We start from the raw sequence: 114564 nt of genomic DNA on the forward strand, positions 1-114564 counted from the left end.
AATAATGACATCGGCGTTAGCCTACTGTAATGAATTGATCCAAAATCGACTGAAGGCTATTTGTAACTTTCTCAAGTATATCTCCCGACCATTTTGTTATATATCAAACTTATTTTATCAAATTGGAATTTTGACTATTGTTAGACTTTTCAATGTTTAATGCAGCTTCCTACACGCCAAGTTAGTATCTCCCCAATGGAATCCATTCCTGTTAGGCACGCTGAATAAACGGTATATCAGAAATAAGAACATGTCCGAAGTTTTATTTAGAACGTATGCATCGGGAATAATACGTTTAGACTTGATGACGGAAGTCTGTAGAAATTCATCACCTGGTGGCCCCACTCTGCCTCCTCCCGTATATGGCACGGGCGAAATTTGGCTCGTGTATCGACGGTGATTGGATCGTCTTAATAATCATCATCATCATCATCAAATTAGACACATCTTTTAAAACGATTGATAGAACCCCTGACAATTAAATCGACTTGAGCACTCCAAAAAAAGGTAAAAGATAAAAAGATTTTATTCCGCAATAAAAATGGCTAGAAATAAAAAACTTCATTAAAACAGAAAAATACATAAACTCGCCCACACCAACATTTTACTGATAAAAAATGTGTCAAAAATATCATCCAACAAATTGTTCCGCGCCGAGAGCAGAACAAGCCAAGCATATGTCAGATCATATTCAAAATGATTGGTCAGTGATTTAATCAGCCGTAACGATATGTTTCATAATAAGTTGGGGCACCAAAAAAAAAAAGAAAAAACGATCGGAACTATATAAAGAAATTGGAGAAACTCAAAATAAAAGGAAAGAAAACAAAAAAAAACGAGTAAATATAATGAACACAGAATAAAACCAAGTCTTGCTATCATAAAAGCGACTGACTGGTTGATAGTGAAAAGTACGGAAGTATACGTTATATCTTGCTAAAGCAGTAGCGATAAATTCAGTTCAATTTGGTCATCACCAGAGCACTAAATATGAGTGCGAACAATTGAAACAGTCAATGTAGCAGAAAATTCATTCTCAGTTATTTGAAAGTTATCGATCATGTTCAACGCAATATTAAAGGCAGTGACTAAGTTGGGAATACGCAAAACTAGGTTCAAATTCGTCAAATAGCGCTTATTTCTACATGCATAAATTGAAGCCAAATACTACAACAGCGTTGTGCCTTCCTATCGATTAAAACCCAGATGAGGTCATCCGTGATTTATCTTCCACAGAACTACTTGAACCACAATGTGACGACAGGGAGTCAGTCACCTATTGCATTATTACCCATCGGATAAAGACTTCAATCCCCCAAAAAATAGTCTCGTGTATAACTCACACAAGCGTCAATGATTGCATTCTTCTGCTACCGTTGTTAACCATATTGGAAGACTTCGTAGATTCGGATCCGCTGTCGTACGGCATCCCTACCGCGGTTGGAAGACTTGATTGTTGATTAGCCAGAGGTACCCCAAGTCTAGCTTCCAAATATGGCTGATATAAGTAATTTCTAGTTGGAATTTCAGGCATAGGAGGGGTGCGTTCCAAATCATACGTGGGATCCACACTTTGACATCTGGAAGGCACTGGCGATGGCCTAAAAGCATAAGTCGGAGATGGTTCGTGAGATACCGCATTGTAACGATATCCAGGATAAAGAACACATCCTGGGTTGGATGCCACATTTCCACCTTGCGAAATAGGCGTTTGCGTGTGTTCGGACGATGTTCGTCTGTTTGTGGAAGACGAAGACGACGAATCAGAACTGTAGTCATCGTTTTCACAACCATTTCTGACATTCCTCACTGGACCTGGAAGTATTGGAGTCGACATAGCTGGATGAGGTGACATAATTCTTCCGCGATCTGGCATCGCTGAGTAGGATGGTGGCAACACGGTGTTTGTAGTCGCGGCGCTGTCATCCCTGCCACTCGTCGCCTCACTGGAATCAGTATCGTGTTTTTCAGGTCGCACGGTGTCATCAAAGAGAACGGGGTTGAAATTTTCGCTCAGCGCTCTGATCATGCCAATTTGAACCTGCTTTTCCCGCGGTGGGTTCCGCGTTGTGTTGTAATTACTTCCTAGTATAGGTCGATCCGCAAATCCACTAGGCGGTTGAGAAAACGTTGTCAATCTCGCAAGGGAGTTGGTCAAAATGCCTACTTGTCCCGAGCTCATTTTATTAGTTTTGTTTGCAGATTCAATGGATGCGTTTTCCAATATTTCGACACCAGATCCATCGAGCATTTCAACGCTTTTGTACTTGCTGTTCTGCTCTTTGTCGTTTCTGAAGATAGAAACAAACAATCACTAACACGACACTTTAAATTTTTTGAAGTATACACAATGGAATGTTTTTAAATCGATTTACAATTTTCTTCATGTATGACGATTTTTTTGAAAGCTGTAATTACTTACTATCATTAAATTGGACGCTTACATTCACGGGCGAGTTCATTAAAAACAAATAAAAAATAAGAGCAAATTTGAACAAAAATGAAGACACTACTAGAATTGTTTTTTAAAATTAGGCAACTATGTAAAAAAAATGATCGGCCCAATACTGATATGTAGGCTACTCACTCTTTCTGCGTCGCTAAATTAGACCTGGACGTCAATGTCACGTAGTTCACTAATGAAGGTTTTCCCATAGTTTGCGGAGACATGATTGTAGATTTACCATTCGGCATCGGTACCGATGCATCATATCTGTAGAATGGAAAAATATGGCTTTGAACATTCTGTTAATTGAAATCCTTCAAAGATTTCACTAGTACAAGTAAATACTGTACAGAAAACCACGATCAAAAAGCATTTTGGGTTATGTTGTTTATGGTCGGTTTTAAATTATATGACATATTTTTATATTAAACCAAGCGCATTTCTCGTTACTTTAAGTAAATTTAAGTAAAGAATTCAGGGTACTCCTGAAGTATGCGCACCAAGATGTCGCACAACCTGAACCCTAACCTGGTACACAACCCGAGTTCAGTTCGTATCGGGACTTTTTCCGATAAAAATTTATGACTGCGGTATGAAAATTATATTTTTTGAAATAATTGACGCCAGCTATAACTAAAACACAAACATGCAAGGAAATAAATAAAATAGTGCAATATACTTTGCTGTTTCAGCACTGTCCCTCCGGTATGGACTTTCATAACTTTCGGCAAAATCGATCTTTGTGTCTTCTGAAAGTCTTCGATTAAATACGTTAGTTGGGACAGGATTACCAGCCAGTGATCCACCGCCGTATGGGTGCTCAGTGTAATGAAGAAGTGTAGAAGTTTTAGTGCTGTGGTGAGTAAGAAGTGCAAACGTGAATTTATATATGGTAATAATGATGGAAGTGTCAGGTTGGTGATTTCTAAAATTTATCGGCATTTTGAGCTGTTTTGACTTGATGCCGAATATCTTATAACCTAGTCACCTGCAATAGTAAAAATTAAGAGCGCGTTCTGTCAGCAGAAACGGAATGACTATTTGCTTCTAAATCGGGGGTGAATTTCACATGCGGCAAAATTGAAAACAAAAAATTGAAATATAAAAGCTTCAATGGTAGATATGCTAGCAGCTAGCTATTAATTTAGAGGCCTGCGTCCACTCGGCATTTGTGTAAATGTAAATGTTTTCAGTTTGGGCTTCTGGATTTCAAACCACCAAAGAAATAAAATAAAGAAACTAAGATGAGTGCAAGTGATAAATAGCTCACGCATGCAAATAAAAAGTAATGGTTTATCAAGAAAAGTGGATAGAAATGAGGTGAAAAAAATTCAAACTATTTGAATATTCAGTATCAAAAAGAAACTAAGAACTTACTCTTTCGTTTTCTTTATCCCAGACGATGAGTTGCATTCACGTTTTTTAACAACCCAACCAATGACGGCAATTAAAATAATAATCAATAAAATTATGACAACTACAGTCACAACGAACTCTCCAATTGTTAGTGAGCCGATTCCACCTAAGAAAAATTAATAAGATAAATTATTAGTCGTATTTTGTGTCTTTCTACTAATAAAACGTATAGCTGCCATTTTGAGGTAAGGAGGCTATTTTATATATTTGAAAACGGCGTGAAATTATACTATGAAGCGGTGCTATGGAGTCGGAGTTTGGCTAGTTTTCAGTGGAGTCTGGTTGTATTCTTGAACTGCCGGGAGTCTGAATCGTAATTTCAAAGGGAATTTAATCCTTTCAATGGTGCTAATAGAAGTCAAATTTTTTCTACAAAAACTCGTTAAGTAAAGTAAGTTAAAAGCACGTTAGCTAAGCGTTCTCAACGCCATAGGCCAAAAACTCGCTTACGCATCGCTCGCATAACACCAAAAACTTTTTCATTTGATTTTCTGAGAGTTCGTAACTGATGTCTAATTTGATATGTTTCACAACCCGGGAGTCGGGAGTCATTTTTTAATCCGGAGTGGAGTCGATTGTAACCCTGATGGTCGTCTAAACGTTTTATCAACATCTTATTGAAGGCGTCCAGCATACGCCAAAATCTCTTGTGATTTAATTTTCTGCGAGTTCGAAACTGAAGTCTAATTCGAAATTTTCACAACCCGGAGTCGGAGGTCGATTGTGAATTTTCGCCGACTCAACAACCTTGATATGATGAATCATAACTAAAACTTGAAACAAGTTTAATCATCTAAATGGGAGTTTATCATCGTTGGTAGCACATGAATACTTAGAATCTTCTTTCACATTTTAGTTCGCTGAATCAAAGCCCGCACCCTATCAAAAATGCTGATTCCATTGACCCTCGTTTTATAAGGGACAAGTGGAAAAAATGAACAATGATAAAGTTAAATAATTACCGGTTTTTAGTGGTGTGAGGGAATAGGTCGCGTTTGACGTTTTTCTTAGTCCATTTGTCACAAGACAAATATAAGAAGTTGGCACCGTTACTTCAAAAGTTGAAATCTCCAACATTGAATTGCCACGATCATCTACAGTTCCTGTAAAAATACGAGGTTTATGTAAGTTGAAACTGCAGTGACACAGGCGGGGAAAATCTAATAAATTTAGTAATCAGTCAATAATTTTCATATCTATTATACTAATACGAACTATAGTGTTAATTGAGAGTGGTGACAGCGATTTGTTTTTACAGTTCTCCAATCATCTATAAATAACCTTCCGTACACTAAAAACGCGCGATCTTGGTCTGACATAAAAAATAATTTCTACCTCCTGGATACACCAGTCTAACCATATTTCAAAAACACATTACCATTCGGTAGCAGCCATGTATAACGTGGTGGTGGTACGCTTCCACCCTCAGTCGAACATTTCAAGTATTTTCCATGTTTTGAAATGTGAACTAGTCCGGGTGGATAGTTGACGATCAGTTTGACCTCTTTCGTCGCACTTCCTGGTACGTAGTTAAAAGCCACGCATTTGTAGATTCCTGCCTCGTGACGTGACGTGTTACGTAAGACGAGTTGAGATCCGGATGACTTTGGCTTACCTGTAGCATAAAGATAAAATTTAATAAACAAATACACTAAGATATTAGTTAAGATATTGATGTTCAAATATATGGACACAAAGATTAAATGACTAGTGAAAAGCCCATTTCAATATGACAATAAAAGCTATAGCATGCACATAAGTAATGCACATTGACAGTCCTCATAATATCACTAAATTACATTAAATGTTAAACAAATTGAATTCAAATTGTCATACGAAGGTTTGTATGTAGAATAATTATAGAAAGGCCAATTTATTTGGTAAAATATCGGATATCATAAAAAAACAAAATAGAAGCAAAAAACTTTTTTAGCGACATTTTACACCACTGAAATTTTAAATGGTTTGGCTTATTTCTAGCGGAGAAAGCCTATTTTTACAACAACAACATCAGTCATCCCTTGAAGAATAAAAAATTTTGCAAAACAACTCGCCTCCGAAGAAAGAGAAACAGTCAACTGGCAACTAGGAGATGTATCAATAAAACCACAGTAAATTTACATATTATATTAATCCCGAGAATGTGAACAACAATTTTCTTACTCACCGTTAAAGAACCATCGATAAGAACTAGGTGGACTTGACTGGGCTTCGCAAGACAATGTGACGTCACTATGTTCTCCAATTGTAGCTTGAGGATGAACTGATGTCACAACTGTTCCATGCGCCGGTGGATCTACAAGCATCACAGATTTGTTATTTATTTATTCTTTGAATAGTCCCAAATATGCTAACTTTAAATTCCAACAATTTTGTCTACTTACAATCTATATTAATATGAATACTTCTTTCCAACGCTCTCACATAACCAGTTCCGATTGCAGGAAGAGATAATCTACATTTAAACAATCCTTCGTCACGTGGTCGTTCAACTTCAATCATGCGTAACACTGACGTCACAACCGATTTTTCATGAGACACAGCCACAGTGCTCTGACGAACTGAATAAAAAATATATCTTGAAGTTAGTGTTTTGGGACCAGTTCATGCCCTAATTTGACAGTGTACGAGGATGTTATTGGATACGAAACGGACCTATGGATCATTTTGTTATTGCGTTATTGTCGTCTTTCCATAACTACTGTACCAACTGGTTTGACATTTTCATTGCCTAAAGCTTGTTGTCGTCACCAGAAGGATACTACTTCAATTTCTTATTTATTTCAATAATTTGGGATTCGTTTCTTACTGCAAAATCTTGTTAATCACGTCATCCGAATTTAAAATTGCGTACCGTGCCGTGGTTCCGTGATCATATCTTTTAAATATTTGATATTACCTCGTTTTGGGTTTCGTGTCCATATATTTAAGCATTGCTTCTTTGATTTGCTCCAAGTGTTCATTTCGGCTCTCGTATTATGCAAACTTGACAAATACATAAAACTAACCACCATTAAATTTGGAAGCTTTGCCTACAAAAACTAGGTCTTGGTAATATCATTTTTTTTAATATATTTGAAATTCTGGTATGTTGCGAATAACAATATAATTCCATACCAGCTTTGGCTATATACAAAATCCTTGGTGAACGATAAGAATGGAGAGATTCTGTGCATTACTAACAATACTCACTAGAATAGGGCGATAGCCTTTCCTCGATTATTTTCCCGTCTTTTGACCATACGAAGTAAACCCTGTGAATCGCAACATCTGTAAGTGCTTCCAGCTCAGCCGAACATTCCATTTCATATCCTTTTGCTTTTACCGGCAGTGAGGCATTATATCGTAACGTGTTTGTAAACAAGGTAGCTGAAATAGAAAACAAAGAGATTGCAGATCATGATAAAATATTGCTAGATATACGATTTTAACAAACACATATGAAAAACATATTGACAACCGTTTTGAAACAATTCAACAAAACACTTGTGCGGATATTGATAAGATAACACCAACTGGACCAGGACAGTTTTTTTGGTGAGTTTGAGTGAACCTTTTCAATCGTTGTATACTCGTACAAAGCAAGGTATCACAATGGCAAAGGGATGATATTAAAACAGTTTAAAATATCGTTGTTAACCTATGTAGTTTTCTATACAAGCGATAAAAAGAATTGGATTAATATTGGGATTTGGTCTACTATTATACTCTACCAAATTCCGATCAAGGAATCAAGTTGAACATTTATATCCATTGCTGTTTGTTTTTTAAATTTGATCATATGTACAACAAGACCCTCAATTTTTCTAGCAAGAGCAATGTTTTCACGTTGGATGATTTAAATCAAATTTGCTGTATCATCATAACGGCGTGATCTGAATTAAATCAGATTGAAAACATTCGAATCACACGTATAAACAAGTTTAAATTTCATTTTTTTTCAACCTTTTGTATCGTCCGGTCAGTTAGGCGATGACAGAATATTGTCGTCATACCTCGTGATCGCAAAATTTCGTGAGCGACTTATGGTCAGTTTTGATCGGAGAATTGGTCAGTGGCCATAAACTATCGAAAATGCTGGTGTGCCATTCAACACGATATGCCAACGCCTTGGCGATAACAAAAAGTGTTGAAGAAAATCTCTATTGTAAGAAACAAATGGTAATTTAGTATTGCTTCTATAAAAACATTAGGATGGAATTTGTTTTAAACTGTAATCCGAGTTGCATCGATTTGAGAACAAGTTTTTCAAATATGGGGGTCATAATTACATTTTTTCAACGTCAGATTCTAGGAATTAAATTTGGCAGATGATTGTTCTCAATTGCTCCTATTATTTATAATTAAAATAAATTTCAACACACTAGAATGCCACGTTATTCTCAAATGGGTACTTGGAACTAAAATATAAAAAAAAAGGTATTCAAACACACTCAGTAAAATAAGAATACAGAATCACTTATAGATTATATGAAACTTTAACGACAATTTTTGAAGTTCGGATAACTTTGTCGGATTAGCAGAAGAAACGTCGAAAGCATGCGTCAACGTCGGGGTAGGATGCCAGGTGTCTATTTTGCGAGCGACGTAGTAACAATTCATGACTAAGATGGAATATTTGTTCAGGGATTATTGGAGACCTTAAAGGAATTTATTCCTATAATCGAGATTCCTCCATGTAAATATACGATGGGGAAAGTAAATATAAAATGTTTTTCAAAGTTGCATGTGAACTCCATATATACATATACCAAGCACATAAGTTGCGAAAACTAAATTTTATCCACAGAATATGTCTGGCGTTTTATTGTTCACGATCAGTAAAACTGTTATTGGGCGTTATCGAAGATAGTTCCAAAAAAGTTTACAACACCACGAGCTTTTGTCGAAATAATCAAGTATCAATATCAACGTAAAATAATTACAGAATACACAGAGTACACAGGAAGTGTTCGTTAACTTACGCAAATCTCTCGATTTCTGTACGTCTATGGCTGCCACGGCATCTGGCGCAATACTACTTCTTGCCAGGCAAACGTATCTTCCGCTGGACTTAGTTGGAGTTGATTGGTCAACAAATATGGTGGGATTTCCAATAACTGTACTTCCATCGGGCCTCGTCCATATGACAACAGGAACTGGATTGCCAGAAGCGTTGCATGTCAGTTTATTTGATTTTACGGAAATTGTAACAACGGGAGGATCTGAAACAAAACGAAAAAGACATTTTATCAGTTTATCCCTACACATTTTTTCCACCTTAAAGACCATCTTCACAAAGATCAAATCTTACAAATTTGGCATAGACAACCATACAAATAAAACAATATTTCGTACTGTAAGCTCAATTATGCTGCAATTTGTCAAGCTATGAATTTATCCAAGAAGTGATACGTACTAGTCCTATCCACGACATTTCAAGCGACGATTTTTAAAATGAAAAAAAGTTTATTTATGTTAGAAGTTAAATTAGTACAATAATTTGTTCAATTATTCGATTATGTCAACTCTGACAAAGTTTTCCACAATTTCGCAATAGAAATCGTTCCAATACGGCGACAATTTTGCGCCGAGCCGCAGACCGAAGCCAAGATTCAATCCGTAGGATTAACTTGTCTGTCAGAGGATGGCTACGTCATTAGATTCAACGTAAATATCGAATTAAGAAACCCAAACAAAATTTGTCACGGTAGCTACGACTATAAACGCGCAGGGGAGTATCAAAGAGACAAAAATTATTCAAAAAGTTCATTTCTTTTATTATATTATTGATCAAGCGTGGGCCAGGAACAAACTGAGCTCAAACAAATCGAATTCTGGAGTGTTATAAACATGATAGGTGTTCAAATGCTTATATTTCAGCGATTGATCCCAATTTCAGCATTTAAGGATGCCCATCGAATTCGAATGGAATGAATTTTTCAGTAAATTTACATAGGAGTTGGAAAGAGGAATGCCGATAGATAACGGGACTCGAGGATCGGCAAGTTAGTCAAATTCATCTTCGTCTTTTCTCTTTAATAATAATACAGTTTTAACGACGTTCTTTAGCGTATGAGAACGAATAATTCAGTTGATTCGTTATCACAAGAAAATCATTTCGATCAGTAAAACATCAGCCCTTCTGAAATAACACACATTTCAAGTCCTATTGAGCGACCAGCGGATAACATAAAAGCAGAAGAGTTAGGGGGTTCGCTAGTATGCTCTTAAGGAAGCGACCACGTTTGGCTAACTGTTCTGAACATAAGTGCCGACCTATTTGTATCTAATCTTTCTTGAATAGAAAATGGATACAAATTGAAAAATAAAAATTGTTTACTTACGTAGCAAATTTATTGGTACTGTGACCCTTCGTTCGTTTTCATCATCAAAATGATCATGAGAAACGACGCAAGTAAAATTCTTTCTTGAATCATCCAAAGTCACCGGATCAGTTGAATTAGGAGCTCTACCTAATAATCCAGGAGTTAGACGCAATCTAGACTTGATGGTGTAAGTGCCATCGCCAACTGCTTCCAAAATTTCATCAGAGTCTTGTGTTTCCTGTGAACGATACTCAATCAGTATTTCATTTATTCTGAAAAAAAATTCTAGACTAAAATCATCTGATCTGGAAGACTATCTGCTCAGAATGGTTCAGAACAGTGGTTTTAAGCTCTTTTTAGAATTTGTCAAGCCTCGCGCCCCATCTCAAAATAACTAGATAACAATAAGCTACAAATAACAGATAGTAAGGCGAAAGCATGTTTTACTCAAAAACACGTTGAAAATACGTGGATGAAACATAAATGACGCAATAAATAAAAAGTTTTAAAATGTAAATATCCAAAGTAAGGCGAGGAAGATCAAATCTAACAAATATTTTAATTTTTAATTAGCTTCACGTCCCCTCAAAAAATGTTCTATGCCTCCCTTGTGGGGCGCGCATGGGGAACCCCTGGTTTAGAATATGTGGACGGAAACAGGTCATACATGTCATTATCTGGCATAAGGGTATGGATTGCGGATTTACCACTACTAATAAAGCTTTGTGCTAAGTCGAATTCTGAAACCGGTTTCATGTTTCGATTTGAAGGAAAAAATTCTTCGATTAGCGGAACTAATGTTGCCTTTAATAAGATTGGTCGTGTGAAATCAAATCCCTTTCATTTGAAGTGAAAGTAGGAGTCCAATTGATTAAAAATATCCTTAAATCGTTGTATTCATCGGTTTTGAAAAACGATGATTAGCATCGGACTTTTGGTTATGTGCTGGTTAAAACACAACACAAAAACCAACGAGTCATTCCAATTTCAGATAACGTGTCGGAATTCACCACTCCTAATCGTGAATGTATTTTGGGAGCTTGGGAAACCAATATTCGTTCAATATTGTAGGCCAGATTTGTATCGCTGCCCAGTTCCATTCTGAATTTGAATGTCGGTCGATATGGAATAGCGAATATAATATACTTAGAATACCCTCGGTTAAATATTCCTCAATTTGGTTGGGTTAAAAGTAATATACAACATTGACGACAACTGATAAATGATTATCAGTTAAGTATGCTTTCACTAATGTTTGCTCGTTGACAAGTTATCAATGATTCAGCGACACCAAAACATTAAATCTATTAACCTTAACTGCAGTGGAGTGGGTAAAACCATTAATATTGTGAACTTAGATAGCCTTACATTAATTGCGGTTACAATCGCGCTGGTTAACGTCTCCGTTTTGCATTATCGAGAAACGGTTGCTTGTTGACACTTCCAAAATCTCTTTAACGTTATTATTAATTGTTTAAAAAACAAGTTCATTATATCAATATTGCTCCAATTACATAGAATAATTTGTAACCCCCATTTCTGCCGCGTATGCATATGTGATTGGAAAGCAAGTAACGTAAAATGAAACCCAATGAAAATTTTTTTTTTTTTGAATGATAGGAATAATACAGCTAACAGGTTTTAAATATAAAGATCTATTACTGTAGTTACTCGTTACTATTGATGTTACTTATACATCTCCGATTTTGCCAAAACAGACTGATTTGGGAGTTATAATTGATATTCAGTGACCTCAACAAGCCGCTATTCTGAATAACAATTACGCCTATTCTGAATAGCAATAACTATGGCGTAGGTGCAATTACTTTTCATATGAAATAGGAGATGACCTACCCCAGTGTTTGTGTAGATCCATCTTATTCTTGCTGGTGGTTTTCCTCCAGAAGCTTGACAAACTGCTGCTGCGTAAAGACCGGTATCTTTATCGACTGTTGGAAAAGCGGCAACTTCCACGTTCACGGTGGGCACAGCTGTTAAAAAATATAGTACCGGTGACACGAATGAAACAACCAAAAAATGAGAAGCAGTAATTCAATATTGTGACGCCCACTGTGGAAACGCAAATGCAATTCGGTGCTTTATGTATCTACATAGTGCTTTTAGCGTAGTCGGGATATACGACAAACTCTCATTTTTGAAATTTTTTTTGAATAATGCAGGTTTTAGAATTATAGATTCGAGACATTTTTAGTAAAAGCCGTCTCAGCAAATAATTGCAAAATTATTCACTTCTATTGAAATTGGAATGATCAGTTATTAACAAAATGGACTTCACCATATTGGTCAACTCCCGCATTGAAAGCCCGACCCATCAACTAACTGGACGTGTTCGAACGCAGTAACGCCACACGTTTTAGGTGATGTACATTTATTAATGAGTTTTCTATCGAGGTAATGTGTGATAAAATAGCATAGAAAAGTAAATTACAATATTCGATATCAAGAAAGAAAATTGGAAAACGGCACACTCGAGAAAATGAATCTACATGTCTATACAACTACGGAAACCACATACTCGCGATATATAGTGACGTAATGATAAATTAAATTCCCTTGGAAAATATTAGTTTAATCTTCTACTGATAGGAATAAAACTTTTACTTTCTGAAACTAAGGTTACCAAAAACATCAGCGCAATCGGATATTATTTGAGAAACAATACTAACTATAAATTCAATCAATGTTTAATCCACCTTTATTCCTGTAAACCTTTTATCCGATCAATCTCTACTTATAACGACGAACTAATTATTAAACCTTTTTAGTTTTATTAAAAAATAATAAATAGTATTATTCTTACGGCATCGATCGTAGAGATTATGATTAACATCGGCAATATTGGATAATGCGAATTTGTCGAGGGGCGACATATTTTGACCAGATGAAAAAATCGATTATCAGAAAATAATAAAATAATATTCGGATAATCTGTCACGTGCTAATAACGATTCCCATGGGCGTGATTTTCCAGATTTATCGAATGGCCATCGGTCAGGTGAGAGCCATAATTGTTGTAAATATATATATATATAATCATATATTTTAGACAAGTTGAAAAGGGCAATCTGAATTAATATTAATGGGTAAAATTTATTGATGGATCTAATAATTAATCACGCACGCATTACGAAAAAAATAGTTTTCGTTAATTTGTCGATGTGACGTATAGACCGGTACATTCTTCTTCAAAATGTACAATGTCAACACGGTTCGTAGGGCAAAAAGAGAATGAATCAAAACCAATTAAACACGTGTAAAAACTGAAAAAAAAAAACTGAACTGCAACAAATGACTATAAAGATGGGGCTAAAAGCTGCGACGGGTTTTGTGTCCTGGTTAATATGACAAAAAGCGTTTAGAAAATTAAGTAAAACCGATTCGAAGCAATATTTTTACCCATAAAATATGACATAGTAGTTAACCTTTTTACCTGCCTGATTTATACATGGTCCACTTCAGCGGAACGGTGTACATTCCCAGAGGATCACTTTGTGCAAATATTATTTCATTTTACATTGAATTTCACGGGGATAATACCTCGCTCGAACAAATGTTTTTATTCCGCATTGTTAAACATGCATTTCGTGCGATACAGCGCTTTTATTTTGGTATCAAACATTTTCAAATCTAATTTTCATTGATCGAATGACATCACCCTGTCAACATCGATTGCGGTCATCTTCAAATGGATGCGAAGCATATTAGACAATATGGCCGACGGAAGAATCACCGCACACATTATGGTAGCCATTTCTACCGAACAAACTAACTGTATAAAGGTGAAGGTGATTATGAACGCGAGTACATAGACAGCACTAAATGTTATAAAATCTCAGAACCCCTTTCAAAAATTGTTAATTTTGTACAAAAAATGCACTATTTTCCTCCGTGTCAAAAGTTGAAATCCGTTGCTATCGTCACCCCTAGCCAAGGATTTGCTATACTGAAATAAGTATGCGGGTCAATTGCGGGCCGCATCGTGTTAGTAGAGCAACACATAAAACGTGACTATTTACATTTTCAATAAAATCTAACAAAGAACTTGGTTTGTGCGGCGAGCGCGCACATACGAGAATCCATCATATGAAAGCAGCGTTTCTACAAAATCAGTTTTGTATCATGGTCCTATTATTTTATCACCTGCAAACGATTTACAAATTCCTTGGGAGAGTATCGCTATTCGCTGAATATCAAATGAAATAACACATGTCACAATCACGTTTGTCCGTAAATACAACCTTCGAAATGAACAAACAAAAAAACTTAGGTACAATGTATAACAGTCCAGTAGCATATTATGGCAAAATCTACCGTAAATCAATGTAAGTTATCGAAAACTCGTACGCTGAAAATGATAATACTTACCATTGACTTCAAGCTTCGTCGTCGAACTTTGCGCTGAACCTTTAATCACCTGACACGAGTAGATTGCAGAATCTGTTACCATCAAATCTCGTATAATCAGAATAGGCGGTCGAAATTCCGCTCTCCCAATCAAAGGGTCACTGACAATAAATCAAGATTCATTTTAGTACACAGTATACGCCATGTTATTTGAGTCAAATTTAGGTATATATGGTCTCTTCATAACTTAGATCCCAAACGCGTAAACAGGAGAATTAGAAACGACATACAGGATGATTTTACAATATAATGGAATCGGATAAGAAAAAATAACAGACCAAGAAGACAAAAATTTGCAAAACAATTTACCTAATTTGGGACACTCCGGACAAAGATGTCGCCACAGATATTTCTTCATCCCCTTCCCCGTGCTTAAACCACACATAAGCTGCGGGGCCATCGGATGAGCGGCTTGATAGGGAATTCGTATCACATGTCAGTGTAGCATTTTGTCCCTTTAAGTATATCTTTCCAAATGTTGCATCTAACAAGATACACAACTCTAGTAATGTCAATAAAAACGTTCTTTGATAAATCAAACAAGTTCTACGCCGAGAAGAACAATTTATTCGACGCATTTTTTTGGCACAATGTTTTCAATCTAACGCTCTTTCGTCCACAATGAAAAGCCGCACTCCGGGAATCAGCCAATCAAGAACCAGTCTTGTCTATTTATGTTGCTTCAATCTTCGATTGTATATTTTCCATTCAACTGCAGCACATTGATAACATGTAGTTTCTGGTACAAAGTTTTCAAAGCACAGAAGCAAAATATATACGCCCGTTAAATATAAATAACAATCACCAAATTTTAAGTATCAACAATCTCATACCACGCTGTGAAATAATTATAATATTAAGAAAACATCATGCTACTACTTGATGTTAATTGTCAAATCAATTTTCTATTATCAACTACAAACTAATTTTGTAACAATTTTTAATGATAAAATGAAATTGAAGTCTATGGTTTGATCATGAAATAAAATTGAAGTCTATGTAGCAATTCTCAGCCACATATCCCATTCAGGGGACCAATAAAAATACAATTCAGTCAAGCTAGCAAATTGTTCAGTAACATTCTATATCCATAATATATTGATAATAGATGGCAACCCTGACTCGTTTATATTCTTGCAATTATCTGTTATCAAATGCAACTAAAAACTGTTCTCAAACAAACGTCAAAATAACCCGATAAATGTTCGGCCTGTGCCCGTGGTAAAAGCGAGGTATTGTAAAAATTAAACACGATATAGTCATAACATACTGATAAAGGATAACCTGTACAACGGACAATTAACTCCTTGAAAATAATATAACCTTACACAACCAACTCAATCAGTTGCTTGCAAGGCGATGGCTTATCCAACACTGCTCGATAGGTTCGAGCAATAATCGGCGAAAAAATACAAGCCGATAATCTATCAAACAATCAAGTAATCACCATAGGAAGCGAACAACTTGTAAACAATTTATCTATCTTCGACGACGTAGTTTTGGCGCGATGTTTCGTTGCCAGTATTTCCTGAGCATGCGTGAGAACTGTGCACTGAGAAAAGAATCCTTTGATAGCATGAACATGATATTAAGCGCGGGTTGATGGGTATATTACGAAATGCGTTAACAACAAAAATTTATTTAATTTACTATAATTGGACGTGTATTATAAATACAGCGAGTGATTGCACTGCCAATATAGGAATGGCGCCACAAGTAACAACGCTTACGGCACTGAATTGGCTAACGAAATAAAATTCAGTCGCACTTTCGAAGTCACAATATAAACCTACGGTACCTTATAAATAATCCGTAAAATGGGGCATGCTAAATCGTATACAATATTGAAAATTATAATCCGAATGAGCCACGCTAATATGTACCGAAATAGTGTGATTGGTGATCAATCACATATAATTTCGGGATCTATATTCCTATTTCGAGTTGGTTTCTATGTCACACAATAATCTTTTGAGGAAACTTTTATAAGAAAATATGTATTTATTACAGCCGAGCCGATTCAACGAATGCGATAAATCTATTAAAATTTGACATAGTCCCGCGAGACGTCACAACCTGATAGCTGTGGAAAAAATTTGGAATGTATTCAAAGTGAACTCATTAAAATCGTTGACCCTTTATATTTCATATGCAATAGCCTTGACTACTACTGTGGCGAGTAGGAACCGACAGATTTCCGTCCATATGAAGGAAAAATAATTATCATTCCTGAACTAAAGTATTAATTTCCTTTGTCGCAGGGCATCTTAAGAAGCATGGTATACAAATAATAATATGAAAATAAGAACAAATACATAATCAAAAACTAACTTCAAGCCGTAAAATTGATCTCTTTACTATTATATAAACTAAATCCATGTTAGATTCATACTAAAATTACCATTTATTGACAACACCCAGCCCACCAAATCTAAAACCTTTGGACTGCCAGTACTTAACAACTAAGTCTGCTTCCACGCTTATTTACATTACAACTGCGATGCCAGTAATGCCACATGAAACCAGACATTGACTGAAGGGTATTTCCTTTATTCCTAAATTTTAATAATTATAGATTTCCGCCCTCATTGAAACTCACTTTCACGCCTTAGTTGCCGGTGGTTACGCGAAACGAGAATAGTAACCGAAGCGCGACATGATTTTATCGGCCATCATACATTTTTCTGACCCTCGCCTGGGTTTCCTCACCTGTCAGTCCGGTGCACTTTAATTTTAACGAAATCGGAAGTTGATCTAATTTGTTAATAACAGCACTCATGGTTGAATAAAAATCCAAACTGATCAATAAATTTTCGGATGGATGCGCCATTTGATACAAATATATTTTGATATAAATATTTGTTAGGTCGATAAAATACGTGAATAAAAATAGTTTATACAAATAACTATAAGTGAAAACTACTGGTAAAATATGTAACATCCGCGTATGTAATTAGATTCAATCAGGTGTGATGTTGAATACCACAAGAAGCCATTGTGGTAAGTAGTTATAACTTTATGCAAATCATCTTGCCTTGACATCCATGGTGCAATATAAACAACATAAATACATCCCAAATAAGGTAAATAAAACTTATAGCAGTTAAAAAAAAACTGCATCAGATCAAAATATCAATCTCAATAAAAATATATTATGCGATTATCTATCAGAAAACAGTGGGAAGCGTTCCTGCAAGATAAAGGGTAAGATTATTCATTGTCGCTAATGCATCGATCGTATACCTAAACCACAAAATATACCCGGCTGGAGCGTCTTATAACTAAAACATTATCTGGCGCAGGACTGCTCGACTGTTGTCACATCGCGCACACGGGAGAGAACGACAAAACCTAGATGTTTCGCCACTTTCCCGCCTTCCATCCCCGGGGACGTGGAACGCGACACGAACGCGCGAAGTGCAAACGTTGAAGCAGATCAAGCAATTTAACTTCTATTAATATCGTGCCTGGTTTACTACAAAAATTCCTTGTATTGGTATACTTGTACGTTGCTGTGTCGTTACTAAAATATGAATAGTTGGTAGAGGAATATTATATCTTCGGTATTGTGCGGACCACCAGTGACATAGTTTTACGACAAAAATGAAAAATCAGGTAGGAAAATTTGAATGCAGTTCCTAATTTAAATATAAATGTAAACTACTAACTGTACTCAACAAAATTGAAGCACCACCAATTGTCGTGCACACAAAAAAAGTGTAATATAACTTTTGTGCAATATACTGACTGAAATTATGAACGCACCTTTGACTTTTTATATTACTTTATGTTTAGATTAAACTAGGGAGTAGGAACCAATCCAACTGCTGCGACTACCGTGTGTTTGAAATTGACTCTGTTATACTCTTTTGCAACCAATCCAAGTACTTGAACTGTTATTTTTGAAGCACGTAAAATCGAACCCATTCGCTCGTCTGAAACATCCCGGCATAATCCCGTCTGAAGATAAGAATGTTTTGGAATCATCCTATTCAAACACCATCTCATCCGAAAATGGCCACCGCTGAGATACAATTACTTCGCTGTAAGCCATTTATATATGATTCTTTTTCTAGTAAGGCGATATGCATATTTGTAAAAGATAATCTTTAAATTAAAAGGAACGAGCAAAAAGTAACTTGTTGAAAATGCAAATGTTAGCACGATAACAACGGGTATATTAAAACTAAATTTGCTATTCACCTTACTTTGTCATACTACTGATTGCGTGTTATATCGGGAAGTGGGATTATTTCGTCCGCGTCGATACAAGGTAGAAAACAATTGACTGATAGTTTTGTTTGTCCAAAAGGAAACCATTTATCCTGGTCCTCAGGGAGAATATTGCTTTATTAATTATTGCCTAATCAAAGACGTAAATAGTGATATCGCCAGGCAATTGGCACGTAATGGACTAAGAACTACTGACAACTGACTAAGACTACTGAACACTGTGACTGGTGATCTAACATAAGAGAATAACAAATTTTCCATATTATTTCTGAATATCATACCAAACGTATTCGAATACCTAACACCGATTGTAGCGTTCTACAATATATATTATTATCCTGCTGTTTTCAAAATACAAGTAGGAATATTGGTAAACTGCCGTCATTCGTGCGATTACATTGTACTTGAATTATACACTTTCGCTGGTTGAACAATCTCTCACTATAACCTTCCGTAAGGAGAGTATATCGGAATATAAACTTTAGAGGATGTCTTATGATATCACGGAGATTTAGTTTGAAAAGTATTTTTACAAAATAAAAATTGTAAGTGTTGTATCAGACTCACCCTCCGAGTCATAACTGAGTCTGAACGCGGTTTGTTATCGTCTATTTGTCAATCGAGTATGGGCCGGGTGAAAATACCGTAACTCTGAATGACTTTTGAATCAAGCCACGATCTACCGTTGTTACGCTAGAAGTCTTTTCTCATAATTCATCGCGGCGTCAGACTTAATCCAGGTTGTCGATGATCTCATGGCTGTTCTCTTGTTTGAGGTGTTAGCGTAAATACAAATTAATCTACCGTGTGGGACTTACTTTAGCTTATGATCAAATTGTACTGAGTAATTCTTTGATATTTAACGTAATTTCTTTAAACTTTATGTTACGGTTTTACCACTAGTCGGATAATTTTATCTAAATGTTGATTGCAATTAACAGAAATTATCTACGAAAAATTAATTACGAATTACCTTAATATTAGTAAGGATATTACAAATATTAGTTTTGTATTTGTACAAACTGAAATGTTTTTCACCAAGTTTTTTTCATTACCTCGATTGTCAGGAATTTTCATGACCGCATGCTACGGGGGAAGTCAACCTTTCATATAACTCGAAGAAACGGAAATTCAGAATACCGAAACAAAAATTCACGCACTGTAAATCACACCACACCAATAACTGGCTCAAAATATTGTAATAACTCTACCTTACAACTGAAACATTCGTATACTCACGTCAAAATCTGAATAACCACACAGTAATGAACTATTTTCTCAATATGTAAATAACGTACAAAATAGGATACCTTGATACTGCCACATGCTACGACGGGCTGTTGAATACTACACCAAGTTAATGTTACAAGATTAAAGGTTCGAATGATTATATTTGATTCATTATATATTGAAACGTAATGATGTTGCATTATTCACCACCAGCAAATAATTTTCGGATTTCATATACCGTACATGGATTCAAATTCTCACCCAAGTACTAGCAATTCATACCCAAAAGGGAGCTCGGGGTAATACTGATCCAATCTATCATTGAACTTGCTGCAGTTGCGGCGAAGTACTACCAATATACTACACTATATCAATTGTTCCTTGCCAACTTATAGGGGAACTGCTTATGCAGCTAGCGATATATGTCATGTAACAAATAGATTTTGGGAGAATTTCTGAAACAGCACATAATTGGAATATATACAATTTTTATAATTAATAAAGCATGAAAATGTGATTAATAACAGATCCGTTTTGGTTTTAAACCGTTGATACACGATCAATAAAAATTCAATCTCACTTCATTTGAATTTTTGAGTTCAACAAGACAGACGAGTGAATGCACTATTATATAAACGACCACCGCATCTGTTGATGAAATATATTACAAATCTCTCAGCAAAGTTAAATTACACTGCAGGACAAAATATGTTACGTATTTTATCTTAGTAATTATAAAAAATAGAAATATTTTTTCAAACTTTTCAGTCACATGTTGTGAGGTTTAAGGATTAACTTTGACACAAATTAAGTTGCGGCTTCGACAAAACCTCCTTCGTCGTCGACGAATGTCGAGCCACTTCAACCTGGGACTGTCACTGTGACGGAAGATCCGCACAATACCGAAGATACAATATACCTTCAACACTATTAATATATTATTCGACTATGCTGCTGTATCATTTGATGTGATATTGTGGGCAGAGTTGAAATGCCACCAACAGTAAAACAATCATTCTAACCTAACAAATAAACTGCCATTCGGTGTAAAAGATGAATCTCTTTTTTGTCACTTTTCCAGCTGATACAAACCTAATTTTTCAAATTCTTAAATTTTTTCAAATGCTGTGATCATTGGCATTCAACCGTAAAGTAAAATTTGTTTTATGTGGCAAATTTCATCACAGTATAATTAGTTTAAACATCCATTTGCCACAAATTTAATTTTTTTCGAAATTTATGCAATTGATCATTCTAACAAAATCAAATTGCAATATTTAAAAACACATCTTGAAAGTCTAGAAAAGATAAGACGAATTTTGTATGTATCGCTCATATGCCAAGCTTGATTGATTTAAGGAATGGGCAAAACATGGCTAGATATAGTAAGATAAAAAATTTCACTACGAAACTATCGATAATATTCAGAAACAGAATTATGATTTTCTATTCCTAAATAAACCATCGGAATTTTTATATTTATATACAGGATTATATATTGTAAAAATGCACACAAGAGCGATCGTGTACTTGCCTCACATAAGTAACACCAAATAGCAAACAAAAATAATTCAATTTTTAATGTGTTGGGAATTCGTGTTTCGGCGCCTGATAGATTTTCTTCAACACCGACCGGGACACGGTGGTCGAAATCAGCTAATGCATTATTCAAATCCTTGTAAGAATGCTATTTGTCAAATCCAAACTGAGATTTCAACGCGCACTGTAAATAAATTGCTGCAAAAATACAACAATTATACTGTAATTTACCTGTACGAGACGAAGTGAGCCTTGGCCACATATGAACCTGATAACGTTTCCTTGAATCTTATGAAGACTCATTTTCTATAATAATGAAAAAGATTTAAAATATTTAGTGTATTTTTGGCATTTGACTGATTCCTCAGCTTTTTGTCAGTTATGGATATGATTTAGTTAGTATATTTGAGAGTTTCGTTTTTAAATGTGTTGGAGTCTAACAGTTAGACGAAAAAAATATATTTGGAGATAAAATACACTCAATCCTATTGAAGGCAATTTTCGACGTTTAAAATGCTTGTTCAAATTTATACTTCACTAGAATATTAAATGATTTTTATAATTAATTATTCTGATTTATTATTACTCATTTACTCTGATTGTATATATAAATACATTCCATATGCATATATAAACTATAATAATTTGAATCATTATAACATAGAAAAATTTCGGATTATAAATAGACTCAGTCAGATGACATAAGATAGAATTCGGCAAGTCTGCGCAAAATTCAGTGAGGTGCTATTTTTTTGTATTTTCTTTTTTCCAGCTACAAATCTACAACACGAATGTTCACTTTTCCAAAGACCCGCACTATACATAAACATCAATGCATTGCGATTTAGCTGTCGTTTGGCTACTGAATGAAATATGTTAGCTTGTCAGTTTTAACGAACGTGCGTATTTACTTGAAAGAGCTATAAATTGCTACTTATTAAAGATAACATTTCCTATTTCACCTTGTTAACTAAATTCTGACTCGAACCTCCAAACTATTTTTTATAAACTCAATCTTGACCATAGTCCTCAAACTATCTTCTTGCGTTTATCGTACAAAAACATCAAAACCTTTTCCGTGCGAGATGGAACTACTGACCTACCTTTCACAAGGTTTACTCACATATTTGCGCAATTAAAATTCGAAAGATCAGTACTCAAAGAATGGCTATTAAAACACACGTGACTCATTACAGCCTAATTATCAGTAAAAAGTAACTCCCTTTAAAAGTTTCACGACCATTTCCGTTTTACGAGACTCGGGGATCGACCACGCGACAAGCTCGACGCGGTTTGCGCCTTTGAATGCTATTAAAACTATGAAGGTTGGTCGGGGCTTCGAGTTTGCCAGAGATATATAGAAAATTATTTGTTATTTAATATCTATTGGTATGCTATGCTGACCCTATGAGAAGAAAGCAAATCCAAACCCACTAGACCCATACGTCTAGATCCCAGATTCTTGTTCGGAGCAAACCTCATAAAAATTAAGATTGAAAATTAACAGTAGTAAACCTGTAATAAATTAACGACCGCGCCCCACATATTGTACAAAGTACTTGAAAGGTTTTCGTTCGTTAAACATCGCTATTAACAGTGTTAGCGAATCGTTATTTCGATCGTTTGGCGACAAATTAGGGCCGTAAAGATGTTGAATGAGGTGAAAGTGTCTGTACAATTACCTAACTTGACTTTTGACAAATATTCAATAATTAAAATGTAAGGGTGGTCATTGGCGATTGCTCTATTATACACTTGACAGAATATCAACAGCTTTGCAAGCAAATCATATGCAAGACATGGTATGTTTATCGAGAACATTATATTACCTGCATATAATATAATAATGACATTATGCTTGCAACTTTCTGTATTTGATTTTAAAATATTCAAAACTTTTTGCGCTTTCGCCTGCGAATACTTAAATCTTCAGATCCCTGTTCAATAATACAAGCCTAATCCGGGATAGATTACTCATATATATTCTAAAATTGACCAGGAGATAAACTGTTTCAATCAATCAAAGAATATTGATTGAAGTTACCTTGAGTTCCTTAACTCAGTTAAAAATATATATACATCGCTTTATGTAACCTATAACCTATTTAACAAAATGGTCATACAACTTTCATGGGGTATGAAATAACTTTTTTACTGTCTAAACTAGTTTTTTTTTCTTAAAATCCAATTCATTTTGCACTAGCGGCACTAAATCACCAAAAATTCGAACTAGGTTGATCTAAATATTTCAATAACGTTGTTGAACGTAACAAAGCACCATTCAGAATTATTTACAATTTAGATTAATAGTTCATGTTTTCCGCACAACTACCTAGTGTTACTCATTAAACGAAAGGCTTTTTAAAAGATTCATACATCTTTACTCCCAATCCTCCCATCCTCTACAGTCTACACTGAAGCCTTTTTAATATAAAAGGAGATCTATAATAATTAGCGGTTCTAAAATAGAAATGTACATTCAAAGCGGCAGAACTTTACACTTTTATCTGTAACTGACTCCAAACTTAAGAACAATGTGAAAAGTTAGCACGTCCGTCAACGACGACAAGGTTATGAAATTTTAATGACAAAAGTCGCCCATAATGGATTTATAGGTTATTCGATTTCACTACGGGGAAGTATACATCACGAGGTCAAAATAATGAAAACTAAACCGTGTGACGTATGCGTTAACGTTTGCTGAAGATAAAATATCGAATTTTTTTGTTTTTCTGGTGAATATCTGTGTTTTGATAAGAGAAAAATTGAGCGTATTCGAAAGTAAGCAAATTGACTGTTGTGTGACTGAAATACGTTTTATTTCTTACCGGTCATTCATCAAATTGTCACATTACTTTTTCGTTTAGCCACCTTTGATTTCTCGTAAGTGCCGGACACATGATGTACTTTTATATTTGCTATATTTCAACTACGAACATTATTTCATTGGGCCGCATGCAGTCAACCATGCGCACGAAGGGTTTGGCCGTTCCGAATCTCGGAATTCTGCTTCTGCTTGGATAATCCTATAACTAAACTATCACATGCAGATTGTGTAAATTAAAAATCTTACTACTGATCTAACTTGTTCAGGTATTTTAAATGTTATTTTTAAACAACAATATTGTTGAATATTCTGCCATTCAAATTTTGCCCATACAGTATACTGAAGTCAGAAATAAATAAAAAAAAAACGATGAGAAACCAACAATCAGCAATGAAATAAACGGTCAAAAATGCTTCGCGTCGACTTTGCAACTTTGTCAACAATTCTGTATTAGAATTTCATCTATTCAAAGTTGATTCAAAACGGTTCACAAATCAGGAAATTTCTCATAATTAAAATCCAGGGCAGCGTTTAAAAGATTTACTTCATAATAGTAGTTGCTCACAAATGACAGATTTGCTATTCTTTAATCATTTTACTCACCTCTAAGATATTCTTGAATTTGTTCAAACTTCTATTTAGACATTTTACTATTGTAGTATATTTGGATTTCCCACTACAATAAACCTCCATGATGCCACTACTAAAGAACTGTCTGTAACCTGTTATTATTATAGTCCTTTTCCATTTTACGCTAATACACGAGTATGAGTTTACAGGTAACTAGGAACAAAGCTTATTGAATGATATTATTTAATTGACTTCTAAGCGTCGGTAAACACTTCAAATAACGAATGAAAATTATGGGATATTCTATTCTACAAATTGACAAATATCTGCAAAATATCAAGTTTTACAAACTTTCCAAATATTGATTACACATTTGCTCAAAATTTGGCAAAATGAAGACATTAGATGCACCGATAATTTTACTTCTTTCTGTCGAAATGTATATATGTCGCGACGAGAGAGAGATTTTGCGATGCGGGTTTTGTATATCAAACATACAGACAAGAGTTGAAAAGTTTGAATTGTGATCGATCTTCGTATCTGCTCCAGTTCAGATAAAACTTAATATTGTAATACATTTTCTTCTTTTCTAACTCAATCTCTTATACGGAATTTGGGTATATAGGAACTGTATTACAAATTTTGTGCCAATATTGTAAATGGCATTGAGTAAACAATCTACACAGTGACATTATGGTATATTTCAACAATATACACTAAGGTAGTATGCACATCGAACACTAATGAATAATGGCAGTCTTAAACTTCATACTCCCAGAGGCTTGGGCTTCGAATGATTGAAAGTTAGACATTTAGCTCAATTGATATCCATAGACATTTCATTCGGATTACTTGACCATCGTTACTGTTTAAAATTCAAGATCAAATATAATAGATACACAAAATATTAGTACACGCATTTGAAAAACTAGTAAAAAAAGTCCATTACTATCGTATATAAATATCTTTACACTTCATCGTCTCACCCATCCAGGCTAACCAATTGCGAACTTGTGTAACAATCATTTCTCCCCTTGTGACTCGAAAGTATCCGAGTATTTTTGTTTCAATAATAAGGCAATGATGATTTCACTTCTTAAAAGTTCATCGGAATGTTTTTCAACTTCGGTCTCAGGTCAACCCTTGAGATGATTCAAGTCTTCTTGAGATTTCGCCACCACGCTCCTAATTATCCCCTTCAATAGGTTTTTTGTCTGCATTGGCGTGCTCCCAAATGCGAACATCATAACATGCTCGATCCATGGTATATACCTTCTCAGTTTAATCCATGTTCAAGCTTGATGGAAGGTGATAAGATTGGGATTTCTGAAGAAGCTTTAACAATTATTTTAAGTTTTACCTCTCCATTTGATAAATTTGCCACTTTTTGGTAACAAATTCATGGAGTACTCGCGTTAATTGGGTGAGAGAAAACACAACAAAAACGAAATAAAATATTTGCGAACATGACGTTTCATGAAAAATGTTGAAATCCAGTATTTGCTTACAACTAGAAATCAAATCTATCAATTTAAATTGAAAAATATACATTGCAAAGATTTCAGTGTTCGCGTTAAACAGTCGGCGAAAAAGAAGAAGTATCACGAGGCGGGTTCTTTTTATTCACTTTTTCTATTCGGAAAATACTTTTTCTATTGAAGTACACACCCTGCCGTTTTAGATTTAGTATGTAGATATTGACCACTCAACGACGACGTTGCCAGACAATTAATTCATTTTATGGTAAATTTTCGCATAAAATTACACACCACAAAACAAAGATACCCTTTGTCATAAGAATGGCAGGCTAGTTCTTTCAACATAATTTACTAATGGATAACGTGATTTTGTTTCTCCATCCATTCCTATACATCTGCTTTAAATAAGTACGAATGCTCCGTCCTAGATTAATGCTCGCAAGTACATTGACGTTTTCTAATGAAATTATCAGTAAAATACTTCCTAAAATGCACTGTCTTTTCTGAAAGTATACTACTTGAATTTGTTCCAATAAGGTAAAATAGCCTACGTGCATCATTTAAATAAAGAGAATGTCAAAATGTACAAAACTCTTCAGCCCTCGCCTTGAACGTGGTAAAAGGTTTTTGGAATTTTATCAGACACATCGACATCCATCTTGTTTGATTTATCTTAACTTAACAAAAAATTTCTATACACTACACAAGAATTAGCCTAAAATCTAAGCCTCAGATTAGACTTTCGATCGAAGTTGAAGCAAATGGACATTTTTGGCGCTGTCGAGATTTCCCAAACAAAGTTAACGATCGATTGATGGACTTGCTCTTGTCAGGAAATCACTGTTTTCCCCCACGCATGAATCATGAATACATCAGTTATTAGTTGTGAGGTACATGCATGGCAACTGCTTGAATATGATATTGTGATAAATAATAGCCAACTCCTAATCTTTACTACAAACCTTTAGACACTGATGAATTTTTAAAAGCATGCAAATTTTATTGATACGAAATCGAAAAGTGGAAACATGACAATGTGTTGAAATAAACTTCAAGGTTTCTCTTCTTGTAATTTATTTAGCAATATTGTAATTCTAACTTGAGTTGAGTGAAGGATAGCGTATTTTAGGAAGACACGGGCTCAATGAAGCTTTTGCGCTGAGAGTTTTATCGAAAACTATTTCTGTACGGAATTCGATAATTTCAAAAAATGTTCTGACCAGCTTGGTAATGTCTCTCACATTTCATCATGTTAATTGTACCTCAGGGTACGTCTATATTTAATTAGTTTTTACTACTGATAAGTTCCACTGATCTTGCCAAATATTTACTGACGCAATTCGGAAAGCATTTTCTACCTATCGCTGCTACATTCTATTAATGACAAAATTAGTACTGTACTATAGGAATTACCTTCCATCCTACCTGCCTCTCAATAGAACAGGTGATTCTTGCGGATCACAGGCCGGAATTTCTGTTTCGAAAAGCTTTGCCTTGATGAGTGAAGAGTTAAAATAACGAATGTTGGTAAAAAGTGGCAATGTTGTTTGTTGTAAAATTGAAAAAATATTCCATGAAAACCGCTTCAAATGTGATTAATAAATCGAACGGTCCCCAGCGAGATAAATAATGGGAAGAAAGCAGCATTCTCTAACGTACGTCATTTATCTCTCAAAATATGCGAGAAAACCAAACTCTCAGCCAAACTCAGTTGTCAAGCAACTATGAGTGTGGTGCGCCAACACATTCCAATACGCGGAAACGAATACTATTATCAAAATATTCACGACAACTCGATTATAGAAACGAAATTTATATGTATATATATATATAGTTGGTAATTCTGCGATAAAATGCGTTCTATTTTGTCTTATTTTATATCAGCCATTCAGCGGTCGGCTGACTAATGTCTTGACGCATTTTTAATTTCACTGAATTTCTCATCTGATTTTCTTCGTGCGACCGATTGAACGCCTCATTAAAAATGGATGAGAAATGCCAGGTAATAAATGGCTACTGACAAACTTTTCACATTTCTCCTCAAAAATTTGTTTGATAAATTGTGATTGGGTTGAGCGTGGACCACATATTTGAAAACTTTAGCCCACAATGGACCGTTCCACACCACAAGGGGTGGAACAGAACTGGAACAACATTCTTTAACAAGCTACAGAAGCATTATTAATTTTTAACTTCGTTATGAATGTTATTGATTAGCAAAGTAATTATCTAACAGAGTTTTTATTGTAATACATTAGATAACAATTGGTTAAACTCGGCTCGGGTACTGATCTTAAGACGAGTCATTGATAATATACCTGTGCTAATCCCAGTAAAACAAGGCAAGCAAATACATGCCTTCACATCGGTACAAACAAGAGTAAAGAGAATGCCAATTCAGAACAGAAAGAGACATTCAACTGCATGTTCTGATTTCCATATTGTGATAAAAATAAGAATACGGGATTTGTAAATTCATAGACTCGTAGATCGTTGTGCAGGAGAGCATTATGGCATTGGTATATGTACGTCGTTAGGACTGGTTACTGTAAAACTCCTAAAATTTATATCACGCCTCAGTTATATACGCCTCAACATATCCTATGAAGTAGGTGGGAGAATAATTTACCTTATATATATCATATATATTATCCTATATTAAAAGCCATAATTTTAATATAGCGTAATTGGCGAGTGGGGGAAACGTCGACTCTGCGTCCTAGTACCACACGGAAAATAAATAACTTTTCTGCTGCATTATTTAAAGTATCGGATTTGTATTTCGACCAACGTAAGCTTGTCTGAGTCCTTCTCATTTACGGGAAGTGATGTAATCATTTATAAAAATTTCACAAAAAAATAGCGTCTAAAACCCAAGGATCAACGTACCAATTCCAAAAGAACAAAGTTGAATATACGATTATATTATATCATAGTCTTGATATCACATTTTGCACTATGAATTTCCTATTTTCAAAAAAATTCAAATGATCATTGACAATCCTCAACCTTCACTAGTTCCTGGATAGCTGTCCACTGAAACACCATCACAAACCCCACAGAATTATTGGTATTTGAACCTATTCGGCAAACAGCATGTTTCAAATATAAATAAAACGTATGATGAACTGTAGAACTACAATGTTCTAATTAGATGACAATTAGTTGACATTTTCCAATTTGGATTAAGCATGTACTAAGATTGAGCCTTCTGGAAATTACTTTTATAATTACATGTTTTTTTCTGATTTTTCTTTTATTTTTTTATTCAAAAGCATTGTATACAATGTCACAGCAGCTTTTTTATTTGGACTCATTTTCTTCCATAGTTCAGATTGAGCTTGTCTTTAAGTTGATATTTCCTACAAAATTCATTATATATTAGTATTAGCGGGATTCCGTTGAAGGACAACACAGAAAACTAGGGACTGCATATTGTACACTTTGTCCATTTCGCGAGAAGTGAGAAATCAGTTGAGAAATATGAGGATACAAAAGTCAGATTACACATCCAATTCATTCAGCTCGACGTTAGTTAGACAAAATAAATTAGTTGGTTACATTTAAGAGAAATTGATATAAATGTTCATGAAAATGTTTTCTGAACCTAAAAGTAATTAAAATCACACATTTATGTGTGAAATTTGTAGTTATTATTGGAACCAATAAACCACAATATACTAAGAACTGAGACTTTTACCGTTTCTGGAATAAATTGAAGTTTTGTTGACTCATCTGTTTCTAGTCCTCCTTTACTATATTGGTGAAGTATTTCATTGCTTGTCATGTGACATCTGTAAGAGATAACATGAAATAAGATACAAGTAAGTAAGATACAAATCATAAAAGGGGAATTGACTCGGAGAAGTTGAGGGGAAAGACTAGGAAAGTTATCAACTCAGCGACACTTTATTGCTGAATAACAACGGCAGATTTGGCAAGCAACTCAATATGAAACATAACTTAATAGTACACTATGATAAATAGAGCGACAACAGATTCGAAATAAATCACAGGAATGAGGAGAGTCAATTGGATGAGGCATTAGCGACAACTGGTGACTAGAATACGTTTCAATGACTACAGGAAATCAAAACAACATATTGCTGACTAACATGGCAAAGAATTGTACATAAATAGCCCAGTATCAAACCGTTGTCAACAATACTGTTATTTGATATTTTTCAACTGAAGGTTGATCAAATATTAGTGGTTCAATGACATGAGGAACATTCGTTAAAGGTCACGTGACAACCGTGACTGTGGTCTCGGTATATCAATTTCAAGATTCAATAGCTGTAGACTTTATATCACCACTTTGCTTTGACAAACCATTTTGGTATTTACTTTCGTGAGGTAAAATTAACAGTTTTTGATTCATCGATATTTATATTTAGTTTATTAGCCGTCATCTAACTTTCCCCGTTTTCAATTTCAGTGTTCATTGTTAATTGCATCTTTGACGAATATTAAAAAGAAGAAAAACCCCAAGCAAGATCCCTGAGGAACCTCAGCAACCTCTCTCACCAAGGCTTCTGTTTGTGATAAAATTAAGCCGTATTACCGGCTTTCCACCCCTCAAAAGCTAAATATAAAAATATTACTCTTGTATCCTGAGTACAAAGAATTTTAAATCGCATCTATAGTATAAATTTCGAAAATGACCATTATGAAGGTGACAACCTTAGCAATTTGTATAGACTTAATTGCAAGCACTGCCAACTCAACAGTCTGCGAGGAGGATAATTACAATACATATACTGAAGCAGACACACGAGTGCAAACAAAAGCCCACTACGAGCTACATGCTAGAGCAAAAATAGCATATCTAAAAAAATAACTTTTTGTCTCAAAATAAGCAAGATATAAAATAACCTCATATAATAGTAGGCGGCTGGTCGTCTTGCACTCAGATTATTACGAATTATTCCTGTTAATACTGGGTTCGAAACTTTTTCTATTGGAACATTCAACTGAAAATGGAAAAACTGAAATGATAAAATAGTCCTGATCTTGGGGTAAACTGTAAAAGGAGGAATATGTCAATGAATTGACGAAAATTCTTTATGCAATCCCAGGAAATTAAAACCAAAATAAATACAGGTAATGGCAAAAAATCATTTTTAGATAATACAAATAAAATCATTAAAGGAAAAATTTGTATACTTTTACCTCATCACGAACTTCTTTCATTTGAGAATAAAATAATTCATGCACAGTGTTGTCTGGATGTAAATCACGGAAGGTAACAAAGTTTTTGGAATCAGTAAAACCAGCTGCATCCTGTGCATCAGTAAAATGGTGAGTCACATGATCACAAGTAATTACTCTTCCATGCCAGGCATGAAAAAAGAAAACCATAAAAATAAAACGATTGGATACAATGACTGATAGATATAACTCAAAAAATTGTGTTTGATCAATGAATATAACATCACCGGAAAGCTTTTGTATCCAAATAACGACAGTAACCAAAGTAACTGAGTCTCTTGTGAATGGGTTTATGACGAACAGGAATGAAGTAGAGTTCTGCCTAATGGATATATGTGTCGTGTCCTCCTATTATCATGAAAGCTTGGTTTTAGTTACAAATATTTCAAACAATCATAAACAATACTTACAGTTGGCTCTGGGTGCCCACCAGGAACAGTTAACATTCCTGGACTTTCAGCCACCCATAAGTTTCTCCATTGAAAGGCGACTTTATCATCATCTTTTATTACAATAGCAGATACTCCAAGTGGTTCGGCTGAATAGGCCTAAAAGAGAGTGGTATAACTAAAGATGTAACCATCAGGTAGTACATTATTTCATAAAATATTGAAGTTGTTTTATTGAAATGTTGTTTTAGGATTTTGGGTGCATTGGAATGGAAAAATTGGTGAAAAAGGCTCCGGCGACATAAAAACATCTTATAGTGGTGAGGTAAAGCCACTGCTCCTTAAATTACAAAAAGTATCATCTGGTTTCTGCCATATAGTAGTTTGCAGAGTAATAATAAGCCTAAGCAATTTTAAGCTAACAGCATAATTTTTATTATTAAATGTAGACAAGCTTCTACTGTATTCCGAGAATCCCTGATAAAACCTTATTTAATACATATAAGACTTCATGTTTATCGAGATACCCATTTCAGATTTCAAGTACGATTTTTGACCATATCAAAGTAAAATCATTGTACATTGATACATTGTCTATTATTAGGTTGGATGAAGTAAGAACAATGATAAATACCTGTGAATTTTCATAATCTTTTATTCAGGGTAATTGTGCAATCTTGAGTATTATATTTGATTATAGACAAACAAGAAACAGTTTGTGGGGGGATTTCAAAAACAATACGTTTTAACACAGGTTACAGACATACATTTGTGTTAGTGTGCAGCAAGACTCTTGAATTGAGTCGAATTTCAAAACAGGTTTACACATTTTTATTCATAAAATTTACACTTTTTTTTCAATAGAATCATCGTGATCAAAAAAGGGAATAATATAAAATACGATTTCACTGGAGACCACTTTTGGAATTAATGAGAGGTACCAGCTATGAGCCACAAAAAACATCTTTTAATCAAATAGCAGATGAACCAAGAATCGAATATATCAGTCAGCTTATATTAGAATGTATTATTATTCCAAGCTTTTCACAAAGAGTTCATTATTAGTAACAATTAAGACAATTATGAGTGACAATTATTGGCTTCTCACCACGTCAAATAAAATCAACTATTCCCAGGAAAATTTACAGAAAAAATCAAAACACTATGAAGGGAATTTAATTTCTAATAAAAAATAACAAAGCGACACTAAATATAAGATAGATGATATACTGAATGTAAAAGAATGGTTATGATAACAAAATATAATACAGCTTTATAATATGACTATATATGACTGACCTTTCTATTATATTCATCTGAAAATACCACATATATAACACATTAATTCATGAATCTGGTATAGGTGATGAAAACATGATAGTAATGTCAGGATCAATATCTTCCTACAAATAAATAAATCACAACAAGTCACAGAAAATATAAACTTGATTGTTTTTTTTGTATTGTGTCTTAAAATCCCATTTTCTTTGAGTAAATGTGGCAGAATAAGAATATCCTATAAAAGTATAGTCACATGTCCAGATCATCACATTCTAAAAAAAAATCAGCAAATATATATTGTTAGTGGATGAAACTGTGATTAACCAACACCTATGTTGAGTCATTCACCATCTAATGACTAGCCGAACAGTGATTTATAGCAAAAGTGTTTCTAACTATTAGCTGAGTGATGCTGTCTGTCGGTTCGTCGGTGTGGCGCACCTTGATAAGCATTAGGAATACGCTAGCCAACCGCCTTTTTTTGGCATTTTATTATTATTACTTGTGTCGCTACAATATTTCATGCACGACGGAAATAAAATATCTGAATCTGAATCATAGGGTGGTTCACGTAACCGCTGGCCAGTTAAGGTTTCCCTCACCATCAAGTCCATGCTTCCGAAAACAAATAACTGGTTAACTAATCCGATACCCAGAGCATGGACTGGTAACCGGATAAGTGGCTGTGGTTCACCATATGATTAATCTTCTTATCGGCTCTCCTCTCCCCCGAAATAAATATGTAAATCCTATCCTGAATACAGTCCGATACTGAGTAATATAATCAGGGATTCCATCGATCTAGAACCCAAAATAAGGACGACTGGAAAATTTAAATTTATGCTAAAATAACCACCACCTCGACAAAACCTAAGGATCGCCACACTAACAATGCTTCATGCCTATCTGTTTGTGCCTTGCTTCTTTGTGTTTCAAATAAGATTCTGTTGCTTTTATGATGCCACAATGAAGCTTTGGCAATAAAACAAACAAACCAAAGCTTCCTTCATGTTTATGAAGTTCAAATACGACAAAATAAGGACATACAAGCCAAAAATAAGGACGCAAGCCAAAAATAAGGACAAATGTTAGAAATAAGGATGCAAGCCAAAAATAAGGACAAATCTTAGGAATAAGGACGATATGGAATCCTCGATTATATTAAAATTAATGTGCGATTATCAACAATATTGCCAATAATAACCTTTGTCTCGTCATCATTCGTGTTTCCATCCACAGATACTAATCGATGATCATTATTCTTCGTATTAACTTCAATCGTTACTTCACTGTGTGGTATTGTCTTATTAATTGATGAATTATTAGCTTCCATTTCAGTCTTTGATACGACTCTATCTTCTATTGTATTTTCACTTCATGCAACCTGAAATTTGGCAGAAATATTACCTAAACAAAGCTGAAAGAACACAATTCTTCGACATTTTATTGCACTCATAAAGATTACCAACTATACAATTAGTGGGCGAAGAGCATTCGAAAGCTTATAAAGTCTTTATTAAATATATAGAAGATTCTGCGAAATACCAAGCAATCACATGATTTTTTTAATAAGTAAATAAACACTAGGATAGAAAATTTATAATTACAATAAGAAACCACAGTTTTCATTACCAGATCATTGATGTTGAATGCTGAAGTAACAATTTCAATACACCAGATGCGTAATTCAGCTGTTTTACAAATGCACTAAAAACAAGTTTATGAGCATGTAATCAATCAATTATTTCCGGCAAATACCTTAAACTTAATTAGAGTCATTATTATACTAAGAAAAGGATATAGTGAAGGTTTATATCAGTTGAGATTGTTGCATGCAAAATACGAAGCTTCAAAATATTCCTTTAAATAATAAACATGTGGTTTCTAGTCGACCAAAAATGTTACAACGAGTATTTATTTTATACATTGATTCAAGATTCTCTTTCAGTAACTGATTTATCAGGTATTGCATTATCTGGAAGTCTTGGCAGTACAGCAATACAGTCTGTAAACAGGGATAAAAAAAATTGAATTGAAAGCATCAACTCATTTATATATTACAAATTTTCATTATAAACATCACATATAAAAAAAATAGTACAGCATCTCTCTCTCTCAGAATCTCAGATAGCCTTCATCACCCTTAGTATTGGTACTCCTCCTTCCTAACATGACTTGCTGGAATCATTTCATCAACATAAGAATTTTAAATGAGATATAAGGTGCCAGATTTTAGAATATTCCTGATAGCACCATGTTGCACAATTATATTTTTCTTTATAAAAGCTCACATATGTTGCTAGCACTGTATTTTGAACTAATCCATAAAAAGATTCTCATAGTTTACCAATCTAGTGCTCTGAGAATATCAACTGAAAGTTAGTAGAACTTGAAATGGACTTGCTTCTTAATGCGTCCTTAACTGCTAGTACATGATGTAGTTTTTGATTAACTTGGCCTGAAATGCTGACTAGGTAAGTGGCTATGTTTGCTTTCTGGTTAAATTGCCTTATTAATCCTCTTCTCCGTGGATGAATACATTTGAGAAAAATCCTATCCTACTCCAGTACTCACTCATCCCTAACATATTGTCCTTCGCAACAGTGAAACTCAATTGTTAGATAAAACTCATAAATAAGTAACATGTAAATACTTTTTCTTAAAGCGATACAATACAGCTTAAGTCAATATTGATGCGAGTAAACCAATCTTTGTTCGACAAAACTAAAACTGGTATATAGCGAGTTCATTCTAGCACAATGCAAGCAAGAACAAACATAAGAAGAAATAGGAATAGACAATTTTTTGCTCATAGCGTTATTTATTTTGTGACTCAAAGAGTGAATATTTCCTATAGCAATGTTTAACCATCCGCAGAATATGATATATATAGGCCCCATCCTGTGATGCAGTAGTTCCCAAACTTTTTTTTTCGCGACCCTAATTTTCATAAAATCAAAGCCTACAGATACTCGCGACCCCGCAGCTAGAAATGTTCAGCAACTTCAAAAAATTGTATATAAGTTTAATTACAATGTACCTGTATATCGACTGCAAGTTTACGGTGAACATTGGACAACCATATATATGAACGGGTCAGGCAATGCGACGGAAAAACGAGAAAAACTCAGAAAATTTGATAACACATGACATCGTATGAAAACCACGGTGTAAAAGTCTCTTTAACGGTTATACGATTCTTTGGAGAAACATAAGCGGACTTGCTAAAATCTGGTAGATTTTAAGGAAGCGTACGATACTTCGGAAATAGTAAGATTGTTTTTAAATATACACAAATTCAAAAAATTATTTAGTATATTCCAACAGTGTCTTTAATAGTTTGAGTTCAATATTAACACATTACAGATTGCTTCATTATTAATTCGAAAGTAAAACAGAGCATGAAAGCAAAATAGGTTAAAACGTTTACGGAATCACATTTTTAAGTGCCTTTTATTATGCCAGAACTTGTGTTTAGTGTTTGACTGCTCGGAGCGCTTCGAACCTTTGTATGAAACGTGTTCACTTTTATGTTGAGGCGATGTGGACAAAACACGTAGCCTACTCGTAGATTTTAGACACGTGCGCGAATTAACAAAGCGCTTTTCCAATTGATTGAAACACCTACTCGGCCGAGACACCACCTTACAATCAATACCAAACTTGTCAAACACCTGATTTTCCAATCGCCAAAATATTCGATAACCAAGCGGCTACACTGGTACAAAATAACAAACCAACATAATCGCAGCCTGGCAAAAAATCCGATTCGCGTACCACTCAGGTCGACTACGCATTCGGATGTAAGGTTATATAAAGGAAAATAATATTGGCGCTCGTACCACTGTCACTCAATTACATTCACTAATACCGGTACCTGCCGACCAGCTGACACCGCATGGAAGTTTTACCGAGCAATTTTGACGCTGTTTATACAATAAATGGTCGAGTTACTATTGAAAAATCCGAAGTTAGGCACTTTTACGGCACCTGCAGACCAGCACAAATTTCAATTTCACGAAAAATGGCGTCTAAAATCAGAGGATCAACGTACCAATTCCAAAAGAACGAAGCTGAATATACAATTAGATTATAATTCATGGGTGGCAATTACTTTTCTGAGTGTACCAGTCACAGGTAATAGATTTGGTTACTGGGCCGGAGGCTCAAAACTCAATATGAAAAACTATGAATAAAAAACAGTCCATTTACAACAGCTAGGCTACGTTTATATAATGATAGGAGGCACAGTGTAAAATAATTATGACGTCACTTTTAGATATATTTTTATCGGAAATTTATATTCAAAAAAAACTATAGTCGTAATTTCAGCAGACACAAGTGGGCCGGATGAAACACTTTGGCCGTAATTTACCCACTCCTGGATTATATTATAATCTTGATATCACATTTCGCACTATAAATTTCTTACTTTCAAAATCATTCAAATGGTCATTGAGGTTCCATTATATTTGAACCCACGTACATTTGAACCCATGACAATTGCACCTGTATGCTATTGCACCTATGGAATTTTTTTTGTTTCACGGATAGTTAAACCCATACTAACCCTAACCCATGGGTTTTAGCACCCGCATATAGATTGAACCCGTGGATATACGCATGGGTTCAAATGTACATGGGTTCAAATGTACGGTCACCGGTCATTGACATTCCTCAACTTTCACTAATTCCTGGACAGCTCTCCAGTGAAACACCATAACGAACCACACAGAAATCGTGAGATTTTAACATATTCGACAAACAACGTGTTTCAAATATAAATAAAATGTATTGTGAACTGTAAAGTAAATAGTACTACAATGTTCTAATAATCTAATTGAATGACAATTGATTGACGGACAACATACTGCAACAAGTCTAGTTTCAAAAAATTCCTCATTTCCGATTTTGATTAGACGTGTCCTGAAATTGAGCCTCTATGGCATGTAATTACTTTTATAATTACATGGTTTTTCCTGATTTTTTTTTCAATTTTTTATTCAAAAGCATTGTATATAATGTCACAGCAGCTTTTCCATTTGGACACATTTTCTTCCATAATTCTGGTTGGTCTTGACTTAAACTTGATATCACCTACAAAATTTAAAAATACATTGATACTAGTGGGCCCCGGTTAAACACAAAAAAACTAGGGACAATATAAACAGAGCATACTACGTCTATTTCGTGAGAAGTGAGAAATCAGTTGGAAATACGAAGATACGATTACATATCAAATCTATTTATCTCGACGTTAGTTAGACCAAATAAATTACTTGGTTATATTTAACAAAAATTGATAACGATATTCATAAAATTGTTTTCTGAGAATAAAAGTAATTAATTTCACACATTTATGTGTGAAATTTGTAGTCATTATTGGAATCAATGAACCACAAAATAATAGGAACTGAAACATTAACCTTTTCTGGGATAAATTGTAGCTTTGTTGACTCATCTGTTTCTAGTCCGCCTTTACTATATTGGTGAAGTATTTCATCGCTTGTCATGTGACATCTGTGAGACATATACATGAAATATATAAAGTAAAATAAAAATCATAAAAACGGAATTGAGAAAGAAGTGGGGCACGACTGGGCAAGTCATTTACACGGAGACACTTTGTTGCTGAATAACAACGGCAGATATGGCGAAGTAACAACTCAATATGAAACATAACTTAAAAGTACACTTTTATAAATGGAGCGACAACAGATTCGAAATAAATCACAGCAATGCGGAGAGCCACATTGATCCATAGAAAATTGGATGACGCATTACAGACAACTGGTGGCTAGAATACGTTTCAATGACTACAGAAAAATAAAACAACATAGTACTGACCAACATGGCCAATAATTGTTCCTAAATAGCCTGCCTAGTATCAAGCCGTTGTCTACAATACTATTATTTGAGGTCTCCGAGTGGTAATTTCAAGATTTACCTATCTAAATATAAAATTCTAAATATTTCAATGTGACGAAATAATATCTTATCAATGGAGTAGCATGCAATTATGCCATATTGCATATGGGTGTGTAAAGAATAGTAGCAGACCACGTGTAAAGACTGTTGGAGCAAGTAGCGTATTTCACCAAACTGGGAAGCAGCATAGATGGACATAAGTATTTTAAAAAATCAATAGTTGTAGACTTTATATCACTACTTTGCGTTGAAAAACTATTCTGGTATTCCTGTGTGGTAAAATTAACAGTTTTTGATTCATCGAAATTTATATTCAGTTTATCAGCCGTCATTTAACATTCCCCGTTTTCAATTTCAGTGTTCATTGTATCGATGAAAAATATTAAGAAGAAGATTAGCCCCAAGCAAGATCCCTGGGGAACCTCAGCAAGATCTGTCACCAAAGTCTCTGTTTGTGATATAATTGAGCCGCATTACCGTATTTCCTCCTTCTAAAGCTAAATCTGAAAATATTATCTTTAGTGCAAAGAATTTTAAGTCGCATCTAATGTATAAATTTCAAAAATAATCATTATGAAGGTGACGAACAACCTTAGCAATTTTTATAGACATAGATAATTGCAACCACTGCCAACTCAAATGTCAATATGAAAGCAATATATGTGCATAAAAGGATAATCACAATGTATATACTGAGACAAACAAACAAAAGTACACTAGGAGATAGAAATTTTTGTCTCGAAATAAGTCAAATATAAAATAACCTCATATTATAGTAGGCGACTGGTCGTCCTGCACTCAGATTATTACGAATTATTCCTGTTAATATTGGGTTCGAAACTTTTTCTATTGGAACATTCAACTGAAAACAGAAAGATAGAAAAACTGAAATGATAAAATAATCTTGATCTTGGTGTAAACTGTAAAGGAAGGAATGTGCCATTAATTGATTTAACAAAAATTGCAATCCCAAGCAATTAAAACAAATAAAAATACAGATAATGGCAAAAAATCATTCTTAACTATCAACCAACTTTTTAATATCGATTTGGCCAAAAGAACTTTTACATAATACAAATAAAACCATTGAAGGGAAAATTTGTATACTTTTACCTCATCACGAACTTCTTTCATTTGGGAATAAAATATTTCATGTACAGTGTTATCTGGATGTAAATTATTGAAGGTAACAAACTTCTTTGAATCAGTAAAACCAGCGGCATCCTGTGCGTGAATTAAAAGATATGCAATGGTAAAAAAAAATTTCCATTTGTATTTTCGAAACATAAAATACTCCTATTTTCCTATTTGTGGAAATACCTTGCCCTGCCCAGGATTGAAAATATTTCTTTTTGATTATTTTTTTATTAGGTATATGGTAATATTTTGCTCATTTAGGCAAGTGGAAAAAGCATTTGAATAAAATGGTGAGTCACATGCTTTCAAATAATTACTCTTCCAAGCCAGGTATGAAAAAAGATAACCTCAAAAATAATACAAATGGATACAATAACTGATAGATATAATTCAAGAAATTGTGTTTGATCAATGAATATAAATAACATCACCAGAAAGCTTTCGTATTCAAATAACGACAGTGACCAAGGTAAATGAGCCTCTTGTGAAGGGGAATGATTTATTCCGAACAAGAATAAAATAGAGTTCTGCCTTATGGATGTATGTGTCGTGTATTCCTATTATGATGAAAGCTTAGTTTCAGTTACAAATATTTTAAACAATCATAAACAATACTTACAGTTGGCTCTGGGTGCCCACCAGGAACATCTAACATTCCTGGACTTTCAGCCACCCATAAGTTTCTCCATTGAAATACGACTTTATCATCATCTGTTATTACAATAGCAGCTACTCCAAGTGGTTCAGCTAAATAGGCCTAAAAGAAAGTGGCATACCAGTAACTAAAGATGTAACCGTCAAGTAGTACATTACTTCATAAAATATAGAAAAATATTTCTTTCTGCTGGAAATCAGTTCCATATATTAAATAAAGCTAAGATAAAGCCAACAAATTGTTTTAGGATTCTGGGTGCATTGAAATGGAAAAATTGGTGGAAAAGGATCCGGCCATAAAAAACACCCTATAGTGGTGAGGTAAAGCCATTGCTCTTTAGATTACAATACAAGTTATATCTGCTTTCTGCCATATGGTAATCAGCAGTGTGGTGATAACCCTGCGCAATTTTGAGTCAACAGCATATTTTTATTCTCAAATGAAGACTACTGTATTTCAAGGATCCATAATTAAATCTCATCTATCACATGTAAGATCCCATGTTCATTGAGATGCGCAATTCAGATTTCAAGATCAACTTTTGACAAGATTAAAGTAAATCAAGTGACACTACAATACCTTATTTGGTTGTATGAAGTAAGTACAATGCTGAATACCTGTGAATTATCATAATCTTTGATTCCTTTATCTTGTAACCAATGAACATCTTTTGACCAATTTGTTTCCATATAATCTCTGCAGAAAACAATAAAAATAGGACATCTTACATGCAAGAAGATGCAAAGCAAATAAACTCTAATAAATTCGGATAAAATTTTATGTTACTCCAATGATGGAATTCACAACTGTGGTTATGTATATTAACTGGAACAAAATTCATCAATTTAATTTAATCAATAATATTGTATCACAGAACACCATTGTGTTGTATCTTGTAGTCATGGTGTAGTAGGTTGGAAGCAATCACCGGTGTAAGATTTCATAGCTTTTAGGGATGGGCCGAGATTCGGATCCAGACTCGGATTTGAGTCGAATCCACGCATTTTTTGGACTCGGATTCGATTTCGAGTCCACGTCATTTTTACCGAGTTTATAATCAATTCTGTTTTCACCAATTTACGCCTATGTTTTGTACTTCTATAAATCTCACTACATACCCTAACTAGTTAAAATTCAAGGTTAGATCTGTAGCAATATCTTTGGTGTGTATTATAAACACTCCCAATAAAAACGACGACAGATATCCAGATAATATAACGCGTGTTGAAAACTATTGATCGCTTATAACACTGATGTCGTCGCCAGTCGACTTCAAACCATCTATTCTTTTTGGTATACATGTGAACAATAAAATATGTGTTAGCGCAATATTTTTGAGTTTTCGATTCGTGTAAAAATGAAACATGCTCTGGATCAACCCAAGGGGGAATCTCTTTTAAAATCGAATTTATTACGTGCAATCTTTACCCTAGAAAGGGAGCAATGGAAAACATGGAGAATTTTTACATGCACTACTAAATTGCAAGCGGATGTACCATATTGTATTGATGAGTGGCATCTACCATTTGCGCGGGCGACATAGTAACGGTTACGGCTTGAAGTATCTGGAACTATGGGGAGGCATTGTAGTCAAAATCTTTTTATTTTTCATATTACCATGTAAGAATTTTGAAATAGCCACCTAGAATTAACGGTAGGTGGTGGGCTGGAAATGCAGTTTACAACCAAGGCGCACCTAAGACCTAAGATCTTGACCTAAGTTTACGTTTGTATTATGGCCGCCAAGAAAGGGGAAAAATATATTTCTGAAATAATACAACAGCTACCTGCGGAACCATTACGCAACAAATATGAGCTACGACGTATGTTTGTGAACGCATGATGCAGTAGCATGGTCAAAACGTGTTTTTCTGCTTATACATTGTGACGTCACGGACTCGGAGGATTCGATTCGAGTCTTTGACCTAGTACTCGGATTTGTCGAATCTCTGTAATGCCGGACTCGTCCCATCCCTAATAGCTTTGAGACCAAATAGTTCACAGGATACCTGTAGCAAGTAAGTCCTAAATTGAATGTGAACTGTGGTGTTTCATCAGTAGATCGGAAATCAATGGATTGAATACGAAATTTTTGTGCATTGAAAAATCTAGGATTATCAGCAACTCTTTTCTCCCAGTTATTTATGATTGATTTTTCAAATTCAGGATCAATCTGCAGAATTGAAACAAAAAATTTTTTTTGGAAATAAATAAGATATTTTAAAAAAATACGATAGTTTTTTAAAAAAAAAGGGAATAGTTGATTTATCATCAGGTTAAAAACGCAATCTTGAGCATTATATTAGGATATAGACGACACAAGTAACCCAGTTTGTGGTGAAATTTGAAAATAATATGATTCAAAAGAAGTTTTTTATATTTTTATTCATGAAATTTGATTTTTTGCAATAGAATGATCATGATCAATAAAAAGAATAATATAAAATATGCTTTCACTGGAGACCACTTTTAGAATTAATGAGAGGTTTTCATAAAATGTTTATTAAAAATAACAATTAAGAAATTTGGTTTTGAATATATGATAGATGATCTATTGATTGTAAAATAATGGTTCTGCTAACAACATATGATTTAGCTCTATTAATGACTGACCTTTCTATTAAATTCATCTGAAAATACAACATGACACATTGATTCATGAATACCATCTGGTATAGGTGATGAAAACATGATAGTAATGTCAGGATCAATGAATTCCTACAAATAAATAAATCTCAACGAGTCACAGAAAATATGAACTTAATTGTTTTTTTGATTGGGTCTTGAAATCCTATTCTTTCAGAGTAAATGTGGCACAATAAGAATATCCTATAAAAGTATAGTTACAAATCCAGACCATCACAATTTAAAATAGCAAATCAATAAAAATCAGCGAATATATATTGTTAGTGGATGAAACTGTGACTGACCAACATTTATGTTAAGACATTTAACATCTGACTAACCGAACAGTGTAATATGACAAAGTGTTTTTAACTATCAGTATTAGCTAAGTGATGCTATGCTATCTGTCAAATACAATCAGACACAATGTATTATAATCTAAAATTGAATTTGCGATTAAGATTATCAACAATATTGCCAATAATAACCTTGGTCTTTTCATCGTCCATGTTCCCATCCAAAGGTATTAATTGATGATCATTATTCTTCGTATTAACCTCAATTGTTACTTCATTGTGTAGTGCCTCATCAATTGATGTATTATTAGTTTCCATTTCAGTATTTGATACGACTCTATCTTCTATTGTATTTTCACTGCATGCAACCTGAAATTTGGCAGGAATATTACCTAAACAAAGCTGAAAAAACACAATTCTTCAATATTTTATTGCCTTATAAAGATTAACAACTATAATTAATTGTGTCTTATTACTTAATTAATTAAGTAATAATTAAGACTTAATCAATTAATTAATTAAGTCTTTATTCGTATATAGAAGATTCTGAGAAATAACAAGCAATCACATGATTTTTTTCAAGCAGCCAAGAACGATGAGTAACGAAATACGGTAAGTAAATAAACACTAGGATAGAAAATTTATAATTACAATGAGAAACCACAGCTTTCATCACCAGCTGATGTTGAATGCTGAAATACCAATTTCAATACACCAGATGTATAATTCAGGTGTTTTACAAATGCACTACAAACAAGTCTATGGGCATGTAATGAATCAGTTATTGTGACATACTGCATACATATCAAAATAGTCTTTCAGATAATAAACATGTGTGGTGTTGCAATGAGTATTCATACCTTGATCCAAGATCCTCCTACAGTAACTGATTTACCAGGTATTGCATTATCTGGAAGTCTTGACAATACAGTCTGTGAACGGGGATGATAATTTGTTTGAATTACAAAGGCATTAATTCATTTATTACAAATTTTCAATATAATCATCACATATAAGAAATAGTGCAGCATCTCTCTCTTAGAATCTCAGATAAGGCTCATTACCCTCAGTATTACCCTCTTAGCTACCCTCTTAGGTACCCTCTTAGCTAACAGGACTCGTTGGCATGATTTCATCAACATAACAAATTTGAATGATATGAGATGCCAGATTTTGGAATATTATTGATAGCCAAATGTTGCATATTTTTTTTATAAAAGCTCACATATATTGCTAGCACTTTTATCTTGAACTATGGTAATCATGAAAATACCCTCATAGTAAACTAATTTAGAGCTCTGAGAATATCAACTGAAAGTTAGTAGATCTTGAAATAAAGTTGATCCTCAATGCGTCTTTACTGCTGGTACATTGATGTAATTAGTTTTTGCCTTACTTGGCCTTGAATGCTGACTTAGTAGGAAGCTATGTTCGCTACATGGTTAAATTGCCTTATTGATCTTATTCTCCCAGGATAAATACATTTGACGAAAATTCTATCTTATCCACTTATCCCTAATGTATTGTTCTCTAGAATAGCGAAAGTCAATTGTTAGAAAAAACTCAATACAAAACAGCTTAAATCAATATTGATGCAAGAAAATAAATCATTGTATGTCGACAAACTAACACTGGTATATAGTGAGTCCATTCTAGAACAATGCATGTTGAAACAAAAACAAACATAGGAAGAAATCGTAATAGGCATTTCCTTGCTCATAGGGTTATTTATTTTGCGATAAGACTCTACGTTAATATTTCTTATAGCAATGTTCTACCATCTGCAGAATATGATATAGGCCCTATCTCATAGTGTGTTCTTTCATAAGCACACTACTAGATAAATCTTCTAGTCTTATCATCTTTTCGCTGTGCATGTCCATCTCATTGTCCCATATTTTTTCACAAATAACTAGCATATAAGACATAATAAATTTAATGCTGTCCCACATCTAACAGAAACAGCAATATCAAGTTCAGCTGACATTCAACAGCAGTGCAGTACTGGTATTATATCCTCAGGCTAATTTATTGATAGATTTTTTGATTCAAATTATAAGCAATAAGTTTACTCAAATGTTTTTGAAATGTATTATTATATATAAAGTGGTTTGAGAACATTCTATCTTTATTTAAGCAGATACCAAGTTTTGATATCGGTTATCAGTTGAGATAACTAAGAAATATTTTTATCAACTCATAGCTGATTTATACATACCATAATTTTACACCAACAAGACTGTGCAAAAAAATGATTGGAGATTGACAAAAATGGCAATTCTAAAATTTCAAAAAACGAATGCACAAAAGATGTCACAAAAAATTTCAGTGAGCTTACTTTTGGATTATTGTCATTGGTTGACATGTGACCAATCACCATGCTACTTGTAGTGTGACCCCAAACAACTTCAACTGCACAAAATAATGAAATAATAGTTGATATACGCTTTTACCTAAATCATAACTGAGATACCAAACGCTTTTAGACCTAAACTCAACAAGAATGTTCCACAATTAAATGATTTGAAATTCTGTGCATAATTGATCCAATTTCAAATGTTTAAAATATTTTGATTAACAGGTGTAATTATAATTATATGGATAGATAAATATTGCGTTTGTGTCCAAACTATGATTTTCAAATTGAGTCAATTTATTCCTATTTCTCACTTGTACAATTGAATGAATCTTTGGTATGATGTAAGCAAAGAAGTCCTGCTTGTTTGTCGCAATCTGAATTCAACATCGAAGATCCTGAAACAAATCATCCACACTATTATCGTAGATTCATTTTGTCATGATAAGTTGATATATACATGAATAGATACAATAAAAAATGAGCAACTAAAAAACTTTTCAAAATATTACTCAAAACAAGGCTCTATCTATGTAAGCTTCTACGAGCTACAGTGGTTTTCGAATGGACAGAAGCAGACATACTTATGAAACTTGTTATGATATTTATTATTTTAAAGCCTCTCGTTTATTACTCACACACCCCTATCTGAAAGTCAAGCATGTACGACCGGCTCAAAAAAAAATACCATGTAAATATTTCGAAAAATAGTTTAAAAACTAAAATATTGAAAGCATGTGTTATCTTCTATCTTATCTTTGTAAAGAATTAATTCAGATTAGTTCAAAAATGTGAAAATGGAGCAAATAATTTTTGAAATTCATCAGTAGTTAGTTCATCAATAACTTATGATACATCCCTGTGCTTGAAGCAAATTTAGGATTTCGATTGACGAAGTATCAGGAAATGCTCAATATACAGAGAGTTTATTAATTTAAAAGATATACAAATGTTTGTTTTGCTTGGTGGGAACATTCATTATTATTGTACAAAGGCTATGCTCTCTTTTTTCTACAAAAGCAAAATAACTGAATTGAATACACTAAAGGCCTCAGCGAACATACCGAAAATATAGCAAATTTTAGTCTATTTCAAAAAATAAATTTTATACATACCAAGGAAATCTTTCACCAATGTATCTTGTATTGCTTGATAAGGTTGTTCATCCTTTTGCAGATTCCCTGCACAGATTTTTGCTAATGTTGTACTGATCAATTGCTCACCACAACCTAGGAATAGGTAGAGACTTCCTTACAATGTCAAAGAGTTACATAAAGGCATGTTCAGAAATGAACTGCAATTACTTCATTGCACAAAAAATAACAATATATGCCAATCGTACATTTGCTTCACATTTCACAATCAAGCGGGTTTCAAATGAAGCGGTATGAGTTTTTTGTCCACGGATTTCCTTGAAGAATTAGATTTTATGCATTCATGATGAACATGATGTAATTCTCATATTTATCCTAGAGAAGAAGAAATCTGATAAGAGGGTTCAATTATATGACAAACAACAGCTTCTTGTTGAAGAAACTGTTCAGATCAGAATCTCATATATAGCTACTTTAATTTTACAATAGATCCAGATGCATGGACTTTGAAAGTAGGATTCGAAACCCGAAGGTGGATACTTGAACCACCCAGCTGAAAGCCTGATAAACATTTTCCAAACAAATCCAAAATTGATTATCAAATGAATCCTAATATATTCTATAAGTGATTGTTTTTTACTTACCACTAGTTGAAACAGCTATAGCAGGTTTATCTGTTTTACCAGGTGAAGCCCAGCAACCACAACCATACATAGCAGCCTGGAAATATGGAATAAGAATATATATTGCATAATGATCAATATATATATATTTAAAAAATATATGTCCCAGTAAATACCACATATAATAGGCAAAAGGTAAAATGTTTAAATCAGTGATACTACAATCCGCAAACCAAACAAAAAGTTAAGATACACTATAAAACAAAATACCTATAAAAAAGGACCTGATTTGTCACCTACGCATTATATATTGGAGCATTACAGTATAGTGAAATTGAGCACGAACACAAAGGTATAGAAGACGGAAGGTTCAAACTAGAATGATATTGACAACAAGTGCATGGTCAGAGACCAATTATGATATCACAAGTTGAATCTGTAGAATGAAGCAAGCGAACAAAGTTTTAAATATTGTATTATATTTATAGATACAGATTTGCAAAGATCTACAATGGTAATATTTTCAACATAAAACAAGTCTCATATAAATGTTAAAAATTCACACCTGCCCAACACGTCCTGGCATTTTCAGTATCAATCCTCCGCTAGATACTGCAGCTGCAACATTTCCTTGCATGTCCAATACAACAGCTCCGACTGTGTCCAGCCTAAAAAATGAAGATATAAATCTATTCAGCGTATGGCCCATGCTTTCTTTGAGCGTGATTTTTTAATTTGTGTTTAAATATTATTTGAGAAAAACATTAGCACTCGAAAAACAAGCTTACTGAAAAATAGTATTATTAGGAACACTTTTTAGGGAATGAGTATTTGCATGGCTAGAATGTTATCATTTAGCATACCTATACCGATATAGGTATATAGAAAGCAAGATACAATTGTCAGCGAACTGTTTGCTTGAAAAACTGGGTCAATTCGACAGATGAATTAATGAAATCAGGAATCCTAGAAGCACTAATACTAATCCTTGAGGAATTCCACAATGGATGGGCAACATTGGGGACCTGTGTAAATCTACCTACCTTCACGAGACAGCTAATCACATAATAAGCTGCCTGCAGCAACCCGAATACCATAGTGTCCTAGTTTTGAGGAAAGCATAATATAACATTGGAGACCTGTGGAAATCTACCTTCACGAATTGATGTTCACAAGACAGCTAATCACATAATAAGCTGCCTGCAGCAACTCGAATATCATAGTGTCCTAGTTTCGAGGAAAGCATACTATAAAAGACAGTGTCAAAAAAAATTCAACAGAAAATGGTCTGTGATTCAAAGGATTATTTTCAACACTCTTAAATATTGGCATCACTCTAGCGATCTTCAATGAAAAAGGGAAATACCTAATCTGAATCATGAACAGAAAAAATGACTTGGTGCAGTTGATATGATATCAGTGACAGCTTTAAGAAAGTGGGATGGAACATCCACATGATCAAATTATATATTAGATACCTTTTGTTTAGTTCTTCTTCATTTTGCACATTATCTTCTTCTTTGTCTTGATATTGCCTACTTCGAGTTAATTTCTCAACAAGTTTTCGGTGATATTTTTGCCAAGATTTGTATGAAGATTCTTTATGTAAAGTTATATTCATTATTGTAAAGATAAAATAGCATATTCAAAACGCTTAAAATTGTAGGATTTTATCTTAAAATAAAAAATATTCTTATATGATATAATTATATATTGACATACTACTACTAATACCAAAAAATATTTTTTCAATATATATAATAAATATTCAAAACATCACGAATTTATTAAGTTATATTTCTAATCTATTCTAATACTGTAGTATAATAGTATAATTATTTCAAAAATAAAAATAGCTTAAATGCAAAATACCACTTATTAGATCTTCTGTTTGACATAATTCAATACCGTGAGCTCTTGACCAATTCTCTGCTCCTTCAGATACCAAAAAACTGTTATAAAACGAACATTGATGAGGAAAAACGAATAGCAATAAAAATTGAAGATATCAATGAGAGATACACCAGCCAACACTCTCAAATCGCATAAAAGCCATAAAAATTTAAGGTTACAAGTTGCAACACTTTTTAAATAAAATAATATTATTGTATCAATAATTAGACACTACAAAACTAATCTTTTATATATACTGAAGTATATGTTTACCACTATTATATCATCTCTAAATGCGTCTTGAAAAATTTTATATAAAAATCTATTACTACAAATACTTCACCTCGGAGGTATTCTGCCAAGTTCAAGTCTTGGGCGCTTTCTTTGTTCATCCAAAATTTTATAAGCAGCACAAATAGGATTTTTAATTCTTCCAACACAAGCAACAGATCCAAAATAACTTGAACATTGATTTGAAGAATCTAAAAATAACATATATTAGTAAGAGTGAGACTATACAAGAATCCTTAAAATTATTCCAAGAAAAAAAACAATTATAAGACAGCTCAATTACTTAATGACAGATAACCAGTTCCAGGCTCCGAAATTTGTAAAATTCAGTTTCACTTGCCCTGCTGTAACAGTGAGAATTCAACTTGATCATACACATTCTCACAGGATGATATTTCTGCAGAAAATTGGCTACTTTGAGAGTGAGCGCTAGAATGTATATCATAACTATCCAATATAAAATATTATGTTCAGAATGAAAAGGTCCAAATTTTCTATGAAATTCTTACCTGGAGAAGGACAAGTGTCCATTACACTTGCATCACATTCTATCTTCCCGTCTTCTGTTAAATTAGAACCAATTCCAGCATTTGTCATTTCACTATCCTGTTGTGATGATCATTAGAATTTAATTTAGGATAATAGAAAACATTCAAAAGCACAAAAACAATGTCAAATCGCAGTTACTGTCTATTCAGTGGTGGATTTTATCTAAAGCGGGTTTTTATTTTTTCATGAAGAATATGGCAGATGACAACATGATATAAATTAAATTATTTTTTGATATTTCAGGTAAGCGAAAACAGCCAACAAGATTGATATTGCAAAATATTCTGAAACAAATGAAAAAAAACTGTAATAGGATTTAAACATAATAATGCTACATCATAAACACATGGAAAAGAAAAAGTTATTGGTGGAATTTAATTTTTACATGGCGTTTTAGATATAATTTACAAAGTTTAACACAAATTCAATGAATTAATTGAACAAAACGTTGAACAACTGACACCTCAAGCATTTTAATAGCTAATGTAACTGCTTCTCCAGCTGTCACTCCATGTTTCAATTGTTCAGTAACTTCTTCACAAACTTTTTCACATAGGTGTTTGTATCCTGGCCATCTATCATCAGAATGAAAACCAGCACCTGTTTCGAACACAAAAATGTAAGGCAATCCCAAGGACACAATACACACAACACAAATTTTATTTTCATATCCCTCTTGTAATAACACTTTTCAATTGCACATTTCTTTACCATGACTAAAATACTCACCTGCATGAACAGCCACGAAACCAACATTAAACTTTTGATTTCTGAAACAAAAAAAAAAATTATAAATAACTCAAGTACATGTTGATCACATGTTAAAACGAGAATGTAAAAAATTCAGTAGCTAAACTTGATATATATTTTACGAGTAATGTCAAATTTCAGTAATACCATTTTTCCGAATCCAGAATTTCACAATCAAGCTTATACAAACTGACAATACGTAACACACGAATTATTTATAATTTTTGAACAAAAATTTGATATTGTACTTGAGCCATGCATGACTCATGGTTAGCCATCACCAACATTCTCTCTCAAGTATTGCACATTTAAAAATAAAAGTTTTAGCTTGTCATCTGCCTTTGTATATTTCTCATAGATATACATACAATTATATTAACACGATTTTATATCTTCCACTATTAGGTTCTAAATTATAATTCCATTGTAATACATATAATGAAGCCTGCACATCAGCAACACTCCATTAAAGTTATTAACTCAATAGATAAAATCTTTGCAAAATAAATAAAACTCACTCAAGATTTGATAAAGTCGTGCTACTGGTCTCTAAGGGAATTTCCATCACTTTTGTTACACTGGGAGGCATTGTGTCATCACTTTGTATTTGTTTTGATTGACCATAACCAGGAATATTAGAAACTTTTCCAACAGCCAGAAATATGTGATTTCGAATAGCCTTTGTAATAAAATGTTATATGAGTAAACATTGTTCTCGATTCACAAGATTTGGGGCTTTAACTTCAAAGCTATTTTATTTCATGAATATGTAAAAATTCAAGCTATGTCAAATGGAAGCAAAGTTTAATGGACATTTCAAAGACAGTTGACATGTTTATCTGAACATCTATGATATGCCAAATTAATATTGACAACCATTGCTGCTTGAGAGCAAACAAAATTCAATCTTTATATAGAGAATATAATTTATCATGCATAAAAAGACTGCGGCTGCTATCAGATATGTTTTTTTCCTAAAATATGGAATTCAAACTAAAATTTACAGCCATTTATCTTTTTTTTATTGAAATACAAAAAAATCATAGCACACTTTGATGGAAGGAAAATATCTTGGATTATCAGGTTTTGGTTTTTCTTCAGCCTCAGCATGAGCAAATAATGTGTTGATGACAAAGTCAGACACCATTGCTTTGATATTATGCACATCTGAAATTCCTGTCAAACAAATATAAACATATAAAAGTAAAAACTATGTCAACTTGGTTATAAATCATGAAAAAATTGAAAATATAAAAATGGAAATAATCAAAATTTAAGCTATTTTTTAGTTGTAATAACAAATATACAAGTAAAACAGTACTTTATAAGACTATTTATGTTATATGCAAAACAAGATTATTGAACACATGCATTCTTACCACTTTTAGCCAACTCTCTAATCTTTTTGGTAACACGTTTATCTAATTGTGTTGCAGTGAGACGAGAACTCTGTTGACTATGATCATGAGCAGGTGCCAGAGGAAAACGACAATAATGAATGTCTGTCAATACATGAATATGATGATTTATTGATGAAGCAATAAAAAAGCATTATCTTTAAAATAACTCAACGCTTGTGTTGCATATTCCATATCAATAATGTGATAAAATATTATATTTTTCTGAGGAGAAAATATGCCAACAATATGGCAAAATAATGTTGAGAAATCTAGCGTATTGTTGACCTGACAACCATGTACCTACCAGTATATTTCAAACTTTTTTTAGAAGTCATTGCTTCCAATAATTTGCTTTTCATATCATCTCTCTGCTTTTTTATGTCTGCTTCAGATATATCACCATACTGAGGTAATCCATACTCTGTATAAATTCTAATGGTTCGAATCTAAAACAAAATATCTTGTTCATAAAAATACAATAGAATGGCAATTTAATATTTGAGTTACATTAATTTACTAAGTAATTAAAAAATTGTTTAAATAAAAGATATATAGGAATTATGATGAGTTCATAAATTCAGATAATTGGAGATATTAATTCATCAATGAAAGTCACTTTTTTAAATTTATATAAATTGTGATCCAACTATATTCACATATTATTCGACAATGCATAAACATTTATAAAAGTATAATAACGAGTCAAAATGCAAGCAGGAACATTATTAATTACAAACCTGAATAGAAGCACTGCATGAGTTATTATTTTCCGATTTCCTCTTTTTTGATCCATCCTCATTTGTAGTATGTTTCTAATAAAGGTGGTTTTGAAAGCAAGTGTTATTGATTATGAGACTAAACATAAAAGAGGTATATCCAAATGATTAAACATTGAACTTAGCTATATGTCAGGTTCAAATCCCTTGTCTAAACCTCAACCAGAAAGTAATAAGTTGATATCCTTCCTAAATATAGCAGCTTGTTACCCATTAGTAGATACTTGTTCAGTGACTTGTTCACCCAGAAAGACATGTAAAAATATTGTATAAAAAAGTAGTGATTACGTGGAACTCTATAGATATCCAAACTGTGTAGACAAAAACGTGTCACGTTCCTATATTTTCAGATAATTTGATTGTTGAATGTTTCATGAACAACTTACGCAAATCGTGTCAAACATTTTGAACTCGCTTGAAATTCATAAACAAAATAGAGCATTATTAATCATAGTCAACACCATGTTATTATCAGCATACTCATGTATCCAGTTCTGGCAATTAACTTTAAACATTTAGGCAATCCTAACCTAACTTTATATATCAAGATTTAGGGATAAATTAAATATTTTATCACTACCCATAACTATACTAAAACCCATTCAGACAATTTCAAAGTTTTTTCAGAATAATTGTATTAAATTCCAAAAAATGAGTCCATTCCAGTTTGCATAAAAATATAATAACTAAAATTGTTTTAAACACGACGTCATTACAGTGCAAAAGCCTTAGATCAGTGGTTCCTAAACTTTTTGAAAATAATTCCATGACGGACCCCTTGCAATTTTTGGAATGATTCCCGGCCCTGCGCACTAAAACAAAACATTAAAAGATCACAACAAAAAAATCAATGCACCGTGAAGTGAAACGAACAAAACAATATAAAGCGCAACTCTTATGACATGTGTGACATCCAGTCTGTTCCGATATTTGGTAAACGTACAAAAGGGCAACAACACCTACAGCCCTGCAGTTAGTAAACTCGTGTTAACATGAATTGAACTCTCTCTGTTATATCGCAAGCACCCAGCTATGTGACATCACAATGAGGCAGTGTGATCGAAACAGAAAGTGACGAATCAGTGTCTCCCACGGTGATTACGAAGCAGAAAAAGACGACAAATGTGTATTTGTAAATTTGAGCAAATAATTTTTGTATTATCGAGCTATGAGTCATATTACAGATTTGTTTCGCGGACCCTCCGAAAGTGCTTCACGGACCCCAAAAAGTCCGCGGACCCCAGTTTGGGAACCACTGCCTTAGATGATATGATAAGCACTGGCCAGCTGCAAAATCATTCAACTCGGTTACACGCATGATTGAATCAATATGCCCTGATAATTTATTATAAAAATCGTTCATTTTTGCTGTTTGGTCATGGGATCATGATGCTAATAAGCAAGGCTGCAATAAGAGTTATGATGACCAATTCCCCTAACTGGATCATTGTAGTGTCAACATTCAGAGAATAGATTAAGATGCCATCATTATAGTGATACTGTGATAGGTTAAAGGACTGAGAAGAAAGATCTAGCTCAATCATTCTAGGTCTAACCAATTAATTCATACGACTACTATTATGCTTGTCAACAACAACAATAAATGTAGATTTTTTTGTATTTGATATATTCAACAGAAACCATCATAATAGTTTTACTAATTTGCAAACCATCACAATCAATATTGAGCTGATTATACCTTTGACATGGAAGACGTTTCATTGCAATTCCACTTTTCAGTTGCAATAACTTCAAAAGGATATCCATGGTATGGGATGGGGACAGTACTGTTTGTTTGACTGAAGTAGATTGCTGTAAATAATACAGTAATATTATAACTTTAGGCTGTATTTGGCAATATTCAAGCAGTTGCAGCATTCAGTTCGCTAGACCCGAAATATCTGTCCTTTTGTAATACTGATTCGAAAGAACTGGCTTTTTTACCAGATAACTCATTTACAATTTCAAGCCAGTATAGGTTGAGACATAAAAAGTTATAATGTGAAACAATTTACTTGATTTGGTTGAGTTGCCAGCCTTGAAACGTTTTGAAGAACCTTTAAAATGAGATGAAATTCGTACGAAACTACAACAAGATGTTGATATAAATCCCTCTACCAAAGTTTTTGTACAATCGGTGAATTTTCCCGTGCAATATTTTTCATCTGCTGTGCGTTCTAACCCAACTAAGCGTTTCTGTAAATAAATTTCCCCAGCCATTTGTTGCCGATTCCAGTATCTGCAAAACTTGGCGACAACGGGAAAGTACCAATGTCAAAAGGGTTGGGGAATTCCCTTTATCACAAGGGTCAATAGTGTTATGGTTCAATGACCTGAACAATCATATCAGAAATTTAATAAGTTTTTAAACTCGACAATAAGTCAGTTAACTTTGTATAATTCAAAACAAAAAAAAATAAATGCAATATATTGCATTATATAAGTTTTGTGCTCGAGTATAAAAATCATGATCAGATTTCTAGAAGAAATAACTTGTGAAAAAGGCAGCTGACTATTGTTACGATTTTAGGCTCTGTTATGCAGTCACAGTATAAAACGAATTTTATGCCCGCCGTTTTGCATGAAGTTTGTATGAGAATGCTTGCAATGTAAGTCTCGGCCCGATTAATATGTTCGAATTTGCCGCGGACGCAAGGTAAGCGGGAAATTCAAATAAGAAAAAAATAATGGCGCTAAAGAAATTTGCGATATCCTCGATTGCGAGCGCGCAATTTAGTCGAACACGCTTTCATTTTGTTCGCAACAAGCGGGCTTGATATTGAGCAATTTATTATTGCAGTACTGTACTGACGTTATTATCTCGTTTCATAAAACGAAAGTTACAACGTTTCCTGGTGTTATTATCGGACTTTAGTCTTAATGCTATAATGTAACGATTTTTTACATTTGTTTTTTATTGTTTTACTATGGTCAGATAGTCTGTGTTTATCCTTCAAAATTAAAAATGTCTGGACGCGGCAAAGGCAAATCCAAATCTCAAGAAAAGAAAAAGACAAGATCGTCTCGCGCAGGACTGCAATTTCCAGTTGGAAGAATCCACAGACTGCTAAGAAAAGGAAATTATGCACAAAGAGTTGGTAATGTCTGATTGTGGACATTGAAATCTTATTCCTCTATTCAGCTACTCGGCTATTCAACGAATAGAGTAATGTCAGAATGTACCGTACTGGTACTGCTACTCATCTATTGCTGTAGACTATTTAACTCAGCCTACTTTCAGACTTATAAAATAGATTATGGTATGTCTGTATGCAATGCAGGTATGTCCTGATGTCTGTGCAGTTAAATATGCATCTTTAATAGGCCTATACCCGATACGTTATACTACTAGCCTATATAATTGAATAAATATTATTTATATTTATTTTGTAGGAGCTGGTGCTCCAGTTTATCTTGCAGCTGTTCTTGAATATTTAAGTGCAGAAATCTTGGAATTGGCTGGAAATGCGGCTCGTGATAATAAAAAATCTAGAATCATACCCAGACACATGCAATTGGCTATTCGCAATGATGAGGAATTAAACAAGTTGCTGGGTAAATTTTAAATTATTTAATAAACAGATAAAAGAGTTTTTTTGTAACGTTCAGTGTTTACTGTTATTGTTTATCAAATCTACAATGGATAATTATTTAAAGGTTTTAAAAAATTGGAATCCAATTGATGCAGGTATATTATGAAAAATCTAATTGAATCTCTGCCTGTTATCTTTCTGATAAAATTCTGCACATACAAACATACATTTCCAACCAAATCATATTAGGACCAATCAATCAAAATTCAGAAATTGGCATCATTGACTATGTCTGTATGTAGCAGCTTTGGTCAGAATGTGTGTAATCTGATATGTCTTGGATACAGATTGTCAAATGAGTTAAATTGCACTGAAGTAAATTATGCATCTCGCATTTCAGCATATGTTGCGTAGAAATGATATGTTTGGTGCATTTCAATTTTATTGCTCGTGTTAAAATATTTTTTGTATGCATGCAGGCAATTATTAAGAGTATTTCAGACTTTGTAACTACATTATTCATATTATCATTAGGAAATGTGACCATAGCACAAGGTGGTGTTCTTCCAAACATCCAATCTGTTCTTCTCCCAAGGAAAACAGGCGACAAAAAATCAACAGGAACTTCCTCTCAATCACAGGATTTTTAAGCTGTTTGAGGTGCATTATTATTTTCTAAAACAAGCTCTGTCTACCTGCTTGTACTGTATACAACGCAAGCAGTTTTTCAAATGCTTACCTAGCTTTTATTTTTCTTGAAATATTTCATGACACTTATCATACAGCCATGGGAGAAGTAACCATTTTGTCAAGATTTAGCGTAAGCAATTACTAATAAGACTATTTTTCTTATCATCACTACTTTTGTGTAGTTATTAGTTTGGGTTCTTACGTGGATGTGGCTGTTAGAAGACAACGCATGAAAAATGTTCTCATATAAAAGCATTCACTGGAGGATCCAAATCTGCACCTTGTGATCTGACTTGCGACCAGAATAGCAGTCAGATTGACATCAGCCCATATTTTTAATACCAAGAGTTTTAAATATACTTTCCTTTGCAGCTGAATAATTTTAGTCATTGTATACCAAATTTAACACATGGTTATATAAATTTTTAATGGACAATTCATGGAACATATAAAAGTACCTTTGTTATCAAATAGTGTTGCGCAACTTTGAATAACTGCAACTTTATTTTCTCTTCAGGTGACAGCTCACTCATCCACTGCCTCAATTTCTTTCTAATGTTCTTCTCATGTTTTTTTTCTGGTTTTATTGGTCGACTTTTGTCTAATTTCATTCATTACAAGTTATTTCTCATAAATTTCGTGGTTATTTGTATGAGATGAGTGAAAGTCTTCATATTTGCTGTAGATCCCCTACATCTCAAAGTACTTTCTATGATAAATTTTCGGCTTTGAGAACCTAGCTCATTAACTCACTATTGCTTTGAATTGCAAGTCCCAATCTGTAATGCAAGCCATAATGAGCTACACTATATTAATAAAACTACCGCGTTGTTGATTTCTTGCATCTATCGGCAATTTTCCCCATTTAGTTTATGATCTCAGAATAGGTCCTATGTTCATTTGGGATTAATTTTAACTCTGAGACTTATTAATCACAGCAGGTAATTTACTTCGTGGGTAACTAATACGTAATATAGAATTTCCGAGGCGTAAACCGAAAAGGCAAATTGGACATATAGGGTGTGATGGCAAGGACTCACGAGGGAGGGCTGGGCATTTTGAATCGTATAGTAAATTACTCGAAGTCGGAAATTTCGAATCCCCGCTATCTCGCTTTTTCATGTTCGCTCGCCAAAGGTCCAAAATCTAGATGAATCTGACAATTTTTCATTGAAGCCATATTTTTAAAATACAATTCTGACATATTACTTCTTAGCGAGGTATTGATTTTGTTGTGTATGAACACTCAGCGAACTGCCTGAGTGATGATTCTATATTAATGATAAATCATGTGGTCTGGCGAATCTATTATAATAAAAGTTAACTTACAATTACAGTACATATATTTCAAGATTCGATTCTGAAATCATCCTGTATTCGAGACTACCCAGTTCTACTGGTAAGTCATTTGTGCAGGTCATTGGCGAGCTGCACAGGTTTTTAGAAAGTTGAAAACCGAACGGTTGTTATTTTTTATAATAAAAATCAAACAGTGATACATCTCTCGAATGGAATATAGATTTATTTCCTTATTGCATTGCATCTCAAAAAATTCTATTTCAATACTTTCGGCGCCACTAAACCCTAATTATATATAATTAAATTATTGGATCAGTAAACGAGTAATTGTGAATTATATACATGTTAGATTATAATATAATTTAGTCTTACAATAAATTCGGTGACTTAAAAGAATATAATCGTCAAAACAGCTGTTTTGTTACTATAATTCGATAAAACGTCGCGGGCCGTATGTTGTCGACCCCTGGCATATAGCATAATAGGGTTATACATAATATAGCACACATAAAGTCAAAAATAATGCTGAATTAGGAATTAAATATAGAAAATTGTATCATGTAACGTTAGTTGAAGGTGAGTTCATGGCATCGGTTCGTTAAACAGCATGTTTGCGTCCAGCTTGACAAATCCCCTAGATAGAAAATAAATAGCTTCGTTCTAATACGTGTTGTAACCGAATTATTATCTTGTTACAATTTTGGAAACATGTCGTTGTACTTTTAGTAGAGAGGTCTGTGCTGTCACACAAAAATTCCACTCGCCTGTGGGTCATTCTAAAATGCCAGCTTGTCAATGATATAGCAAGATATACACTATTAAGATACGGTCGTTATAATCCTAAATTTGTTTTGAAATATCGACTCCCAAGTTCATAGTACGAACCCCGAAGTTATAGCATTCCGCCACTGAGAAGTTTTAAAAATATCTCCAGAGTTTTTGACAGGGTTAATTTAGGCCGGGGTTTCCAACTCAAAACATGCCGCGGGCCATTTTTTGAAATTTATTGACCAAGAAATTAGGTACAAAAATGGGTATCTGAATGTATTGTGTTGAAATTACACTTGAATCTTACAGCAAACGAGACCTGAAACATATTCATTCACTTGTGTTGGATATTTCGTCTCAATGTTTGGCCTTATTTTGCCTTTGTGTGCTAGTCTTAAGACAACATGCAAATGCTCGTACGGTAGTCGTGTGCGGAGGGCTGACTTGCTAACTTTCATAGTCGAAAAAAACTGCTTTCAAATATAAGAACTGCCATAAATTACAGGTATGAAAAGTGAATTTGCAATTAGCTTTGCAACCCTTTCTTCGGGCACAATGTACTGACCAAAACTCGTTTATTTCGTCACAATGAACATGCGAAATGAAATTATCGCATTTATAATGAACAATATTATAAAACATGAACGTGGACAACAGGGGGAATTTTGCTTCACTTTTTACAGTTTGTCGAACCAGACTCTTGACACGATAAAACCTACTAATAGTTGACATCGTACTATTTTAGTTTTTGTGGAAATATCCCAACCATGACGCGGGCCGCAAAAAATTGGCTTGCGGGCCGCGTGTTGGAGACCCCTGATTTGGGCTGTAACTTTCCACCCGTCCGATATCATGACTTTGAAACAATTTTTAGGGTATATTTACCTCTGGTATGCATAAGTGGGTCCGTCTTGGCCTTTAGCACGAGCAAATCCAACATATAGTTGACTTCGGGTTAAGTCGTAGACAGCAGAATGAACGGAACCTGTCTGAGCTCTTGCCATGATGTCACGAACGGCGATTTCGGGAGACAAATTGCCGTAGTTGGCGTTTATTCTTTCAGCGACTTTCTTATTGTATCCAGGGCAGAGCCAATCCATTCCTGTTAGGAAAAGAAGTGAAAACCACTTTGACTTCTGACTGTGTACTGTAGATCAACTGGTATGATTTGTTGTGTATGTATATTAGCCAAAATAATTACTGAAGGTGTTTTGTTCCAAATGATGGAGATGTCATCAATCCAATACTATTAGTGTTATTGTTGGTCTGTTTAGCAGAAAATTATTTCAAAGGGCAATGCGCGTTATTGTGGTGCATTGGTAATTTGTGCGAATTAGTTAGTAATAGTTGATTGAAATAGAAAAGGGCTAATTTTTTCATGAATTAAAAACACACTTCAACGACTGTCGTGAAATGTTGAAATTCGCGATTTACATTGATGGAATTTGCGAGCTACGGTCTTCTTGCCTACAGAAAATATTCTCGTAGGCTGTTTCGAAAAATGGAGCTCAGGGCATATAGGTTTAAAATGTTTATTACTGGTTATGGCAACATTCAATACCCCAGTAGACGACGTCCTTGATCTTCGGGTGCCAGTCTGCTTCTGGTTTTAGATTTTGGTCGTCGTAAAAGTTGGAAACCGATGCCGAGTATTGTACCCCACGAAATCCTCGATCTTCCTGCGAAATGGATTTCCCTTATGTTATTATCAAGGTTTGGGTATCTCAAATATCAAAATACCCTCTATCGATGTAATTAAATATTTCAATCAAGTTTGAAAATTGGCTAGCATTACTAATTCAGATTTACCTTCCCGTCCCCAACTCCGAAAATCAAGTCGCATGTTCTGCGTGCATTTGCCAGTCTGTTGATAGCGTCATCGAGCGTGTAATCAAATTGAAGAATATCCCTCAAGATGTACTGAAATTTCAAGTATTGATTAAAGGTTTTAAATTAGCGGCGAGCATTCGGATAAACTTGGATGTCGTATTGTCGATTTTGGGCATGTTCGTATCAGGGTCAAACACATTCACAAAGCTTCACTTGCAGTATTAATTTTGTAAGACAAGCAGTCACGTGTGTAAAAATAATACATTTCTCTTTCTAGTAGAGATATACATCCGAATTTCGCCTGCAAAATTCCTATACAGTATTATATCTGGGTTTATTTTAAATACCAGGAGTAAATGTTCGGGAGAAAACTGCAATCGTTGTGTATGCATGCAAAAGATGTTTAACAATCTTAAATAAATATAGGCCTACTTACAGTGAATGGGATACCAAATCTAGACTCTTTTCCGAATGTTTCGTCCGGAAACGAAGCGCCTATTTCCGAAATTGCCATCTGTGCGGAGGACATTCCAGTGATAGAACCCAACCATCCTTAGGAATGTAATATTTGTAGCAGTCAAACATCTATTAGCCTACTTGAATAGTTGTTACAATGAATTGTATTTCATTCGGATCTGCTTAAAGCAATGATTCTCCGGCGTCTTATGCATAATAATAGGTATATATAATATGCCGGTACGTCTCTCTCTATTCCCATTCACGTTTACCTGTAAATCCAATATTGACGAACGCATTTGCTCTCATGCCACCGGGACCCGTCCCATTCGTTGATGGATGATAAACTGTCAACTGAGGGTAATCCTTGAAAGGACCTTGGAAGAAATGTTAAGGTTTATAAAAAAATTCTGAGCATTGAACTATATCAGAGCTTGCATTTACAACGCACGCAAACGATATTAATACATCATACAGAGACTTTGTCTTAATAATCCTATACAATTAGAAAACAAAGTATAAATATATTCATTTGGCACATTACTGTGGAATTTCGTCCTACTTATTCAGAATCGCATTCTCACCGCCGACTGAAGAAAATCCCGGCAGCGTAGCCAACCCATGAACAAGTGGTCGTCAGAAAACCCCCCGGCAGGTGGCGTATTAATGATGTGGAAAAACGGATTAAGTATGGCTCTCACCGTCTGTATCCCAATCCAATGCTCTAAATTGCAATACTTTGATTGGGTCAGCAACAGCATCACCCCATGCTCCCATCATCGAACAACTTCCCTTGGTTAATTCACCAAGCATATGTATTCTCTGGATTTTCTAACACAACGAAATGCATAATGTTATAGTCGTTTCAAAGTTCACGAACTGTACTACAAGTCAACTTGGAAACCGCGCCGAGTGTTACTAGGTACAACAGAGCTTGGTGAATATAGCCGACTATGCTCAGAATAAAGGATGGGATGCGACCAACCCAGAATACACAGCATATTAAGTTTTTAGTTCGAAATTTATGATCTGATACAGCAAATTGTTTCACATTGTTCAGATTTCGCCTATTTTTTTATGAGGAATGGCGTACCTTTCCTATAAATAATACAATTATTTATTATATTGTTGGTAAGGTGGTCATAGAGTTGAAATCTGTGATTTTCGACATCAAAACTATTTGGCCCAACTTGTTAACCATTGGTTATCGAGTCCACGATGTAAAACAATTTTTTTCTTCATGCAGTAATATTTGAAAATTGGCGTGTTCGACAGAAACCCTGGCCTCTTCACTTCGGCATCTGTACTATAAGTTGCTTGCAGTTATACTGCACTTTTGACTTTGATGGACTCTGCGCTATAACATTTTATTCAAACAGAGCCGAATCGTAAGATCACGTTTCAGAAAGTTCATTCAAGGATACAACCAGAATTCGGGGAATTCGATATTACAACGTCACGTTTAAGTGATACCAATTCTTAGATCCTCGCCAATATGGTGCGATGGTAAACGTAAGCAAGGTTGGTGATGATGTGAATTGAATGGAAATATGAAATGTAATCAACGTAAATGTCCAAAACGACTTCAAGGAAGGAAGATCGATTGTTCTGATGCCCGTAGGAATGAACTGCTACTTGCCTGACCTCCATATTCCTAAACTTTACAGGTGTTTATAGAATAGCTATAGGGTAGGAATACAATACACACAACGTATTTTACCTATACAAAATCTTCTAGTTATGGATTTGTCTCAAAAAATATATATAAAAAAGCTATACTAAATACCTTGTAATCAACTTCACAAGCATCTGCCAATCCTTTGATCTCTTCCAAAAAGTAATCTCCAGTGTATTTCGATGTAACCAATATTTCTAAATCCAAGGCCACTTCGACTCTGGATAAAAAATTAGACAAATTTTGACGATAAAGGTAATAAAATACGGACGCTTTTGAAAATCAATCATTTTATGTGGAATATCAATCAATTTCAAATATCAGTTGTGACAATATTCAAACATGAATCTGAAATATAGAATGCAATGCATTCCTCGTTTTGGAAAACCATATTAATATTTGACATTATCACCTGTTCGAATCAAGTTAATTACGCATGCTAATTTGTTTAAAATATTGCATTTTTATCTATTCGCACACAACAGTATCTACGCTTGTATATACCAATCGATAATTTGTGTATATTATTAATCGAAACGTTCTAGCCAATCACATCGATAACCATGACACGCCCATAGACGAATAGGTAACGTATTTTATTCTTACACTAACAGTATCGGCTTTTAATTGTTCTAATTTTACCCGAGGTTAGCGACGTCCTTCAAAAACCACTCATGGAATTTCCATATTCCTGTCCCGTTGATAGCTTGAACCTGAAACGAGGAATCAATTCAAAGTTTAAATTGGAAATAAACATGTTCTTTAGTAGTTTAGTTTTCTATGTAAACAAATTTTCAAGAATAATAATTCATAAAGCAAATTTTCATTTTTAATAAAAAATTGTGCGGGATCTGTCAAAAATGGCAATTCATTTTAAAACATTATGTGTCAAAATATAATCTTTCCATTGTACATTGATTTTCTTAAGCAAATTTTTGTTTATTCCGTGTGCTCTGCTAATGTGCTCGAATCGAATATTCGTGCTTACAAAACGCAGTTATTTATGGATAACGGGCAGCCGTTATGCAATCATCTTTTTGCCGACAAACGCTTAGGGAAAAACAGGTTTGGTAAATGGACTGTCCGGCCAAATGGGGGATAGAAATATGCTTTGTTGTTATATACCAGATTTAAAAATTATTTTAAAGTACTGATTCATAAAGATACATTCACATTAATATATTTGATTGCATAATTCACAACGTAATTGAAAATCGAAGTAAAACTGAGCGAGGGATCAATTTTAAGTCACGCGACACTACCAAGCTATGATAAAATTTGAACACGGCAGATTTACAAAGGATCAACAGAAACATAAAAAAATTGATATAATGATTAATAATTGTATTAATCAGTGCATGAATTTGTCGTTTCTCGCGATGACTGTTTCAGTTGTGTATTGCATCATCAAAAGATATTTTCTCCTGAACTTATCGATACCATTTGTAATTTGATAGTATTATTTCCTTTATGGTTTTTCCCTGCATTTATGTTATTTGGCTCCAAAACAGAATGGAAACAAAATTTGATAACTTGGTGTGAATTTTTCGAAATTCCCTCCTATGAATTATATTCATTGGATCTCTTGCGACATATGAGTAGAACAGGATAAATGTGATTATTAGATGTAATTATTATATTGGTAACAGTTTGTTTGCGCGATATACTAAACATATTTTCACGAAAAAATTACGTAGAAATTTTGGTAAGTTAACGAATAGTTTGTTTATTGGCAACGCATTAATCATATGTTTGTTAGTCAGACAAATATATGCTGATTTGAACACATTGCGTTCATAATACAAATAGTGCTACTTGTTCTTGAATCGATCAGAACGAACCCAACATTTCCGTGTAACTATAGTATAAATAAATTAATTTATGCTCAAGCGGTATCCGCGGTAAACAGTTATTTTCGGTATCCTTGGTGTGAATTTGATTAATTAGAATTGCAATTTTCTCAAATTTGAAGTATAGGTCAATTTATCTGTAGATGTGCAATCATGTCCAGACTGAAAATAAATCACTGGCAGAAAATATCAAAATTGTGATAACGAGCTTTCAAAATTTTGTTTACCAAATGATTAAAATGTTATCTCGCTGAAATTCAACTTTTTTCGTTTTTAAATTACTCAACAATCTAAATTTAGGAGCGTTATCTAATATCTATATATCCGAAAATTGAAATATTATTTTAGCTGCAACAATTGCTGGTATTTTCTCCACTTTTTAATATTTTACAAAATGTTTTTGCAACAAACTTTGAGATTACAATATCCAATTTCAACGATAACTTCAAAACTAGCACTATCTTTGGAGAAAGAGTCTTTAAATATTTTGTTGTTGCAAGAGAAATTTTATTATGTTTTCGGTTTATAAAATCATCGTGACTATCGATAACGTTATTTAGATTATTCGATAAACTTTTTAGGACGCGTAAAGAATACGCATACGCCTAAAATTTTAACCACAGCGCTAATGATTTAATTTGTGGCGAAGTTTTGCAAGGCAAGTGACTAAATTAACTCTTTGTGCAAGAATCCATTTTGAAAGACTGCTTCCCAACATCTACAGTTTCCTGTTTTCAACCAGTGTTTTGATTACTATCAACTTTGAGTTAAATGTAAATTGAAACTTGTGCGCTACTATGCAATATTTCCACTGCCTTTCGCCAGCAGGCAGTAGTCCTGATAGCCATCCATGAGCTTATATCACTCACGGTGTGAGAGATTGTGAAATATGTTGTCATGTCGCGTACATGTATTGTTGTAATTACCTATAAAAGTTGTGTCTACGTTTGATATAAAGTACCTAACTGCGAGATTCAAAGCAAAGCCCTAGTTAAAAATCGTTTTGTACATAATTACAATCCAGGTGTGGTAATTTGCCAACTTCGAATATTACAAAGAGTCACGTACTAAACACCGCACGTAGACTTTAGCCTTTATTGTTAATCTTAGCTTGCATAAACCTTACCACTTGGTCTTCCATATAGTCCCATACCGCGTTCATGAAAGAGGCGGCTTCTGTTTTCAGCAGGGAACCGTGAGCGTAGCCCATTTCATAGGGAGAGCCTGGAATGTGAACAATAGCTTTGCGTTAGCTTATAATTATACTAACTGTGTCTGGCGTATGCGGATGAAACATACTTAACAAATATCTGTTGGAAACGTGGTTTCATGCGAAACTGGCTTATTTCAAAACTTTACATCAAAACGTAAATTACGGGAATCGCGATGCATTAACAGCGGCGGTTAAATTCAAAATTTAGGTTTAAAAACGTCTACGGTGTATGGGATTGTGAGTTTTTGGCGAACTTTTGAAATTGTAGACTATGAACCCCTCAAAGATGCTTGCATGATCGAGGCGTATTATCTTGAACGTTGAATACTATTTGCACGTTATACGTCTCGTCTATATATTATAATAATCAGCACGATCCCGACCTCGTTATGGAAATTCCTAACAGCGTGTAAATAAGCACCATAGGGTCACATAAAACAAGCATTATTTTTATTTAAAATATATATGTTTATGGAAGACGTGATTTTTGTTCTTTGCCTTTGTCTTGTAACCTGCTACGCGGGGATAAGCATACATAATTTATTATTGACGCAATTCATTTTCGTGTTTCCTAATATAGGATTTTGTGGGGGAGACCGCTGTTCAGTTCATGTGACCTGAATAACACCAACAAATACCAAATTATTTGTACATAATCTATAATAATTGATTCATAGATTTAAATTTGGCATTTAGGGCTAAATTCTATAAGCAGTTTTCTATTAAGTACAGAACGGGAAGTTTCATATAAGATGAAGTTGATCTGTAGCTATTGGTATGTCCCGTATAGCCTATTCGCCTCTGCTTGGGCTTGTTGAAATCTTTAGCCTCGGAATCATGAAGATATTGATCATGTAATTCATATCACCTTACACCTAAATTTGAATTGAATTTAAGAAGTCAAAAGCTGAAGAAACACACATATACATTTACAAATCTATTCAAGTATTAAACTTACCCCACACATGAACAACTTTAAGGGCCGTGTTTGCGTCTCCGACTGTAAAAAGTTTTCCATTTTTCACTTTTGCCACTAATTTCATATCCGCATCTTTAATTGGGAAGGTATTTTCTTTCGCGTTGGGATCTGGCTGTAAAGATTATTTGATCCGAGTATGAAAATATTTCAAACCATTTTTGGTGATGACACCGTGAAGAATTGGGAATATTATATAGCGTTTACAGTGAAGGGGTCCTTCCATTTTATGTGTGTGACCTGACAAGAGAAAATTTGCTGAAAATTTTGCAATAGTTTCGAAGTTCTGTTACGACCTGTTTCCTGTGTAACATCTGGTTTGTCGATACTCTTCAGCGTATGTTCGTTCTATTCGATTCTTTCAGGGAGCATGTTACATATCAGTATAGACTATTACGAATATAGGTATGTTTTATAGTTCCCGGCGAACACTGTTGTGAATACTGAATTGCTTAGATTTATTAGTTATTTTGAAGAGGACCATATATTCAAAAGTAAAAATAGCTTACCGAGCCGTGACATTCTGCGGCGAGTGATGCTTTGGTGATAATGGCTAGTACGAACAAGTATTTGCAAAAAGCCATAATCCTTTCTAGAATTAGTTTTGTTATACGTAAAGTAAAAGAATGAATATTAGCCAACAAAATCCTCGAGCACTTGCATTTCAAAATTTCAACATGATTGGTATAAACTTAGTTGTATGACTTTTCATTCTTAGACGAGACTATGTATATTGTATAGTGTATACTATCTCGATTATAACTTGGTGCATTACAACATGGTAGTTTTCCCCCTCTCTCGTTATATAATAACGAAAACTAATATTATTCAAGATATATAGCTGTTACTTAACATAGTTAGCATCCATCTGGAGGAAACGCAGAACATATTTTTCAGACTTCAGGTTTATTGTCTATCTTAACAAAAATTATTAAAAAACACTCACATTTTTTTGAATAAGCAGTTGCTGTATTATGTAGCAGTTTTCTTGCAAATGCTTTGTCCTGAATGTTTATTCATTTCAGATCTCGTGATGCACTCATTGGTGGTATGTTTGTTTTGATGCAATTCGTGTTTGCGTTAATTAATGTTTAATCTGATGTATGGGCAATTAGCCTTGAATAAACTTTAAAATAAATTGGACGAGGCTATCTAGAGGTAAAGAAAGCACATCACACTAATGACAAATCGGACAGATTAAATATTCCGGAACAATAATGTAATTTATAGTAGATTAACCCCTAGAAAATTTTATATATACCTATATATATATATATATATAATTTAAATATGGAGCATGTATGTTGTGTGTTCAATATTTGCCCACTAAAATATTTTGATTTCCAATTATTGAAACCTATTTTAATTTAGTATTTTATGTGTATACGAAAATTAATACGAAAGTAAAATATAATATGTTCCAAATCGGACTAAATTATTGGATATTTCTAGCTAAAGTGGACCAAAAATGCAAATATTTTCATTAAAATATGCAGCTTTCATTCTTCCCATAATATCGAGCAACATTTGTAGCATATTAACAAACATTTAATTCTGAACTGTGATCCACCCACGGTCCGTACTTGATAAAATGCTCAGATCTCGTTCGCCTTCCTGCCTCAACGAGAGAAACGTCACTCGTGACGTCGGCCATGCATGAGTGAATCACTGAAAGTTTAAATGCCTTCTCTTCTTTTTCGCTGTGAATTTCTCATTTGGCTCGGAGCTGGATTTTTCTGTGGTTTTTGTCTTGTTTATTTTCCGATTTTTTTGTTATTAAATCATTCACTGACGAGTACGACGATAAGGTGAGTGGTTGTAATTCGGTAATTACTAAGTTATCAATATTTGGGGTTACGTAATATGTAAATACTATCCTGCTTTCAATGTATTGTAGTACCGGTAGCGTAATAACAGAATAGCGATCTCAATGACGCTTCTGGCAAGTCCAGCAGTCTGTTAACCCAGCCGCAGCCAGCTGGTACTGTGATAGATGGGTCAGTTTGTTTTTGATAAATGCTGAAGATATTGGACCCAACAAGTGGCCGTGAGTACAGGAGTAACAGAGTAATGAACTACTGTCAGACCTAATTTTTACTATCCTGTGATTTCTGGCCTGTTTTCTTTGATCCAATTTAGGCTATCTTAAGTTAGAATAAATTAAAACAGGAGGCAGTACTGCCGTAACTTTACTCAACCAGAATATTAAAAAAATACAATTGATGGTGGAGAGATAACAGGTTGGTACTGTACCGATATTAGTTTTGGTGTTGTGAGTGTCTGAAAGGTCTCTAGATAAGACTGGTGACTGATCACCAGTTTCTGTTATATTTTGGGTGTGCCAATATAGGTTTTTGTAGGCGCAAAAGGGTACCTAATGGACTAACATATAGTATTGTTTTAATGACTTTCGAAGCTTTCATTATCATGTTTATAGTTTTGTCTCTGCCATAACAGAGAACTAAATTTCAAATACCGATTTTAAGCCCCTTTCTAAAATAGCCAGACATTTTTAAACTTATTTCCATATATATCCTCATGAATAAACACGAGTGCAGTGTTTTGTACAGATTATTATTATTTCGGCTTTCCCTAACCACAAAAACTGTTTCATCCATTCCAATAGTTATTCTGTAGTTATGTCAATATCACCACCAATCAGTTGTGAGTGTAAATTTAATTTTTATACACTTGTTGACTGATTTTTTGTTTCTCACAAATTTTCAATAAAATGTAAGACCCTTGTACGATGATTGTTCCATTGTTTGGTTGCATTCGGTAGGTATACAACACTAATGGTATATAACTACAGGTATACAAAGACTATAGGGGTGTAATTTCGATCTTTTCAGGGCTCTAATGGCAAGAAAAACACATTAATATTCTCACATTGGCATTTTTATGTGTATAAGTGACATATTTTGGTCATGTTACACATATGACAAATGCGACAAGTTGGACAACTCACCAGTCCACTTAGTAGTCTAGTTGTCTCTGGTGAGTTGGCCGTGTAGTCGAGTTGTGCACCTCCCATCTGTAAACCCATTGCTACTTTTTGACAATTAAAAAGAGTAGCTAGAGTGGTGGATAACAAATATCTTGTGAATGATGGAATTCAGTGTTAAAAAAGTTTTTTAATGATAATCCGGTTACTGTAGTTCTTTTTGAGCTCACATTTCCCTGACATTATAATTGCTTATAAAATATGTTTGTGGGACAGATTTTGCCCATGACAAATTGACAATGATACCTTTCAGACTTTCAACTCAGTTTTGATAATCGATCTTGCTAAAACCTGATGAAGTGTTTTCTCAATGTTGTGATTTTGAACTTTTGGTGATATATTTTAGTTTGGTTTTAAAGACAATATAATTGAATAATGACTCATTTGAAGTGTAAGCAACTGTCTAATTTTTGTCCTGTGTGTTTGTGGACAATATAATAACTCATTTGAAGTTTGAGCAACTTCGTAAATTTTGTCCCATGCGTTTGTGTGTTGTTATTTTCCATCTATACCATTGAGAAGTCAGAAATAATTATCTATTCTCTGACTTTGATGCAAAGTTTGCATTATGAAACAAACCTTTTCGGTTTATACTTCATATTTAGTATCTTTGTGTATTCGTTACTGATTAGAAAATGGAGCATAATGAATTAATACTACTTAGAGACAAGAGATGTGTTGAGGTGAGGTATGACATGCTGATTATCCCTTGGCTTATGTTTTTTGTACTGCAGGATTTGTATGTGACGTGTTTCAAAAGGATGCTTGAATAAAATGTAGTTGAGGGTTCAAAACAACAAGAGCATAATCTCACTCCAATGTGACGAAACTGTTTTCAGCAAAACCTTGGTAAAACTTTTATTATGTAGAATGAGATTCTATTATTTTCTAGCTTACTGGCAACTCATGTATTTATCTGTCCCTGTTGATTATTTGAGTTTCGATGAAACAGGGTAGAGTACAGAAAATGAAGAAATACAGCTTTTATGCTACTAAGTTTTGAGTAGTAAAACCTTTCTAAACAATTTTGAGGTAATCCTCACTTCTTTTTTTTTCAAATAAAGCTTTGTCCAAACTACAGTCTGAACAGTTGAGTTCGGTGAAATTTTTTTTTTTTAATGGAGTCTTCCTGAATTAATATGTTCTATTCCAAATGGGCTTCATTTTTTACGACTATTAACATGTGTAATTAACGCTAAATTTAACTCGACTAGTTTCTTATATCATATGCCATACTTGTTCAACTTCTACTTTCAATGGGACCAGATGCGACGTACCGATGGTGGTTACGGTTTTAATTGCTGACAATAGCAATGTGACAAGTACCATTCTGCATTTCACTAACTCATTAAACTTTTAATCGCTTGGTATTGTTTTTATTAAATTAAATTCAGCGCGCTCAAAGGCTACGACAAGGGTCACCGAGCGTGGTCGACGGCGCGTACGAGGCCGTGACGAAATCACTTTCACGGCTATGCTCGTCGTCATTTGGCGCGCTTTTTAAATTGCAACTGTATCAAAACCTAGCATGCAAATTGCTACCAAGATCTCTCCTTCAGAAATATCTTTCGTCACATTCGAGTCAAACAACATATGGAACGTTGAGATAATCAGCAGTTGGATGTTTAGTAAGGAAAGGCCATTCTAATTCCGCTCTAGAGATGTGCTGAGAGACAGCCGGTCCGCGTCTAGTGTGCAGATTATATACGCGAGTGTCGAACTACGGAGGTATTAATCCATTAATAATAAGTTAATACTACGGGATTATATTTGTCTATCTTGTCTGTTAATCAGACGACGATGACGAACGCCCTTGACTTGAAAGACTCGTTTAGAATAGGCAAACATGTGCGCAATCTTCTCGAAGACACATCTGTCTTTCAAGATTATTGCGTACGTATGATTTATTCGTACGTATGGAGTGAAATTTTTAAAGTAATTAGATATATGCCGAACAAGATTGCGAAATGAGTGATATGCAAATTCTTACGTCTGACAATTTATCTTACCTATTATTTGCTTCTTACGTAGCCTTGGCTAATACACACCTCGAGGACATATGCCGTTTGACGCAATTGCGTATCTATATAGAAGGCCGGGAAAAGGTGTCTACGTTATTAGAAGTTACGTCAAGGTAATGTTGACGTTGCAAGATTGTCCAAATTCACTTATCGGAGAGAATGCTTCGATCGGAATTTATTATGCTAAATATAGAAATCACGAAAAAATCTTAATGTTGACATCGTTTCTAAATTTGACCATGAATTCAGTTTTAAATCACAAGGAGAAAGTAAAACTTCTTATTATTATTGCTTCCCCCCGGCCGTGCATTTAAATCATATATATATATGTCTTGCAACTACTCGCCGCAGTAGATGTTAACAAAATAAATTAAAGATATAGCGCAAAATTGACCCACAAAAAGCGGTAAAATATCTATAACCAAACAGCGCGACGAATGTAACGTGATTTATGCTAAATTTCTCACTTATTCCGAATATGCTACCACTTGATTTTTATTGAATTTTGGGACCTTTTTAATAAAAACTATATTATAACGAAATGTTCTCACACAGTCATTATAAAATATTACATCGTTCGATTAGTTTTACTATCTCATTTTCACTTCATTTGCATTTATTATTAGATAATAAAGATGTTGATGTGAAATTAAAAACATGAATAAATAAATACATGCCGCGTGCGCTGTTGGATCATTGTGTTCAATGCAGTTGCCCCATATTACTATTATTATTTGGAAACAATCTTTCCTGTTGGGTGTTCACACTGGTATGAAGAACTATTTATTGTTCAGTGTGCCTTTTGAATAATTGGAACAATTGGTTCATTATTTTATTAAACTATTGTGAGATATGCTGACTCGGTGCAACCCCTGCATTTTTGGCGTTCTGGTTAGTCGACCAACCACTATCCGTTTTATCTGTTTAAACTTGTATGTCAACGTTATTTTCGTATTGTCTTCTGAGTTATTGTCAATCAAACCCGTTTACAATTCACCATAATAGGCTTGGTCAGCCATTTGAAAAGACACGATTCAAGTATGGCCATTGCTCGCAGATATCTAAACGACCAATGTTTTTTGGAGCTACGATTCGTAAATCGCTATCCTGTGTGAAACAACATTTTGATTGTTTAATTCGTGTGCTTTGCCGCTTTTTGTCGATGAATTGTGAGAAAATGTTTATATGTTATCCCGAATCTTGATGGCATTTGTATAGCGTCGATGTTGATATCACGGAAATGTACATTTTATTGATACAGTTATTTTAGCCTACGGTTCTCCCGCCTCTATGATCGACATTTGTTGAATGTCGCACGATTTTAGCGATATTTAGTTGTTATATAGTGTTAATGGTATATCTAGTGCCGACAAGAGTAGTAGCGAAATTCAAAAGATTCTATTTATGTATTTTTACTGGAAACCTTCGATTGCCTTCCAAAAACCAAAGAATTTTTTTTCTGGAAAGATATTCGAACGCGTTCCAAACTGTTAGGCTTAATTTCAAGCGTATTCCTATTTTAAAAGTGTGCAAAAGGTACTCCCAAAATAGGGGAGGTTTTCACAAATATCGCTTTACCGTTTTTAATAGAGGTCGAACATGATATATATACAATAATCGCAAATAATTTGCCATGTTTCTAATTAAATTCGTTGTTTATAGATGAATGGTCTATATTTGGAATTGAGGCGTCAGGTTTTCGGGAGATGTATCAATCCATTGATAATATATCTACGTCGGTAAAATTTATGAAGTTAGATATCAACCTTCTGTTTGTAGCTTTTGGTCAATCTCGCATTTGTTATCAATGTCTTTATACCAGCGAATGGCGGCGCACCTATCAGAAAAGGTGCTAGCGAGTTGTGATAGATGTTATTTGATAATCTTTCATAGTTTTGATTAGAGATTAGATTGGCTGAATATTTAAATGTGCCTTATATATTATCAATTTGTTCGCGCAAGATATGAATTGCTTTAAAAGCAATTGAATATATATTGGAAGACCATTCGTGATGGGACATGGACGATAATAACTACATGGTTGTTATTTTGTGAAATCTGTATTGCTGAGTATAGGAACAATTTGGTTGAATTGGAAATTGATATGGACATTACTTAGAAACCATTCTATTTGAGAATTAGGATAGACTAATGTTTTGTCGGGGCAATTTACTTTTTGAAAATTTGGTCAATGTGTATATTCTTTTCGCATTGTGTATGAAGCAAATACGCAGGAATCCCCATTAGGAGTTTCTATGAATAGCTAGCTTATAGAATTGTACGCGACACTAACATCGAAACCGTCGAGTCAGAAGAGTTGGTCATAATAGTAAGAAAATTATATACAGTGTTACCCAATAGTTTTTGTATAACATTGATAGCGGGTCGTTGCTGTCTAATTCTGTCCATGGGAGCACTTCTCATATTTCATTCACAAATTTCATCAGACGGGGAAGTACGTTTAGCGCAAGCGTTGAAAGCATGTGGTTACATTTACATATTGTGGATCAGTATTTTTAGATAGATCAACCATATATTTTGAAGCTTATGAAATTGGCGGCTACAAATATATTTTTGTTAGTCAACCACTAATATATCGAATGTGTCAGTCTGACTATCTAGTATCAGTCTCTAATGTATATATTAGGGTTTTATAAGGTTAAATTGCGCAAGACTCGCGACAAAAATGATATAAATTGTCGACTGAGCGTCAGTGTCAGTATTACAAATTAGGCATGTTTTAAGACGTATATTTCTTTGGGGAAGTGGGTAGGACGTCATTCCCTTTCAAGTTTGTATTTCCCACGCACGCGATGAATGGTTGTCGCGTACATTTGTGAAATTCGTTCAACAATTAAACAATGGGGAGTAGCTTTTTAGAGTAATAAAACAACTCTGGGCGCTTTAAACATTTTTCGAATTCCCGATTTTTTGATATTTTACAATTTAATTTTGATTAAATCGATGTTTATTCAAATTAATAGTAATGTCATTTCTAAACCAGATTAAAAGTATAAGAGATTTCGTCACCTCACTCACGATGAAAAACAGGAAACGCATGAAGTCGAAACCACCATAAACGTAGCTACTATTGTTTTAACCTTCAATACCCAAGAGAAGTCGGTTTCGTCAGATCTTGACAGGTTCCCATGGGACGAACAGTATTGTCGGTGTGAATAATTGTAAGAATTAACAGAAAATTTAATTTCTCAGTATATCTTATTTTAGCATGCGCCTCAGATGGTCTTTCCATCGACGTATGGCCTGTATATGTTCATACTTGTTAACACTATTTTTGTTCGTATGTTCAGTCGAGGTAAATCGAGCCCTCTGATGTGGTTCTTTCCTGCCTAATAATAATCATCGTGGGACTTTCTTTAAGACCATTCTGTTTTATTTGACAATATTATGTCTATCATTATTTCGTTGCATAGTTTCACTAGGTTACCAAGTATTTACCGGGCTGTAGTCTTATTTTAAAAATATGATTCGTCATAATCTTATGAATTGAAGATTGCACGTAATGTCTTTTAATAAATAAACCGATTTATTATACTGAATTGGTTGTGGCAACATTATCGGTCATTCGAATTTGCAATTCAGTCTATGGCCGAAAAGGGTTTCGTTCGGCATGAGTGCTGTCTTTTTCATCTAAATTTAGGCACATTGCTTATTTCTTGAATGATAGCCCGAATTGCTTTCCTAAAAATTAGATGTAATAGAATGTCTCTCCAATATATGCCAGACGTTAACACGCGTACAACGTTGAAAATTTTTCCTAATTTTTAATGAGCATACCCGCGCAGATGCATCAGATTGTCTCATTCGTAGAAAGTCTCCTGCCAGAAAAATCCAAAGGCGGTCATTACATCGCACCGTGCATTTCCTTTTTCGTTTAGAAATGAACAAGGATTACATTTGATTTCGCAGCTCAATTCACTATGATAGCGAGGTTTCGCTGTTTGCTGTTATTCTAATTAATCCATTTCAACCAAATGCGCATGTAAAACCTGCGCTCTTCATTCTATAATCCGTAAAAATTGTCTTCCGAATTAATTTTAGATCGCTTTACTTTTTGTATCTTCGCATTATAATTTTCAATCGACAGATTTGTGTAGTATACAAATACGATCGAATGGGGTATTTTACAGCATACAAATTGATTTTTTGTATAAGATAATACTGTTTGTAGATTCGATTCTAGGGATGTTTTACATTAACATTTTTTTACAAATAGTAGTTGATGTATAAATGAAAAAGATTAAAATGTTTCAGGACTGTTTCTTGTTACGTGAAAAGACTACGAGTTAGATAAGAAAATGTTAGTACAATAATTTCTGAACATATGAGTAGATTGAATTATTCAAAATAATTTCTCAATATTATGGATTGCGTTGAATTATTTCCACTCCCAATATTTTTACGCATCCAACAGTCTACTAGATTTTCTCTTTAATTGTCGGGTTGTTACCGGTCGCGAGCGACTGCGAAAATCAAAGGAGTATTTTCTATTTTGGGCCCTCAGGCTGTTTTAGTTAGGATCTGCTGGCGCCGGAGATGGACCAACAGTATCTGGGAACCTTCAGACAGTCGGAGTGTGGGAAATTGTAGATCAAATACTTGGTGCCGTTTTTGGTGTATTAAACAGGATTTAATCAAATATTATTCTCAGCATTATCAAAAGAAGAGATAGTTTTGTATATAGATGGAAAATGTGTTTTCACTGTATTATGTTTTGTTCTAGTCGCGTCGGATAGGATAGCAGCTGCAATTCCGTGACGTTTGTACGACTCGGTGACATTGTGCACGTAGATATAGGGACATGGAATAACACATTCATAAAAGATTACATGTCATAATGTTCGAAGGTATGGATATGTCACGTTGCTTGCTGTGACACAAGCTTCTATAGTGCATTCTTTTAGGCTTGCCTTTTGTCCTAGCAACGACTTTCTAGGATAAGTAACTTGCTTGGTGTTGTTTGCGAAAGTTAGTTACCAGTAACCAAATGGCAGGGGAAAGATTTGTCGCATTTAAGTTTGTTCACGTGGCTGTAACATTGAGTTTGCCCTAATGCATCATTGAAAGATTTTTTTTATTTTCGAAAAAGTTTCCATCATAACGGTTAAGTCAGTAGAATTTATTCCCTGGAACATTGAATAATATAGTCAGCTCCACACATGATAGAAACATATGTTCTCGGTTGTTTGTTGATATCAAAATAATCGCAACACTCTACAGGAGAAATGACCTGACCGATTTTTTATATTTCCTTCTCCCATAGAATACACTGAATCCACGAATAACCTTTTCACCATGTGTGTTCGGTTGTGAATTATTGTCAAAAGTTGAACCACAATCAGGTAGCTTGAATTTATATCAAATGTAAATGTTATTCCGATTTGCGACCTTGTACTCAGGATTTACCACCATGTACCTATTTAATCTTGTGTTTGAAGACACAAACTTTAAACATAAGATACCGGTACATGTTGTTTCGTCCTGTAATACAATTTACTTACATTGTTTATGTTGGAAATGTAACTTGAACAAAACATAAAACACTCTAGATTTGATCTCTGTCTAATTTCTGTTTGGTCTAGGATTGAATAAGGTTTGAAAGTAATAATGATAGTCGTAATCGTTGTAGTTAAGTGAAATAAGTAGCGAATTTGGCAATAAATTGAGTGGTTTTTGGGAATATCAAAAAGAAGTATAGTTTGTAGCTGATTTAATTTTTAATATTCTCTCATGTGATTTGGTGGTGGAATTTGTAATGACGTATATGTGGTATATTGTTACAATATTCTATGTTTTTTTGCGTAATCGATCTTGATGTGTATTACTCTCAAATAAGATGAGTCAAGTCTGTTATAGCGCTTTCTTGACACCAGTTCATTTATTTTATCATCTCTCTTCGATATTAATTTGTATATTCCACACTGACAACGCCCATCATAATTTCAAGTTTGATTGGTCATTGGGTTTGGTTAGTTATGAAAATGGAAACGAAACTTTTCAAATATCTTAGTTTTCAAATTAGCACAATAATTTTATTATGAAGAGCATGACTTTCACACCACTTGACTGACAGTTATGGCATGTTGTGTCTGACCATCATCTTTTGCATAGTATTATTTGACATTCCTTTAGCGAAATATTGTCGTTTTCGCAATAAATCCTATTGAAAAATTTGCCCTACTTGCCCAATAAAGCATTTCCAATTTTAAGCGTTGCTTTTTTCCCATGAAAGCATTTCACACCTTTTGTTAGTACAGTTTTATCGCCGTCGATTTGTGTTAAATATTCCTGATATGATGACTTCACAATGCCGTTATGACACAAATGATCCGTGCAAAATACAAATAGGGCGAAGTGAATCACTAGTACCAGACGACTGTAACCCGACTCCGTTTGGTGAATTGTTTCGACAGAACGTCAGTGGCGACTGTATGGCAATCGTTTATTTGTCTGTTTTTAAATAAAAACAAAACGGGGTGATATGGCACTCACCCAGGTCAAGGGCTGCGTCTATGGGCGGTTTTGTATGTCGTAAAAACAGAAATCGTTATTTGCTCGTTTTAATAAAATCAGACGAGTGGTAAATGTGTGAATTGCCTGTCGATTAAAACGTTCGTTCATTTGAATGTCAACTAATGCTCGAGAATTTTTATTGTCAAAATGACCTCTGCAGCTGTATTGAGTTTTCAATGTAACCATTCCCTAATTTATGGAATAAACAAACAATTATTTGAATCTCTTTGAACCCACGGCAGACAACTTTACAAGCGCGACTTGATTGGTGGTCCTAAAACGTGTAATAATATACCCTGATTTTCTTCACGAGTAGCGAGGAACCCGTCGTAGTACTGGTATCAATAACACAAGGCAAAATGCTGTTATGGTGTCAAAGGAATCCAGGTCTTTTCAAAGACTCTGTTTCATTTTGGCTAATAAATGTAAATGCAGTTTCATCCGAAAATAGTCGACGCCGTTCACAAATGGATTAAGCATAGCATCACTAAAGAATTCAGTCATCAAGCACCTAGATTAGACCTACAGCTTAAGTTCGGTAAAATGTTACATAATGATTGAAACTCGCTCTTTTTGTGATGAAGGTAAGTTAATTAATAAGATTTTGTGTAACTCGTTACCGATCCAAATTGTGATAAACAAACAAACACAGGAGCTTGTTAGCTCTGATGAGGAAACACTTTTGGAGTCATTCGATCCTTAAAGCTAAGATCTGCGTGTCGAGTTGCGCCTTCAATCTATTCAGAGGCGAAGTACTCAGGGTCGAATTTCGATCCATGCTCCATTGAAATCTTGTTTTTCTTTTTCGCTGATAGCGATCGTTCTCTTCAAATTCGACAAGTAGGCAACTTAGTTTGCTAGTAGGCTGTAGCATATGTGGTTGTTTCAAATTTTCCCATCTATGCGAGATTACGCATGAAAATGGTACAAAATAGCGCAGTTATATTCTTACTGCATTAGTGATGTATTCATATGAAACAGCAATCTGATCACGGTATGATAGTGACGAAGATATAATTTCTTATGGTACAGATGTTAGTCAAGTTAACAAAGACATTGCTCGAATTTTTTAATTTTTTATGTTCTAGGGATGCGATAGCCAGATGTATACACGGTAGCAGCATGTCGGGATTAGGAGTTTGCTGTAGTTCGCGCAGTTTTTCATTGTACATTGCGTAAAGTAAACAAACGATTGTTACAGATTGCCTATTCCAGCTGTTAAAGTTCTTGCTAATTGTTAGCATGCCTGCATGCAATTTTAAAGAATTAAACATATTTTGTCATATTGTATCATCCAAAGCTATTTCTAACGAGTAAGATTTGAACGGTAAGAATATGTCTATAATATAAAAGGCAAAAACATCATCAATCAAGGACTACTTGTACGATAGATGTACTCATTCAATTGCAGTATTCCCGATAAAAGTGGTAAGACTATTATTTCTTTTTCTACAATTTTCACTGTACAAGAATCCTAGATACAGACCAGGCTTGAGGTGGCTTTGCACTGCTTATGTCTATGTTTTAAATATCTGGACCCGTTTCCGCAGTTGTATTGGCATTTGCCAGGTCCGTCTACGATTTTACCAGTTTCCTGTTCGTCTGCCACTCGTATCAGTCATATATTTACAGAGGCTTTATCTTCGTGTTATAAAAAGAAATCCCTGTATATCTGACGCTTATATAACCTAAAGTAAAAACCTCCCAACATTATATATTAGACGTATTCGAGACTCGGAAGGGCATTTTATTACTCCTACTGGGGAGCTTGACGTCAGGATGATCGGTTTAGTAGTCTTCTGTCAACGTATTTTAGAGTTACAGGAATTTCCTGGGATATTTGGTTACCTTCAGTTTTTCTTTAATATAGTAGGCTTATGAAATAATCACTCATACAATAATAATTCGCGCCTTTTTTATATAAAAGAATTATATGTTAGATTCTTCGTTATTATTATTTTCTATCTGATGTTTATTTATTTTGTTATTAATTGGTTTCCTCCGTCAATGCGGTCACAATAATAATAATGTGGGTTATCTCGGCTGTCTGAAAATCTTGCTTTCCCGCTCGTTAATTAGACAGTTTTGAAGTAGTTTATTCTATTCATTTTTTGACAACTTTATTAGTCACTCGTCTCCGAGTAAAGCGTAACCAACCATGCCGTATTGAGTTGCAACGTGAGAAAACCGCATTTTTCGTGTTTTTGTCGTGGAATTTTTGCGCCGAACCGAGAGTGGGACAATCAATCTAGACGCGATTTTTGTAACAGGAATTTGTCCCTGCACAAAAAATTAGTTTGTTAATTCCCCAACGGTAAGATTTGTATATGACCCATACGAAATTCTAATGAAATGGGGTAATTGTCCGCCGCGCTGAGGTATTAGGTTGTTTGTTATCTATACCGCAGTGGGTATTTGTTGACTACCGGGGATTGGTTTAGGTTACAATAAAGCATATCTTAAGCGTGACTAAGCTTAAGGCTGTGTTTTGCGGTCATGACTGAGTGTACTCTATCGAAATACCATAGTATATAATTATATAGTAAAATCTAAAATAAAAATAAAAACTCAAATTTGGTTTGAATTCTTGTGGCAGAAATCACGAACGGAAACGGTATTTTCTTAATCGTAATCTTTTTTTAAAAAAGGTTTATTCACAAACGACATGGCTGGAAAAAAAAATTTATTTGCGTTTTTTGAAAATATCTCCTAGTTAAAGTAAGGAGTATTAGTCATTTTTATTTTATTTATATCTCTCCCCCGTATGCCTGACAATGTTTCCAAAATAAATCCAGCTAATGAGTGTTTGTTATGTAAGTTGCATTCATGACGTAATTGCATTTGGTTTTCATTGTTTCGTAACAAATAAGATTTTTGCTTAGTTAAATATATTGGAAATATCAGTGGCATTTAAATAAATGAGTGAAAAAGAAATCAAATCTTTTTGACCCATCGCGTGTCAGTCCTGCCTGCATATTTGCCCTCCAGGCTGTTTGATTTTATCTAAATGAGAAGAGATTGCAGTTCTTATAGATTTTTCTGTTTACTCTGCTTATCTATAGATATGGAGAGCAATATTTCGCAAGGCAAATTACGCTGTATACGTAAGCGAGTGACATTTATCCACTTGCAGTAAAATATATCTAGTGTTAAATCCACTCCGCCCTGGAACGCCGCCAAATTTTGCTTAAGATTCGATACAAGATGATATAACTTTGCCCATTCGATTCAAGCTATGGGCGGGTATTCGTTTGTCATCAAATTTTTAGTGAAAAAGCTTGTTTTAATCAAATTTATGTTAGTTGCGCGCTTACAGGTTATTTACTTACCAGTATTAATATGGTGTTTTAGTTATATCAGTCAGCAATTAGGTAATTTAGACCTACGATTACGGCTAGTTATCCAGTTCTATATTCGTTTCAGAAATATACCACGTGATTTGTTTGACTGGAATCCCCGCGCTGATTGTTGAAGACGACAGCATGGATCGCGTCGATCTTTTGTTTAGATTTTTTCTTCGAGGGCGTGAGGCACACTTTTCTGTTTACAAAAGCCCTAAAACAATACCGACAAGGCGACGACACACGGAGACGAGCTTATGACGGGATTACAACGCGTTATGGCCACTATTTGCTCTAGATGTGTCAGATCGTCGCATCGGTCTTTCAACAATGTTGTACGTTACGTAGCCGTCTAGAAAGTGAGGGATATAGCATTTCATCGTTTCTCGCGTACATGTAAGCAGGTATTTGATGTTGCCATTTGGTCTTGAAAGTTATACAGCTTCATCCTGCACCTAAGACGTCAAAAGTAACCATAGAAAGTAATTAGTAAGGTGTTATATTCATTATATCACCGTATATAATGACAAGGTGGCAAATCTTCATGATTTGTTTGGAGAGCTTTTTCAAATGTCGAGTGCCAATTGATCAAAATCTTTTTTATTGGTGTTGTTACTCATACGCATCAGAGAACGATTTCTATTATTATTATCTACTTATTGTTTTCCCAGTGCCGTAATTCTTTACTACTGTTAGTTTTTCAACGCTTTTTCAAAGTTTATTCCTAGCCTAGTTTAGTGACATTTCCAGGAATGTGCCCAAATTACCGCTTACCACTTTTCCTCTCATAATATTATAATATCCTCTCGTAAATATTTTTTCAGTAAATTAAAGGCAAAAATCATATATTCAACAGGTTTCAGGAAGCACTTTATTTTGTAAGACAACACAGCCAGCGAAGGAAGCGTTTTCGTTTTTTGTTTACGCAGATGACGAATTGTATCCGATATCAGAGGCTCTTTAAATAGCCAGAAAATAGTATATATTTATACCGAGCCTGGCGTGCCCACGGGAAAAAGCGCACCACAAATGCGCTTTACGTCTATGGTTTATGCTTAGATAGGATCAGAAAATTCAGCCCCCATCGATGTAGTGGTTTGTGAGTGAAAATTCAGTTATGATCACTTCAGACCTGGTGTTCGCCCACATTGTTTTTGCGACTTCAGGATATTGATTTTTAATAAACAATGTTTGTCAGAAGAGAGGTGTACGCGCTTTATGATACTCTAATTCGTGATCTGTAGTCTGCCGTATGATTATATAAATTGTGCACGAATGATTTATTATGACTGCTTTTCCCAGTGAATTGATAAATTGCATTTTTTCCATCTGCTAAATGGCATAAATGATTGTATCAAATTGTTGACTTAAGTCCTAGTCAATCCTAGTTTCTGATATGATATTCCAGTTGACCTCGACCGAAATTTTCTATTTGAAGGAATGCGTATTCGAGATTTCTCACTTTTTTCTCTTTTTGAACCCGTACGTCACGTTATTGATCTCTCTACTGTGATTTTGACCTGTGCGTCAGCAAGGCTTGTTTCATTTTACTTAGCTATATTTTAAACGTATGTACGATATTGCGTATTTCATTTACGATGTTCTGACAGAGTTTTGAGTTATGGCAGTAATATTACAACTCAGGACAAAAGACTGCGTAGTACGGTTTAATGCCGATTGGTTTAACTTTGTTTAGTTATCACTGGTGTGGATTTTCTCGATGTAAGTTGTGACAGCGCAGCTACCACAGGTTGGGTCAAGTTTCACATAGCTTAGGTTGACCCTCAACTCTCTTACGTATACCCACGGCACCCTGTCTGTCTCGTTAGTGAGGAAACCGACTAGGCTGATTGGTGAAAATGTAACTGTAGCACTTCTGATAGAAGTCATGGATGACCTGTGGTATGTCGACTTCCATTGTTACGATTTGTTATTCAGGGATGCTCTCACGACATAGGTATACTAATGTATATTCATCAAGTGTGATACAGGAACTAACTTATCTCTGAGCGACATTTTTATCTAAATACCAAAGTTGTTTTAAACTTGATCAGGGTGTTTATACTCATCAGGGGTGTCGCACCTGGCGATCTTTCCGCGATAAACCGGAAGTGCCCTTTTTCACGTAGTAACAAATGATTTGATACTTTTGTCGCAAAAATCTCTCGCGTGAGGTTAAAAGCGGTCGCCATAAACAAAATGATGGCTAAGCGAATAATAGCAGTAAATATGGGTCTGAGGCGTTCATTTTATTTAATTAATGGGCTAGTAAAGAGGGCGAATTCGCATCCCATATCTTTTGAATACGGGATTGATATTAGTTTATTATAAAAGTCATATGTCGAAAAAATTTTCATCGAGGTAACTTGAACTCGAAGGTGTAAATAGCTTAGGAGACAATACTTGATAATATTAAATCTAATTAGACCATAGGATTAAGTTTTGATTAAATTTTATAATATTTCCTTCTATTAATTATCACATTTAAACCTCTTAATATTTTTATGTACTGGGAAAAATTAATATAGTCAAGGGTAAGTTAGTATTCTGGTTATTGTCGTCTTATAGTGAGCGCGAGTGCGAAGGGCCTTACTTATGCATAAGTAATGTTTATGATCGTGAACTTAATTTCGGGGAAGGCTCACTCGCTCATTAAATCCACCCAAACATGTTTATTAAAATAGTAATTTGTTTAATTATTAAGAAACGCCTAAATTGAAGTTAAATATTACATTTGATAGCGTTAATTACAGCTTACTACATAGCAGAGACATCCGCGCCAAGCCAATAAGGCCTTGTTAATTTTGACATTTACCCTATTTCACAATCGTAAAATATACTGAAATTAGTTTAATTAAAACTAGAGGAGAAAAAGCACTGATATACTGAAATTGGGATCTTTTACGCTGCGCATTAGATGTACCGTTTTATCAGCAGTGGATTGAAAGTTGAGAGTGGATTAAAATTTGCAGCTCAGGTCAGTTTGGTGAGTTTGCCCGAGAAAGTGCCATAGTTTTAGAGCGTTGAGCGTATCAGTGTTGGTATTATCAAAGTTGGGTATTTCGCAAATTACAAGCCATATAATTCTGGATCAAACCACCTCATTCTAGTGGTCTAGGAGCCTTGGCCTTTATGAATAAAGCTACTAATGATATCTATTTTTGCTATATTCCAGAATATCTATTTATAATATATAATAGTATTGAAAATAACAACAAAGCAAATAAAGACTGGCTGGTGTGCGGTTTTAGATAAAAACAAATTTACACGTCGATTGAAGCGAAAAGGGAGATTTTGACCAGAAAAATACGAACAAACCGTATTGGTTCAACAATGATGGACCAGCATGTGGTTCCCTCGTATGAGGAGACCATAACAGCTATCGGCGGAAAAGTAAGTTTTTTGTTGAAATTAAAAAGATAGTTTTCAATGTTCGAACGATATTTGTCAACAATATTATTTCTTTTATTGAAGGATGAAACTAATTTCTTCAGTGACGATTTTGGTTTGATCGGGAAAAATCATTATGGTCCCAGCGGGAATTTTTTCCCAGGCGGTGATGTCATCAGTGGCCAACCATGCATGACGCCTATGTTTCCATCCAAGCATATTGGTAAGTTTATACAATGTATCAATTTGAATTTTTATTTTTTGTAATTGATGAAATCGCGTGAGAGAAATTCCTTAGGCTTCCGATTTTTTGTGGCGCGACGCGTACCTGCCATTTAAAATCTTTTAATTACTATACTAGGTAATTTGCTATTAGTTAAGCGTTTCTCCGCCCGGCACAGCCTGCAGGGCGGCGCCTAGGCCGTTTCGTGTAACCTCACAGGCGCCATAGTTTAACTAATAGGCCAAACGGTAGCCTAAATCGAACCAGATTACCAGGACGTAGATGGTTAATTAACGCAATTATAAATATATACGTTCGGTGCTCAATATATAATTTTTGTTCTTTATGTGCGACAGTGAACGCAACAGATTCAGATGCGTTTTATCCCCATGTTGGACAGGATCAATCTACATTTCCACAGGATCACGGACAGTCTATTTTAGACATCATGGGTGAAGGACGAAGACAATTGGATTTAGACGAGGAGTCGTCTTTTCACGTATCGCCTATGAAGCCAGCAGAGAGGGTAAATTTTCAAATATAGTTATATATAGTATACGATCAATACATGAGCTATTTTCGACATGCCTCACTTTTTAATTTGCTTAATGCCAATATATTTAAGAACATTGTCAAGAAAGTATAAGGAGCAATTTATCAGGTCATTTGAGAGAATAATCAGTTGCGATATTGTCAGGCCCATACTTGGGACAATGATTGAATAGATTTTGTATTTATATTTGCTCAAACCGTTCAATTGAATCTTCGTTCTATTTTTATTCCATTATTAACTGTGTATATTTTGAACAGCACTTATGCCAGTCTATTTGTGTTTCCTTATTAATTAAATGGGGGAGTACCATAAAACATAAAACTAGACACCAAAAGCCACAGAATAGGCTATTGGCTATCTTATAATTTGTATCACTATATAAATTTTCAGTCAATATTCAAGTTTTTTTTATATATTTATATTGACCAGGTACCATCAGGGGCAGGTTGTGGTCTATCACCTACACTTGATAAATTGGCGAACAAAATACAAAATGCTAATTTAGTCGAGGGAAGCCAACACAATACTATCACTGGGTAAGTGGCAAAACGTGAACGATTATTCTATTCCTGTAAAAGAAACTTGTAATTTGTCTGTAGAATGTAAAAAACAAAATCGAAAAAATAACTGCTAAGAATTTGTGTAAATGTTAGATTTATTTTCACTGTAATTACAAACTGTTTTTTTGTCGCTAGACACTGTTGGAAATATAATATATCTGTATTGGCATTGGGTATGTGCAATATTTTTTCGCTTATACAATATATAATATACAATATCGAAACACGACCACGCAATTTTAAGTCATCTATTGTTAAATATGCCCATAATCAATACACCTCCATTGATATAATGAATGCAAATGAAGACATAAGAAAACCAGCAGTTATTCGTATATTACAGTAGTGCAAAGAAACATCGAAAGCCGAAGTTGATGCTTCGCATCCCATCAAGAGACGACGCAGCACAAGAGGTTCCAACAGGACAAGAATATGGGAACGTCACGCCTTTCAGCTCCAGCGGCGCGGACACTCCGATTGACGATCAAATGCCAAGTTTTGCCCCAGTACCTACATCCATTGCCAAACCCGTCGAAGAAGGTAGACACGATTATATTTTGTATGTCTATACGCTTCAATATCAGCCAATAGAACTTGTATAAATTTGTTGAGATTTTGACAAATCCCGGGCATTATTTTAATAGTGTTTTGTTAATAATAATTGGCCTTGATGTTTTCCTTTTTGGTGTTCACATGGTGAAATTACCTCGATTATCCCATGTGACGGACAGTTTGTTTTAAAAAAAGGAACACTGCCATTAACCATTGTTCTCTTGAAGTAACCTGTTATTAGATACACATACTGAAATTAAGCGTATGGTGTAGGCTTTAGGCAAATCTCTCTTTAAATATTTTCATAGATTGATCATTATTATTATCCTTATTTTCACAGTTCCAAAAACGCCACTATTTCCACTGGTGACTCCAGGCACAGGCGCCAAAATTAATGATGCCATTAAAGATACATTTGAAAATTTTAAAACTATCATCAAGGCAAAGAATATGCCAAAAGGTATTTATTGAATATGTGTATTTTGCAGTTTTATTTCATTTAGGGTATTCCAAATTTTAGTACTTACAGTTTTAACACTAATCATAATTTCATAGGAAACGTCAAAATTTACTGTAAGACAAAATGACTGTTACAAGAAACCATCAATTGAAATTCAACATAATTTTTTATTTTTTTTATCATTTCTTCTGGTTTTATTTTTATATAAATTTTCTTTAATGAACATTTTTCATTTTCATTTAGATCCAAGACAGTGGTCGTCCGAACACGTTATCGAGTGGACAAGGTGGATAACTGGTGAATTCAGCATCCCTTCTTTAAATGAAGAAAACTTTAGGATTCACGGTAGTTTACTATGTGGACTTCGTAAAGAAAGATTTCTAAAGCTTTGTCCACCGTTCGTTGGCGAAATTTTATTAGAACACCTGGAACAACTTCAACGAGGTAATTTATTTTTTAAAACCAGATTTATTTATTTTTTTATTCAACACAACCTTCCACTGACGATTTTTTTTATTTTTCAGAATGCGACAAAAAAGCCAGACTTGATCGCGCGTCTGCCGATTTATCTGAAACGATATCAGCATCTCACAATTTGGAGTCCGAACAACAGAAGACTTTAATCGATATTTCTCATCCACATTCCAAGAATATTACAAACAATAACAACGTCGGGGACAAAAATCTTCCCCCGCCGCCCCCACCGCGACCTATTTCGGACGTTTACTCGTACAATAACCCGAGAACAACCACGGACTATTCACAAGGGCATCAGATGCCCTGTAATTTCTCTGTAAAACAAGAGCCGGGTTTGGACGGACCGATGCATCACCCGAGGTTCACATCTTCACAGAGTTTTGACGAGCCACGCATGGGAGAATACGGAAATCCACATCCTAACAATATCCATACACAGAGCTCTTCCGTGTTCCGACGTAGTTGCTCACAGGACGAGAGCAACAGGCCACCCCCCTATTTGCCCCTTGTTAAGGAAGAACCTCGTACTGTCATGGGTGCACAGTTCCACTCTGCGCCACATCATCTTCAAAACCCGCCCCCAGTACAAAGGCAAATGTCCATGCCAGTGACCGGTGCCCCAACGGATCACACAGCTCACGGACCTCGTAGATCGTCTGAACCTGTGAACGACCGTTATCATTCTTTCCCGACACCGAGTTCAGTTGGCAACGGTCCCCAGTTCTCTCCGGATTTATACTATGTTAACTTGGCGTCGTATCATCATCACCAGCAAATGGAATCACTCAAAAGACAAGAGATGGCAAGAGGTTGGTTAAGACTTATTAATTACTATATTTTAAATTAATTCTAACTGCATAATAACGGGAATAATATGCCATAATGTAAATTCAACCATTACAAAGCCTAAAATTATTGTATTTTTTTTTTCAGAAAAGCTACACCACAGCCTACACAACAATGCCATGAAGCAGGAAAGGCGAATGATGGGTGATGAATGGGGCATGCACCCCAATCATTCTTACCCTGGAGTAGAAATGGAGGTAATTTTTCAACCAATTTTTTTTTTAACAATAAATCATCTGTTTCCACCTATTTAAAACTTTTCTCTTTTCAGAACCCTGCCTTCAGACACGGTATGTTTCCACATAGGACAGGGGAATTTCCAAGCAATCCAGTTATACCAGGAGCCTTCCTCACTGGTTATAACGGTAGGTCTCGAATGTTCATTTTGTGGTCAGACAATGGCATTTGCATTTTGAATATATGTTTTTCTATTCATTCTGTGATACACCACAGACTTGTATGTGACATGTACATCCCCCAATCTTTAATAATAGAATATTATTCTATAAATACGATCTTTCTGAAGGAATGACGTCAAATAGTCCTTCCATGACAGATTAAACGCACCACTCGTCTTCAATATGAATTCCTTTGTACAATGTGATAACATTTTTGTGGGATAATAAAAATGAATTTATTTTTAACTCTGTAGGAAGCGGACCGATTCAACTGTGGCAATTTTTAATCGAACTGTTGACAGACAAATCTTGCCAACATTTCATAACATGGACTGGTGACGGATGGGAATTCAAAATGCTCGACCCAGACGAAGTAGCCAGGTAATTTGATTTCGATAATATTGAACGAGAGAATGCGAGAGAAATCTGATAATGAAATATTCTGACGTCACAATGTTTTGTTCGTCTGCGATGATCGGAGATAAAATCCAAGCGATATCATTCGCCAACCTTTTTATTTATTGTTTTTGCATAGGACTTAGAATATCGTATCGGGCATGCACTAATGCAGCTTTTGTTTTTAACGCGTGTTCTGTGTCCTAGTTTTGATTTTCGTTTGGACCGAATGCGCGTCGCGCCTTGTCCACGCTCCACTTTGGGAAGAAGTATTTCTTTTCTATGAACCCAGCTTTCTCTTTCTTCAAGCGTTTCTATATCAAAATGAATATGATAACACCAATATGCGAGACGAGAAGAATTCCCGGCACTATAGGATGTTTACGATCGCGCAGTCTTTCCGTTTTATACTCGAGATAGTATCTTATATCATTAATTTTGGCAGTTTTAGTTGTTATGCTACGAGCGAGAGAAACGGCCGGAAGTTATTTGTTACGGGAGTTGAAAACAGTAATAATCGTTGCCCAAGTTCGATCTCATTTGTCTTTGTTGTGTTTTTAGGCCGTGGTAAAATTGAAGTTACTCAGTTCAAATTGGTGTAACGTTTATTTTGAGACTGTTGTGCTTCTTTTGTTATGTTTTTTTTCTTTGCTTTTATCACTTTGAATATGGCGCTTAATAAGTCATTTAGTTCTAATCTACGTAAATACTAAATATCGCATACTTCATCCCTTTATTCTCATACTGTTTTCCTATTTCTATTTGTTCGAATTTTTGTTGCTTGGATATTTTAAATGACCTATTTTTTAATCTTTCTTACAGACGTTGGGGCAGAAGAAAAAACAAACCCAAAATGAATTATGAAAAATTATCAAGAGGATTGAGATATTATTACGATAAAAACATCATTCAAAAGACGGCTGGAAGGTAATATATAATTTTGAGAAAATATGGATTTATTACACCATAAGGAAAAAGGCTATTATATAGAAAATGCGTCATATTGCTTGACAGCATAACAGATTGCATAACGCTAACAAAATTATAAATCCAATAGTCATTGAATTTGAATACTATTATGGTTCACTGTACATTGCAAAACCTTGGAATATGAATACTGTATTGTATTTCATGGCAGGGTGAAAATACATATAAGTGTGAAATGGTTGTTAAATGTTCTCGATATCTTGTACGATACTTGTATAAGGTATTGGATTTGATACAAAAATGAGCGCTATAAATGTATAGTCTGTTTATTTTAAAATTATGTCCCCCAATATGATTCTCTTAAATGGTTTTCGATGAAGAGATATTAAAAAGGTTATTTTATTTGTATGGCAGTTTAAAATCTCACGACACACAGTTTGTTTTTTCCTGTTTTTCCAGTTAGTTTATTATACGCTCGTGTTGGACTGACGCAATTCATGACGCTCGTTATCATATTACTAACGCATTTCCTTTCTTTACCAGGCGTTACGTATACCGGTTTGTATGCGACCTGCAAAGTCTGCTCGGCTACTCACCACAAGAACTTCACCGTATGCTAGATGTCAAACCAGAAGACAAAATGTCGGGCGATTAAAATGCAGTTTTCAAAACGAATTGAAAATGTGGCGAATAAGACCCGTTTTCTTTTGATTTCGTTGTAAAGGAGAGTTTCAATACGGTGCTCTGTGAAGACCGAGCCGAAATGAAACGCTCGGATCGGAAATTCAAAAATCAAAGGTTCCATAAGGATTGCAGTACAGCGGGAGTCGTCGTCTATTCATACAAATTAAAATCATTCCGTTTATGGTTATTTCCATTCAGAACTCTTTTTGCACACTTCAATGTCATTCCATCCATAGAAAAGACCATTTACATATAATGCGTGCATGAAACTTGGCAAAGCTATTCGCCCACGACCAAAACAGTCGAATACTGCACGTGGGACATGACTTCCCGTTTGGCAATTACCTTTTAGGACTGGTGAATGAATTTTTATTTTTATTTATCCAATTTTGCGTGCCATGTCATACACTGTTGTGATATGTAAATTGGGAACTTGTAATTTCATTAATATAGTTATTGGATAGTACGACCGGAAAAGTTCCACATAAAATGTGTATTTTCTGCAAAATCAATTTGTTTTCCACAGTAATACACATTATTGGCTATTAATTTCTGTTTTCTTGCCAAGACTCTGCGTTCAAAATTATAGCCAATTTTTTCCTGACTCTTACAGCCAAAACATTTTGCTGAGAACCTCGGTTGCCAATCATATTTTGACGTAATCAATCATGTGACGGGATGTTTTATGTGTCATTGTAATGTGAATTATGAACCAAGATGATTATGATATGCATTATAAGTTTCGTTTTTCAATATTCCTTTTTAATCTTTTTATCGTTATTTTATTGTTTTGATATATTATCGCCTTTTTGCTGTATGCTGTACAATTGTACATAATTTCAGAGTGCTGCTTTCCATTTCTCGTTTTTTTTATTATTTTCATTTCCAATTTTTATTTGATTTTTAGACGTATTTGAAACGCACGATCTCGTTTTAGCTTTCACAATTGACTGTCACCAATACACATTTCATGCCCTACCAAAAACAACCACGCAAATATGGAATAAAGGAAATTTGATATGGAAAGTTTCGGGTCGCGCTGAGAGAATCGTCCTGAATGAAATGAATGAAAATCAATTTATTGTATTCAGTTGAGAAAGGTCAAGGTACATTATGAAACAGATCATTGGCTACTATACATTCAGATAGATAATCTCGTATATTATTAGTTTCTTCCCATATTTTTAATGTTTGAACGTCATCGGATAGGTTTTGTAGGGACAGGAGGCGTTCAAACGGTGCTCTTTGGCAAAATATGATCGGCCGGTTCTGATCCTTTGGTGTTTTTGGAAGATTTCTCGTGTGGCTCAATAGCGCCACTCGTGTCGATGTATGGTGATGATGTTCATATTTCGCTGCGTGCTCCGGATACGTAGCGTGTGGATGTGGACGTTTCCCGCACCCTGGACCCCAGAAAAATATTTTCATATATATTTTTTGGGACCGTATTTAAAATGTTGGCGCTTATAAACTGGTTGATGTGTTCGAAACCATCATTTTTTTGGAACAAGAGAGCTGTGCTCAAATATATGGACACGTCACAAGGTGTCGCTGTTTTTTATTCTGACTCATAAAAACCAAATCTTTTGAAGTCCACAGAAATTTTTGAAATAAGTTAAAGTGATAGCCCTCTGGCAAAAAAGATCAATCTTTGACCACTGAAAATTTCAAAGCAATTGGTCCAGTATTCGAAAAGAAAAGCGGTTTTATCATGACGAAAGAGAAGAATAATACTAACGAGAACAACAACATAATATTGAAACGATTGTTATGTGCATTGACGTATCCAACAAGAGAGCAATGCTCAAATATATGGACACGTGGACCAGGAAATATTAGATCTCATAAGATTCATGGAAAATTTAGGAATAAATAAAAGTAATAGCCTTCTGGCAAAAAAATCAATCTTTAACCACTGAAAATTTCAAAGCAATTAGTCCAGTATTCGGAGAGAACAGCGATTTTATGATGACGAGGCGAACAACAACATATTATTAAAACGATCCATAGGCCCACCCGCGTGTCCAATTACTTGACCACGCGCTGCTTACTGACGGCCTTCTTTGAGGCTAATCTGTCGTAGCGTTTGCGAGATCAATTTTTGAACAATTAAGTTATGCGGAAATTGCAATTGTTATAATTGTAGGTCATCGTTGACCTATTGCTGATTGCTCGTAACTACGGAAAAGAACAAGGAAATCGATTCCGATTTTTAAAATCAAACTACCTATCCCTTTGAAAGACCCCGAATGAATTCTAGAGTATTGGGATGTGGCCATTGTCGTTGAGCTTTTCAGTTTGCTAAAGCAGTATTTTTTTTTAACTTAGAGCCCTAAACATAAATCTACTTAATTAAACTTGTTACATTTCCAATGGCGCAAATGAAATCGATTTTTCTCCACATCAATCGGAAGTTAAACCGCGTATGGCTCATTTGGCAAGGCAGCCACTTGCGAAACATGTCGATTACATTTACGATGGGGCTCATTAGACCAATTATTTTGTTTATACAGTCTCAGTCTGGGCTTTCAAGTGCAAATTTGGGCTTTGATGTTGAATGGTTAGTGCGGCTTATCTTAAATTCTACCACTGAGAACATAATAAAGTTTTGAATAGCCAATACTAAAATGAAGTGGCGGCAAAGTCCACCACTTCGACGACGTTTAAATTAGGGCAAATAACGAATTGTTATTTATTATTTTTTTACCATATGGTGTATGGTAGACGTTTTAAATTTGACTTTAATTTAAAATAGGCTTTGTTAAGGATTGAGATAAAACTTGCATAAAAAGATATGGCTCATACTTAAATGATCGAAAATAGACTAAGATACAATGAGGCGATGCTAACAACACCTTGCAGAAAGGGCATAATTTCATATCTTGAGTTAAATACATTCCCCCACTCCAAGTAAAACTCCGAATTCCCCGAGTACCATGGTTGAACACTTATTAAGATGAGAGCGTGTTCAGACTAAGTCAATTACACTGACAATGGGACTCGTTTGAATGTATTAGACCGATTTTTCTGTTTATACAGCCCTTAGTTTGAACGCAAGTACAAACCAAGACTTTGATAAATTTGAGTTTGATGTTGTTGTTTTTTAATTTTATTTGTGTGAGATATTATTGAATTATAATTTGGAACAGGGGTGAGCAATCTACGGCCCGCAACGTGCCAATTTTGAATGATGTGCGGCCCGGTCTGATATGTGCGAGTAGCATAATTCCAAACCCTTTGCGAATTCCAAAGACTATACCCGAGTTCAATTTATTATCACCTTATAATGCCTTAACGGCAAGCTTGTGCGAAGCGAACAACGCTTGTCATATCAATAACCAACATTTCTGTGCCTGCAGCAGCTAGAAAGCCTCTCTTAAATGAAGATGCGGCCCGCGATTTCACCCAGTTTCACTGTATCTGGCCCACTTGTATTGAAGGTTGTACACCCCTGTCGCCGACATCGTCAATCGACATACCGTAATACTAGACCATATGTTCTCAAAGTGCTCCGTACGGAGCCCCAGGGCTCCGTGAGAGAAACCTAGGGGGTCCGCGAGCTATTCGAATACTTATCAAAATAATAACTTGGCTAATTTTGCACCTGTCCAAAGAAGCAATAACATCATTGAGGAATATCATCATAATATTTGTCAATAGTAGCGTCGAAATATGGCAACTAGGCGGTAATTCAAATAGGACATTATCTATAAGCAGGAGCACAGTCAGGATTTTTAAAGAGGAGGAGAGGGTTCAAAATTAGAATCGGAAATTCCTTTGCAGCATTCTTCGCAATTGGGTCATTCGTTAACAGAAAAAACAATTTTTCAGTGGATGAGTTTTATGTTGCGTAAAATATTCAATCCATGGCCGACGCGAGCATTTGGAATGTCTTGTCCTAATAATCGTTACTTGCCTTTGAGTCGAAATTACCATTACGATTACTAAAATAAAAGATTAGTATTCTTGGGATTTGTTAAATTTCAGTTGGTTTTTCAGCACTCAAGAATATTTTTGAGCAAGAAATCGCCCTTGCGAAAATCCCAATGTCGGCGTAAAATCTCAATAAGAACAATTTACAATTACGCAATCCATGACCGATGTTCTATGTGATTTTATTACAATAAAAATTGATTGATATACTTTACAGTAAGTATCTTATATGTCGTCACACACCGAGGTTTTATTTTTAATATTTCATGATGCCGCTTGTTATTCAAGAAATTTGGGTTGCGGATTCACCTCTTTAATAATTATTTTTAGGATCTCGTCGCCGATGATTATAATATACTAACCAGTTTATCACACTGAACTCTCGATTTCTTACGACAGTAAAAAAAATAATTATCGTTGTCCTCGTGGAACAATACATGCATAACAAAAGGCAATCGCGCACGTTATTAGCGACTTTTTCCGTCATCCAAAAACATTAATTTATTTCAATTTATTAGTATGTTTGTCAAGTGTCAAATTTACAGCCGTAGTATATATATAATTCATCTGTGAAATATTATTTATTCATTTATTATTAACTTCATTTTTATTTATGTCTTGTATTAACCTAATTAAAAAAAAGGTTTGGCATTTAAATTAAAGTAATTTTGTTTTACTCAGGACCATTAATCGGTAGGTAATAATGTGTTTTTGTTTGGTGAGCTCCGTGAATAATAGTCAACCTCTTCGCGGGCTCCGTAACACCAAAGGTTTGAGAACCCCTGTACTAGACAATCATCCATTAAATCAAACAGAGAGTTGTTGCTGATTTTTGCTTGATGTTGATAAAAATCAGCATTTTAGGTAAAAATCATATATATTTGCAGATATCTCTCGCTGAAACCGTACACGACTGCACCAGAAAGCGTCAATGTGTTGGTGTTAACATTATCTAATCTAAACGATAAAGCACCATTCTCCTAATTCCTCGTCATTAAGTCGTAATAGACTACTGTCAAATAATGAGTAGTTCAATTTAAATGGCATTTTTTGGAGACTATAGTGTATTTCAATAAAACTAACAAAATTAGCTCAGCCGCATCAACCGTAAATTAAAATTGACGAATACTGTAAAGGGTAGAAGTTTGCACAGCACATGTCGATAACATTGACATTGGTACTTGTAAATAGGCCATGGCCAATATTTCTATTTATACAGACTACATCTGGCGGTTCAAGTGCAAAACAACGCTTTGAAGTTGCTAGAGTACGATTACGCATATTTGAATTAACATCCGAAATGTAAATCGGAGGAATCACGTGACATAAAGGGAAAGATTGATGATAACGGCATTTGCCAGTGTTGTGGAGAAGTTGTGGAGTCGAAGTCGTGTTTTCAAACTCCGGGGGCTCGAAATTCAGAAAACTATAGAGTCGGAAGTGCAAACCCTCAATCATGATAAAACACTTCATACTGAAAACAAACGTTGAATTTTTTGGCCAAGCATTTTTAACATCATATTAAATAAGGCTTGCATACACGAAAATTTTGTTATTAAAATTCGATTTTCTCGGAGTACGAAGCTGAAATCGAAAAAGTCAAAAATCCTAAACATTTTTTTTTGTTCAGTTAGGAATTTGATTGTAGATTTTCTAGGACTCCATATATGACATGAGTGATTAGAGTCTAGTCACTAGACAATCAGCACAGTGTTAGTAAGAATAGTAAGTAGTACGATAGACAGTGTGAATACCAAAAGGATATTCATTATTTCCAATGATACCAAAAACATATACACAAAACTTCCAATTAGTCGATACTCGATACTAAAAAGTACCGGTAAAAATATCAAAACACAACGAAAATCAAAAAACGAATATATAAAATGAATTGACAAGACATTGCGACTCTACAGATATTAATATATTCTATGAATTTTCAATATATTAATAACACACGTGTCGAATGGAATTGAAGAAATCGATCCAGTGCTTTCTTATCTAATATCTTTAGTTTAGTACTTGTCTTGAATCCCGTATGTCCACTCATCAACCCTATTATTATATCCTTTTCACGATATAAACCATTTATCTTGATTTTCGTCAAATCAACATCTACGTGGAATCGTGAAAGCGATTAGATGGAATGTATCATGAGGGTATTGATTCTGAATAAACTCATACTTTGTGATGAAGTATTCTACATAATTCAACGCTGTCAGGGTATTTTGTTAATAGATCGATTTGAGGTGACCCCAATTTCGTTCCCATTAGGATACATAATTTGAAAACTGCTGCTCAAGCTGCAAAAACGCGAAATGAACTCATCCTGTTATTCCAAATGATTGTCTTGTTCTTCTAGATGCACTCGTATATGCCTTTTCAGATAGGATTCGAGTAGGAATTTTTTATCACAGATTTCACACCAGAATTTTTTTTCAGAGTGAATTTTTATGTGCAAATTCATGCTTTCCTTTTTGCAACGTTTTATTCCACATTGTTCACAAGTGTATGGCTTTCCAGCATCATTTACAAGCTTGTGTTCCTCATACTCGGACTTTTCTTTAAATTGTTTACCGCACAACTCACAGGAAAACGGTCTTTTAGCGTGTCTTCGCATATGTCTGTGTAAGTTTGAAGCGTATTTCATGGTCTTCCCACAGACTTTGCACTTAAACGGTTTCTCAGAACTATGAACGCCTATCACGTGTACGGCAAGGTCGTCTTTGCTTAGAAACGATTTTTCACACAATTTGCAATGGAAAGGTTTGTCATCCCCGTGCGTTTTCATGTGCCTTGAGAGGTTTGAATTAAAAAGGGTCTTAAAAGAACAGATTCCGCAAGAGTACATTTGGTCTCTCGTATGCGTTCGCATATGGCATGTCAGGGCATGTGCACGCTTGTACGACTTGTGACATATTCTGCACGTATGTGGTGTTGTATCACTATGAACCGTCATGTGTGATTTCAAGTATTCCTTTTGTTTAAAATGACGATCACAGATTTTACATTTGTAAGTATTGTTTTCTTCGTGAGTTCTCATGTGCTTTCTCAAATTCCCCAAAATACGAGTCGTTTTGCCACATATTTCACACTTGAATGGTTTTTCACCAGTGTGAATTAATAAGTGGTCTTTTAATGAAAAAGACGTGGTGAAAATTTTATCACATATTTCACATTTACATGGACGACTTTTCTTCTGATATCTTTTCTTCTCAGTTTCCATTCTAATATTGCCGTATCATCAGTAATATAAAATCCTTCAAGGCGTAATATGAATTTTCTAATAATTAATCATACAAATTTGTACACACTTGTTGTGCTATGTGTACAACTAGTTTAATTGAATAAATATAATAAATCAATTTGCTTATTTCAATTTCAAAAGTACTTTTCAAAGATACTACTACTATATTATCACATATAGTACTATATTTTACCGCGTGGTAACACTCTGCTTCAAGCTCAAGTTTTCTAATCACGATAAATATCAATGGAATGACTACCTAACAAGTAAGCTATTCACTAAAATATCTCGGTCAAATACAAATACAACAAGTAATATTAGTAAATGGTAATTCATTGCACGTTGTCAATCTGATAGTATTTTCTCTCATACCACCCACTGCTGTCGGGTATTTATGTTTTGTGTGTATGTTGGCTTATTTTATATGTGGAGCCAAGTGAACGAAAGAATTTTAGAAGGGTACCAGACAATATCGATAACATATTTAGGGTCCGTGTTTCCTGCAGCGTTTCGAGGATTTATCGTTCAATAATTATCAAGATTCATGCGGCGAAACGCGGACGGACAAAGATATCAATTTTCACATGTTTATTTTCGCACGCCTAAATCTACGCTAGGTTCGTTTGATACCAGACTGCGCCTTTTTACGATGCAGACAACCCATTTACCCACGGTTGCATAAAACGACAAAATTCTTCGACGAGGAAGCTTTATTGAAGAAAGATTAAGAAGAAAGAATACGCATTAATTTCAAAATTGCAGTTAGCTTAAATATCACGACGCAATACAAGTAATGTTCATTAAATAGATAAAAAAAAAACGTTTTACCGCGAACGCTTTGCCTATTTCTAGGAAGCGTCTTTTTTGGAATTTCTACAGTAAATCACTTCACTGTTAGTCACATTTTTGATCTCAGAGTTGACTGTTATTCAAAACTTGCTGTACTACACTAAAATGAACTGATGAAAATAGTTTCACCTACAACTGTTTAGCTTTAAAAGTCCGTAGCCCTTTCGACTCCACTTTAGCTTTTCACAGAAGACTTTTTTGGCTTTGGGGTGCCATTAAAATCTTTAGTATTCTCCCCTTTTCCAGGGACCAATAACAACAAAATAATGATATTTGGGTTCTACCGGAGAACGCACACATATGAACAATTGATATCTGGCGTTCTGCATAACAAACATTAATAAAAAGTAAATCACGCACAACTGATACGAAGCACTTAACGTAAATAATGTTATCAAATTTGCAATCGTTGTCGAATATTTTTTGCATTCATCATATAAATTGTTCGCTTGATTATAGGTTTTAAGTGGATTAACCTAATTGTCTACCCAAAAGAACGCCAGCTGAGCTTCTGCTCCAATTTAATCCGCGTAGCGTGCCAAATAACGGTTTCTGAAAGGTCTGAAGATACGGGAGCTAACACCCAAAATCATATATAATAACATAGCACCCATATAATAATAATAACACGCATGCATGGTATAATAATATAGGTGCACTTGCATTATTGGATCGCCTATACGTGTAATGCAAGGATGTAGCAGTGATAATGATGAATATTCCATGCAATTCAAGATTCTTGCTGCACACTAACATAAATGTTTTTCTGCAAACATTTATCTAGGTGACGCCAGACTTCCTTAGACGAGCATATTTCAACTATACATGGAGCAAGAAAAGCGATATCATGCACATAAATAATGGACACTCGGAGAAAAATAGGGAAGTCAGGTTGAAATGCCAATCGATATCCCACAGTTTAGTGAGAAACAATTTAAAAGTATAGCCTACATATCAATTATACGTCATTCTTCCGGAGCTCCGACAACAGTGTTTGCGACGTTAATTTAATTTAAACCAACGAAGGGCAAAGATATCTTGCAAGGGCCGCATTCAGAAAATCTTCCATGCAAAGGCCGCATCGAAAAAATGACTCAAATCTAAATTTTGTATGTCGTTGTAAGGAAATGTTATAATTTTCTCCAAGAGCATGGAGCCACACAAAATGCCTTAATAGGCTGCGCGCGGCCCACAGTTTGCCCATCTCTGATTTAAACTCTACAAGTTTCCCTACTTCACAAGTATTCTTCTGCACAGCCACGTCTTGTGCGACGAGAGAGTCGATAGTTATTTTTTTCCCCCGTCTGTGCGTCCAGTGTGAAAAATGCGAAATTATCTTATCATTGCAATGAGATGCTAATGATAATTATAGAAGTGAATCCGCAACTAAAATGTTCCAGTTATTTGAAAATTAAAACAAAAAAAATCGAATTTAGTTCGATCGACTTCACACAAAGAGAGCTTTTGAAGAAATAATTTTAATGCGAGGTTTCATCCATTGGTAATTCACAATAGTTCAACACAGTCCAGTCGCAACTGACGCATATTATGCTTCTACCCTTTTGGAGTCTATCTTTTTAGTTGAAACAGTCAATTGTGTGCGCGACCTACCTTTCTATTCATTCTTAGATCACTCTCAGGCATAACTAGATATAATCGGACAGTTACAACACCGCAAATTGCTGTGGTTTTCATAGTAATAATATATACTTATATTTGTCGTTAAGTCGACGCAACTGCAAGTTATGTTATACACAATTAAACCACTATAGCAGGACATTTTGAATGCTCGTTCGTAACGGTCCAGGACTGAATATTTTGCGCAACAGAAAAATCATTATCAGCTGAAAAAGCTGCGCCTCTGGGTACAGCAGTAGTGGGATTCAGCCGGTTCTATAGAACCGTCTCACGGAATTTTATGAGATCAGCGAACCGGTCGGCATTACTGAAAAAACATGTCTTTTTATATGTTAACAGAACCGTCTGAAAAATATGATATTTGTGTGATGGAACCGGCTGACAAAAAATTTGAATCCCACCACTGGGTACAATGGTTACCTAACGCGACCGTTCCGTAGCTAAATGTTCGAAAACGGTAAGATTCGTGTCTTTGCGTCCGAAGTAAAGGACCTTAATTACCTATTTTACGAGAAAGATTTGTTTCAACCCACCAATAAAAAGTTCACTACAAGTTTGCTTTCATTGCTACTACATCCGTTCAAGTATTTTTATGTATTGAGGGAGCCTTGTTACAGCACAGCTAGCAGCTTGGATAAAATCGTTAAATATTTTTATGTTTACCTTTCCTAGCGTCATAAAATGTTTGTGTGCTATATTCATACCGGTCATCTATTAACGCGTGGGATCCGCAAATATGTTTCGGAGAATATTTACTTTTTGCTGCGAAAAATAAAAACTCGGCACTATTTATATAACCGAACTGGACCTTCCGTTGTGACGTCCTGAGTTCAGCAACCCGAACAGCCAGCTGTTATCAACCCGCCTACAGTATGAATTGCTTGGACACCAGTAGCGTTAAGACTAAGAATAATATATGAATACTAAAACAACCAGCGAGCGTGACCTATTTGGATTAAATTCTAATTTTTGAGGTTGAAAAATCGTTTTATAAACTGAATGGACCGGTACTGCCGAGATTTTCAATGAAAGCATGTCGGATTTTCTTGGCACGATCAATTTCGTTACACTAATATCTCGCGAGCGTGAGCGACAATGATCAAAACTTTTCAATTCTAAATCTATTCGCCTCAGGTGTACGTATTTGAAAATCCACTAGAAGCGATATAATTATTATAAGGCATACGCATTGGGTTCCAGGATACAGACCGACTGAGTTCTCCCATTGCAACCATATCTTCGAATATTACCCTATACCACGGGTCGATAACCTTAGGCACTGAAAGAGCCATTCGGCGTTATTTCCATCCGGTAAAAACCTACTCGGAGCCACAACACCTACTCTAATGTCAGTGGCAATTAAAACTCCCTGAAAACCGCTTATGATGCAATAATCTAGTTCTTACAAGGAAGTCAAATGAAATACGAATGATGCAATAATTCAGTCCATGCCGAAATGAAAACCCGAAAAAAAGGAAAATTGAATCACTTTGATGCGACCTATTTTTATTGCTCGCGACTTACACTTTGGGAACCGCGGTGATTAGGGAGGATTTCGCCTTATGCCTCCTCACTCATTGAATCCTCACTGCTTCTAAAAAACTGAATTAACCGAGCTCAGAGAAAGGGCCGCCGGTTGTCGATCGCTGATCTGTACCAATGACTCGATCAAAAACGACCATTCGATTTTTTGGGGTCAAGGAATTTACTACCGACAGCTTACATCTTGAATGTACAAAAAACAATCTCTGACTCAAGAAGACGAAAAACTTGAAGTGAACACAAAACATCAAATTAATATACTGCATTTTAATTTCGAAAAAATTAGAAATGAAAAAATACGATGATCACAATGATTTAAATAAAATGAAAAAAAAAACGCACTACACCACACCAAGTATCACAACACGATTTCGTTTCAAATAATCACAGGGCGATAATATATCTATCTACACGTAGTACTTTGTTGTTGGTAAGCCTGAACTATTTAAACCAAAGGAAAGCGATCTTGCTATGAGCGAACTTGTAATAAAGATTATTTGCTGTTCAATTGAAATTCAATTATTTTAAAGACGTCAAATATTTGATTTATTTACGAACTCTTGACTATTTAACGTAAGAAGACTTCAAAATTCAAATGCAATGAATTCGGGCACCCTGTTAATAAAGAGTGGTACTTCTGATATTCGCGCAGGTCTCATACAAAAAAGTCCATGTAATCATGTTAACCAATATAAAAACAATTGGTCAAAATATGAAATTAGCATGCATATGACCATACTTCATAGAAATGCAAAAATTTAAATATAGCAAATGACAATAAATGTCTATTATTAAACAGGTACAAAATCAAAATTTCTTGGTTTTATCTTCCTGCCCTTTGGCAAATAGCAGATGATGATTCATGTCGTAAAACTCATGACAATGAAATCAACAGACCAGAAAAACAGAGCTATAGAGAAATTCATAGAAAATTTACGTCAAAAACCACAAACCGTATATGTTTACAAATTGAAAAATAAACAATTTTTAACCACTTGTTCCAGTTATTTGAGAATCATTGCAAAGAGGAATAAATTTTGTTCATTTAACTCAACACAAAGTCAATTTTTGAACAAAAAATTTATGAGATTTTATCCATTGGCATTTCACGATAGTTCACCACGGACGAATCGCAACATATAATTTCAGTTACGCCAAATAATAATATTTGCGTCATTTCAATGGTATTTATAGCCAATGACTACATCTGTGGGATACATTCGTCAAATCCAGAGAACAACAGTAATAAAATTGAAGGTATCCATGGATATGGTAACATCGAAATAAGGGGGTTAGGTTTACCGTAAGTAAAAATTTTTTTTTAAAAATATTGCCACAAAATACATAGTTAAACAAAGTTGTGACAGAAAATGGGTTTCGTACGCGGTATCAGAAAGAGTTTTAACAATGTGATATTATATCACCCAAAATTCTGCAATCCCAGAAGGTAAAATACACATTTCCACAATATTACCTATGTAATAGAAGCAACAAAATGAATCTTATGGAAATAGCAGGTGTGTTTATAGGAGCGCATATGAAACTATGTCAAATATTCCACACATGGGAGAACCCGACCCTATGTTTACAAAAGAAAATTCAGTGAACCTTATTACAAGGGCTCATTCAAATTTCCTATGATGGTTTGTACATGAAAATAAAACACAAAACAGGTTTAGTTGGCGAATAAATATTTAACAAATACACATAAATTTTCATTCATAGTACATTGTTTTACAAATTGTTTAATCAGTGGCATTTTCACACGAATGTCAGGAACTTACAAAACTACAGTAAATAACTATATACGATCATATATTGCATAAATGTATATAAGATTCAATATAGCAACTCCATATCCTAGAATTCTGTATCATCTTAAATTTTGGTTTTAAAATATATAAATAGGTCTTATTTGCAGTAGATATAACACCATAATTTTGATTAACTGTATTCTAAACATTTTCTCATGAAAAACAAGAAAGCCATAATCAACCATTTCTGAACGAAGATAACCAAAATATCGATATTTTTATGACTGTTTCTATTAAATTTTACATGAGAAATCATACCCTCTGTGAAATTGAGAATTTTCAAAATTTGACTACAAACCAGACAATACCATGACTAATGACCGTGGCTATATTGATCAATTTATGCAACAAACAATGAAACATGCTTGTCATAAACTGTCTGTGCATATTATAAATGCCAAAGAAAAGGTCATCAAAATGGATAATGGAATAATGCATTATTTGAAGATCAGTATTGAAAACCAGATTCACACTCATGATTGACAGGAGATCGTTTCATGTTGTAAAAGCTAGGCATATCAAAACGAGATATAATAATAAATCATTCCCCGAAGGAGTGGTGTAATAGAATTTAATGATTTTACTGTACATCAAAATTACTATTTATTCGAATTTTATAAATTTAAACTTGATTTATTTTTATTTATTTCAAAAATGAATAAGACCCCAACAAATAAAGTCTGATTCTAATCATCTCAATATTGTTTGAATATCTCCTGTAAAAGCATGGCAAATTCAGTTGAATAAACGACAGTTAAAATTTAGTATAACTGGAAAACTTGGAGCTACTTGGATGTGGACGCCCTATTTTCAACACATAACATGAGAATGATTTATCCAACATAGAAAAATTGTACAGGATATTATATCTATTACATACCACATTATACATACTACCACACCAAAATTTTGAACCCCAATAAGCTATGATAAATTTGAATAACATTACACAAAATTTTCACATTTTAATTTACATCCATATACTAATGAATAGGACAAATGAAACCAAATGTTATTCATATTGAAATACCGTTAGATCAATTTGAATAGATTAGATAATGCTTGAGCACGCATTATTGCCTGATTCAATAAATTGACAACTATGAACACAATGTATTTTGAATATTGGTACATGATAGACAATAGAATTTTACTGTAGTTTAAGAAAAAATAATTTCGAGAGTCGGCACAATAATACAGCACATTGGTGTGAAATATTTTGATGATTTTGCGTGCAGTACAAGACCATGCAATATGCACCTCTTATGATTTAAGAAAAAAAAAATTCAAAATCTTTCACTAAAATTCTGTACAATTAAAAGTTACAGTTTTCAGCACCATATTTTACAACGGAATAACATCACATCATAAATTGTTTAGTCAGTATTTGGAAATTCATTCAAATTGAATTTCACATATATCGGAAGACACCGAAATTTGTAACCTGTAGTAATCATGGCATGTATTGCATGGCCTAGACCAGGGCTACTCAACTGGCGAATTCGGACCTCCAGAGTATTCGATTCGGATCGCATCTGAATCTATTTTCGCTGTTACTCAGTTTCAGCAAATCGCTTTTCTGATGAAACTTTGACTTAGTTAGAGGCAATGGAATATATTTAGGAGCACTGCGGTCTGTGAAATATATTTTATGCAAAGACCTGAACCCAGTAATTTAAATTTTTGTATACAAATCTATGGTGAAAATAGTTGAGTAGCCCAGGCCTAGAGGCCCTAGACCAGTCAATTCATTAAAAGAAATAATCAGAATTTATCAAGTCTATACTGATAAAAGCCTTGGTATGATTGACATTTGACAATATTAATAATATATTCTACTGATAGAGTCGCAATGAATAAAATATAAAGTAAACCCTGCTGCAACTGTGTTTTATTTTGAAGCATTTGAAAGTGCTTGGAAACCACCAGTTTGATTAATGTTATTTGGATACTCAACGGCTCTGTTGATTTTCGATGTCAGCAAACAATCTACAAACCTTTTCAAAAGATTCTGTTATATATTCATAGCAAACAAACAAACAAGTAAAAAATGATATAAAAGTGCTGTGCACAAAAATATATTTTCTCAAAAAGTACGCTATTCATAGCTGAGATAAGTGTGCTTTGTGCAAATATACAGTGTCATTGTGATAAGCTGAACAAGTGGATTATGATGCTGTGATTTAAGTCGTATCGAGTTCAACTTTGTAAAACAAAATTATATTAATGAAAATGTCCAATTGGGAAAATAAGAGGATGCAACATGATGTGACCGAAGCTTCATAACGGGGTTAAATAATGGCTATTTCATTTTGAATGAGGCAAAAAATATATTCCCACTCTCATAAAAAATGGATAATGATAATTTTTCGCACAATGTTTAAATTTGTCGTTTCCAAAACTGTAACAATGAATTGGGTACAATTTTACATTACCCACATGAATACGAACAGCTCTGCATCAAATTTTGGCAACTTCTCTAAGGAATAAGGTTTATCTGATTCCTTACGGTATATCATTTAGAAAATATTGCACAACAATAGAGGCAATTGTGACAGCTACAAATGCACCGTTTTGCTCCATGAGCCAAAGCCTTCATCAAGAGTCATATAGGACCACATTATCACCAAATTTTCCAACGCATAAGTCCACTACTTCAAGTAATCGATTCGCATTCCTTGTTGCAATATCTGCGACAGGAAGTTTAAAAGAAAAAGCACTCACTTGCAAATCAGGGTAAGAAGTCTGCACTCTTGCAATGAGTTGATCACCAAAATTACAATGAGCAGTTCGCAAGTTTCGTAAAACATCAACTGCGATCCTCGGAAAATGACAATTATAAAAATATGATAAAACAACAGGTGAAGGCTCAGATTTGAACGCTTCATCTGCTTTTATATGAATAAGATGTCTTTGAAGACTAGGGTGACCTTTTGTCGGCAGCGGTAAAGATGCCAGCCACATTAATAATAAATACTCCAAATCGTCATATTGCCGACGACTAAACGGAGTGACTGCATTAGTTACTTGTCCTAATTTTGGGACTGAAATATAATGTTCGACTCCTACTTTGCCGACGGCAGTGGGTACAATAGTTCCAGACAATGAACGATCTGCGTTTTTAAGTTGCCTGAACATATCAAACTGGTTTCCACCGACATCAACTGGAAAACCTGCATCAGTCATCTCTTGCTCTGTCAAAGTACGAAGAAACGCTGGAAGAATCTTGTATAATCCCAACATTCTATCTAAATGATATGTTGTTAATTGTGCTAAATGAAATTCTTCTGGGCCTTTCTTGGCTAAAAATAAAGCCGGAGTAGGCTTTGATGAAGTTTCCAGCATAATGTTCATCTGTCCCCCTACCGCCATTTTGCCGCGAGATGGTTTAAATTTTGTAGCATCAGCAACGGTAGCATCCAGAACAATGGATTGTAATTTAGAGTCGCTCATTCCTTCCCACCCACAGGGTTTCATCAGTTCTTTTTCTCGTTTCTCTCGCATAGATTCTTGTGCTTGAACCAAATCTTGCAAGCATAGTTTTACAACACTGGAGTCTAATCCCCCACCATTTGCATAATCTTTATTATTTTTAGAATCATCTTCATCCGATGGTTTTATATATACCGTGGTTCCGGCATGATCAACAGCTCTAGTGTTATCACTTTTTAAAATTACTATTATCCAGCCTTCTTTTCGCAAATGTGGCATCGTCACAAACGCTTCACACTTAGCATCAGCGTCACACTTTTTGGCGGCATCTTCTAATTTACGCAGTGATACAACACATCCCCATTCAGCTTTACTGTGAGGACAATAATAATCATATCTTCCGGGGAAATCAGCATTGTCGATTTTTTTATAACCAAATGTGTCCTTGTATGCGTTATTATTTTCAGAATCAACGTTATTTACGGGTTGTATGTTATTTTGGTTGACAGGATCTTGGTTGAAATCAACCTCATTAATAGCAATATGGGACTCATGCTGTTCCCAGGAATCAACTTGAAGACCATCAGGAGGGTGAAGGCCGTCTTGTAGTAATAAATTATCAGGGTCCCCCCTAATATGAGCACCATCTGCTATTTCTTCCATTGAAGGTTTAAGGGATTTTAATAGTTGTACCAATACAGTGGCATTGTATTCAAGGTTTCTTAGACTATTAAACAAATTGGTTGCTTCTGAAGACAATCGTGAGGGAATATGGTCCTCTAAAACAGGACTCAAAAATGAAATATACAAATTATACAGGTTGAATTTTTCATTATAATCTTTACAAAGGCCATGCATACACTTCACCGCTGAAGATATCTTGCCTATTGAGCAGTCTCGATCATAATTGCATGACTTTTCAGTCAATACAATAGCTTGATCAAAATCAGAAAGTTTTACAGTGAGTGTGGAAGAGCCGACTTGCGTGATGATGAATTTATTTGGTGCCCAACTTTCAAGCCTTATGCTTCCAATTGGGCTCTTAGCTAAATAAACAGCAAGGTTGGCAAGATCAAATGCTACTTTCAGTCTATGATTCCAGGGCTGCATTTTTAGTTTACCAATGTCTGCAATTAAACCAGCCTCTTTAGCTAATGTAAAAGAACTAGCTGTGGGATTAGATCCAGTCTGAATACACACTCCATATACCTTGACAATATTTGGATGAGATAATTCTTGAAGAAATAGATATTGCTGTAGCATCCTACGATTTTTCAACAAAAAGCACCTGTTCGTATTTTCACGTGAAGTATCAGAATCTGCTGAACCACATTTAGCAGCCATTAATTCATCAACATCTGCAACACAAGTTTGCAATGCAACATTTTTTCCACCATAAGCCACATTACCCACCATACCGTGTTGCGTTTTAACAACATGAGCGGGAAATTTTAAATTTTTTAACTCCCGACATCCCCACTGTCGAAGATAAAAATTCTGAACCTTTAGAACAACATTGAGTTCATTAACTAAAAATGTAAAATTGATGTTGCCAAAAATATTGAAGTCATCTTCTTTAGGTGGTGTTTTTCGATCAGATTTGGCAACTGATGAACTTTGAAAAGGGGAACTGAGGTAACTTAAAGCAACGAGATGTTGTAATTTTAGGTGAAGAAAATTCGCTTGAGCAAATTTATCACCAAATTTTTCCTGTGTAAGAAGTTTATTTTTTGTATCATCAAATGTATTAGTCCTTGTAATTCCAGATTTATATAAAAGTAGAAATGATTCATCGACTGAAAAATGTCCATTGTTTGATTTTTCAACATTTCTTTTGACCGGAGAAAATATAAATGATTGAGATATCAGCAGCATTGTCAGTAAAACGAAAACGGTTGAAACAACAAGCAAACTCATCAGTTTTGTAAAACGTAAAGTTTGTTCTTTACTTGCATTCATTCTTTGATGTATCCATAACATTGTACCGCAGGGAACACACAATAACCTATTGATTATTATCTTGAAACCCATGCCATTCTACAATATAATACACTGAATAATGAAATGAAACAATCAATATAGTTTTCAATATAAAAGAAGAATGAATGTTTGTTCCTATTCCATTTAAACTACTATCTTTAATTCTGAGGTTACTATGAGATGAAAAGATAAATAAAAAGAACTCAATTTTAAATGTCTAATGGATAGATGCCTAGAGAGTATTGAGTGTTATCTGATTAGTGTGATTATTATTTTGATTGACGGATCCTTCATTGATTCTAGGTTAAGTATAGATTAAGATAATTCATATGGCCATAATGCGCATTTATCATTTTATAAAGATTTATTTAACTTGTTATTAATCATCAAAATTATGTGAAGCAATTTTCTCATTATTCATCAAGCTTCAGTAATCAAAAAACACCCAATAGGTAATTTATCTGCAGATTTTGAAATGTCACTGGCCAGAGAAAGTTGATATATTTTTCTCAATATTAGAGCCCTAAAAATATTGAAATTACATTCCTATAGGCTCAAAACGCAACCGTAGAAAATGCGAACAACTCACCAGACCTCTCTGTAGTCGAGTTGTCTCTGGTGAGTTGTCCGCCTCCCCTGGCCACAAGCAAATTCAATCTACCGTAAATATAAGTTCCTTCACCTCTATCTGATTGCTGGATTGGAATACTGCAACTTTGATAAATGTGGATATTTATTAAAATTTTGACGAAGTTCTTTCTCACAGCACTAAGTTTCAAAGCTTTTTAAAACTCTTACTGTAACAACTGAATGAAAGAATATGGATACTTAGCTTGGGAAATCAGAATGCAAAAGTAAAACAGATCTGCGCAAACTGATTTGCGCATAAATTTTGATTTCATTGCTATGTATATTTGGAGTTGTGTTGTCTTTATTTATATATATTGTCTTGTCTAATAAACTCCCCTGTATAAACAGTTTTGAATACTCCACCCTTACCACTTTCACCACACCAACCGACCCATTGCACCACCTTGCACAACTGTCTATATAAGGGACCATATTATACATACAGGCATATTTAATCTAATGTTTTTTTGTTTTATATTTGTCAAAAGGCAGTACGGCACACTATACAAATCGGGTGACATTGTCCCGTTTCAGAGTTACCCATTTTACAGATGATCAGACACCCCTCCTTTGGGAGACGTCTGGACATTGTTGTCCCTCAATATCGGTTATAATACAGTATAATGAAGTTGCGCAAAATACTACAAAAAAACGCAACCTAGTAACGTCATCATTGAATTCCTTGGGAAAAAATAATCCGATTTACCGAAGGAAAAAAAATGTTACCGTAGCATTCGAGAGTTTTTAGCAAAAACGCCAATTTTGGTCATGTGACGGCCACGATTAATTTAGATTATTATTGAGACAAGCATGGCACGATATGTAGCATCTGACGTGGTCCCAGACACCCCTCGTTTGTGAGACACATAGAGTGTTTGTTTTATTGAGCCAAAGTCTTGGAATTTGGATAGTGTGCTGTACTGAAAGGGGTGCATGCCGCACATTTGTGTTTTAGGCCAGCACGGTCTTGTGCATGCATCCCGTCTTAAATAATAATATTTGTTCATTTATTTTTGTATCACTATTACAGTATTACGAGACGAATAAACATACATACATTTCAAGGTTGAAATACATCTGTCTGTCTGTAAAAAACAAATGATACCTGTACAGCACTTGCTGAATTGCTTTTATTAAGCATATTATAAAAAAAGTAACCGTAGCCTATGTCTGTATTATACGTCCCGATACCTTATCTATTCTTATTCGCTTGACCCGTTTTGTACACAGATAAGAATTCACTACTAGGCAAAATTTAAGACAAATAAGGGGCCTCAAGCTCAAGCTTGTCTCACAAAACATCGCCACCTGACCAACGAAAGAAGACACAGCTAGTCAGGAAGTCATTTGCGTTCTTTCTTCTTATAAATCCAATGTCAAACTTAACGGTAGTTCGTATTTTCCTTTTGATCCGATAAAAAAAATATTACAATTTTACTAGAAAGAAGAAATGAAGGCAGAACATGTCATCATCATCAGTCATCGCGTTGAGCAAATCAAGAAGATCGTATACAGCTCTGTCCCGCCATCTTGCGATTAAGCCTCGGACCATCGTGCAACACGCAGAGACGCAACAGTTCTGAATGTTCTTGCGACATAGAAATCCGTGGCTTGCGATGTGATATACATACCCATCCTCATCCAACAGAAAGTTGTGTCACAAAAAAAAAATAACTGTCAAATCGTAACAAGGGGCCCTTGTTTTTGTATTCCAACTTTTTCTACCACAGATAGATAAAATGTAACGAGCGCGCACCAGTCAACACTCGTTCAAACGCGGCGAACAAAAATCGCATCCTGGGCAAGATATAATTTAATTTCTGAGTGTCAAATTTTCAAATGAATACAAAATATTATTACAAAATATTAGAGCAATTACTAAATAATGTACTTATTTTAAATTAATCGGTGTCTCAATTTTTGCAATCTGAATTCCCTTATTACTATATATTTTACTGTTGCAGTGTTCCCCTTTTTTGCACTCAGGTACATAAAATGACATGTTAACACCCTGTTGCCTCAATCCTTTCATTTTCCCTTCAAATTCTATCTGGAATAAGATCTGGCCACTAACAACTGTGTGCATATTGAACCCATCTGGGAATTCGTTTAAATACCGGATTTTCATTTTTTGGCAGAATGAAACTGTAGTTTATAATTTAACATTGGGTGTTCTTCTTTCTATTTTTTCAATTATTCCCTGAAATTAAGTTCCATTAGTATTCCACTACTAGCCCTACAAGTCTCATTTTATTTCTGGCTTTCAATGCCTCCATGTACAATATTTCACTTGATACGTATTTTCAAAGCGAGAACACTCAAGTAATAATACAACTGTCTCATTCTAGCCAATTGATGGAGTATATTAGCATCACCTATGGATGTGCACTTTTTTTCTTTTTTCTCTGTACCTTATAAACTGTTCAAATTTATTTTGTTACTTTGTAATGATTTTGTCTAATGTCTTTAGATATATGCTGCCTAAATGCTTTCACCATTTACACAAAAAGTTATTGTGTATCCCGATTCCACGCAATTGATGCATCCATTTACTCAAAAATACATATTCATGTAAAATTTGATCAATAAAATTTGATCAACTTGATCAAGTGTGCAACATGTCCGAAATTCTATTTAACTTTAAACGCCTATATGTTATTGCCTATTGTGTATACGCAAATATTTTGGTAATTGTTCTTTCTTTCCATGGGAATTTAATGTTGTTTTTGGACACACCTAAAATATGTTGAAACATATCTGAAGCATTTTTTATTCATGTTTATTGATATTAATGTTGGGTGGTAACAGTCTTCGATGACCGCATTGTCGTATCGTTGCCACCCATTCTATACCGAGAATTGTTTCGCTTTTTATTAAATATGTTTTCGTTGTGTATATGTTTTCTGGTGGACAAAACAAATAAACTCTCTCTCTCTCTCTGCAAGCAGACAATCTTGCAATCTGAGCCAACGAGACATGTCATTGAGTGGTATATTCTTTAGATCAGTGGTTCTCAACTTGTGGTACGCGTACCACTAGTGGTGCGTGGGGGATTTCGAGTGGTACGCGAGCAGGTTGGAATTATTGCAACAATTAACCTTTCAGTTGGCTAAAATA

The 114564-nt window shown here is 34.6% G+C and overlaps 6 protein-coding genes across 9 annotated transcripts; 2 read left to right on the top strand and 4 right to left on the bottom strand.

Annotated features, from left to right (window-relative positions):
- Positions 1-508: 508 nt before the first annotated feature.
- Positions 509-15437, bottom strand: LOC120325983 (uncharacterized). Of its 2 annotated transcripts, XM_039392173.2 has the most exons (14): positions 14905-15437; positions 14557-14696; positions 12025-12161; positions 10189-10408; positions 8827-9066; positions 7055-7231; positions 6247-6423; positions 6030-6158; positions 5241-5477; positions 4825-4965; positions 3824-3968; positions 3126-3299; positions 2588-2713; positions 509-2291 (listed from the first exon to the last, which is right to left on the bottom strand). In XM_039392173.2, the coding sequence occupies exons 1-14, from the start codon at positions 15171-15173 to the stop codon at positions 1340-1342; spliced, it is 3264 nt and encodes a 1087-aa protein (XP_039248107.2). In that variant the 5' UTR covers positions 15174-15437; the 3' UTR covers positions 509-1339. The 2 variants fall into 2 exon arrangements, with proteins under 2 accessions (XP_039248107.2, XP_039248108.2); XM_039392174.2 differs by lacking the exon at positions 3126-3299.
- Positions 15438-29737: 14300 nt separating this feature from the next.
- Positions 29738-56651, bottom strand: LOC120326249 (uncharacterized). 2 transcript variants are annotated; one of them, XM_078111428.1, is made up of 28 exons: positions 55742-56651; positions 55426-55538; positions 53688-53762; positions 53255-53396; positions 52930-53052; positions 52602-52726; positions 52069-52229; positions 51530-51570; positions 51264-51400; positions 50761-50857; positions 50304-50442; positions 49940-50019; positions 49546-49666; positions 48633-48735; positions 48089-48164; positions 47466-47579; positions 46665-46748; positions 46333-46406; positions 44855-44926; positions 44187-44363; positions 43687-43791; positions 43083-43246; positions 41691-41769; positions 41038-41175; positions 40395-40505; positions 31348-31445; positions 30173-30266; positions 29738-29834 (listed from the first exon to the last, which is right to left on the bottom strand). In XM_078111428.1, the coding sequence occupies exons 1-28, from the start codon at positions 55944-55946 to the stop codon at positions 29820-29822; spliced, it is 3063 nt and encodes a 1020-aa protein (XP_077967554.1). In that variant the 5' UTR covers positions 55947-56651; the 3' UTR covers positions 29738-29819. The 2 variants fall into 2 exon arrangements, with proteins under 2 accessions (XP_077967554.1, XP_039248440.2); XM_039392506.2 differs by lacking the exons at positions 29738-29834; positions 30173-30266; positions 31348-31445 and adding exons at positions 36623-38450; positions 38780-38873; positions 40046-40143.
- Positions 56652-56659: 8 nt separating this feature from the next.
- Positions 56660-58584, top strand: LOC120326251 (histone H2A type 1-like). The gene is made up of 4 exons (XM_039392508.2): positions 56660-56824; positions 57120-57281; positions 57794-57919; positions 58467-58584. The coding sequence occupies exons 1-3, from the start codon at positions 56692-56694 to the stop codon at positions 57907-57909; spliced, it is 411 nt and encodes a 136-aa protein (XP_039248442.1). The 5' UTR covers positions 56660-56691; the 3' UTR covers positions 57910-57919; positions 58467-58584.
- A 442-nt stretch (positions 58585-59026) lies between these two features.
- LOC120326250 (protein dcd1A-like) lies at positions 59027-68604 on the bottom strand. The gene is made up of 12 exons (XM_039392507.2): positions 68526-68604; positions 67999-68131; positions 66954-67051; positions 64620-64690; positions 64089-64197; positions 63004-63133; positions 62575-62679; positions 62283-62398; positions 61826-61936; positions 61578-61695; positions 60902-61118; positions 59027-59882 (listed from the first exon to the last, which is right to left on the bottom strand). The coding sequence occupies exons 1-12, from the start codon at positions 68598-68600 to the stop codon at positions 59831-59833; spliced, it is 1335 nt and encodes a 444-aa protein (XP_039248441.2). The 5' UTR covers positions 68601-68604; the 3' UTR covers positions 59027-59830.
- Positions 68605-69728: 1124 nt separating this feature from the next.
- On the top strand, positions 69729-98973 carry LOC120325620 (protein C-ets-1-like). Its single transcript, XM_039391689.2, has 14 exons — positions 69729-69824; positions 86092-86309; positions 86391-86529; positions 86886-87055; positions 87512-87618; positions 87986-88182; positions 88535-88654; positions 88898-89098; positions 89179-89940; positions 90065-90174; positions 90249-90342; positions 90630-90756; positions 91594-91698; positions 92242-98973. The coding sequence occupies exons 2-14, from the start codon at positions 86250-86252 to the stop codon at positions 92351-92353; spliced, it is 2304 nt and encodes a 767-aa protein (XP_039247623.2). The 5' UTR covers positions 69729-69824; positions 86092-86249; the 3' UTR covers positions 92354-98973.
- Positions 98974-103843: 4870 nt separating this feature from the next.
- On the bottom strand, positions 103844-110909 carry LOC120325659 (uncharacterized). Of its 2 annotated transcripts, XM_039391750.2 has the most exons (2): positions 109419-110909; positions 103844-109349 (listed from the first exon to the last, which is right to left on the bottom strand). In XM_039391750.2, exons 1-2 carry the CDS (start codon positions 110866-110868, stop codon positions 108004-108006), a joined length of 2796 nt encoding a protein of 931 aa, XP_039247684.2. In that variant the 5' UTR covers positions 110869-110909; the 3' UTR covers positions 103844-108003. The 2 variants fall into 2 exon arrangements, with proteins under 2 accessions (XP_039247684.2, XP_039247683.2); XM_039391749.2 differs by having other exon boundaries at positions 103844-110909.
- Between the last annotated feature and the right edge of the window lie 3655 nt (positions 110910-114564).

This window comes from Styela clava, chromosome 4 (genome assembly GCF_964204865.1).
Source record: "Styela clava chromosome 4, kaStyClav1.hap1.2, whole genome shotgun sequence".
NCBI lineage: Eukaryota > Metazoa > Chordata > Ascidiacea > Stolidobranchia > Styelidae > Styela > Styela clava.

Coding starts and splice junctions, on each gene's coding strand:
- LOC120325983 (XM_039392173.2), bottom strand. CDS start 15,173: ATGCGTCGAATAAATTGTTCTTCTCGGCGTAGAACTTGTTTGATTTAT. Junction 12,162..14,556: donor GACGAAGCTTGAAGTCAATG/GTAAGTATTATC, acceptor ATTTTTTAACAG/CTGTGCCCACCGTGAACGTG. Junction 10,409..12,024: donor GGATCTACACAAACACTGGG/GTAGGTCATCTC, acceptor TATCGTTCACAG/GAAACACAAGACTCTGATGA.
- LOC120326249 (XM_039392506.2), bottom strand. CDS start 55,946: ATGGCTGGGGAAATTTATTTACAGAAACGCTTAGTTGGGTTAGAACGC. Junction 53,763..55,425: donor AAACGTCTTCCATGTCAAAG/GTATAATCAGCT, acceptor CACCTTTATTAG/AAACATACTACAAATGAGGA. Junction 52,727..52,929: donor TAGAGAGTTGGCTAAAAGTG/GTAAGAATGCAT, acceptor TTTGTTTGACAG/GAATTTCAGATGTGCATAAT.
- LOC120326251 (XM_039392508.2), top strand. CDS start 56,692: ATGTCTGGACGCGGCAAAGGCAAATCCAAATCTCAAGAAAAGAAAAAG. Junction 56,825..57,119: donor AAATTATGCACAAAGAGTTG/GTAATGTCTGAT, acceptor TTTATTTTGTAG/GAGCTGGTGCTCCAGTTTAT. Junction 57,282..57,793: donor GGAATTAAACAAGTTGCTGG/GTAAATTTTAAA, acceptor TATTATCATTAG/GAAATGTGACCATAGCACAA.
- LOC120326250 (XM_039392507.2), bottom strand. CDS start 68,600: ATGGCTTTTTGCAAATACTTGTTCGTACTAGCCATTATCACCAAAGCA. Junction 64,691..66,953: donor ACTATATGGAAGACCAAGTG/GTAAGGTTTATG, acceptor TCCTCGTTTCAG/GTTCAAGCTATCAACGGGAC. Junction 64,198..64,619: donor AAGGACGTCGCTAACCTCGG/GTAAAATTAGAA, acceptor TTTTTTATCCAG/AGTCGAAGTGGCCTTGGATT.
- LOC120325620 (XM_039391689.2), top strand. CDS start 86,250: ATGATGGACCAGCATGTGGTTCCCTCGTATGAGGAGACCATAACAGCT. Junction 87,619..87,985: donor CAACACAATACTATCACTGG/GTAAGTGGCAAA, acceptor CGTATATTACAG/TAGTGCAAAGAAACATCGAA. Junction 88,183..88,534: donor TGCCAAACCCGTCGAAGAAG/GTAGACACGATT, acceptor TTATTTTCACAG/TTCCAAAAACGCCACTATTT.
- LOC120325659 (XM_039391749.2), bottom strand. CDS start 110,868: ATGGGTTTCAAGATAATAATCAATAGGTTATTGTGTGTTCCCTGCGGT.